The sequence below is a fragment of the Rutilus rutilus genome (assembly GCF_951802725.1).
Source record: "Rutilus rutilus genome assembly, chromosome: 10".
In the NCBI taxonomy this organism is placed as follows: Eukaryota; Metazoa; Chordata; class Actinopteri; order Cypriniformes; family Leuciscidae; genus Rutilus; species Rutilus rutilus.
The window spans coordinates 39,989,510-40,097,692 of record NC_140215.1 but is presented as its reverse complement, the minus strand read 5'-3'; the positions used below and the strand labels follow the sequence as shown (position 1 = coordinate 40,097,692).

The 108,183-nt window shown below is 40.3% G+C and overlaps 3 protein-coding genes across 5 annotated transcripts; 2 read left to right on the top strand and 1 right to left on the bottom strand.

Moving 5' to 3' along the window:
- The first annotated feature begins 3,564 nt into the window (after positions 1-3,564).
- LOC311298317 (uncharacterized protein) lies at positions 3,565-7,889 on the top strand. Of its 2 annotated transcripts, XR_014628931.1 has the most exons (3): positions 3,565-3,700; positions 5,869-7,426; positions 7,535-7,889. XR_014628931.1 is itself a non-coding variant. In XM_084421129.1 (2 exons), the coding sequence occupies exons 1-2, from the start codon at positions 3,616-3,618 to the stop codon at positions 7,365-7,367; spliced, it is 1,584 nt and encodes a 527-aa protein (XP_084277255.1). In that variant the 5' UTR covers positions 3,565-3,615; the 3' UTR covers positions 7,368-7,889. The 2 variants fall into 2 exon arrangements, 1 of the variants encoding a protein (XP_084277255.1); XM_084421129.1 differs by having other exon boundaries at positions 5,869-7,889.
- A 13,856-nt stretch (positions 7,890-21,745) lies between these two features.
- Positions 21,746-93,978, top strand: stac3 (SH3 and cysteine rich domain 3). 2 transcript variants are annotated; one of them, XM_084421155.1, is made up of 13 exons: positions 21,746-21,928; positions 25,062-25,116; positions 25,197-25,275; positions 25,345-25,501; positions 26,403-26,500; positions 26,594-26,654; positions 27,503-27,600; positions 27,685-27,751; positions 31,617-31,663; positions 33,137-33,228; positions 33,429-33,480; positions 39,146-39,283; positions 93,313-93,978. In XM_084421155.1, exons 2-13 carry the CDS (start codon positions 25,100-25,102, stop codon positions 93,409-93,411), a joined length of 1,005 nt encoding a protein of 334 aa, XP_084277281.1. In that variant the 5' UTR covers positions 21,746-21,928; positions 25,062-25,099; the 3' UTR covers positions 93,412-93,978. The 2 variants fall into 2 exon arrangements, with proteins under 2 accessions (XP_084277281.1, XP_084277280.1); XM_084421154.1 differs by lacking the exon at positions 93,313-93,978 and adding an exon at positions 39,663-40,108.
- On the bottom strand, positions 48,876-56,067 carry LOC311298338 (uncharacterized protein). The gene is made up of 5 exons (XM_084421164.1): positions 55,855-56,067; positions 55,500-55,772; positions 55,224-55,351; positions 55,021-55,127; positions 48,876-54,922 (listed from the first exon to the last, which is right to left on the bottom strand). The coding sequence occupies exons 1-5, from the start codon at positions 55,994-55,996 to the stop codon at positions 54,787-54,789; spliced, it is 786 nt and encodes a 261-aa protein (XP_084277290.1). The 5' UTR covers positions 55,997-56,067; the 3' UTR covers positions 48,876-54,786.
- Positions 93,979-108,183: the final 14,205 nt, after the last annotated feature.

The following is a 108,183-nucleotide window of genomic DNA, read 5'->3' as shown; positions in this document are numbered from 1 at the left end:
GGAGAACAAGGTTATGCACCAGTCCCTACAACAGATCCCATTGCACTGGACTACCTTCTGAAGTTTGTCAGCTGCAACTGTGCAGGGGACTGTGACACTCTCAGGTGCTGCTGTAAAAAGCAAGGCGTCAAGCGTATTTCTGTTTGTGGGAACTGTCATGGTAACTCTTGCCAGAACATCAACCAGCCAGATGATAACAGGAGTGAGGAAGATGAAGTGGGAGTTGGATGAGGTTTGTTAAATTTTAAACTGATTTAGGAAGTTTTGTTTTGTAATTGTTCCCCGAGGATTTGGCTGTGGATAAATTACTAGACACCTATAGGAACACACGGTAAAAAAAATTGGCAAAAAGATTGGCAAAAAAAAAAAAAAAAAGCCTACCTTTCCCTAACTATCTTCCCAGAAAGATTTAATCTTTCTGTATTGCCAAATACAGTGAAACAGCTCCTCTATCTGCCATGCATTTTGTACATATGTCTGGTAAGTTTTTATTATATCTATTTAATTCCACTGGTGCTACATAAGTCTGCATTAACAATTCATACTGGATACATTTAAGTCATGTATTTATAGACGTAGTGTGAACCTTAGTACAAGCTGCTTTCCAATCCTCATCTGAAAAATTTTCCTTCCATTCATTCAACTTGTACTGTGAAATTTCAGATGAATAAGATGTCAGCAACCCATAACAATCAGATATAGCCTAATAGCTTTCTCAAAATATCCTTTATCAAAGATGAATGTGGGGGTGTAGTAAGGGCATGACCTTGATTTGCTTTAACCTCCTCAGTCCCCGTGTCCACATACGTGGACACCACATTTTTGGCTGTGTGCAGCTTAATACTTAATTCTGTGTAACTGGAACTGGTTTTTCACAAACATGGACACTTATACTGCCATCTGGTGGTGTCAGGAGAAAAAAAAAAGTAACATAAATAATTTCAAGATGGCGGAGAACAGAGGCGAAATGTCACGCAGCCACATCAGACCAAAACGCCCACAAGGTAAAAAATGTAATAACATTTCATCGTTGATTCTTGTTAAGTTATGCATAATAGTGTTGTATGATTAAAATGGCATGCACATTTGACAAACTTTTGTAACAGGAAAGATTTACTAGGCTGCTAAACTTGATGTCCACATATGTGGACATTGGGACTTAACTTCGATGAAACTGTATAAGAATTTTAGCAAAAAAAATGACAATTTGTAGTTGCACAACTTGCGAGCTTCGTGGCGCGCGTGCACACACACACACACACACACACACTCTCTTGATCACTCGCGATCGCACACACAGACACTCTCTCTTGCCCATTCACGATCGCGTGCGCGAACATACACACACTCTCTTGATCACTCGCGATTGCACACACAAACACTCTCTCTTGCCCATTCACGATCGCGTGCGCGCGCACACACACACACACTCTCTTGATCACTCGCGATCGCACACACAGACACTCTCTCTTGCCCATTCACGGTCGCGTGCGCGAGCACACACACACACACTCTTGATCACTCGCGATCGCACACACAGACACTCTCTCTTGCTCATTCACGATCGCGTGCGCGCACACACACACACACACACACACATTCTTGCTCACTGCGATCGAGCGTGCACACACACACAAATAAAAATAACATTCCTAGTTTGGAGAAGTTGAAGTTTTGGAGTGTTACAAAAAAGAAAGCAAATTTTCAAATTTTTTTTTTTTTGGATATGTTTTTTATTTGGATATAAATTTTGTTTTTCCATATCAATGTTCAGAAGTGGTGATCAGTTGACAGCTCCGCCCCTCTCTTCACCGAGTGTCCAAGATATACAGCCAGAGGCCAGATGAAACGTCCACAAAGTCACAAAGTCGATCATCGACCTCCGGCCTAGGGTGTCCTGGTGCCACGTGCACTGATGGACACCCTTATGCTTGAACATGGTGTTCCTTATGGACAAACTGTGACTAGCCCGCTCGGGTTCAGATCAGGGGGGCCATTCCTCCCAATCACGCCCCTCCAGGTGTCACTGTCGCTGCCCACGTGGGCGTTGAAGTCCCCAAGTAGAACGATGGAGTCCCCAGTCAGAGCGCTATCCAGCACCCCTCCAGGGTCCAGGGATCAGGTCGTCGAAGCCCCCGCCTTCGACTGCCGCCCGATCCTCTAAGCACCGGCCCCTTACAGTCCCACCTACGGGTGGTGAGCCCACGGGAGGGCAGCCCCACGTCGCTTCTTCGGGCTGAGCCCGGCCGGACACCATGGGGAGGCCTGGCCACCAGGCGCTCTCATACGAGCCCCACCCCGGGCCTGGCTCCAGGGTGGGGCCCCGGATAAATTTTCCAACTCACCTGGGCTGAGCTGTGGGTCATGACCGAAAAGACAAGATCCCGGATACAAGTGGCCGAAATGAGCTTTCTCTGCAGGGTGGCTGGGCGATCCCATAGAGATAGGGTGAGAAGCTCGGTCACTCCGGAGGAGCTCAGAGTAGAGCCGCTGCTCCTCCACATCGAGAGGGGCCAGCTGAGGTGGCTCGGGCATCTGTCCCACCGGGCACGTCCCACCGGGAGGAGACCCCGGGGAAGACCCCGGGGAAGACCTAGGACACGCTGGAGAGACTATGTCTCTCGGCTGGCCTGGGAACGCCTCGGTGTCCCCCTGGAAGAGCCGGACGAAGTGTCTAGAGAGAGGGAAGTCTGGGCATCTCTGCTTAGACTGCTGCCCCCGCGACCCGGCCCCAGATAAGCGGAAGATGTATGTATGTATGTTCAGAAGTTATACAAGAGTAACAACGAAAAATGTTCAGGCACAGGCTGTAAATAAAAGAGATTTGCACTTTGTTACACAATGGTGTATTGATTTTTTTCTGTGAATTCAGACCCAGTGTCCACATATGTGGACATCATTTTTTTCAAAAAGTGCTTCATGTTCAAAGATAAATTCTGGTTATTATATATATTGGTCCCCTCCTAACCCCAAAAAGCTAGAAGAAATCTAAAATGCACGCCAAACCAAAGCTCGGGTCTGAGGGTGGTATAATGCCCTTTTCACAAGTTGTAAAAAAAAGTCTCTGATGTCCCCAGAGTCTGTATGTGAAGTTTTAGCTCAAAATACCTCACAGATATTATAGCACGTTAAAATTGTTACTTTTTGAGGGTGAGCAAAAACACTCCTTTTTGTGTGTGTCCCTTTAAATGCAAATGAGCTGCTGCTCCCGGCACAGAGGGTGGACAACAAGACATTTCTGAATGGTTAGTTGATGAATTTATTTATGAGGTTCAATTGCTGGTGTGAACAACAAAGGTCTTGTCGGTATCCTTGACTGATTTTTATTGGTTTTGAAATATTCTGCAATCGAATTTTTATACATTTACCATAACCCATTTTATGAAATCATTTCCACTTCCAAATCTTTCTAAAACATTGAAAAGATAGGACCAATCGACCCTATCAAAGGCAAATATCAAAGGACGTATTTGTTAATATGTACAGTTTTAATCTATATTTCCTCATGCCAAATCAAATGAACAGCATTACACAATTATTTTTCTTAATTATTCTCTTCCTAAACATGACTTTGTCCAAACACACAGGAGATCCACATGACACACTGTTATAAAGATGGCATTTATTAAAGAGGAGAGTGAAGACATAAAGATTGAAGAAGCGTTCCGCGTGAAACATGAAGAAACTGATGAACAAACAGGTTAGTTTCATTCTCAAAGCTGAACTCATTTGATCCTTATAGCACACGTGTGGGATATTCTTCGCGCTAACGCCTGTTTCACACACGATTCGATTTCAGCGAGTGTTGTGGTTCGTATGCAGTGCAGGAGCAGCACTGTGCTTTCACATAAGATGTGTTGTGGCAAAATCAAAACAGTTAAACGTGATTCTTCTTATGTGAAACTTTAGTATCACAAACTCATTTTAATTTGCCATTCACACTAACAGATGATGAAATTGCCTCCAATTCCTTTCCTTTTGTGTATAAATCTTTATATGAAAAGTTCTGCGGGTCATTCATCACTGTTTTTCCACCTTCTTGATTGGTGTCAAAAGTGACCGAACGCCTGTTCGCCTGTAACGCTCATTCTATTTCTTTAGGTTTTTAACGTAACAGTACATCCATGGAGATCTAGAATCTTGTGTGTAGATGTTTTTGGTCTTATGATTTATATCTTTGTCTAGTCAGAATTTAATATAAAAACTGCTAGCTATCCCATCTTCGATATCATTAACTCTTTCCCCGCTAGCCTTTTTAAAAAGTTGCCAGCCACCACCAGCGTTTTTGATAATTTTCACAAAATTTGCATGGCTCCTAGAATATTTTGTTGTATGAATATCTGATCATGCAATATATCAAAAGAAAGAACAGTGCCTCTGCTTTAAAAAATAAATAAAATAAAAATTATTCTAGCTTCATGATTTTTTTTTTTTTTAATCAGTACTTGAATGTTGGTAAGTTTCATAAAAAAACTAACATTTTGAGCAAAACGTGTTTTTTGTATATTTTGACTACATCCAGATTGGATTCAGGACTATGACTAAAATATAGATCAAGTCCATCAACACCCTCAAAGGTTCACAGTCCTGTAGCTCGTCCTGGGTCGACATTTCTTTCAGTAACATTAGGCAGTTTTGATTTATATGCTGTTTAATGTTGATGATCGCGTTATTTTACAGATGCATCTGCTTACATGTGCTATCACTTGTTTCTGCTTCTTCACATGTGTTTTAATCAGGAGATTCATTAATCTTTCAGAAGATGCGTATAGCGGCCCCTACCATATAACAGTGAAAACGTGGAAAGCTGAACATTTCTGTCAATGGCGGGGAAGCGGTGTCTCATAAATGACAGAAATTTCCATAAATGGCGAGGAAAGAGTTAATACACTGATCATTTGGAGAGTTCTGTAGTTTCTTCAGGTTGTGAGGAACTGTATCATTGGCAGAGAAAGATGACCTAATAAAACCTAAAAAGAAAAGGACCTAGTACTGAGCCCTGTGGCACTCCATACTTTTGTTTCATGAGGTGTGTCTTCATTCACACAAAGTGGTAGTCTGATAGATGAGACATAAACCATGCTAATGTCCAGTAGCAAAATAAAATACAACCTTTTAAGATCAATGATGCATGTGATGAGAAAATGTTGGTTTTAAGATGTGTGACAAAATTAACATTGGTTTCTTATATTAATGTTTTATTATTATAAATTGCATAAGTTTATAATATTACATTTTGTATAATTTGTGCTGTCATGCCCACTTGGAGCCTCATCAAAAGGGTATGAATACTTCTGAAGCTGTTTTTCTCTCTCCCCAGTTTTTGGAACTGGAAGTTGAGGTTATCTGTTTACTTATCCGTAAACTTACCTGGGTATGTCGCATAATCTAGTTTCTAGAATACCTTCCTGGAGGGCAACTGTCCAAATCAGGTGGTTAGATCCACAAATCTAACTTAATTCTTTAGGATTGTTTGAAAATTACTAACAGGCGTGTTTGGTTAGTGATGGAACTAAACTCTATAGGACAGTGGCCTTCCAGGACTGATGGTGCCCATCCCTTGGTGTTGTTGAAAATCTAATAGCACTATAAGAGCTGTAGCCATGATCATATGCCAAAAGCAGGTCATTTGTAACTTCAATAAGCACCTTTTCTGTGATATAATAAAACAAATTAAAACTTTTTTTTTAAGGTTTTGATACCTGAAAGCTTTAAAGTATTATGGACAAGTCCTAAAGAAAGCCAAGGGTTAACAATATTGAGAAGTGATTCTGGCTAAATGCGTGTAGGATCTAGCATACACATTGGTTTTGATTTCTGTTGCTTTGTGCCATTGAACAATTGGTTGTTTGTCTTTTTTTGCATTAGACCTGAAGGCACTGAAAGAAGAGAGTCAAGCACTGAATGAAACGGAAGAAAAATACCAGATTAAGAAACATCCAGATTTCATAACTGAAGAAAAACCTTTCAGTTGCTCACAGACTGAAAAGACTTTACCACGAAGAAGAGCTCAAAAGATTAAAGATCATTTCACATGCCAACAGACTTTCAATCAAAACAGAAACCTTAATGTCCACATGAGAATTCATACTGGAGAGAAGCCATTCACTTGCCAACAGTGTGGAAAGTGTTTCACTCAAAAATCAAGTCTTAAAGCCCACATGAGAGTTCACACTGGAGAGAAGCCTTTCATCTGCCAACAATGTGGTAAAAGTTTCAATCTAAAAGGAAACCTGACAGTCCACTTGAGAGTTCACACTGGAAAGAGTTCATTCACCTGCCAACAGTGTGGAAAGAATTTCACTCGAAAACTAAGTCTTAAAACCCACATGAGAGTTCACACTGTAGAGAGTCCATTCACCTGCCAACAGTGTGGAAAACGTTTCACTCAAAAAGGAAGCCTTAAAGTCCACTTGAGAGTTCACACTGGAGAGAGTCCATTCACCTGCCAAGAGTGTGGAAAAAGTTTTCGTCAAAAAGGAAGCCTTAAAACCCACATGGAAATTCACAGTGAAGAGAAGCCATTTGTATGTGGTCAGTGTGGAAAGAGTTTCACAGACAGGACACATCTTAAGAATCATGTAAAAATTCACATTGGAGAGAAGCCTCACATTTGCCTTCACTGTGGAAAGACTTGCCAAAACGAAGAAAACCTTGAGGTTCACATGAGAGTTCACACTGGAGAGAAGCCCTACACATGCCAACGGTGTGGGAAAGGTTTCGATCAAAAAGCAAAGCTTGAAGTCCACATTAGAGTTCACACTGGAGAAAACCCTTTCACCTGCCATCAGTGTGGAAAGAGTTTCACTCAAAAAGGAAACCTTAATACCCACATGAGAATTCATGCTGGAGATAAATCTTTCACCTGCAATCTGTGTGGAAAGAGCTTCTCTCGAAAAGAAAACCTTCAGATTCATATGAGAATTCACACTGGAGAGAAGCCGTTCACATGTGATAAGTGTGGAAGGAGTTTCAGAAGTAAAGAAACTCTCAGAACGCACACGAGGATTCATTCAAGAGTGAACTGTTTTATATGCCATCAGTGTGGAAAGAGTTTCACAGACAGGACACATCTTAAAAATCATGTACAAATTCACATTGGAGAGAAGCCTCACATGTGCCTCCATTGTGGAAAGACTTGCAAAACAAAAGCAAACCTTGTGATTCACATGAGAGTTCACACTGGAGAGAAGCCCTTCACCTGTCCTCAGTGTGGAAAAAGTGTCGCAACTAAAGGAAACCTTGAGGTTCACATTAGGCTTCACACTGGAGCGAAGCCTTACAAGTGTCATCAGTGTGACTTGAGTTTCACATATCATAGAGACCTGAAATGTCATTTGCAAACTCATTCTGGAAAGAAATTATAAGGTTCTGAGTGTGGTAAGAAATTAATGAAAAAGAGCAATTTCAAACCCTCTGGAGGAAGGTGATTTAATTGTGATCAGTGCAATCAAAATTTTCTTTTGTTATCACACTTGCATATACACATGAAAATTCATGCAAATGTGAGACCATGTTTTTGTTCTCTTTGTAGAAAGAGTTTTAAATGGCCCAGCAGTTTGAAATGGCACCAGAAAATCCGTGTGAAATCGAAGATACGTTCACACCGCAGTTAAATGTGGCCAATGTCAGATCCTCATCTGAACAGGTGACATTCCTACAAGACTACATTCCTACAAGAAAAGTGATTTGTCAATGCATAATTTATTTTTGTTGCATCCTTGTTGCACTTCTTTTTTGTCATGTACATATGAATGTGTGTGTCCATACTCCAGCAAGGATTAATTCAGACAGAGCTGACATATGGAGTTTCCTTTGTGTCTTTTTTTATTCAATCCAACATACTGTTTTTGAAAAATAATTATTTTGTTACAAAAAAATATATATATATATATATATATTAAGGCTCAAAAATAAAGAAGTTGATCAAATTATTTGCAGTGCGTGTAATCTTTGAAAATCTTTATTTATTTTTTTGTGTGCTTCAAACTCTTTTCATCACTAACCAACAAATTTTGCTCTGTTCTGCTGTCTTTTTATTTTTTATTTTTTTGGTCTAAATCTTTTGCTTGCGAGTTGAAAAGTTTTGTTTGTGTGTTGCCTGTCATTGGGCGGTCTCTACCCAAAAGGAATTTCTAAATGGCCTGTCACACCCACTACATTTTTTCCGCTACGGCCGCCACTAGTCTGAGAGAAGAGCCAGCGATTGCGAGCAACAGGTCATTTACTGGCTAAGAACTAATTTAATATCATAAACTCAGTTAAAAGTGAACTGATTTATTCTCTCTTACTATGCTCTCCCATCTAAACCAGTCTGTAGTTGGTGATACCAATGAATAAATTTGATTAGCAAACAGTATAGCTAGCTGCCAGAGCCCCTAATAGTATACAGCTGCAGATACCTTAGTTTCAGGCTTAGGTAATCTGAGATTGTAATCTGCTCCAACAGAATTTCGTTGTATCGCATACAATGACAATAAAGATATATCATATATCATATCATCATATAGGTGATGGTCAGATCTGCCATAAGTTCCGGTTGGAAACTGCTGTCTCCCATGGCGCTGTGGTTCATTTGAAGCGTCATTGTTCGTAAATTTGTGATGATTAATTTTTGTCCAGCTATTTTGCACCAAAAGCCTTGATTAAATGATTTTAGTGAAGCAAAATATCAAAGCAAATAAATTAAGATGCTTTCAATTAATTAGAGAAAATTATAGACTTTTGATGTGTGTGTATGTATGTATGTATATATATGTATATGTTTTTGTATATATCTTGTTTTTGTGCGTGTTTGCAATGTTAATTTGTGTTCATTGTTCTGAATGAACAAAATTATGGTTTTAATAAGACTTATTAAAAAGTAAAAAAAACTCAGCCACTTCGATATAATTGCTTTGTCACGCCAAAATCAAACTTGAAATTTTTATAAAAACTTGATGAATGTGTACGTGGTTTTAGTGAGCAATCAGCTTGGTGAAATTAACGATACATCTCCGTGTCTGTGACCAGTGTTTACAGAGTTTGTTGACCTGATGATCTCAAAATAAGTTGACCGTTTAAAAGAGCGGCTGAATGTCTAGGTTACTAATGTAACCCCTGTTCCCTGAAAGAGACGTTATGTCGATACTGTTATGTCGATAAATGTAATGGGGTCTCGCCTGTGAGCCCAATCACCTCCAAGTGGTAAATAAACGAGCCAATGGACGTTGGCCAGTGAGATAACTGATGTATTGGAGTCCCAATGAAAAGCACCATAACCACTGAACTGTTACAAGTGTCGGAGACGCAGATGCTGGCAAGCTGTAGCGTGACCTACCCAGCACCCTGTATAAGCCCAAGGACAGTTGTCCTCCATACCAAAGCAATAGAATGGACTTGGGATAGTCGTCGTTATTGTTCCTCAATCGTTACATTTTACAGGGAAGAGTGCTTCGGACCTCAATTCCCATGCTTTTCAGCCATGACCAGTGTTAATGCTGGGAAAGCGTGACCAGTCCAACAGAAAGAGACACTACGGACGCTACACTCTGCCTAAAGGGAGGTAACGTATACACATATGGACAGACCGGTGGGGCAGTGCTTCATATGTAAGATCTCTGCAGTAGGTGCTGCCTAGCCAGGGGGGAGCTACTACTGATGCAGATATGGGGCAGAGCAGAAAGACTGCCCAGGGAAAGACACGGGTTCACCGACAGGGAAACCTTATTGTGGACAGTACACATATGGGATTACCAAGGGGAAATCGCAGAAAATGGGCATCACGGAAAGAAACCGGCTCCACTTGGAGACTGTAGAATCTCGTGAATGTGTTAGGTGTTGCTCAACCCTGCAGATCCGCAGATGTCTGCAGGAGAGGCGCCGTGGAGGAAGAAAGGCCGCAAGTGGAGTGAGCTTTTACCCCAAGGGGGCACGGCTTCCACTATCCGGTGGGCCAACCTCTTTTTGGAGACGGCCTTTTCCTGCTGCTGTTCTCCAAGACAGATACCGAGCTACTCTGAAATTCTGAAGCTCTGCATGCAGTCGGGAGACGGGGCCAGTTGAAACTCAAGGCACGATTCGCTGACCAAAAATGCCTTCAAGTCCCCCAGCCTCTTGAAGGAAGCAAAGAGCGATCAGGAGCACTGTCTTTAGAGACAGGATCGTAAGCATGACTGACAAAAGCAGCTCGAAGGGAGCTCTCTGTTGAACGGAAAGGACCAGGAGGGGATGAGGTGTGGCTGGGAGGATTTAACCTCCTAGCGCCTCTCAGGTAAATGTTGATCAGGTTGTGCTTCCCAAGTGACCTGCCATCACAGAGCTGATCAGGCATTGCTGGGGATCTTCCCCTTGGGAAGAACACCACTCAGCGAACAGACTCCACTTCAAAGCATAAGTGTGCCCGGTAGAGGGGGCCCTAGATTGAGTGATAGTGTATGCCAGGGAGGGGGTGTTGCAGGGGGGCATCAGTTCTGAGAACCAGATCCTGGTGGGCCAGTAAGGTGCATCCATCAAGACCTGCTCCTCTTCCTCCCTGACCTTGCACAGTGTCTGTTAGTAATTTTTGCGTAGGTAATGCAAGATCTGACCAAGGGCTGAATGTTTGGTGACAGCTCAGTGTGATGGCCACACAGAGTGTGCCGCTGCACCATGCCCATCTTGGGAATCAGCCGTATAGCCAGTGCTGAACTGATCTCATATGCATCAATCTGAGTGGCGTTACCGTGGCTGCAGATGCCATATGACCCAGAAGCCTCTAAAATTGTTTCAGCGAAACCGCTGTCTTCCGGCTGTATGTATTCAGGCAGTTCAGCATCGACTGTCCGTGTTAGCTGGTGAGACAGGCTGTCATACTGACCGAGTCCAACTCCACACCGAGAAAAGAGATGCTCTGCACGAGGGAGAGCTTGCTCTTTTCCCAGTTTACTTTCAATTTGGGATCGGTGTTGAACGTGCATTCTACAAGGTAAGACATTTATCAGACGCTAAGGCTCTGTTGCGCAAAAAATCCTCTGCCATCGTCACGCGATCTGTGAACTGTGATTCCTGTGTGCGCGATGGCAACTCGTGCTGGATGAGCAGAGCAGGCATTTACAATGGTTTTTATTTTTATAAAAACAGAAAACAACAGTGGAGGCGATGGACGGTGGGCACCCTGCACTCAGGAACCAATCATCCAACGCGAGCGCTTGGGGGCACAGTGGAGGGTTCAGTCTGAACAAGACACAAGATGCCCTACGAAAGGGACCCTCGCCACCATTCAGCAACTCAATGGCACATGGCACGCTAAAGGAGTGGGAGGTCCGTGGTGGCTGGCCCAACGGAAGAGCTTCCTCTGTAACCCTCAGGTCTCCTAAAGTGTTAACCAGACCCACGGCTCTGCTATGAGAAGCGGTGCCAGGGTGGGTAACAGCAGAGGGGACTCGTATCTCTGTATTAAAGAAGGAGAGTCGCGACCACAAAACAAAAGCGCCCGTGCTTGCTCTTTTAGGAAATCTGCTCTGAATGCCGAAGCACTGAGGGGTGACGCTGCACAGCATGCACATAGTAGCATCTAATCATCTAATAATTATCATTTTGCATCTAAACTCTTTTCCCAGTATGACCAATGTGCTGTAACCAAAGCAGCACATTTTATGTCTCTGGTGGCCAGAGTGATCACTAAAGAAAACTCAAGCCAGAGTCAGACTCCAAGCCAGATCCAGCAGTCAGGAAGAGACCTACTGTGAACATGAAATGGCACGGTAGACGAGCAAGCATCTTTTAAAGGGCCAGTTCAGGTGTTACACAGAATACTCAAACTTTATAATGATAAATGTTCAGCAGCTAAACATGGTATTTCTTGCTACTCAAAAATAAACATATTAATAGTTTCACCTGTTCTATAATTTGCTGTTTTTGTCCTGGATTTAAAGGAGTCATAATGTAGAAATTTCACTTTTCCACAAGAATCAATGTATGTTATGATTGCATAATGATTGTACACTGGCCGGGAAGCCGATATTTAAAAGTGAAGCGTTTGTTTACCTCAGGGTTTGTAAAATAGGCCACGTGCACGCGCACGAAAAAACGAGATTTTGATTTCTTCCCCCTCTTGACGTCAAGACGGGGGAGGATATACCAAATATGGACACCGCAAACCTATGCCGCGGGAAGCCCGCCCCTCTCCCCCTCTCCCCCTCAGATTCAGTTTAGTCGACTCGAGAAAGATGGAGAAACCGAGTGTAGCCTACACTTGAGATGCTCTGTGGTTGACTGCCACAAACAACATGCAAATGTGTTTTATCTACCAAAAACGGACGAAACTATCAGGGAACAGTGGAGGAAATTCATTTTTAATGACGCTGTCCCAACAACTCTTTCAAGTGCGCTAAACATTTTACACCGGAATCATTTACAAATTTGGGGCAATATCAGGCGAACTTGGCCTCGAAGCTCCGTTTGGGAAAAGGTGCCATCCCAACCATCAGGGACTTGCCAGAAATTGAAAAGGTAAGACTGTGTTTTTATTGCTCTACTGTGGTTAACAAATAGCAGCTAACTGCTAATGCGGCTATTGTATGTAACGTTACCTTCGAGGTAAACACGGGGAATGGACTCTACGAATGCTAGCCACATCTTTCCACTTTGTTTTACACTAGCAGCTACAGTAGTGACGGTACAGGAGTCCATGCTCAGTGGCTAAAACTGTTTAAATGCAAGTATGAAAACAATATACCACTAAACATTATTAGCCAAACTCATGCAAAACATGCAGTTTGAAAATAGCTTTCAGTTAGTGGGGCTTCTGTAAGAATGTATCTGGAAATGGTGTATTTTTTCTACGACCAATCAACGCGCCCCTCATTTGCATTATTATAATGACCGTCCACGACAGCCAAAACATCGCATCAGATCTCGCGAGACAATAATGCCTTTAGAAATAAGGGTCTGAGGGGCTCTGTGTTGATTTTTTTTCCACTTTTCTTTTTTAGAAGTGCCTGAAAGACTATAATAGAGCATTGGGTATCCAAGGTAACACAACATTATGACTCCTTTAAATAAAAATACAGGCAAAAATAAAAGACATCTTGCCAGAAGTCACAGGCCAACAGTACCAGCAAAAGCACAGAAAACCTTTGATTTTTCTGTGTCTTCTCTGGGCTATAAATCCTTTTCGTCCCCATCTCTATCTGAAGAGCTGGAGCAAGTCTAGAGGACCCTGTCCTTAACATTGGATACAAAGCATGCAGAGGTGAGAGTCCGATCTTAGCAAACACATATTCTAAATAGCAGTATTTGTTTTGTCAATCTTTTAAGGGTTTTCTTTAACTTTAATGTAGATATCAAGTTTACTGCAGGAAACATACTAAAAGAAGAGTGATTTGGAAGATGGGTGTCTTCTTTTCAAAGCTGCAGGTGTGCTTTTTCATAACTTTTATCATCAATTAGTGTTAACATTTAGTAATATTAATTAGTCCTGTAGGAGCCATGTAAAATGAAAGTCATGTGACCAATGCTAGAAGAGGAGTGTCAGAGCAAGTTTGCATGCACAACGGTGCGCTGATAACTCACAAAAATCAGCTTTGTGAAATATTTGGTTGTCCGGGTTTACATGCACACCAATAACCCGACTTTATTAATAAATCAGGTTATTTCCTGGTAGTATCATCAAAACGCAATAATTTGTGTATCTTACTCTGAGTATTTGATTTATGTCAGTTGTGATGTTAAATAAAAAAAAAAAGTATTGCAGCGGTAAACTTGAGGGCTCATATATTATCCTCTTGTGCAGTTACAGATGCAGCATTTTGACTGAGCCACTTCTTCTGCATGAGATTTATAATTTTTTTGGCTCAAGAAAGAGTCTGAGTTTGCAATATATATTTCCTCTTCCCTAACTGCAAAACGCTCGCTCTGTCTGGATGCGTTTAAATCCACTGTAAGGATGTGTTTGTCACATTTCACACATGCACACATTGTCACGACGGCTCAAATCCGTGGCAAATAAATGGAGGACATAGTGAAGTTGGTTGCAAGAATGTACATTTATTTAACATAAATAGAAAAATATATAAACTAAGAAAACATCATGGTCATATGTAATGTCTTTTGCATGAATGCTAGTGTATCAAACATAGAAAACAAAATACTCCATAACAAAAGCCAAAATCAAACACAAAAGATCCAGGAGCAAGCTCTCACAACACTAACACAGCCCAAGCTGTTATAGAGGGAAGAATAAGCCGACAGAAAGCCGGGTTAATGTGTTTACATGCCGGGCGAAATAGGCGTAAGAGTAAAAGATGTAGCTGTGACGATCGGAAAACTGAGGTAATTTGAGGTAAAACTATGTTGTAATGAGCCTTTAGGTTACAATCTTTAAAGAACTGTGCACTGACAATAGCAAAACTGGTTATTACTTCATTTGTAACGACTGATAATAAGGACAATTCAGCCAGTACTACTGTAGCCTTGCAGGAGCTTTGCTTTGAAGACATGTTAATTAACTAACTTTTACATTTCAATATTTCCCTAACTTCTAAGGGGTGTTTTTTTTATGTGTGAATACTCCCAACAGCAATAGAATTGTATCAGTAGAACTTCATATTTTCATTTTCTGTTTGCAGGAAGAAAAGATTTGGTGTTAATAGAGGAGGCAACATCTTCAAGGCAAAAACTTAGATCTTACACTGATGCAACATCATCCAATGTTAAGCATCACTCTCAGATAGTACACAAGCAAAAGCTAAATTGAACATTGTCAATTATCAGTTGTACAAAATTGGCCCTGCAAACATTTTTGTCTTTAATGGTAATGGTTAGTCACTTGAGGCCCCGTGCCCAAAATGCACAGGAACATTTCCAGTTCCAGAATTAGAATTGCATGCAATAGTGACTTGCATTAAAGCTTATAAAACACATGATCACTGTATGAAGAACAAGCCAAAATATTATATTTGTGTTTAATAATACAATATAATAATACTTATGTTTCTCTGGGTCTGGAATGGCAAATCCAGGGGTTGAGTGATTGATTTTGGGTGTAATATTTCTTTAATCTTTGTTTACACTATTGCTGAAGTGTTTTAGTAAACTAATGTGTTAAAACCCGGAGTATACTGTATACATGAATTAATACTGTTTTGCTTTGATTTGGATCATACAGGTGCGTCTCAAAAAATCTGAATATCTTGGAAAAGTGCACATTTTTTATCAGTTATTTAAGAAAATGAAAATGTAATATATACTAGACTAAAAACATGTAAACTAAAATGTTTCAAACCTATTTCTATGTTAATGTCGATAATTACGGCCTACAGCAAAAAAAAAAACAAAAAAAACATTTATCTCAAAATATTAGAATATTTAATTTCAAACTTGATTAAATTACCATTCATACAGTATAAATAGCGTGTATCTCTCAGTCAACTTCAGTACTCTCAACCACAACCATGGGGAAGTCAGCTGACTTGACAGTTGTCCAGAAGACAATCATTGACACCCTCCACAAGGAGGGTAAGCGACAAAAGATCACAGCTGAAAGGGCTGGCTGTTCGCAGAGCGCTGTATCGAAGCATATTAATGGGAAGTTGACTGGAAGGAAAGAGTGTGGCAGGGAAAGGTGCACAAGCAACAGGGATGGCCACAGCCTTGAGAGGATTGTCAAGCGAAGCCGATTCAAGAACTTCGGAGAGCTTCACAAGGAGTAGACTGAAGCTGGAGTCATCAAGAGCCACCACACACAGACGTCTTTGGGAAATGGGCTACAATTGTCATATTCCTAGAACAAAGCCACTTCTGAACCAGAGACAACGACAGAAGCGTCTTACCTGGGCTAAAGAGAAAAAGAACTGGACTGTTGCTCAGTGGTTCAAAGTCCTCTTTTCAGAATAAAGTAAATTTTGCATTTCATTTGGAAATCAAGGTCCCAGAGTCTGGAGGAAGAGTGGAGAGGCACAGAATCCATGTAGCTTGAAGTAGAGGTCGACCGATTCATCGGTCGGCCGATTGATCGGCCGATTTTTTGCATTTTTAACATAATCGGCATCGGCCAATATCCAAGTGTATCAAGCCGATTATTAGGCAGGCGCATCTGTGGGCAGCCTAGTGTTGTTGTTGTGGAACACGCGTTCGACGCACGCTGCGCCTAGAGTCATTCTCCAGCAGAGTGAGCAGACCTCATCCAGTGCTTAAGGAAGGAGCTAAGTTCCTTGGAGAAAACTCCTTTATATTTAATTAAAAACTTTTGATATGTTACTGCCAACTTAGAGAAAAAACATGAATAGGCAACATGACGTTCGGCTACTTTGAAATTGATAGCGTAGTTGAGGTTGCATTAGCACAGCAGAAGGGTTGCGATCATGTCACAATAAGTAAGCAAGAATTTACAGACAGTGAATCTGAGACTTTTATTTGTTCTGTTTGTGTGTCTTATATTTGAGAGGGTTGTCACTCAATGCAGAGAAATAAGTAATAAAAAAAAGAGACCAACTATATGCTAGTGAAGGACTGGCTTTGCTTTGCTAGGGTTGGGTTGGGTAGCTACAGACAGACCCAGTGCTAATACGGCACTGGTGCCTTAACGACCGTTATTTACCGGACAACGCGCATTTCTGTGCTTCATATCAGTGCTACTGTTATGCCTGTGCTTCTCTTGGATGCTCTGAAAACGGACGTTAGAATAACAGAAACATCGCTTCGCTGCACTTGACACTAGTCAGCAGTTAACTTTAACATTCCGTTAGCTAGTAGCTGGATTAAACACGGTTAAAATGCTGGCCAAACAGTAGTGTAATGTGTGACTGTATTTCACTGTAGACTAGGGGTGGAACGGTACATGTTTTCGTATTGAACCGAAACGGAACAGGCGTCACGGTTCGGTGTATAAATTTCCACGGAGAATACACGCTATAAAAATAAATAAAACTCGCGTGCAAAGTAATGTGGAACTACTGTTAGATACGCGGGTTCTTTAGGGACACCTAATCTGTAGCTCCGCTTTAGCTCCGGCTGCGATGTAAAGATTGCAATGCGTTGTGTGTGTGTGTGTGTGTGTGTGTGTGTGTGTGTGAGAGAGAGAGAGAGAGAGAGGCGCGGGCGCGATCGAGATCGAAAAGTCGCGTGTGTTTAAAGTCGCAAAGTGTTTACTTATATTTGTGTGCAAACGCGCGCGCGCGTGTGTGTGTGTGTGAGGCGCGGGCGCGATCGAACAGTGGAAACATAAAAACATACTCCGTCATTTTGTTTATCAGGACATCATTCAAACTGCAAAGTGTTTAAGTTACTGTTAATTCAAATGTTAAGGAAAACAAATATATTAATCTGAAATGTAGCAAATTAATTTTCAATTCATTCAGGTACAATTACCAAACATATCTCAACTTTTTTTTTTTTTTTTTGTACAAGTGCAGATTGGTAAAGTGTTAAATAAATGTTTTTGTTGAGAAATCTTGTCTATCTTAAGTAATTATTTGTATTACATTTTATCTTTCAAATAGAGGTTAAAAACAAGCACATAATCGGCCAAATATCGGCCAAAATAAATCGGCAGCATTTATCGGCCATCGGCCGACCCGGATTTCAAAACATCGGCATCGGCCTGAAAAAAACCATATCGGTCGACCTCTAGCTTGAAGTCCAGTGTGAAGTTTCCACAGTCAGTGATGATTTCGGCTGCCATGTCATCTGCTGGTGTTGGTCCACTGTGTTTCATCAAGTCTACAGTCAACGCAGTCGTCTACCAGGACATTTTAGAGAACTTCATGTTTCCATCTGCTGACAAGCTTTATGGAGATGCCGATTTCCCTTTCCAGCAGGATTTAGCATTTGCCCACAGTGCCAAAACTACTACAAACTGGTTTGCTCGCCATGATATTACTGTGCTTGATTGGCCAGCTAACTCGCCTGACCTAAACATCCATAGAGAATCTATTGTCAAGAGGAAGATGAGAAACACCCGACCCAACAATACAGAAGAGCCGAAAGCTGCTATCATAGCAACCTGGGCTTCAACAACACCTCAGCAGTGCCACAGGCTGATCGCCTCAAAGCCACGCCGCAGAGATGCAGTCATGTGTGCTAAAGGTGCCCTGACCGACTACTGAGTGCATAAATGTACTTTTCAGAGCTTGAATTTTTTTGTATTGTAAATACTTTTTTGATTCATCTTAGGAAATATTCTTATCATAAGCCGGAAGCCAAAAAAAAAAAAAAAAGGCTTTATATGTTTTACTTTGTCTAATGAATATAAAATTTTGAATTAAATTACAAAGCATGTTTTACTTTTCCACAATATTCGAATTTTTTGAGATGCACCTGTATATCATGGTAACCTACTGACTATGTTCATTGCTTTGAAAGGTCATAAAATATATATATTTTTTATTACAGTGAAGAGGATGTGATCGTCATGCAGCAGGACAGATAAACACCACAAAGACATTTGAAATCGGTGTGTCACGAGACAACATGACGTTGAGAGAGGTCTGAAGCTGTGGAAACGTCAAAAAACAGAAAGCCTTGTCAATCCCTTGAAAATCTCCTTCCTGGGAGAGCCAGGAGTTGACACTGAGGAAAGAATTTCTGTCCAGAGTGGAGTTTACTTGAATCATGCATTAAGTAGACGTACAAATGTTTAAAATATTTCTACAATTTCATTATTGTAAAAATACACTGACTGAATCTGAAATGATCACAGCTATGTTGCTTTTTCAATGCCTATCTCAAGCCTAATGATATTTCATATTTTTTTATTTAGCAATGGTTGCTGGCATTGAAAAACATCTATTTTTAAGATGATGCGGAGAAAGGAAAAACTCCCTCAGTGATCTTTTATCTCCTCCACGGTCTCTAATATCCCGCCTTCAATAACTGCAACTAAGATTTTTTGTTTGTTTAGCAACTGTTGCAATTAATTATGTTCCTACAAAGCATTTATGAACTTTTTTCCAGATTTGACAAATTCAGAGTTGAAAAAGGAGCTTCAGAAGTGTGGAAACAAATCATTATGAACACTCTGAAAACAGCTCTACAGAAACATTTAATAATTCACATCAGCTTACCACTTGAGACCCTCACCAACACCACAATATTCCAGCAGAAAGCAGATACACAAGATATATCCTCCCTCTTTAAGAAGAAAGAAATTCAAGAGTATGTGTCATTAGGAATTACATACGTGCCTTTCCTTTAAAAAGTGCTTTGGCAGTTTGTGAACACTGAACTCTCAACTTCCCAAAGTCACATGATCAGTGCTACTTTCCAACCCGCCATACCATTCAAAACCATGTGCATTTGTCTTTAGCAGCGGGAAGGTACTCTGGTCTTGATCAGCTTAATTTGGAAATAAAGCTGCAGAAATGGAAAGATAATGACCCGACTGCATATTTTTATTTCAGAAACGGCCCAAATCATAGACAATAAAAAATGATCCCAAGATGGTGATTGTGTGAGAAGTGAAGAAAATGAGTCCACCATGCAGAACACATTTTTATTTGTACATCTGTCACAAGAACAGCAGAGACTTATTACACGTTATGGAGACATGGTTCTCCTGGATGCCACATACCAAACAACTAAATATGCTTTGCCACTGTTTTTTAGTTGTTGTCAGGACAAATGTTGGCTACAAACCTGTTGCAGAGTTCATCTGTGAAAATGAGTCCACCATGGCAATCTCTGAGGCCTTTTTCTTTAATTAAAAAATTGAATGATGCCTGGAATCCAAATTATTTCATGACTGATTATTGTGAACAAGAACACCAGGCTGTTGGTCTTTTACATCGAGAGCAAGAAGCCTACATTTTGCCCATACACATATATCACCCGTTCCTCAATTAACTTGTTAGTTTCTTTGATTAGTCCCTGTGTATTTAAAGGGTTAGTTCACCCAAAAATGAAAGTTCTGTCAGTAATTACTCACCCTCATGTTGTTCCAACCGCGTAAGACCTTCGTTCATCTTCGGAACACAAATTAAGATATTTTTGATGAAATCTGAGCCATGGCTCACTCCTCCATAGGCTTCTATGTGACCGAAACTTGCTGGCCCAGAAAAGTTATTAAAGAGATCTATAATATAGTCCAAGTTACTCCAGTGGCTCAATCTTAAGTATATCAAGCGACGAGAATACTTTTTGTGCGCAAAAACAAACAAAAATAACGACTTTATTCCACTATTCATTTCCTTCTCTCTGGGCCTCGTAGTGTTTTTGCGCTGCGCGTCTGTGTTGCACGTCATCACGCAACACACACATGACCGGCGTCGGCCAATAGTGAGCCTACGTGGTGACGTGTAACACAGACGCGCTGCGCAAAAACACTACGCGAACCAACTAGAGGTCCAGAGAGAAGGAAATGAATAGTGGAATAAAGTCGTTATTTTTGTTTGTTTTTGCGCACAAAAAGTATTCTCGTCACTTGATATACTTAAGATTGAGCCACTGGAGTCACTTGGACTATATTAACGATCTCTTTAATAACTTTTCTGGGCCAGCAAGTTTCGGTCACATAGAAGCCCTATGGAGGAGTGAAACATGGCTCAGATTTCATCAAAAATATCTTAATTTGTGTTCCGAAGATGAACGAAGGTCTTACGCGGTTGGAACAACATGAGGGTGAGTAATTACTGACAGAATTTTCATTTTTGGGTGAACTAACCCTTTAAGCCCTGTGTTTGGTTCAGTTTGGTTGTCTGTTATCTGCGTTTGGATGGTTGTTCTGTTCCGTGTTTGTGTTTTCCTGAGTTCATTGTTAATACACCTTTTACTGCTGCATTTGGTACTTACCTTGAAACCACCATGTGACACCTAAATGATAAGTTATAGTTGTATGTTTTGATAATTGTACTGTCACATATCTAATTTAGCTGTCTTTATATGGTGAAATTTCAAAAACATAACTATATTGATTTAAATTATGTAACATTTTGGCTTGAGTGTAAAGAACATTTATCATGATGTAAAAGGTAAAACTGCTATGGTGAAAAACAGTTGATTGATTAAAAGAAAGTTTTCGTACTATATACGATGAATAACTGTGTTTGCTGGTTGTCAGTGTATTACAAAGGTACAAAACAGATAGCAGTACTTCAAAGGTTGGGAAGTTAACATTATATCAGATTATTAATTAATAATTTTTTTTACAGAAAATTTAAGTTAAATCTGTAAAGCATAAAATGTTGCTACTGTATTTTTTACAGTACATTTCTGGCAACGACAGCTGCCGTTATTTTTTGGTAATTTTAACATTTAACTAATTTTACAGTGTATTGATGAAGGTATAATTACAAATGATGCTACATTTCTGATTCTGTAGAAAGTATAAGCTAAAAAAGTTAGTGCTCTCTGACAAATATAGCGCAACTGTGCCTCAGGCGACCCGAGTTCCCCCCTCCGTCCCCCCCCCCGAGCTTTCCTGACTGTCCTGTCCAATAAAGGCATCAAAACACCAAAATAGAACTAAAATACTAAAATAAATCAATGAATTAAATTGCTTGTAACAAAATTAGAGACTTTTGTAATTAGTTTATTTAAAATAAAACCTATGATTTGAGCTATTAGTGCATTCAAAAAAAAAAAAAAAAATTATAAATATATAACACATTCTCTGTTATTGTTCTGGCCTCTCTGTTACAGATCCGGTTATGCATACAAACTCACAGGCCTGCAGTGAATCTGTGAATGACTTGAACTGACTACATATGTGCATGTCTGTCAGAGAGAGAGAGAGAGAGCGAGAGAGAGAGAGGGTCTTATTACTCTTCGTCATCTGCCATCTGTTTAAAACACTCACAGTGACACACACACACGTACATGCACAAGTGTTTGTTCCTCAGCTCAGACCAGTTTGGTTATTAGTGAGTTCAGATTAACTTATAAATCTAATGCAAACATGCTGTAGGACAACATCTCATTGGTTGAAAACTCATTGAAGACATCAGATTATAGTAAAACAAATCATCATTAACAGGTATGTATATTTAATCATCTTAGTTGAGGTCACATGCTTCACTCCTCTTTTGAGAATGTGTGCATTTAAGTGACTATTGAAATATATTTGCTTTATGCAACCTAGAAAACATCCGTCATATTTTCCTCTGTAACTCTGCCTAGTGAGATACTAATTTTGTTGGACTCAGATAGTGTTTCCAGCCCAGAAATAGAAACTGAGAGTGTGTGTGTGAAATTAAAATGCTTAAAATTTGAAATTAAATTTGATTGGACAAAAATTGTATTATGTTATGATACATAAACTTCTGCAATATGCTGTACTTGTTTGTTGTCTATAGAGTTATGGAAGAGCATAAGAAGCTTATTTTTATTGCAAAATAATGTAACAATGTAATGTTTACCAACTAACAATTGCCACACATTTAATGACCAGGAATGCAATTACAATAAAAGAAAAGTTCAGTAACAATTCATCCAATTCTCACTATTGACAGATTTCTTATTAGCATGGATATTACTAGTATAATGGCTGTTTATTAGTACTTTTTAAAGCACATATTAATGCCTTATTCTACATGACCACATTCTACATCCCATAATACACCCAATACCTAAACTTAACAACTACCTTAACTATTAATAGGCAGTAATAAGGGGTTTATTGAGGCAGAAGTCATTGTTAATAGTGAGAAATTGACCCTAAAAGTTCAACTGAAAGCTGTGAATAAATATATAAATAACTGATACGTTAGTTTGCTGTTAGACAGTAAAGTTAAATCTCTTTGTAACTTTACACTGTTTTCCTCTGATAGCTATCTAAAATATCAAAGTTACTGATAATTCAGGTGGCCAACAAGTAAAAATAGCTAAATATACCATACAATGTTTTAAAAAATACAAATTTGTGTAAACATGTGGTGACAACATACATATAGTATAAATAAATAAAAATAAAAAAACGGATTTTTTTTTAATGCTAAAATAGCCTAAACACTGAACATGACACTGGATTTGGTTGGATATAATCATAATGCCTTGCTGAACTGATACTGGAAAATAATGGTTGTTTTTGTGAATAATTTTTATTTATTATAATTACTGTGTGGTGTGTGCTGCTGTGACGTGTACATTTCCCCTCTGGATTAATAAAGTTTATTGAATTGAATTTGATTGAATTATTGTGTCATAGCAGGCGGTAACAACGTTCAGCACACCTACAAGCAGAGATTTATTAATTAAGTTTTACTTTTAAGGTCAGTGGAATAAAACAATAAACTATTTGATGTTAACATGACGGATTTAAAATTTGCCTCTAAATATATTTTACCAAATGTACACTTAATGCCAGAATAATAACTCAAATATATGTAACCGACAGCCCTCTACTGATGGCAATATAAACATGCTTTATTCAATTATGATATTTAATGCCTGTTGAGCTTTAACAAAATTCTACCATACAATTGCAATGACTTTTCTATTATTAAATGTCAAATATTGATTACATTTATTAACAAGTTAGCCGTGCTTTTACTCTGACTAAATCACATTAAAAATGAAGCAGGTGATAAAAATTACAAATTGGAAGAAGAGACGTAAATTGTGCTAAAATATATTTAATGCTGCTAAACATATTTCATTACTTTCAAACCACCCTGTTATCAATGGCAGCATTGCATCTACGTTTTACATATATAGCAAAAAAAAAATGTCAATGAAACAAATAGACAAAATAGAGATTCAAACATCCATTTAATAAATCATACGAAAGGGTGATGTGTGTGTTCGTCAGATCTCTCAATCCTCTCTTTAACATTGCAGTGTTTAAAGTGTGTAGTTGTTTCATTGACACACTTCATAGCTTTGAACCTTCTGTGATTTTATGATCTGCGATTAAATGTTTGGTAAAGACATCCGTTATGAAGAGTAATGGTGAAATGCCGTTACAGTGTTAACCATCCATTGCTTTCTCGGATTGGCTTGATCTGAATTAAAGTTTTAAAACTTTTAATCCACTGTATTTTTAAGATAGAACATTATAGTATTAAAGGGGTGGTTGAGTATGATTTGACTTTTCTAACTTTAGTTAGTGTGTAATGTTGCTGTTTGAGCATAAACAACATCTGCAAAGTTACAATGCTCAAAGTTCAGAGCAAAGGGAGATATTTGCTTTAAAAGAAATCGCTTTTTAAGGACTACAACAAACGGCTGGTAGAGACTACACCACATTCCTCCCGGGTTAGTGACATCACCAACCCTAGAATTTACATAAACCCCGCCCTCAGAACACGATTTATAGATTATCACGACAGAATATGCTAATCAATGACTAGAAGATAACTACACATCAGCTACATAAATTCATCAACTAACCATTCAGAAATGTCCTGTTGCTTCTACATGTTGTCACTTCTTCTTGAGTCTCTCCATCATTGTCTGACTCCGGTTTGAACATAAAAGGCTGAAACAGTTTCTGACATTTTCAGTGCGTGTCTGTGTGAGGTAATCGGAGCTGCTAACTCTTGAAGCTCCGCCCCCTGTGCCGGGAGCAGCAGCTCATTTGCATTTAAAGGAACAGACGCAAAACGATGCGTTTTTGCTCATCCTCAAAAAGTGACAACTTTAACATGCTCTATAAAAATATCTGTGGGGTATTTTGAGCTAAAACTTCACACAAAAAGGGCATTATACCACCCCTTTAATATTAGAGTATAAATATTTATTACACAGTAATATTCAGAATGTTTATTCTCTCTTCTGATCACTCATTTAAAGTGGTGTTAGACATGTATAAACACAAATAACCAGAAAATAGTGAGCAAACTGGGAGTGGGGCTATGTCATGAAGCTCAATAAAGTTGTTCATTCAGTGAGATGTTAATGTGTTTTCACAGTGTTTTTCTCTTTTTTGATTGACAGGACTGAATGATTAGGCTCCTCCCAAACTTACGTTAGGAACGTCTTTTAGTAGAGTAAAAAGTATGATATTTTACTTTCACTTATGTAGATAAGTGAAAGTTTTAATGTAAAAATTTACAGTCAGTAACAAAGTTGAAATACTTTATTGCTCTCCACCACTGAGTTTGACTACTAATATAGTCACTTTTGAAAGTTTTATTCATAAAACCAGCTAATGTGTCATGGTTGTGTAGGTGCTGAGCTCTGCTGACGGACTGAAGACGCTGTATTTATGGCTCAATATGACCAGTGAGTGTTTCCACAGATTTTACCGTCTTTCAGGAACATTATATAAGTGTGCAGCTATCTAAATCCTGATTGTGTTTCAGACTCGAGGATAAAGATTCGCTGGATATTCATGATAATCCTCCAGCGCCAGACAATGTCGTAAAGGAGGACGACAACACTGTACGTGTGTGAGTTTCTCTGTGTGTGTGTGTGTCACGTGACACACATCTCACGTTCTGTCCTCCTCAGGTGTATTTTGTCTATGATGAAGAGGTGGAGGAAGAAGAGGCTCCTCCTCCTCCAACGCCTGAGCCAGTGATCCAGATCAATGACAAACCGCACAAATTTAAGGACCACTACTGCAAGAAACCCAAGTTCTGTGACGTCTGCGCACGAATGATTGTTCGTAAGTTCACAGTTCACTCCATCATTGCTAATAACATTTTTATATTCTCCAAAAACAAGAATACATTTTATGTGTGTAATATCCATATAGTGATTTTTTTCTATCTCTTGTATATTCTGCTTCCACTGGAGTCAGTAAAGCAGTCATGTCTTTATCCAATGGGATAAAGGGATAAAGGACACGTATGTTAACATGCTTACTTATACTTTATGGCACTACCATCTGGTCCATATCTTACCGTTAACATCTGTTTGTGCCTGTGTCGAATTGAAACTGGTTTACCAAAGAATCCACACTTCCGGAGACATTCACTAAGTTAATGTAAAACCATTTTCCTGAGATTGAGATCCTTTGGAAGGTAATGTTATTATGCAGTTCTTCTATCTGTCGTTATGACAACGAGGCGATGATCTGTGTTTGTGCAGGCAGTCTTAGCTGATGTATTCATCTCTATTTGCAAATAATTTTTAAATATTAAAAATATTTGAAAAATATATATTTTAAATATGCACACAATTTTCCACTTTTAATGTAATGCCTATAGGCTTGTCAATACTTCGATACCTTGAAAAAATCATTTTGGTACTCGCGAGCTGTTTGAGAAGCAGCTTTATGTGCGCGCCACTTATATAGATCAGTGGTGCGCGACTGCGCGTGCTTTTGGTGTGAGCGAAAAACGTGCGGGAATGACTGAAATTATGCACAATACTAGCAACCCCGCGCTGAAATTCAGGACATAAACACCAACATTATTCAGCCGGAGTGAGTGAGAGGAAGCGGGTGTGAGTCAAACTAGGGGAGTAACGATACCATCATGTCAAGATTTCGATACTGAACTCGCGATACGATATTATTGCAATATAATTACTGATCTAACTGATTCCTGTTCCTCTTCTTTCAGTCAATAATAAATTTGCCTTGCGCTGCAAAAACTGCAAGACCAACATTCACCACTCGTGCCAGTCATATGTGCAGTTCCAGAGATGCTTTGGAAAAATAGTGAGATGACATTCTATATGCTTTCTAATATACATATATGAGACAATCACATTGTCAGCTTCATCTTTTCATTAATATCTCTCCTCCTGTCAGCCTCCTGGATTTAGACGGGCATATAGTTCTCCTCTCTATGATCAAGAGATCAATAACCCCGGTGAGTATAATGTATAATGAAAGTTATTTTTTGACATGAAAATACTCTTGGTGATAATTAATTAAACAAGCAGAGTTTAAACAAAGAAGGGAAACAAATAATCCAATCAAAGTATTTTGGGAATTTCAAGCATGTGCTGAACACAGAACTGACTCAGCTAACAGGAACGTTCTCAAAATATTGAATAATGGTTCTCTCAAAGTTATGAACAGATGTTCTCTCAGTGACTGATCAGTGCCGGAGTTTGTTCAGACATTTGTTCAAATAATTGTTTTCTGAAACATTTTAGTTGGACGTGCAGCTGACATTTTTTAAATGTTACTACTTGTTTCAGAATGTTTATAGAACATTTAAAAGTAATGTTCCCAAAATGTTTAAAAAATACAAAAATGGAATGTTTTTTTAAAGTTTGCATAACCAAGAAAAAAAGTATTTAAATTTTTTTTAAGTTTTAAACGTTCAGAGAACATTCAGAAATAACTATTTCAAAAGTTAATGGGAACATAGGCCAAATTTTTTTTAGAACATATTTTTATTAGCTAGGGAACAGAGCTAGCACTCTCAAATGCATGCATATATAACACACAAACATTGTATAACAACCTACATTAGCACAGACAATTACAGTATGTGTTAGTCAGAAAGTCTAGAATGTTTCTGTAACTATTTGGTACACATAACAGAATTAAATCTTTGAATGTCTGATAAAATAACATATGTCTATATTTTACAATGTTTGAATATTATTGTGAAGGTAAATGCTGTTAAAATTACTGTATGATGAAATCTATTAAAAATAAACTGAACACATTGAAATGATACTTACAGAATTTAAATTGCACGTGTAGGTCAGCAGAACCGCACTGATCCGGTGTTTGACACACTGAGAGTGGGTGTGATCATGGCCAACAAAGAGAGGAAGAAAGGGTCTGAAGACAAAAAGAACGTAAGTGACATGAAAGAATAATCCAGCATATGCCTGAGCCCTCACTTCTATGTAGAATGTAATGAACATCCTTCCTTTCATTAGATGATGATGATGATGATGGAGGAAGAGGAAGCTCAACAACCGAAAGAGGATGAAGAGGTTGGTGAGGGTAAGTTAAACCAGGAGTTGCTTATTGTTTGTTACCTTTACAGCGAAATTCCGTGGTTGAAATGCAGTCATCTTATTAGGAATCCACGTGACTGCGAATTACATGCGAGTCGAAAAATGTTTTCGCATCAAGCTTGCAACAGTAATTTAGAGTAATAACTCATTCATTTAAATAACTGCTGAAACTGCAGTCTCTAGGTGGCAAATGAAATCAGTTTTGTTTTGTGGCTTTTACATTGTAGAATTTATATGCTGGTATACTCTATATATCTTCCTTGAAAATGGAATATTGCTTGCGAAGGGGAGTTTACTATTTTTTGTGTAGTTTTCTTTACACATTTTTCCAGAGACTGGGGAAAGTTCTCTCAAAACAAGTAATGCCTCCTCAACACGTCAGATTTTCCTAAACAGATACATTTTCTCTTCATTTCATACAAATAATATAAATGATTTTCTTAAAACGACAGACACAAATGTTCTTGTTCTTTTAAAACAGTCACAGCACTGGTCCTTGAGAACAAGGGCTCTGTCCCAAATGGCACCCCAAACACTCGCGGTCTTCCTACGAGTGCACACTTTCGTGATGTAATGCCGCTTCGACTGTCGGGAAGAAGCTCGGCAAAAGTGTGCATCGAGGGCGCATATGGACTGCAAAGGGGGGCGCTCTTCTGAAAACTAAAATGACAAATGGGACACCCTACACTCTTGTGGACTTAACGGACACACACACGCGGCCGCCATTGTAAGTCCACTAGAACAAAGTGCATATGAAGTGTGCCATTTGGGAAAGGGCCATAGATAAAAGGCAACCAAGCTGAAACTGAAGTTTTCAGGATGTATTGTGGGAATATATGTGGTCTGTAAGTAAGTATAGTCTATAGTCATGATGAGGTCAGAGGGTGTTAGTCCCTGGGCAAGAGAGGATTGCAGTCGGGCTAAAACTTAGGCCCTGTCCCAAATAGCACACTTAATATGACGGTGGGACAAATCTGTGGGAAAAAAAAAATCTGTGTTTTCCAAATACCATTCAGATCAAAAAGAAGGTCAAAAGCACTTTTTAGAGGCACGAAACTTCTTTTAGCGTTAGTACCTGGAGTAGAGGAATCCATTCAGCACATAGGTTTCCATGTGTGAGAATCCAATGTGACCAGGGCAGGAAAAATCTCTTTTCAGTTGACTGAAAGTGCTCTCTCAGTGTTTCTTTGTCCTTAAACGGTCCAAGTGTTCTTCTCTTCGCAGGGAATTCACACAGAACCGTCACAACTCTGCTGTCATTATGTTAAGCCCGCCCACCGACTCTATACACGATTTGATTGGCCTAACTAGAGTTTGGTTTTTCCAGCTCGAAAGTCAACGGAGAGTTGCTAGACTACCCTGGCTGCAAAATAAATGTTGCTGCCGCTAGGGTATGTCTAGATTTCTAGGCTATGAGAATGGTCCAATGGAGCTGAACAGTGTAAAGTTGCTGTAACAGACCAAAGAAGCTGACAGATGTCTCAGATGACTTATCTGCATCAACCAATCACAAGGTTCGGTGTGTGACCATATAAGGAACATAAATGCTTTGCTATTCAATTCTAGAACTTTCTTTTAGACTCCATGTTTTTTTTCTCTCCAAAAGCTCTGGCATTGCTTTGCTTAATTTGTGCTCTGTCTGTACACAATTTCGGTACTGAGTCGTCCTTCCCTCGTTTCCACAGATAAGCAGTACTTTATCCATGCAAAGACACAGTATTAGGAATCAAGTGAATCTAAACTTTTGAACAGGGTCATTATTTATTTATATATATTTTAGTTGTTGGTCTTGTGAACTGTATGTAAACATCTGTTATGTAAAATAACTTATTCGGGGCAGTACTAAATAAAAAGCAACGGTTTCACTTTATTTTGATGGTCCCTTTAAAGGAGTCATAACCTGCAAATTTCACTTTTCCACGAGAATCAATGTATGTTATGATTGCATAATGATTATACACTGGCCGGGAAGCCGATATTTAAAAGTGAAGCATTTGTTTACCTCAGGGTTTGTAAAATAGCCCACGTGCACGCGCACTAAAAAACGAGATTTTGATTTCAGCCCCGTCTTGACGTCAAGACGGGGCAGGATATACCATATATGGACACCGCAGCAGGAAGCCCGCCCTTCCCCTCTCCCCCTCTCCCCCTCATATTCAGTTCAGTCGCTAAAGATGGAGAAACCTAGTGCACACGTGAGTTGCTCTGTGGTTGACTGCCAGAAACAACATGCAAATGTGTTTTCTATACCAAAAACGGACCAAACTATCAGGGACCAGTGGATAAAATTCATTTTTAATGACGCTGTCCCAGCAACACTTTCAACTGGCTTATTGTTCGGTGTCTGCGCTAAACATTTTACGCCGGAATCATTCACAAATTTGGGCCAATATCAGGCGAAGTTGGCCACGAAGCTCCGTTTGAAAAAAGGTGCCATTCCAACCATACGGGACTTGCCTGAAATTGAAACGGTAAGACTGTTTTTATTGCTCTACTGTGTGTAACAAACAGCAGCTAACTACTAATGCGGCTATTGTATGTAACGTTAGCTTCGAGGTAAACACTGGGAATGGATTCTATGAATGCTAGCCATATCATTGTATAGATTTTTTTATAGAATAGATAAGGATAGATAAATAAAACAAACAGTCAAGTAATAAGAAACTTTTAGAAAAACATCACGTTACATGTCTGTAGAAGAAAAATATTAAATGTCTAAAAAACCAGAACGTGAAACAAGGCAAAAACACCACATGATAGCAAACGTTGATCTCAATAACCACTGTAAACTGATAAAAAAATTCGACTACATCTCCGTTAATGTAATCTACATTAAATAAAAGGTAAACCTATTTGGGAGAAAATAGCAACAAATGTTTTAGCTCGTTAGTCAAAATGATTGTCTTTACCATTCAGAGACATCTTGATGTAGACATCCTTCCATCGACTCCACATCTTCCCTTTCCAGCTCAGGTTCAGAGTCTGGCTCAAACATATACGGTTGAATTCCGTAGGTCGGGTTCATTTACAACTTGCGCCATGATGTCAGTTTGTAATGATGCTGAAGTTACCTGTGGTGTCAACCCCCTTCCTTCCTGCAACCAATCAACGCGCCCCTCATTTGCATTATTAAAATGACCATCCACGACAGCCAAAACATCGCATCAGATCTCAGGAGACAATAATGCCTTCAGAAATAAAGGTTTTAGGAGCTCTGTTTTTATTTTTTTTCCACTTTTCTTTTTTAGAAGGGCATGAAAGACTATAATACAGCAGTAGGTATCCAAATTAAGACTAGGTTATGACTCCTTTAACACATGTCAACTAACTCTCATTAGAATATTAGTTGAATATTAGTAGACTGGTAGGGTTAGGCATAGAATAAGTTGACATGTAGTTGCAAAGTTACTCATAGTCAATTGAATGTCTGTTGGAGGATCATCACAATTAATAGTTTGCAGATATTAAGCAGACAGTCTACTAATACTCTAATGAGAGTTAGTTGACATGTAGTTGCTTATAGTCAACAGAATGTTCAAAAGGGACCATCAAAATAAATGTTACCAAAGCAACATGCAATTTTATATGATCTCTCTTTTCTGTTAATTATTAAAGGGACATTTTACCAAAAAATGACAAGTCACCATTTACTCATCCTGATGTCGTTCTAAATGCATAAGACTTAGCATGAGACACAATATGAGATTGGCCTGTTAATTTAGATTTTTTTTTTTTTTTTTTTTTTTGGGACACAAAGGCAGTTTGAATCAATCTACAGTATATTGGCTCTTTATATCCATTAACTCCAAAAAAGACATGTTGAATGGGCACACTTTATCCTTTATTGTTAGGAAAGCAAGATGGAGACAAGAAAGACAAAACAGCAGCAGATGACAAGGTAAAATACCGCTGTACTAATGTCAAAAAAGTTGCAAGGACAGGAGTAAAGGTTGCATGGACTGGTTTGTCAACTTTATGCAGCATTTTCAAAGTTTCTATTTCCAGCCCTGTCCAGAATATTGAATATTATTATTCCCTTATGAGTTTGGGTGTATATGTGTGTGCCCTTCAGATTGTCCTGTTAAATGGTGTTTGTTGGGTAGTTTTAGTTGTCAATAGTGGTGCTTGTTAAAGCATGTATCACTAATACTATTGGGTTATATGATGGGTTAAGGATTTGAACACACCCCTAGTACTAAACTATAGTGCATAACTCATACTACAACATTTGTGCTATGGGCATGATTTGTTCCTCAAATTGTGTGGCTTGTTGAGGAGAGGTGTGCTATTTCTTTTCTAAAAGACTAAAAATCCTATAAACCTGAGCCATATCTAGAGACCAGAATTTCATAGAGGCTTAAAGGGATAATTTACCCAAAAATGTAAATTCTGTCAACATGTTGTTTCAAACCCATTAGACTTTGGTTAATCTTCGAAATGTAAAGAGATATGATCACTTTATATGATGAACAGGTTTTTATTTACATCTAAACAAAGAATGACACACATAGGACATCACATATGGTAATCACAGAAGATTGTTCCTCACTCAACAAACCTCTTTGTTCTTGTGCATAAGCTTCTATTGTTTACCAAATGTGATTTGTGTGTCAATCATTGAAATAAGGCAGACTGATAGAGAACATAGAACATATCTCTCAAACCCTTTAGCATCTCTAATAGATCATTTTCATTTCTAAAATCCTGTATTTTGCCATAAAACACTGGCATATTATTAGAAAACTTTCTCTGTTACATGGCCATCATGTCCTGGAGGAAACTGAGAAGCTTGGGACCAACACCACCTAGTGGTCAAAGACTTGGTTACTTTGGCCTGTTTTCATGGTCTAAAGATGATCTGAGACAAATTATGCACATTTTCACTGAACAGTTTAAGTAGAGTTTAATTTTTTTCCACACTGTTGTGACAACCATGTCATAACCAGACTTCTATTGACCACAATGCAGAGAAATAATAACACAAGACTGTTGTATTTGGATATGTCTTTAATGTGTCCTGCATAATTAATTAAAACAGCTAAATGCATATTTTGATAGGTCAGTTACGTTTGACAGCATTCTGTATAAACAGTAGATGCTCATCTCAATACAGATGTCAAAAAATACTTTACCGATTTCCTGAAACCTAATTTTTTAGTTCCATTGGGGGGAAAAATCCAATTAAATTAGTTTAACTGCAAGAGACGTTGTGGGACACACTTTGTGGGACATGTGCTGTGGCATGTAGTGCACACTCTTTAACAGGTTGCAACCGAATCTGAATCTGGTTCCTGATCTCACCCCCACTTCTCTGTCGCTGTCCATGAAAGAGGCAAATAAAACCCTCTAACAGACTGTGTTTGATTCGCAGAACAAGAAGCAGCAGCAGACGTTCAGTCAGTCTCACTATTATATGGCTCTGTATCGCTTCAAAGCCATTGAGAAAGATGACCTAGACTTCCAGTGAGTCTATTCACATATTTGTTAATATTTCAATTCAGTCATCGCATTCCTGCATTGTCAAAACCATCATAAATGCTTCATTAATTGGTTTAATTCCTAAACCTGATCAGGTGTGTTGTGTGTGTGTGTGTGTGTGTGTGTGTGTGTGTGTGTGTGTGTGTGTGTGTGTGTGTGTGTGTGTGTGTGTGTGTGTGTTTCAGTCCAGGAGATCGCATCACAGTGCTGGATGACTCTAATGAGGAGTGGTGGAGGGTGAGTTCATTGTGATGGATTTCTATCAGAAGTTAAGGTTAGTACAGGAGTACATGAGTGAGTCAGGAGTACAGTTTTTCTCTTCCATACATTTGATGAAGGGCTGGACAACTTTGGTCCTCGAGATCCACTTCCCTGCAGAGTTCAACTCCAACCATGATCCCAATCACCTGCCTGTAGCTTTCTAGTAGTCCTGAAGACCTTGATTAGCTTGTTCAGGTGGGTTTGATTAGAGCTGGAGCTGAACTCTGCAGGAAAATGGATCTTGAGGGCCAGAGTTGTCCAATCCTGGTTTAATGACTGGGAGATTTCTAAGCAGAAGTCTCCTCAACACATAGTACAATGTTTCTTAGAGCCTTATTAAAGAAACATGCAGTGCTAGAACATTATTGGTTCATATTATTATTATTACTAAGGTTTCAAATTCATCTCCTGTGATCACTTGTGTTCGATTTCATTCAGACCCTCCCCTTTTAATTTCTTCTCACACTACATAATTTTTGTGTCTCACACAAATATGATTGAATGGATAAAAGCATGTTACGCAGTTTACAAGAGAATGGGAACGAATAAAGGAGACCCCGGTCTTTTCATGCACATGGTTTTTTCACGCACATGGAGTGCACATTATTTTTATTTTTTTTGTATTAAGCAAACAAAGCAATACATATAAGTACGAACACAAAAATCATATATAGGCAAATATAGATTTTGAAAATGCAAGTATCAGACAAATAAGGTAGTTTACGAAAAACAAGAAAAGATGCATAATACGAGAGGAGACAAATGAACAAACGAAGAAACAAACATAAAAACAGCATAAAAGCAATATAGATGAACATGCATATATATTAGGGCTGGGACGATACACCTATCTCCCGATTCGATACTATCACGATGCTTGGGTGCCAATACAATATGTATTGCGATTGTTTTAAGAATTGCGATTCTACAAGTATTGCGATTCGATATTGCAATATACTGCGACTTTTTTTTTTTTTAAACACTAGACCATGGGGAAAAGTTAAATCATACACTTATACAGACTGTACATGATGTATAAGATGAGTCATATTTACAAAAACAATTCAGCATCTTTCTGTGTTTTTATTTCAGAAGCATCATACAATACTACATTCTCTTTAACCCTCTGGGGTCTGAGGTGTTTTTGGGGTCCTTGAGATATTCTGACATTCCCTGACATTTGTGCTTTTTTCAGTTGCTTATAAACATATTAATGGCAAAGGTGTAATTACACTCTATTAAGCACAAACAGGGCGACCATAATATGTGAGCAACATGTATGTACATGTTTTCATTTTTGAGAGAATAATGTTTATGCATGGTTATTGAAAAAACTAAAAACTAAAGTTTCTGAAATAAGGCCACAAAACACATACTAAATATGTGTCAATAAGACTTGTGTTGTCGCCTAGAGTTTTTTCTTCAAAATGATGTGAAAATCATCCTGCCTAATTATTCACATAACACAATACATTGATTTAAATTTTGCAAAACACTTTCTGTTTGGAAAGGCAATATGCGGAGTGGGCGTCAACGATCCAACACCATCATGCATATTTAGTGGTTCGCACCTGAGGAGACAATGGGGCCCGCATACTTAATGAGCCATTCATTCAGGTGTGTCACAAGAAAGAATGCAAGAGAAACAGTTGGAAGCATCTCAATTTTTTTTTTTTTTTTTTTTTTTTTTTACAAATTGTGCTTGCAAATTGGCCTATAATATCCAAGGAAAACATGTCTAGTAATTGTGAAGTTAATTCTCATACTGTATTTTCAGTTTTGGAATATTTATCCTCTCCCCAAATTTGTCACTAATAAAACACAATAAAAATTATTTAAAGAAAAGGCTTATATTTACCTTTTAATAGTTTGTTTACATCTACCTTGTAAATTTATATTTTTTTATTAAAAAGGTTACAATTACAACAACAATTCAAGTGTAATCTTTCTTTGTAAAAACTAAAGTATACATTTTATCATACATATTTCAAAGTTAAGGGTTCATTACTTGAATATAGCCTAGGCTACATTGGAATAAACACTATAACATATTATTTGATTACTTTATTTTTGACAAAACATACTATATTTAACATATGAGCAAAAATTGGCAAACAAAAGCTTATTTGATGTGGCAGATATTTTACAGTAAAAATTTATAATCTATCCAAAACTAATCAACGAAATGTTGTCTTTCATATTTCTGTAACAGGTCTTTCGTTTTTATTATAAGAAATATAAATGTTAATTTGCAGTTTAATACGTTGCTTATACAAATACATTTTATTTCTACATATTTCAGTCGATTTTTACTCAGTATATGTCACGGAACACTAAACGAGAGACGAGGATTCAAGTGCAGAGGAGATTTAATAAACAAACACAGACGAAGTACAAAAACTCAGAACTCAGGTATCCAACAGACAGGAACATCAAGGACAGGTAACTCGGACAACGAACCAGCACAGGACTACAAACACAGGGAGGCTAAATAGGGGAACAAACAAAGGAGGGAAACGAGAAGGACAGGTGGGACAAATTAACCAATAATTAGATAACAAGATGGGAGGGGCTAGACAATAAACAGGAGAGCACATGGCACAAAACAACAAACACCCATGTGCAGCACAAGACAGGACAGACATGTGACAGTATAGCAATACAGTTTGCTAAAAGCGAAACATTCATTCACACACAGAAACGCGATTCAAATTTAAACCGTCTTTTTGCAAGTTGTGGTAAACAGCGCGCATCTCTGCCGTTCATTCATTCACACACAGAAACGCGATTCACTTGAGAATGAAAAAAAAAAACGTACTACAGTATTCTTCAGCTCAGGATCTGTTGCTCCTCGAAATATCAGCACTTCTGAGGTACATTTTCCATTATAGTATTATTCCTCACAGCGCTGCGAGACAGTGTAAACAAGTACAATGATCTGAATAAGCTTGATGTGTTTTCTCGAGCTGATATGGGGGCGTTCACAGTTTGCGTGGATTGCCTCAGTCATTTGCGTTTGAATAGCGCGCGCTCTCCGTGGGCGGAGTCACATTAAAAATAATTAGCTGAGATGAGAACGACTGTCATCTCGCTCTTTTCATACAGATTGCATAAACTGAGAATATTTGTTTTTTATAAAAATTACTTCATTTAAAAGAAGAGAATTCAAGCTTCATGCCTGTGTGTCTGTAATGTATGCCTGTTTGACTGAGTATTCGCTGAGTTATGGTTCATTTTCGGACGCGTTTCAGAATGGACTTCACTGACAGAGAGAAGGCAGAACTCGCTTCGTGTTTATTTTTCTTTATTTGGCGAAAAGCACCACACTTTGTTTTTATTGTGAGTATACACAAAAAAAAACACACTTAAAAGGGTCGATTGATGTATGAAACTCCTATGGAAAATCAAAGTCAACAAAGTATTTTTGAGTCTCTTTTACACTGATAAAAAAAAAGCAAGCTGGTATCGCCGACCCCAGGGGGTTAATAAATGATTCAAAAACAAATACATTTTTTAACAGTCACTTGTCGCCACCTAGTGGCGAAACAATGTAATCGATAAATGCATTATTTTAAGCGCCAAGTTTCTATCAAAAGCTGATTTACTCTGATTTTATCGCTACTGTAGACATCAGTGTTTATATTCAAACTTTAAACTTTTATCTCAGTACTTCTATGATAATCTGAACTATTGTATCACAGAAATAACGATACTATGAGGTTGAAAAGATTGTTTGTGAAGCTGTTTCATGACAACTCTCTCCGGGTCAACGGCTTTATACTTAAACCCACACATTGTATATCTCCAGATTCAGAATGTGTAACAGTGTAAAGCATTGAAAGTATGATGTTATTGATATCATTTATTATATAAAAAAGGGGGGACAAAGAAAGAAATACAAAGAAGGAGGGAGATTCATGGACAAGGAGAAGGACGGGAAAGGAAAGAGAGAAGAGAAAAGAAAATGGGCGTTGACTGGCTTAATCGATTTCCTGCTGTAACTGCCTAATGAGTGAAAGTAAGGAGGAGGATGAGGAAGCTCAAGGAGAATGAAGATGACATGATCCCTCCCAGTCAGGCAGCGCATTGAGCAAAGGGTGCCCTTCCCCGTTCAGGTAGAGCTCAACCCACTTGATATGTGCTGGAGTGCAGCAGCAAAACTCTCCATTGACTGGCCATCACAGCAGGCGGGCCGAGGAACAGAGAGAGATCTGTATGATGGTAAAGGGCTTTTATCACATGCATTACACAGGACCTGAAGTTAGAGTTCCACATAGACTACATTGTGAAAAAAGCCCAGCAGAGGTTGTACTTCCTTCACAAGATGAAGAAGTTGAACCTGCCACGGGATATGCTGACCCAGTTCTACTCAGTCGTCACAGAGTTGGCTCTTTGCACTTGAATAACTGTCTGGTTTGGTTCAGCTACCAAATCTGATGTCTAATTTTGTAGATGAACCAGAAGAATACTACAACGGACAGGCCGGACTGCTGAGAGGATTATTGGTGCTCTTATTATGCTCTGCTCTTCCAGAGAGAGAAAGTGGGCAGGTAAAATCATCACAGAATCCACTCACCCTGACCCTGTTACCGTCCAGCCAAGGTCTTAAAACACTGGACACTAGAACATTTAGGCAAGGGGTCTCTAACTCTGCTCCTGGAGAGCTACCGTTCTGTAGATTGGAGAACCCTGATCGAGGCACAGGAGCAGCTTATTCCTACAGGCAATCTCCTCTTTCAACAGTTAAATGCCTCCCAATGTCTCTCTTAGTGCAATACTCCCACTGTTTAGTCTTGTAAATTCACTCCTATTTATTCATATTATCCATAATACTGTACATATGTTCGTAATATGTAAATGTTTATTCTGACACAACCTTACTGTCTTTATTTATTTATTTTTCATTAAATGTGTTTTGTAGACAAATTAATAAAGCTCTTTCTGATTCTGATGAATTTGTCATAGACAATGGAGATGGAGATTGGCTCTTTTGACGCATGCTAACAAACAGGACTTCCAACATGTGACACATGTTAGCAGGGAATAGCTACATGCTAATAGCAATTATCTTAGGGTTAAAACATGATAAAAACAAGTAAAAATGTGCTAGCAACATGGTAATCATTATCATAATCATGGTAATCGCTCCGTTGCATCTCGAACAAGCCTTCCATCAACAATGGCAGTCGTTGCATTACTATTGATGCTCATGGCTTTGCGAACCTACATCGCATCCAAACACGGCGAATCCAACGCGTTCGTGCAGCTCGCCGTAACTTCCATAGACGGAGATTTACAATCGAGCTGCTATTGGCTTGATTAGCTGCTATTTAAAAATGGCGGTCACAAGTTTATTTTCGTCTTGTTGGTCACGGTAACCCCGCCCCCAGCCCCTGACGCAAGCGGTTCTTACTTCTAGCCCAGCAATGTTTTGGTGCTACTTAAGAACCACTTTTACTGGTTCAGAGCTGGTGCTTTGAGTGTCCAAAAACAAAGAACCGATTTGAAACTAGGCTCTCGCTCCGAACCAGCACCAGCACTACCTTGGTGGAAAAGGGGTATGTGAGCAGGGCTTCAGAACTAGGCTTTAAAGTAAACACTAGCCCACTAGTTTTAAACTGTGTCTATGTGTGTCTCAAAGGGTAAGATTGGTGAGAAGACAGGCTACTTGCCCATGAATTACATCATCAGGGTGCGAGCAGGCGAGAGGGTATATAAAGTGAAACGCTCCTTCGTGGGAAACAGAGAGATGGGCCAGATTACCCTGAAGAAAGATCAGGTCAGTGTGTGTCTGTGTGGTGAGGACTGAAGAGGGACGAGTGATTGCCATGTGGATCACTATTATTTATAAAGTGTTGGGGAGAGTTAGCGCACCCAGCTGCTCTCTGTTGAGGTCTTACTGCAAACAACTTCTCAAATTATATAGCGAGCTAAACCTGAGAAATGGCAAACATGTTTTTATGCGCTCCTCTCCCCTCCCCTGAATAATTAAACTGGAATACCTCTGTATGTCCCGTATGATAATCTAAAAATCTGGTCTGCCTAGTTAATGTTTGTACTTAAGCATAAAGGAACTGAATCAAAATGTATTTGAGAGGCAGTTTATTGACTGATCACCGATTGATTTTTCAGATTTATAACTGTGTTCTGCTTTGTAGATTGTGGTGAAGAAAGGAGAAGAGGTGAATGGATATCTGAAAGTAAGCACTGGCCGTAAACTGGGCTTCTTCCCTGCTGACCTACTACTAGAGCTCTGAATGATGAAGATTCATTAATGAAGAAAATATGTGAAGCTCAAGAATGGACAGAGAAATAAATGAGACAGAAGGAGAGAAATGACAAAATCTAACCTCACTGGCTTGTACACAGGGTCTAAATTTAACTTTTACCAAGCAGTGTATATGAATAAAAGTATTTGCTGAGAAAATAAAAACAAAGTTTCTCATTAGTTGGCCAGTGATTTTATCAGGAACTGCAAAAATAAGTTTGTATTGTCTAAAACTCTTTGTGGTGACACATACATTACTCACATTAAAAACAGGTGTAACACATAACCAAATCAAAGAGAAACCATAGCAACAAACTGAAATCTAGGTCAAAAAACCTTTAATGTGGAAGGACATAGACCTGATGAGAAGCGGTCTTGTAAAAACTCAAGTACTGACCCAACAAAACAGTGGACGGGGTCGCACTGCTGCTGGTGACACCAAGTAGAAAAGTAAAGTTTCCTCGTAGCTGGAGCTCTGGAGCTAAGAATGGTCTCCACAACCTCAAATCTCTGGCCGGGGGTGATATATAGTGCCCCCGGCCTGAGACAGAAGGTCTCTCCTGATCGGGATCTCCAAGGGAGAGCCGTCGAGGAGATGAATCAGGTCCGCAAACCAGAATAGACTCGGCCAGCGTGGTGCTACTAGCAGTAGGCTTACTCCGTCCTGGCGGACTCTCTCCAGAACTCCTGGGAGCAAAGCAACAGGGGGAAAAGCGTACAGACGTAGCCTCGGCCACGTCTGCACCATAGCATCCAGCCCCAGGGCAACTCGATGGCAAAGAGCTCCCAGTACCGGACCCTGGGACAGAAACCAGTGCTCCCTCCATATAGTCAAGGCGTGGAGAAACCGCCGCTTGATCTTAAATGTATGAAGTGGGTTTCCCCTCGGGGAGAACCCTCTGGTTCTGAGCCACCACTGCAAAGATCTCATGTACAGCAGGCCAAAGGGTATCACATTGGATGCCGCTGCCATAAGGAACAACAGTCTCTCAAACTGTTTCACAGTGTGTGACTGGCCTAGCTTTAGCTCTTTCATGGCTGTAAGGATAGCGGCTACACGAGCAGGCGATAGAGCGGCTCGCATCATGACCGAATCCCAGACCACTCCAAGAAAAGTGGTCCTCTGTACTGGAGATAGCACACTCTTCTTGGCATTGAGCCTCCACCCCAATTTCTGCATATGAGCAAGGACGACATCTCGATTCCGCTAAAATCAGACAGTCGTCTATGTAATTCAGAATGCGTATGCCCTGCAGCCTGAGCGGGGCCAGAGCTGCATCTATGCACTTCGTGAACGTGCGGGGTGATAGAGCTAGACCGAAAGGAAGAACCCGATACTGGTATTCTAGTAAGCGTCTTTTAGATCTAACGTGACAAACCAGTCCTCGGACCTGATTTGAGTCACGATCTGTTTGAGTGTCAGCCTTTTGAACTTGAGTTTCTGAACTGTACAATTCAAATGATGAAGATCTAAGATGGGACGCAACCCTCCATCCTTTTTTGGAACAATGAAATAACTGCTGTAAAAAACCTGATTCTCTGTCGGGTGGATACACCTGCTCTATGGCTTCCTTTGCTAATAGAGCCTCCACTTCTTGCTCCATTACCAGAGCCTGCTCGGGCTGTACTAATGTGAGTAACACCCCGTTGTAGCGTGGTGGACGAGAACCAAATTGGATTCTGTAACCCTTCTCTACTAACTGCAGGACCCATAGAGATATATTCGTCAGATTCTTCCATTCTGTCAGAAATTCTACTAAGGGAACTAGCCTCTCGAGGCTGGCCTCTGGTTTAATTGGAACCCCCCTCAGAGGGTGCAAGCCTGACGCAGCGTCGAGGTGACACTGCGCCAGAGACCCGCTGGAGACCGCTGTGCCCCAAAACACCAAGGGTGGCGGGGTTGGCAGAACGACCTCGTGAGAGTACCGAGATGGAACAGGCACCGTGTACTGAGGTGTACACCATTCCATCACGATTGGGCCTGCCCTCACAGGTCCGACCCAGATGGCGTCAGGACCTCTTTTGAGCCGAAGCTTTCTTAGCGAGAAGAACGGTACTCAGATCGACCTTCTGCTTCGATTGCTTCGGCTGAGACTGTCGGCCCGGCCCCCATGATTTCTGTGGGGGGGGCGCGGGATGCAACACTCTCCTTTTGTTGTGCACGATATGAGGAACATGCTGGCTGGGGCTGCTCATGCCCAGCAACCCCAGGGGGTTTAGATCAGCGAGGGAGAAATTTTTTGAATGCCTCCGAATGTTTTTTAGTCTCCTGAAACCTTTCGACTACTTCATTTACTGCTTTATCGAACAGACCATCGGGAGCTAAAGGGGCATCAAGAAGAAAAGATCTATCTTTGTCTTTGATCTCAGATAAATTCAACCAAAGATGTCTTTCAGTAGCTACCAGCGCTGCCATAGACCGCCCAATTGCTCTGGTGGTCTCTTTGGTAGCTCTGAGAGATAAATCAGTGGCGTGATGAAGTTCACGAATTTTGTCACTATTAACTCCCTCACTCTTATCTAAATCCCCCAGCAGGTCAGCCTGATATGCCTGAAGCAGCGTCATAGTGTGAAGAAATGCTCCAGCCTGACCTGCTGCCATATAAGCTTTACCAAATAACATTGTTTTTTAATGGTTTAGTGGGAAAAACTGGAGCCTTCATGGAAGATGCTGAACCGGGCGACAGATAGCTCGCGAGCGTTTTTTCTGCCTCTCACTGTGCAGATTGGGAAAGAAAGGCAGGCTCCGTGATGGTGGTGAAATATTAGATGGCAGGAAACACTTGTCTAATTTACTTTTGGCGTGAGCGCCCTGATTCTCTGCTGGCCGTGAAATGTGTAACTTTTCAACAGCTCTAGATATAACATCCACCAACTCCTCATGTACTGGGTAAAGAGATGTCGATTCCTCTTCCCCCCTGATTGTGTCACCTTCAATACTGAGCACATCCACCTCCTCGGAGGAAGAGTACTGCAGCATTGGGCTCTCTCCCTGGGCGAGCTTCCGACACTGGGGATTGAGCGATGGATCTACCAGGTAAGGGAGGAGAAAGGGTCCTCGGATCCGTCTCCAACCCCGCTGAGAGATCCATTTGCGATCCCCAGGAAAGCCTTCTCCGTTCTGCCTCAGCAGACGACAGACAACAGTAAATATGACAGACAGGTTTGACACAGATCGCTTGCTGAGGCAACAGAAGCTAGTGCCGGTTGCACCGGATGTGCTTTTATCCTTTCCTGTGACGTTCACTCTCGCCATTGGACTAGTTGACATAGATGCTTCAGACACAATCACGTAGGAGGCGTTCCCAAAGCGTCATCGATGGGGAACTAAAACGCATAGTAATCCCAGACAATATATCCCTTATATATATTTTGTGTAGGAACACCAGTTTTGTTTTGTTTTTAAACACCAGTTAAATGAAAACAGAAAGACAAGTGTGAACGTGACATACAAAGTTAAAGAAACTTTTTTTGTTGTTGTCTAATCTAATACATAACTTATTGCAGCAGTACACAAGCTTACAAAAATTTATTTTTGATATTCTTTAAAATGTTATGACCCAGAAAACTACTGTATGAGGTAAAAAATCAGGTCTTTTGTTGTGTTTGTGGGTAGGATTTTTTACTCTTTTCAAAGAGGAAGTCAGAACCATTGAAGTGATGAGTAAACAAGATGGATGAAGTGTGCTTTATTAACTCCTGACAGAAACCACAAATTGATGACGAAGATTAGGCATTTTGTCGCTATCGTTGGTCATTAAGATGGCTGTTGCTAATGTGCCTTCCCGAGTTTTTTCCTGCCTTGCCATGGTTAGCCTGCTATGCCGTTAAGCACGTGGCTGCTGATCATTGAAATTTACCCATGAGTTATTGAAAAGCGACTTTGTGACACAAGCTAACATAGCGTTTACAGAAGGCAGTACAGCTACTGTCAAGTGCCTCACGAGACAGAATTCTGGTAATGTGGGATACTCTCTGATAATTTACCTTCTGCATATTTTTTTTATTATGATCCAAATCCAGATCCACTATTCTAAATAGCTTAAGAGCTCTATTATACTATACAGAATCAAAAAGAAACATTAAACACTGGATGGATGACACTTCCTCAAACACACATTGACCTTAAGCGTGGGCTAATGCTTCCTTTTCCCTCAAAAATAATGGGCGGTGGGTGTTCTCTTTCAATGCAAATAAGATTTTCTTCCACCTGGCCGAAAATGCTCCAAATGATCCGGTCTGTCTGGGGGTGGAGTCTCCATTCCCCTCGAGGCGGTCCGTTCTGGGACAGAATATCTGCTCTCGTGTTCATGGAGCTTGGCAAACGTATTGCTCTTACTGAGAGGAGATTGTCCTGTTCCCACAGGAGGCGGCAACGCACCAGTCTGTTCAGCAGATGGGACCTGAGACCCCCCTGGTGATTTAAATACTAGGTTACCACTGTCATGTTGTTCGACCGGACCAGGACATGGTGGCCTTGCCATTATTTCCAGGCAGTTGATGTTCCAGCCTGACATTGGCTCCGCCCAAGAACCAAAGGCCGGCCTGCCGTCACACAGGGTGCCCCAACCAGTCTTGGAGGCGTCTGTCAGACTACTTTCCTTTTGGAAACCGAGCACAATTCCACTTCCATCTGATACAGGTGTGGCGATTTCCAGGAGACCAGGGCTCTGATTCGGCCATGGGTCACCCTGAGAAACATATGGCTCTCGCGCCACACTCGTTCTGCGAGCGAATTGGAGCGAGTAACCCTTTTTATTGTCTCTAAAACCAAATTCGGCATGCCAGGAATGGCTTCCCAAGCCTGTCTCCGGGCGGCAAAGGGTTGGAGAGCCACACGCCGTACTGTGGTGGGGGGCTGATGCTTACAGCAGCATGAAACAGAGGAAGAATGCTCTTTTTGTGAAGGTGTTTGTTTTTAATCTGATTCGCCTTAACAGCGGGAAAAGGTCTGGGTGCCTGGTGGGGGGGAACCCTGCATGAGCCACACTCATGGCGTGACATTTTGCAAAAAACGTTGCTAAATTTGCTTTCGTCAGAAAGTCGTAGGGGAGAAGTGCAGAGTCAGCCTTGTCCCAGTTTAACAATACACTATAAGCAAACTGGGATAGTGTCAAAATCGCATAAAAAAACACTTTTAAACATCCTATAACAAAATATATAACAATCATAAATGATCCATGAGTTTTTTTACTTTTATAACCTCAACATTATTCACCTCAGAATGCTATGTCATTTTACTTACAATCACGGTTCACTGCAAGGTTGAATATGGTGTGCCACACCCCCGGAAGTGATGTCATAGCCACAAAACCATTTTTTTTTTCACATACTTGCTTATTATGAGCTCAGTGTTGATTTAGTTATTTTTAGTAATTAAAGCATATTTAAAGATATAAATTGAGAAGCTTAAATGTCTTTTACCCATCTTGGTAAAACCCATCTCTTACCCATTGTCCCACTTTACCAGTATTCAACCTACGAGAGCTTGTTGTAGTTACTAATTACCTATTCCAACAGTGTAATTTGAATTAATATGCACTGAACAGCACTTTGAATTGCCATTGTGTATGAAATGTCCTATATAAATAAACTTGCCTTGCCTAATTAGATCACTGTACTAATTACTCTCTCTAGAAAGTATTTAATTACTTATTACTTTCTAAATCAACCTCAACCAGCAGAATAGGAACCAGCGGCACCAAGGATTGAGTTTAGAACCACTGGTATAAACTAAAACAATTCTATATAAAACAATAGTGGGTTTAACATCAAAATGATCACTAAATAAATATGGGAAGTCCGATCTCAAGGCATCTCATTCATATTGTACAAATTCGTATGAATTAACCACCTTGTAAGAGTGAGGTTGTACGATTTAGCCACCTCATAAAGTGTATACGAATTGCCGTGAGATCGGATTGGTCTATACACAGTATTTAGCTCAATTACATCAGAAGCAACTGTTATTAAATAACAGAAAAATTAAGAGTAATCCCTTACTTTACTTTTTCGAGGGAAAAGTAATTTAATTACTGTAACTAATTACTAAGTAATTAGTTACACCCAACACTAGCGGTCAGTGAGTAGAGAATGTGATTACCTTATGAATATGTGAGAGACTTTTACTAGAAACTGATCTTACACTGGACAGAGCTGTTACCAGTGGCGTCATGCCCATTCAAAGTGAGGGGGCACGTGCCCCCTCAGATTTTTCCTCCCTGATAATTTTTTTGTCACAACTTTATACCAGAGCCTATAACGACTCAAATGTATTCTTCTGGATGTGTAATAAATCGGTCAGCATCAGCCCTTTTTCCTAATATGGCCTAATATGGTGTCTGTGTATCAAATCTAGAGCGCTACGCGCGTAGCTCTTTGCTGTGTATGTTCAAGCAACTTACTCGTCTCGTACGTTGAGCTGGCAATGTTTTACAGATGGTCTTGAAGTGGTAAGTGGGCAAAGCAACAAATCAGCATTGAATTAGTTATCGGATGATATTAAAAGGTATTGGGATTATTTGTGGTTGACCTGGAAATTTTAACTTGATCAAAAAGTTATGGATTTGATATTAGCTGCGAATTCAGAGCATTAACTTAAGTGGGGTCAGTGTAACGTTATCGATAGCTAGCCTAGTCTAACCGTAAACTAGTTGGCTAACGTTACTGCCATACAAAGCCATAGTAATGTTATCTGATCGGTTTTGAAACATCTGTTCTGTTTTGTCTTGTGTCAAAGTCTCCAGCTGGTTCAATTGTTTTCAGTTTCATAGAAACGAGGATGTTAAATTTGTTGTAGGCTAACTGCAAAATCCAACCGAACGTTATCAAGGCATCGACTTGATGTTTCTCCCATAGACTGTTATTCACGGTTCTTCACGGATCAGGCAGCTAATTCAAATGCAGTGAAAAAAGATAGGCTAACTTACCCGTTCGAAAGCTACAGCATAGTTGTTATACAGATCGCTATGACCGTGATGTAGGCTATACTGTGCGTTCAAATTCGCGCCTGCCGCGTCTAGTTGTACGCTTTCTTTCAAAGTCCTTCATCACATATTAATATTAAAATAACTTAATTTCAGAGCACCACAAAGTCAGACCTCATCACCTTTATGTACGTCTATGTACCTTTAATAAGATCGTTCTTAGGTCACATACCAATTTAAAATCATAACATAAAAACTGCAATGGTACTGTTTTTAAAATCATGTGTAGTAGCCCTAAGTGTGTGTAAACATGCTTTAATGAAGTAGACTTCAAAAGCTTTTGAATTTGAGCTTACAGTTCTTTCATCAACCTGTCTTTTACATAAACTTACAAAATAGATACTTTAACTTAGTCCTCAGATAGAGGAGGGTTGCTGCTAGCTCCGTTAAGGTATTTCTGTCCCTCCCAAACTGCATTGAAATGGTATGTTTAGCAGCCAGAATTAAAAACATTTCAGGGGGAGAAACCCCCTGACCCCTCCTAACATGATCCATATCACCCGTCAGAAAACAATTGCAACGTCTCAGATTGTGCCCCCCCAGAATTTTGGCTTGCATGACGCCCCTGGCTGTTACGATAGTGTAAGATTGAAAATAATCAAAGATATTTGAAGTCCCCTCTTTCTTACCCGAAGGACCATTGGGAATTCCTAAAGACAAAGAGGGGCTCGAGACCTGTAGGCCAAGATATCTGGACATTGGCCCTGCGTCTCAATGTCCATACCATCCATCCTAAACAGTGTGTGAGATTAAAATAAGTGTGTCCCAAAACAAAGTATGTTGAAAAGAGTATGCCAGAAGTACCCGGATGGTCTACTATTTCTGGTGGATTTTCGAAGTGTGGATCCGTGCTCACTATAACAGCTAATATTGCCCACAACCCAGGAACTACAAACACGAGTAAAAAGTGTTAAAAAAACCCTACAAAACATGGCAGATATGCGCGACCGACAGTGAGAGGTTTAGATAAAGGTTTGAGTGACTTGTCAAAATTTAACCTGATAAAAAAAAATAATTTATTATTTAATGTTACCCGTGTTATATTTCATCTGGAATAACATTGTGGACTTTTATAAAGATCCGTTTGGCCATTAACTTTTTAATGCATAATTAATAATGCATTAATATGAGGAGAGCTGAAAGACCCTGGACTGCAAATCAACGGGCTTCTGCATTTCTCTCCGATACGGTAGGAAATATAATGAAATGAAATGTGACAAGATGATTGACAGGTCAGTTTACTGTGACAGAATGCAACAGTTAAAGACGCAATTGTATGACGTGATAGTATGTCCCAAAGCTTGTCTACTCTTTACTACACACTCAAAAGGATCTACTTTTTCTTCACAAAAAGAGTACATACTCTTAGGGCGTAGTATAAGTAGGCGAACTGAGACGCAGCATGGGTGTCTTCTAATCGTCACACCTTTAGTACGATGGGGGAAGTTGTAATTATCTGATTGGTCAGTTTGAACGTCTCACATTTGGGTTTCGGTCACATGGTCAAGGAAGGGATAAAAGAAGATTGTAACAGTTGCTCTGTCTTTGTTATTATCTGGCTTTTCTTTGCGCTGGCTCTTTTCTTTTTTCTTTGTCTCTTTCTCTATACACTCTTTCGCTCTCATACAACAGTCAGAATTCAAATCCAGATTATTCCAGTTCATAGTTTAGCAACTACATTATGAAAACATGCTTTGTCTTTATTAATCAAATATATGGACAACAACCACATGACACATGACTGACATTAAATGACAACTAGAAGCAATATAGCAAATCCATGGAATATCAATTATTTTAATTTCCTTCTCTCTCTCTCTCTCTCTCTCTCTCTCTCTCTCTCTCTGAGCGGATGCTGTGAGTGAGTGGGCGGAGTCAGCGTGTGTGCCTGAGAGTGTTGCGGTGCGAGTGAGTCTATTCTTTCTTTCTTTCTTTTTACACTGTCCCTGTTTTGGGGTTTTTGGTTTAAAAATTGTTTGAAAAGAATACAAAGAAAGTTAAAGGAGTGGGGGTTTGAGGAACGCTGTTAACCAGCGCTTTGCTGGTTAGCAATGGCGGGTCCAAGCCAAACAAAGTTTGAGCAGCTTTTACGCAGGCACGGAATAAAACTCGCGCCTGTGATGAACTGCTCTGTGGAGGATTGTAGTTTGGCTGTGGGTAACGCTGTTGGTTTTAATAGCATAATATCTGCTTCTCGAATGAACAGTGCTGTGGTTATCTTCCTTGATACCATTGAGAATGTAAACAGTGTAGTGCAGACCGGAGTAGTAATTCAGGACACTTTTACTCCAGTAATACCGCTGGTTCAGCCGGCAAGAAAGATAACATTATCGAATGTACCACCTTTCATTAAGGATGAGCTCTTGATTAATGAATTGTCTAGGCATGGAAAAGTTGTCTCACAAATGAAAAGGATCCCATTAGGGTGTAAATCGCCTTTGCTTAAGCATGTTGTGTGTTTTAGACGGCAGCTACTTATGATTTTAAAGAGTGATTTGGATGAACTGAATGTGTCGTTTAAATTCAAAATTGACGGCTTTGATTACGTTGTATTTGTATCATCTGATACTATGAAGTGTTTTGGTTGTGGGCGAACAGGGCACGTTAGGCGTGCGTGTCCTGAGAGAGCAGATGAGTTAGACCCAGAGCCGGGGCCGAGCGGAGAAACCGCGCGCGATAACAGTAGCGCGATGGTGACGGAGGATTCTGTTAGTGAAGAAGATGATGATGGCAGTAATGCCGCGGGGCGAAATACAGAAAGTGGGGAGAAGGAAACTGATACAGTGTCTATTGTTGTTGTGGGGGGAAATACAGAAAATGTTGAGAAAAAACTGGTTACGGTGTCTACTGATGTTGTTAATGTGGCTGAGTGTATTGTGGAGGAGGAAGAGATGGTGACAGACATTGCTTGTGATGAAACACTTTTCAAAGTACCCAATACTAAGAGAAAGAGAAATAGGAAGAGTATGGAAACGGCTAAAATGAGCAGACAAACAAAAACAGAGTCTGATAAACTTGATACTGAAGGCAGGATGATTGATGATTCTGATGGTGAAGTAGTGGATAGTAGGACAGGACGAAGTCGACGCAGTGATTACAACTTTGACAAAATAAAATCATTCCTGCAAAGAACGAAAAATGTGAAAAATGTCCAGTTTGAGGATTTTTTTGCTGACCGCAGAATGTTTATTAACTCAGTGACAATGCTAATGAGAAGTGAAGGAGGGGAACAGTTTACAGTTCAAGAAATATACAGATTAAAGAAACTTGTTTCCAAACTGAAATTAGAAGTACAAACTGATGATGGCTTCGAAACCACATAATCGCTGTTTCCCCATGTTTTTGTTTGGTTTATGTCCCCTCATACTATTTATTTTAATGAGTGTGATGAGGGTGAGCTCTCTTAATTTGAATGGAGCCCGAGATATACATAAAAGAGCAATGCTGTTTGAGCTTATCAGACAAAAGAATATTGATGTAACATTTGTCCAAGAAACACACAGTGACTGTATTAATGAAATTGACTGGAAAAAAGAGTGGGAGGGTGAAGTGTTTCTTACTCACATGAGCTCTACTAGAGGAGGGGTGGCAGTCCTTATTGCTAAGAATTTCTCACCTATCTCATGTGAGGTTAAACATGTGATACCTGGCAGACTATTATTTTTAAGGGCTCAGTTTGAAAAATTCAAGGCTGTTTTTATTAATGTTTATGCCCCAACAAATGGTAATGAAAGAGTACTCTTTCTCAAAAATGTAAGTACAATTCTACAGAATTGTAGTTCTGATGATTTTTTGTTTTTGGGCGGGGACTTTAATTGTACAGGGAATTATAGTCTAGATCGGAATCATGTGGAACCTCATGCTGCTTCGAGTCGTGCTTTAAATGAACTGATTGAGACTCATAGTTTATGTGATCTATGGAGGGATCTAAATAATAATGTAAGACAATACACGTGGTTGCATAATAGAGAGAATTTCATTTCTTTAGCCAGATTGGATAGGTTTTATTGTTTCAAGCATCAGTTTAATGTTGTGAAAAGTTGTTTTATTACACCAACTGGTTTTTCTGATCATTGTTTAGTCACATGTAATGTGTTTATAACAAATGTGAAGCCAAAAAGTGCATATTGGCATTTTAACACTTCCCTGTTAAGTGATGTGAATTTTAGAGGTGTTTTTGTTTCTTTTTGGAATGATTTTAAATTAAGAAAACCATGCTTTGAAAATTTACGTCAGTGGTGGGACTGTGGAAAGGTTGAAGTGAAAGTACTTTGTCAACAGTATACTTTCAGTGTCTCTCGGGACATCACTAGATCAATGAAAAAACTTGAATCTGAAATAATGGAGGCACAAGGGTTAGCAGAGAATACTGGGGAGGGAAGACATATCGAGACACTTAAATCTAAGACATCTCTTCTGTCAGATTTGCTCGGCATTAAAGCAAAGGGGGCTTTGGTCCGATCTCGTTTTCAAAATTTAACGCAAATGGATGCCCCATCTAAGTTTTTCTTTAGTCTCGAAAAAAAGAACGGTCAGAGTCGCTATATTCACTCCTTACGCTCTGAAAACGGGCAGGAATTGACAAAGACATCTGAAATTAGAAAACGAGCTGTACAGTTCTATGAAAAATTGTATAGTAGTGAATATAGAAAGGACGAGGAGTTGTCTGCTTGCTTCTATGAAGGTCTGCCAAATGTCTTGGAGGACTCAAAGGCAGAGCTGGAGAGGCCTCTTTCGGAAGAGGAGCTTCTGAACGCTCTCAAGGGCATGGAGAGTGGAAAAGCTCCTGGGATGGATGGACTCCCAGCTGAGTTTTATAAAGAGTTTTGGGCTGTGCTGGGCGAGGACCTGCTGGCTGTCCTGAATGAAAGCTTGGCTGATGGCTCTTTGCCCCTGAGCTGTAGGAGAGCAGTGATCACATTGCTACCCAAAAAGGGTGATTTGCAGGAGATTAAGAACTGGAGACCTGTGAGTTTGCTTTGTTCTGATCTCAAAGTCCTTTCAAAGACTCTGGCTAATAGACTGAGAAAAGTGATGGGGCAGGTAATTCATTTTGATCAGACATATTGTGTGCCGGGCAGGTCAATCACAGATAATGTCTGTCTCATACGGGATATTTTAAGTGTTTCGAGTCTTTTAGGGGTAAATTTGGGGTTTATCTCTATTGACCAAGAGAAGGCTTTCGATAGAGTTGAGCACCAGTATCTATGGGACACCCTAGAAGCTTTTGGTTTTAGTTCTGTTTTTGTTGATATGATTAAAGTGTTGTACCAGGACACTGAGAGTTTACTGAAGGTCAATGGTGGTTTGAGTGCCCCGTTTAAAGCTAGTAGAGGAATCAGACAAGGTTGTGCACTGTCTGGTATGCTTTACTCCTTAGCTATTGAACCAATGCTGAATAAATTAAGAGATAGGATTAAAGGTTTAACATTGAATCATGATATACAACATCAAATTTCAGCTTATGCCGATGATGTTATGGTTTTGGTAAATGGGCAACAAGACATTAATCAGCTGGTTTCTGTTGTTAATGATTTTGGAATAATTTCAGCTGCAAAAATTAATTGGGAGAAGAGTGAAGCACTGGCTGTTGGGAAATGGGAGGAAGGGATGCCAAAACTACCTGGTGGGATGAGTTGGAAGAAAGAAGGGTTAAAATATTTAGGAGTACATCTTGGGGATTTAAACACCCAACAAAAGAACTGGGAAGGGGTGATTGAAAAGATAGAAGGAAAATTGAAAAAATGGAAATGGATTCATTCTCAATTGTCATTTAGAGGGAGAGTTTTAATAATCAACAACTTGGTTGCCTCTACATTGTGGCATAGGTTATCTTGTGTGGACCCACCTGTTGGACTACTGTCCCGATTACAGGTAATCCTAGTGAATTTTTTTTGGGATTGTTTACACTGGGTTCCCCAAAGTGTGCTCTTTCTTCCGAAAGAAGAGGGAGGACAAGGCTTGGTGCACTTACCGAGCAGACATGCTACTTTTCGTCTGCAGTTTATTCAGAAATTTCTGACTGGCCCTGTTGAGCTGGTGTGGAGGAAGATGGCAAAAACGATTTTGCATACAGTAGACGGACTTGGACTGGATGCTGCGCTGTTTCTAATGGATGCTAAGCAACTACGATTTGCTGGAGTGCCTCGATTTTATTGTGAACTTTTCAAAGTGTGGGGACTTTTAAAGGTTTGCAGACTGGAGGAGACCAATTCTTTGTTCTGGCTACTCGAAGAACCTCTAATCAGAGGAGCTCGCATGGATATTATGGGTGAGAATGTTCTGGGACTTACGCAGATACTGTGTGCTTCTAAAACTGTGGCATTGAGGCACATAGTTAACGTGGCTGGACCTGAGATGAATGATATAAATGCAGTAGCTACTATGTTGGGTCAGAGGTCAATGCGCCACACGCTAACCATAATGGATATGTGGAAAACAAGACTGACAAAGGAGGAATTGACTTTAATAAAGGATTTTAAGAATGGAAGAGTAACTCCGGACATTAGAGACCCTTTTCCAAAACTTGGGATTACACCAGACTTAAAAGAAATGTCAGGTCCTTTGTTGGATCTCAACGGACTGCAAGATTTAGATCTGAATGAAGTCGGAGGGAAAGTGATGTATAAATGCTTTGTAAAAGTTTTTAATAAAGGAACACTAAATGGGAGGGTTGATACAGTTTGGAGGGATAAGCTTGGGTTGAAAGAGGATATGAAACCTGTGTGGAGGGTGCTGTACAAACCACCATTGACCAAACGATCTGGTGACTTACAATGGCGAATATTGCATGGGGCTGTGGCTGTCAACGCTTTTGTTTCAGTCATTAATCCAGATACTGATGATAAATGTGTGTTTTGTGGATCTAGAGAAACTATTTTTCACTGTTATTTGGAATGTAAAAGACTTCAAACGCTTTTTAATTTGTTGGATTTGTTATGTGGTAAATGTGGGGAAAAGTTTACTCCAGATGTTTTTATTGTAGGGGCAGGATACAATCAAAAGCAAAAGATTAAATGGCAGCTGCTTAATTTTCTGTTTGGACAGGCAAAGCTTGCAATTTATAAAACAAGGAAGAACAGAATAGAAAATAGTGGTGGTCATGAGATTACAGCCTTATTTAAAGCTTTTATTAAGTCAAGAATTGTTGTGGAGTTTAAGTATTACAAAGCAATGAATGACATAGAAACTTTCAAATTACAGTGGTGTTATAATTCTGTTTTTTGTACGGTTGTGGAGGAGGAGTTATTTTTTGAATTTGTGTGGATTTGAAATTGTTGTAATGTTTATTCTTTTGTATTTGGAAGAATTTGGAAGAAAGTAATTTCCATTGTTTTATATTTTTCAAAACCTTTTTTTTTTCTTTTTCAAAGAACGAAAGGCTTATTACAGCTGATATTATCAGCCTAAAAGTGTAAATGAACTACATCATTGTGTGAGCTTTAGTGAAGTCAACTCAGCAACGTTTTATACTGTGTTGATACAAAAAGCATTTAAATGTTGAACAGACCTAAAGAAGCTACTGTACATTAAGCTACTGATATGACTGGAGTCTTCATCTCATGAGAGATCACATCATTTATTTTAATCAGTTAACTTTGTTTGCTTTAGTAAACAAGTTCACTTTTAATAAGAACTTTTTAGGGGCGAAATTGTTCATCTGGGGGAAGTTATGAAACTTAGGGCTGGTTTAATTAATGCAAAAAACCTAAATAAAATAATACAAAAATATTTGCATACAATAAAGTTTAAAATTGTTAATTGACCCTCCGGTCAAATTGTTCAAAAAAATCAATACTGTAAAGGCTGAAGATCATTAAAGGGCATTTCAAAAAGTTGCCATGTTTTAATGTGACCTTCATGTAACAAAAATACTTAATAAAATAGTTTCAACTAAAAAAAGTGGATGAAGCTGAAGAAACACCCATGTTCCACATATCTTTCATCATCAGGTGAATGGACAGACATACTGAACTAGGAAACACCTTTATGTATTTTTTTACCTAAACCTGCAGTTTATGGATTGACTTATTTTAAGATGGCGTCCTCACAGATCCACTGAAAAACACGATTACATGGATAATCAGACAATCCTGGCCCATAATTTAGAGCACAATCTTCATCAATTCCGCCATAACTATTTGGCTCTCCAGACGCCCAGAGCCTGAAATTAAAGATCAGCATTTGCTTTCTGTGTGATATGATACTGACTGTGAGGATCATTTATTAGACAATAATCAGTTGAATTCAGTGATTTCTCACCCAGAGGTCAGTGTGCTGTTATCAACCCATTTCCATCTGCCCTCCACATCACGGTCAGTCAGACCAGTCCAGACAGTTAAATCAGCAGATATATTCTTAACAAACCCCTGAGAAAGCGAAACAATAACACATTTAGATCTTAAAGAGAATTAACAATTTTCTTCCTATAAACTGTCATCCAGTCAGAAAATGAGTTTACTCACTTGTTCTTCTCTGTTGTTTATGATGATCAGATCGGCTCCTCTCTCTGTACAGTATCTTCTGCTCTCAGTCCAGTTCTTCTTCTCAGAGGACATGAAGTAAAGACTGGATTTATAGAAAATCCATCGATCTGTAAACACAACCAGTTTAGGTTTAAGCACTTTATTCCCATCACACTGATCTACAAACTTATTTTTAACCAGGTTCACCTAAATAATTAGTAATGTATCCTGTAAAAACGAAACAACCAAGTTTAATTTTTAATATACTTTGTTTACCCTTTACACGAAGACTTTTTGACAGTTCATTTTTCTCCTTATTTAACTGGTCTCTGTGTTTAATCAGCTCAAGGTTACTTGATGATAATCCATCTCTCTCTTTTGTCAATTGCGTGTTCCTGGTAAGAAGCTCATCTCTCTCTTCAGTGCAGTTAGTGCTCTTTGTCTTGATGTGGACACACAGCACTATGACCGCAGTCAGCAGAAGAACACACAGCAGAGCCAAACACACGAGAGCTGCTCTGGAGCTTCTGTTCCTCACAGTATCACTTCCTGAACACCACAGATATGAAGATCAACGCTAATTGCTCATATTACTCAAATGTGTGTGTTATAATGAAATGAATCTCAGTACCTGTGTGTTGAGGTGTTCGGGAGTTCTCTGTTTCTGTCCTGACATCAGAACCGTTTATAGGATCCTCATTAGCATAGATATTCATCTCTTCTTCATCTACTCTGTCCATGCCATCTTGAATGTTCATATTGCCGTAAGACATATTCAGTCTGCTGAAGTAGATGTGAGATTATTAGAAGTTGTTTCTTCAAGTGGATTGCACTGCTCTGAACTTCTGCTTTTGAGCTTTACTTTCAGCAGACACAACCACTTTGGTCAAGATCATGTGATATCCAGATCGGGGGCTAAAAAAACCTCTTTGCTGACTATTGACAAAAAACATAATTTTTTTTTCAGTAAAAAGTATTTATTTGTACTTGTGCATTTATGTCTTGTGTTTAGATTAAGTTAATAGACCTGCACAGCTACCAGAGCTCATTTCACTATATACTGTAATTAGAGATCAACTGAAATAATTTGGATCTTGACTGTTTGACATAAATTTTGACATCTTTACTTCAACAAGTACTTATAAATATATGTACAAAATTCTGTTTATGGGTGTGAGTTTTAAGTTTGGGAGGAAGACATGTGGTATTTTTAAAAGAGGGAACACTTTACATAAAATGTGTCAGACGAGGCCTTACTGTTACATACTGTACATGCAAATTCACACACTCGCTATAAATCAATAAAGCGTAAATGGTTTTCATTTCATATATATATATATATATATATATATATATATATATATATATATATTAAAGTTGATAGGATGTGTTCAAAAAGAGAAAAAAATCCTTTCACAATATGCCACATGGTATGTTTCACACATCGCCTACCGGTTTCATCTAAATGGTGTAAGATAAGAAAAGACCAGAGCTGCCAACCTAAATAGGAGCATTAAAATTCTGCATTGAATAAGAAATTATTAATAGAAAATCATAATGCATAAACGTGATTGCCTTTTCTGACTTGTGGTAGTGTACTGAGACCGTTTCCCAGCTAACACAGTACATTGTGACGACGTCGACAGTTAGTCGTCATTTGGTCAGCGTGACATTACTTTATGATAACGTTGTGGGGACATCGGGGTTAAGTTCCATCTTTTAGAATCTTGGCTAACGTTCCAGAAATGTTGTGTGCACATCCTCAAAAGATGTTGCTAGTTTATCCCAAGGAGAACGTTGTAGAGACATGGTCGACTGGTTTCCATTTTCATTTTCACATTTATGAGGAAAAAACAATGTTACGGACGTGACCGCTCTGAAAGTGGAATTAAAAGACTGCTTTAAAACTTTCACAGAGACCTCAAACAGAAAGCACAAAGCCTTAAAGTGAATTTCTTTTTGTATTTATTGTAATTAATTTCATATTCATCTGTCAACGTTTTTATCCAAGGCCATAGCAAGTGCTATTAGCTTGGTGAAATACATCAAGTGAAATGAAATCTTAAGTCCATGTCCAACTATAAATTGTAAGGAATTTATATCTTTGATTTCATAGAAACACTTTACAATAAGGTTAATTTGTTTATTATTCATGTATTAACTAACATGAACTAACAACGAGCAGCACTTTTACAATTGTTAACTGTATTTGTTAATCATACAATATTATTTTATATTTTTATTATTACACGAATTAGTTAATAATAATACACATGTTTATTGTTTGTTCATGTTATGTCACAGTCAGTGCATTAACTAATGTTAACAAATACAACTTTTGATTTTAATAATGTCTTAGTAAATGCTGAAATAACTAAGATTAATAAATGCTGTAGAAGTGCAGTTCATTATTTCATGTTAACAAATTTAACTAATGAAACCTTATTGTAAAGTGTTACTGATTTCATGATAGCTAACACTTTCATGCATATAATACTTACATCAAATTTGCAACATCAACAAAACTAAACATGAATTCCTCATAATTACCTTCTTGATTTGCACTGTTTTGTTTGGTAAAGTAAATCATATTTAGTAATATTATATATCATTTCCCTATTTTCGTTTGATGTGTAATGCTAATTGTATCAACGTCTTTTCATAGAATGCCAAGGAAAGAAAGGATAAAAAGAAAGAAAAACAAGGAACTCTTCTTTTTTTGTGTGTGCCCTTTGTGGTCCTTCCGCCCCAGCCCCTGAGGAGGTCTGTGCACGCCACTGTGGCAACTCATTATCTGCTAATGTGAACATGCCTACGGAGAGCGCACGCTATTGAAACGCAAATGATCTGAGGCAATCCATGCAAACCTGTCAACACCCACATCAACTCGATAAAAAACATCAAGTTTAATCAGATTCATGTACTTTATGTTGTCTTGGGACACTGTTAAGTAGGGCTGCACGATACTGGGAAAACAGGTTTAATGGAGACACGTCAGCCAGACATTTTGTGCGAAACTTATATGACTGCAGTCTTGCATGAATATACATGGTTTGAAACATCTCAAAAAGCACTACAATTTTAGCATCTTTAAACTGCTTTAACCTGCTGTGCCAAAAACACTTTAGAGGAAGTAGAATAATAAGTGTTTTCTCACTAAGAGACACAGGGCTGCCAACTCTCACGCAATTGACACTTTTCACAGATCTAGTCAAGTCAAGTCAAGTCAAGTATATTTGTATAGCGCTTTTCACAATACAAATTGTATCAAAGCAGCTTCACAGTATTCAATTAAAATAATACAACAAAGTTTGTTTCTAGTGGAATTTATTGATTGATGAAAATAAATTAATATTCCCAAAATATCCCCAACTGAGCAAGCCAAAGGCAACAGTGGCAAGGAACCGAAAAACTCCATCAAGTGACCTAATGGTGTCCTAAAACTCCATCAGGTGACCTAGTGGAGAAAAAAAAAAAACCTTGGGAGAACCCAGGCTCAGTCGGGGGCCAGTTCTCCTCTGGCGTTTATGAACTAGAGACCGGATTTAACTGTAAGATTAAAAATATTATATGAATGCCTGACTGAAGAGATGCGTCTTTAATCTAGTTTTAAACTGGGAGAGCGAGTCTGAGCAACGAACAGTATCAGGAAGGCTATTCCAGAGTTTTGGAGCTAAATGTGAAAATGCTCTCCCTCCTTTGGTGGATCTGGATATCCTAGGTATGACCAAATGCCTTTAATTTAGTGATCTTAAAGAGCGCAATGTTAAATAGACTGGAGCTAAGCCGTTTAGGGCTTTATAAGTCAGTAGCAATACCTTGTAACAGATCTCTCAGATTCCGCAGTTTTATTACAAAATTCAAACAATAGCGTTTTGGCGATTGTAAATGTGACGTGACAGATCGTGGTCGTGAACAATGTTCCCTCTAAGCTGCGCGCAGCGCGCGGCCGCGCAGGCCAATCAAAGTGGCCGCGCAATAGATTTTTCAGACCGCGCAAATTATTATTTTTTTCTTCAGGGGTTAAACATCTGAGCATCAAAGGCGATGCAGGCTAGGTAATAAACATTTAAAATACTGACATGTGACAACCAAGCTGGATGTACGTTAGAATGTTTACATACCGTAAAACTTCAAATAATAGCCGAGTCCCAAATAGACGTCTCTTTTACACGCCTGGTGTGGATACAGGTTTGGATAAATAAAGGCCGGTCTCTAATAGAGGCCCGGTCTGTTTTTTAGTTTCGGGTTGTATTTAATCTTCTAAAACCCGTCAGATCATCGGTTTAAGCCAGTTCTATGGTGCAGATTGCGCATGCAAGAGAGCCCTGCGCATCTGGGCGGGAGCTGTAAGCGCAAGCAAGGCAGGCAGAGAGAGTTAGCGCCACGTCGCGTCTATGACAACTCGAGGTATCACCATAGACAGTAAAAGAAATGGACACAGCGACCCCATTGGATTCAACGGAGACAAAGTTAAGTCAATTAGAAACTCTTACTTCCTGGGGGTCGAGCGTACTGCGCAGACTCAAACTGAGCTTGACGACGTAGATGTGACGTGAGCAACCCGTCTGTCTTCTAGTAGCTGTGCCAAGAGAAATCTGAATCATTCCCTTCCGAAACTTGCAGAGACAGAGAGTGTGAGTAGGAGCTGTCCATGAGCTGGAGCAGGAGCAACTTTTGCTATGTATTCTGATTAATTATTTTGTCACTTTGCCTCCACGTCCCCCCGATTGCGCGCGAGCTTCTCCTCCTGTCCATACGGTAATTCTCTACTGTGCGACAGAGAGTCGCGTGGTTATGACGCAATCGTTAGCTTATTTTTACAAAAATTGCTTCTACGGAGCCATAACGTAAGATACAAGGTAATGAAGCCTTTTATACATTTTCGTGTTTCTTTAGAAATAAATAATGGACAAATGGAGTCTTTAAACGCCTCAGATGTGAAGTTATTCGCTGTCAAAGTGACGCCAAAATGAATGGGAGTCAATGGGATGCTTACAGCAGGTGGGGGTCCGCTAGCCAATGGCGGCGCCCGGGGGTACCTTCAAAATAATAGAAAACCCTGCCCCCCTGGGTATCACACACCGGACTAGAAGCGTCGCGTCACGTCCATGACTATTCGAGGTATCGCAGACCGCACCGGACGCGCACTTTGTCAGTTTATGGCCAGCAATATAGTTATGTTTAAGGACATTGTGGACTTAAGATCATGTCTGTAGCTACTATATGATTGTACTGTACAAATACAATCGTTGCTAAGTCTGCAGTCTGAATTCACTTTACCTCAGAGCATCCGTTTACTGAATGAATTGAGAATATCACCTGAAAATCCGATAACATCAGCAGTTTCCATTCAACCAGCTGATTTCTGTAAATGAATGTCAAACTAAATGTATATTGCAGCACAGGGTGAAGTTTCACTAAATTAAAGGCCTGTCTCAAATAACGTTACAAGCCGGTGCAGTTCGGCGATTGGGGAAAATAAAAGCCCGGGCTATTATTTGAAGTTTTACGGTACGCATACATATCCTTTAGGCCAGTGGTTCTCAAACTTTTTACACCAAGTAAGTTACCACCTCAGAAAATATTTGGCTCTCCAAGCTCACATAATGGCCAATATTAAAATACAGGGTAACACTTTAAAATACGGATCCTTCGTTAATGAATAACTACACAGGAACAAATGAGTAACACAATATTAACAATTTAGTAACTACAGTTAACTAACAAGTAATTCTGATTAACGAATTAGTAAGTAATAGCACACAGATTTAAGTGGTAGTTCACTATTAACTAATCAATAACTACTATTTTTTTAATACTTCCCAGAGAACTACAGAATTTTTTACAGATTTAAGTGGTAGTTCACTAATAACTAATTAATAACTACAATTGTTTAATACTTCTCAGAGAAATAATGAAAAAAATTCACAATTCATGCAAAACTTAATAACTAATGCAGGAAAAATTACTAGCACTAGATTAACATTACTGCTAGATACTGTACACTAATTATCAATATGTAGTAGCGTAGCAGACTTATGATTTGGGAAAGCTGTCAATAATTAGCCTATGCGCTGTCTTTTAGAGAACTATTCATAAACTAAATTTTTAAGAATTGTTTTTTATAAATGCACTTGTCTGGAACACTTACCCTGTGGCCGATTTTCCGGCATTCCTCTGGACTGGCTTTGAATAACTAGACTCATCATGGTGAGTACTGGAACATACTGAGTCATCAGCCATCCAAATACCAGTTATTTTATTATTTAACCTACCTCTCAAAATTGTTTTTATGTATGTCTCTTTGTTCATATGTATATATATATATATAAATATGTGTGTGTATATATATCCTGTGAATGATTAGATGATTCTACCCTTTCGGGTTGGCTCTTCATTAGTAACTACAGCATGGAATCATGATAACTAGTAATGACTCAAGTGTTAATGCATACTTTTATAGGACTTACAAATTATTTGGATCCGTATTCTAAAGTGAAGATCATGTTAACTAACTAGTAATGACTCAAGTGTTACTACATACCCCTATTTGGATCCGTATTCTAAAGTGAAGATCATGTTAACTAACTAGTAATGACTCAAGTGTTACTACATACCTCTATAGGAACTACTAATTATTTGGATCCGTATTCTAAAGTGAAGATCATGTTAACTAACTAGTAATGACTCAAGTGTTACTACATACCCCTATTTGGATCCGTATTCTAAAGTGAAGATCATGTTAACTAACTAGTAATGACTCAAGTGTTACTACATACCCCTATAGGAACTACTAATTATTTGGATCCGTATTCTAAAGTGAAGATCATGTTAACTAACTAGTAATGACTCAAGTGTCTCAAATGACTCAAGCTATAATAAAATAACTGGTATTTGGATGGCTGATGACTCAGTATGTTCCAGTACTCACCATGATGAGTCTAGTTATTCAAAGCCAGTCCAGAGGAATGCCGGAAAATCGGCCACAGGGTAAGTGTTCCAGACAAGTGCATTTATAAAAACAATTCTTAAAAATTATTTAGTTTATGAATAGTTCTCTAAAAGACAGCAGTGCATAGGCTAATTATTGACAGCTTTCCCAAATCATAAGTCTGCTAAGCTATTACATATTTATAATTAGTGTACAGTATCTAGCAGTAATGTTAATCTAGTGCTAGTAATTTGTCCTGCATTAGTTATTAATTAGTTTTGCATGAATTGTGAATTTTTTTCATTATTTCTCTGGGAAGTATTGAAAAATAGTAGTTATTGATTAGTTATTAGTGAACTACCACTTAAATCTGTAAAAAAATTCAGTAGTTCTCTGTGAAGTATTAAAAAATAGTAGTTATTGATTAGTTAATAGTGAACTACCACTTAAATCTGTGTGCTATTACTTACTAATTCGTTAATCAGAGTTACTTGTTAGTTAATTGTAGTTACTAGATTGTTAATATTGTGTTACTCATTTGTTCCTGTGTAGTTATTCATTAACAAAGGATCCGTATTTTAAAGTGTTACCAAATACAGTAGCATAGTATAGTATTCAGCTACAGTTATGCACAGGTCAAAAACTAGGCAGTTTTATTTATAATAAGAATATTTATTGTTGTCAGACACTTTAAACATTGTAACAACACAGTTTTAAAATCAACACTGTTCTGCTTACATACAGGTACTTTTTTTAATGATTAAATTAAAATGTATTGCACCTAAAAGTGAAATAAAACTGTACTTACAGATACAGCTGCTCCCCGAGCATAAGCTTTTCAAGGCGACCGTTATAGATCATATCACTTTGTTTCCATGGTGACGCGTCATTGCTTGTCACGCGACCACAACCACTCAATGACTGATGATCTGTTTTTTTTGTTTGTTTGTTTTTTTAATTTTTAATTCAAAATATTCACAAATTTGTTAGCTATAGCTTTAAAGCACCTTTATAATAATCACATTAGTTGGAAAACAAAAGCACAGTTTGAATTTAGCAGTCACGTTCTGCTGCAGACAAGATGAGCCACATAGCCAGATAGGCCTATCATCCTCAATGAAATTCAAATGACATGTTTTGTAACCTAGTTTGTTGCACTAGTTTGTTGCACAGTTATTAAATTGTTTATATAGGCTACCTTTAGGAATAAATGACACCATGTCAATTTAATAGGCCTTTAATTATTGTTAAGTACTGCATTAGCATTTTTCTTTCAATGAAATTCCACTTAAATGTTTTACCTGCTGAGAAATTACTAAACATCTTGGATACTTTTATTTTATATATATATATCATTATCAGTCATAACCAGTGAACCAGTCATAACCTCTCTAAACCTTATTGAAACCTTATCAACCAAAGATCCTTTAAGTTCAACTAAACTTGAACTTAAACTTAAATATCCCCATAAGTTGGGGATATTTTGGGAATATTAATTTATTTTTATCAATCAATAAATTCCACTAGAAACAAACCTTGTTGTATTATTTTAATTTAATACTGTGAAGCTGCTTTGATACAATTTGTATTGTGAAAAGCGCTATACAAATATAGCCTACTTGACTTGACTTGACTTGACTTAAACTGACTGGTAAAACACCATCTTTAAAATGTTCCCAAAGTCCAACCATTATAAAGGATATTGAATAAATATCAACCTTGTAGACATATTGATGCATTTGCTGTCATCTCTTTGAATCCCCTATGGCTAACGCAGGCTCGTGGTCATTTTCGGCAGGTCGTGTGGTTGCGAATTGCTCACAGTACTGAAATGTGCGCTCAGAAAAAAAAAAAAAATTTGCTCAGTGCTGAAAAAAATTAGAGGGAACATGTCACGGTTCATGAATCGGCTGTCTCTCACTGATGTGTCTGCGTGAGTGTAATTGTGTGGGTGTGGTTACTCGTTGTGTTAATTAGTGTCACCAGCTGTCATCAATCCCAGGTTCCTTTATATGCCCAGTAACTTCACTCTCATGTTGTCAGATCGTTGTGGTTGTTTCTGTCACGTTAATTACAGAAAACAAAGGGAGAACTCAAATGCAAAGGGAAAAAGATATTTATTACAAAAGAAACACTAAACACAAAACAAAACCCACAAGGGGGAAAACATAACTAAATACAAAACAACAACTTCAAAAACGAACATACCAAAAGGGGTCACGGGAGAACAGGAGACGTGTACAAGACAACGATCCGACACAGACTGCAAACACAAAGGAACTTATAAAAGGGACAAATCAGGCAGGTGATGAGGAACAACAGGTGGGGCAAATGAAACCAATAATGAGATAACAAGGAGGGTGGGGTCAAAACAGTGACAGGAACACAAACACCACATGTGCTACACGAGACAGGACAGGCATGTGACATTACCCCCTCCTTAAGGAGCGGCTACCAGACGCTCCACTAGGGACGGGAGGGACAGACCAGGGCGGGACGGGAGGGACAGACCAGGGCGGGACGGGAGGGACAGACCAGGGCGGGACGGGAGGGACAGACCAGGGCGGGACGGGAGGGACAGACCAGGGCGGGACAGGGGGAACAGGAAAGACAGACCAGGGTGGGACAGGGAAAATGGACAGTTCGTGAGGCCAGGGCGGAGCTGAGAGTCCATCGGGCGGCCAGGGCGGAGCAGAGAGTCCATCGGGCGGCCAGGGCGGAGCAGAGAGTCCATCGGGCGGCCAGGGCGGAGCAGACTCTCCCTCGGGCGGCCAGGGCGGAGACTCTCCCTCGGGCGGAGACTCTCCCTCGGGCGGCCAGGGCGGAGACTTTCCCTCGGGCGGCCAGGGCGGAGACTTTCCCTCGGGCGGCCAGGGCGGAGACTTTCCCTCGGGCGGCCAGGGCGGAGACTTTCCCTCGGGCGGCCAGGGCGGAGACTTTCCCTCGGGCGGCCAGGGCGGAGACTTTCCCTCGGGCGGCCAGGGCGGAGACTCTCCCTCGGGCGGCCAGGGCGGAGACCTTCCCTCGGGCGGCCAGGGCGGAGACTCTCCCTCGGGCGGCCAGGGAACAGGCACCGGCTCAGGAACAGACATCACCGGCTCGGGCACTGGAACTGGCACCACCGGCTCGGGCACTGGAACTCCCACCACCGGCTCGGGCACTGGAACTGGCACCACCGGCTCGGGCACTGGAACTGGCACCACCGGCTCGGGCACTGGAACTGGCTCGGGCACTGGAACTGGCACCACCGGCTCAGGCACTGGAACAGACACCACCGGCTTGGGCACTGGAACTGGCACCACCGGCTCGGGAACTGGCACCACCGGTTCAGGAACAGACACCACCGGCCCAGGAACAGACACCACCGGCCCAGGAACAGACACCACCGGTCCAAGTGTGTGCATAGCCCACACACACCACATGGCTGTGGCCATAATGGCCAGTGTCGCGGTCACTGAGGGCTCAGGAACAGACGGCTCCGGCTCAGGAACTGGCACCACCGGCTCGGGCACTGGAACTGGCCCGGACACTGGAACTGGCACCACCGGCTCGGGCACAGGAACTGGCACCACCGGCTCGGGCACTGGAACTGGCACCACCGGCTCGGGCACTGGAACTGGCACCACCGGCTCGGGCACTGGAACTGGCACCACCGGCTCGGGCACTGGAACTCCCACCACCGGCTCGGGCACTGGAACTGGCACCACCGGCTCGGGAACTGGCACCACCGGTTCAGGAACAGACACCACCGGCCCAGGAACAGACACCACCGGTCCAAGTGTGTGCGTAGCCCACACACACCACATAGCTGTGGTCATAATGGCCAGTGTCGCGGTCACTGAGGGCTCAGGAACAGACGCCTCCGGCTCAGAAACAGACACAGGCTCAGGAACTGGAACAGACACAGACACAGGCACAGGCACAGGCACTGGCTCCGGCTCAGGAACTGGAACAGACACTGGCTCCGGCTCAGGAACAGACACTGGCTCCGGCTCAGGAACAGACACTGGCTCCGGCTCAGGAACAGACACTGGCTCCGGCTCAGGAACAGACACTGGCTCCGGCTCAGGAACAGACACTGGCTCCGGCTCAGGAACAGACACTGAAGGTTTGAAGGGCGTCTCCAGGATCCGAGCTAAACGCTCTAAATAGCCGATCAGTGCCCCCCCGGCCATGAGAATGGGCATCTCCCGATCTGTCTCCGACTGGGCAGACGTGGCTTGAACCATCTCTGGCTGGGCAGATGTGACCTGAACAGTCTCTGACTGGGCAGACGGAACGTGAACAGTCTCGGGTTGGGCCACTAGACTCGGGACCACCAGACTCGGGACCACCAGACTCGGGACCACCGGAACAGGGACCACTGGAACAGGGACCACCGGAACAGGGACCACCGGAACAGGGACCACCGACATAGCCACGGAGGGGTTCTTTCCTCTCCTCCTCCGTTTCGGAACCACCGGAACTGGGACCACCGGAACTGGGTCGAGGAGGGGCCAGAGTGGAGAGTGGTCTTGAAATTCCTCTCGCCCACCTCCTCTACTGCGGCCTCCACGGGTCCCGCGAAATATGACCAACCGGGTCCCCTCAAAACTTTGCCTCCTCTCCCGCTCGGTGGCTGGGGAAGAGACCCTTTGCTGAGTCCTTGACATGGTCGGATCGTTCTGTCACGTTAATTACAGAAAACAAAGGGAGAACTCAAATGCAAAGGGAAAAAGATATTTATTACAAAAGAAACACTAAACACAAAACAAAACCCACAAGGGGGAAAACATAACTAAATACAAAACAACAACTTCAAAAACGAACATACCAAAAGGGGTCACGGGAGAACAGGAGACGTGTACAAGACAACGATCCGACACAGACTGCAAACACAAAGGAACTTATAAAAGGGACAAATCAGGCAGGTGATGAGGAACAACAGGTGGGGCAAATGAAACCAATAATGAGATAACAAGGAGGGTGGGGTCAAAACAGTGACAGGAACACAAACACCACATGTGCTACACGAGACAGGACAGGCATGTGACAGTTTCCCGGTGTGTGTCCTGTGCTCGTGCCTCGTCTACAAGGTTCCTCGTCTGGATTTCGTCAGTTCTTCGTGTCGTCTGGATTTCGTCAGTTCCTCGTGTCGTCTGGATGTTCCACGGTTCCTGGGTTTCACTCGAGCACGCTTACCACTGCACCACCACCGGATCGCCATCTCGTCCCTGCTTCAACAGCCACCTGAGTGTTTGTCCCCGACCTGTGTGTTTACATCTTACCACCAACAATAAACTGAGTTTTACTTGCATCTTGCATCCTCCTATTATTTCCTCACAGAACGATCTGACCAATCATGGACGCAGCAAGCACAACTCAACTCAACGATTTCATCGCTCACTGCATCACACGTATGGACCAACAAGAGGAGAACGTCTCGGGCACAGGTCGTGCGGTACAAGCACTCATGAAGCAGGTGTCCGAGCTCTCCCAACAGGTACAACAGCTACGGATTCCCACTGCGCCCCCCACACCGCCCGTTCCCCCACCACCAGCGCCCGCAGCAGCGGAAGGACCGGAGCCACGCCTACCTACACCTGAGGGGTATTCCGGTGAGCCTGAATATTGCAGAGCATTCCTCACGAGATGTTCCATGCATTTTGCCTTGCAGCCACGCACTTTCCAGAGTGAACATGCAAAGGTGGCATTTGTATTGACCCTGCTGTAAGGGAAAGCAGCGCTTTGGGGAACGGCGGTGTGGGAGAACGGAAACAACTGCTGCACCTCGTTCCAGGCACTCTCCGAGGAGATGAGGAGAGTGTTCGACCGTGCAGTGGCGGGTAAGGAGGCGGCCAGATTACTCGCCGAACTGCGACAGGGGGAAGGCTCGGTGGCGGACTATTCCATTCAGTTCCGCACCCTGGCCGCAGAGTGCCGTTGGAACGAGGAGGCGCAGTGGGATATGTTCCTGCATGGGCTGGCTGACCGCGTTCAAAAGGAGATATATACTTTGGACTTACCTGAGTCATTGAACGGACTGGTGGATCTTGCTCTGAGAGTGGACGCTCGACTGAATCGTGTGACCAGATTGACGCATCCCAGCCGTCCACAGCCCGACACGGGGGACCACCAGCCCGGTGGTGTGAGCGCGGTCAGCCCCGCATTCGACCACGAGCCCATGCAGGTGGGGAGAGCTCGGCTTTCCCGGGAGGAGAGGGAAAGGCGGAGATCCCAAGGACTCTGCCTATACTGTGGCCGGGCGGGCCATTTCATCCACTCCTGCCCGGCAAAAGAAGCAAGCCCGGTAGTAAGTATGAGGCTACTATCGGGTGGGATCTCTGCCAAAAAGACCTCATCACCATCATCGACCCTCCTCCCGGTAAGACTGAGATGGCGAACGTCGACGCACTGCACCAATGCACTACTGGATTCGGGAGCGGAGGGTAATTTCATGGACTCCAAACTTGCACTTAAACTTCAGATTCCCGTCACTCCCCTCCCGCACCAGATTATCGTCAACGCACTCAATGGACAGGAACTTCCCCGGATTACGCATTCTACTGAAAACATCACCCTCATCACTTCTGGCAATCACACAGAACTCATCTCATTTTTACTCATGGACTCACCACTTGCACCAGTGGTTTTGGGACACCCGTGGCTTTCAAGACACAACCCCCGTGTCGACTGGTGCACTAATACTGTTTCCACATGGAGTAACCACTTTCATGAGTCCTGTTTAGTGTCTGCCTGTCCCTCTGTGTCTGGTTCTGTGTTTCAGGGTGAGGCAGCGGATTTGTCTAACGTGCCCGCGGAGTACCTCGACCTGAAGGAAGTGTTCAGTAAGTCTCGTGCTGCTTCTCTCCCTCCGCATCGTTCCTATGACTATGCGATAGATCTACTGCCAGGTAAATCTCCGCCTAAGGGCAAACTTTACTCTCTTTCTGTTCCCGAGAGGGAGGCCATGGAGAAATATATTTCTGATTCTCTAGCCTCTGGATTCATCCAGCCTTCCTCTTCTCCTGCGGGGGCGGGGTTCTTTTTCGTTGGGAAGAAGGATGGTTCTCTGCGACCTTGCATTGATTACCGAGAGCTGAACAACATCACGGTAAAGAATTCTTATCCTTTGCCGTTGATGTCTTCAGCTTTCGAGAGGTTGCAGGGAGCATCCATTTTCACGAAACTGGACTTACGCAATGCATATCATTTGGTTCGCATCAGGAAGGGGGATGAATGGAAAACCGCTTTTAATACCCCCAGGGGGCACTTTGAATATTTGGTTATGCCTTTCGGGCTTTCCAACAGCCCAGCGGTTTTCCAGGCACTTGTGAATGACGTGTTGAGAGACATGGTAGATCAGTTCATATATGTTTACCTGGATGACATATTGATTTTTTCTTCGTCTCTCCAGGAACACGTTCAACACGTCAGACGAGTGCTCCAGAGACTGTTAGAGAATGGGCTTTTTGTCAAGGCGGAGAAATGCGCGTTTCATGCACAGTCTGTTCCCTTCCTAGGGTACATCATCTCTTCTGAGGGAGTGCGCATGGATCCTGACAAGGTTAAGGCTGTGGTTGATTGGCCAAGTCCAGATTCCCGTAAGGCCCTACAGCGGTTTCTGGGGTTCGCCAATTTTTACCGGCGTTTCATTCGCAATTTCAGCCAACTAGTCGCGCCTCTGACTGCCTTGACCTCCCCCCGAACGACGTTCAGGTGGTCGAACACTGCCGAGGCAGTGTTCACCAACCTCAAGAGTCGCTTCGTTTCGGCTCCAATTCTTGTCACCCCTGATCCCACACGTCAGTTCGTGGTGGAGGTCGACGCGTCAGAGGTGGGAGTAGGAGCAGTGCTTTCACAACGCGCTTCCTCAGACGACAAGATGCATCCCTGCGCGTTTTTTTCTCATCGACTATCGCCTGCCGAACGTAATTATGACATTGGTAACAGAGAGTTGTTGGCAGTCAAGTTAGCGTTGGAGGAGTGGCGTCATTGGTTAGAGGGTTCGGGGGTACCCTTTATCGTTTGGACCGATCACAAGAATCTTGAATACATCAGATCTGCTAAAAGACTCAACTCCAGGCAAGCTCGGTGGGCTCTTTTTTTCGGACGTTTTGATTTTGTTCTCTCGTACCGCCCGGGTTCCAAGAACATCAAACCCGACTCTTTATCTCGTATTTTTGATCCATCCGAACGCCCGGTGACTACCGAGTGTATTTTACCTGAGAAGGTTGTCATCTCCACTCTGGTATGGGAGGTCGAATCGAGGGTCAAGACAGCCCTAGAAGGGGTAACGCCTCCGCCTGGTTGCCCACCGAGTCGTTTGTTTGTTCCGGAGGGGTTACGGTCCGACGTTATTCGATGGGGTCATTGCTCCAACGTGGCGTGTCATCCAAGAGTGACTCGCACAAGTTTTCTAGTTAAGCAACGATTCTGGTGGCCATTAATGGCTCGCGACATTCACGATTTTGTTTTGGCTTGCTCAGTCTGTGCCACTGGTAAGACATCTAACCAACCCCCAGACGGGTTACTTCGACCGCTGCCTGTCCCTTCGAGACCCTGGTCCCATATCGCTCTAGATTTTGTCACCGCCCTCCCGCCCTCCAAAGGCATGACGGTTGTTTTAACCGTAGTGGACCGGTTCTCGAAGGCGGCACATTTCATCCCCTTGCCCAAATTACCTTCAGCCAAGGAGACAGCGGTCACAGTCATAGATCACGTCTTTCGGTTACATGGCCTCCCGATGGACGTGGTCTCTGACAGAGGTTCCCAATTCGTATCCAAATTTTGGCGAGAATTTTGTAAGTTACTGGGGGCCACGGTCAGTCTGTCCTCGGGCTATCATCCACAGAGCAATGGTCAGTCTGAACGAGCCAACCAGGACCTCGAGAGAATGTTGCGATGTTTGGTTGCCAAGAATCCGTCGTCCTGGAGCCAACAGCTTTCTATGGTGGAGTACGCCCACAATTCATTACCAGTGTCATCCACGGGCCTTTCGCCATTTAAGTGTAGTTTAGGTTACCAGCCACCAATTTTTCCGAGTCTGGAATCCGAGGTCGCGGTCCCCTCCGCTCACGCATTCGTCCAGAGGTGCCGCCGTACTTGGACTAGAGCCCGTGAGACTCTACTCCAAGCGGGGGGGCGCATGAAGGCCAAGGCCAATCGCCACCGGTCAAAGCCTCCCGTCTACGTCGTTGGTCAAAAAGTGTGGCTTTCTACCAAGAATATTCCGCTCCGCTCCGTGTCTAACAAGTTAGCTCCCAAATTCATTGGCCTGTTTCCTGTCACCAAGATTATTAGTCCGGTGACAGTCCGACTCAAACTCCCTCCTGCGTACAGGAGAATTCACCCCGCCTTCCATGTGTCTAAAGTCAAGCCCGTGTTTTATTCTCACTTTAATCCGCCTGCCCCGGTTCCCCCCCCGCCGCGACTCGTAGATGGGGAACCTACGTATTTGGTACACCGTATTCTGGACTCGAGACGGAGGGGACGCGGATTTCAGTACTTGGTGGACTGGGAGGGTTACGGTCCGGAGGAGAGAAGTTGGGTACCTGCTAGAGACATTCTGGATCACTCCCTTATCGATGATTACAATCGACAGGTAAGGTTGTCTGGGAACGCCAGGAGGCGTTCCTAGGGAGGGGGGTACTGTCACGGTTCATGAATCGGCTGTCTCTCACTGATGTGTCTGCGTGAGTGTAATTGTGTGGGTGTGGTTACTCGTTGTGTTAATTAGTGTCACCAGCTGTCATCAATCCCAGGTTCCTTTATATGCCCAGTAACTTCACTCTCATGTTGTCAGATCGTTGTGGTTGTTTCCCGGTGTGTGTCCTGTGCTCGTGCCTCGTCTACAAGGTTCCTCGTCTGGATTTCGTCAGTTCTTCGTGTCGTCTGGATTTCGTCAGTTCCTCGTGTCGTCTGGATGTTCCACGGTTCCTGGGTTTCACTCGAGCACGCTTACCACTGCACCACCACCGGATCGCCATCTCGTCCCTGCTTCAACAGCCACCTGAGTGTTTGTCCCCGACCTGTGTGTTTACATCTTACCACCAACAATAAACTGAGTTTTACTTGCATCTTGCATCCTCCTATTATTTCCTCACAGAACATTGGTCGTGAACCGAACATCTTTTAATCTTTACTAGTTAATAGTAAATCAACACGAAAGAACAATAGGTATGTTAAAAGATACAGTACAACTTACCGAAATGTGTATGCCTCAGACATAATATCGATCAATCAGAGGAAAGAGGTTGATAAAACAGCTGGAGACCATAACTACATTTAGGCTACCTCAGGAAAACCATTTAATAACCATGCACGTTAGTTGGTTAGAAAAATTAGCTATAGAGAGGAGTATTTTGGGGTCCATAGGACCATGCATCCCAGAGTGAGTTTTAAAGATTATTTGTTAAATATAACAAATAATTGTCTGATTTGTCTCAGTCGTTACATAAGACATCATTACTATATCACAGCATATCTGCATGCTCATGTCAGGCAGCCATTGGTTTAAACACTGAGTCCACCTTGGCCCTGTCCCAAATAGCACCCTAAGCACTCGTGGTCTTCCTACGAGTCCGCACTTTCGTGACGTAATGCCGCTTTGACTGTCAAGAAGTATGCTGCGGAGTCCACATCAGTGTGACTTAACGGACACGCGCACGCGGCAGCCATTGTAAGTCCACCTGACCGAAGATCTGGACACCAGATGAGAGTGTGGTATTTAGTGTACCATTTGATGAGCTGTTTGTCACGGAACAGGTGAAGCGGTTGAGATCTTTCTACTTCTCATCCATGTTGTTGATGAATTTGCTGCGGGGCGGCTTAAGTTACACTGAAGATATACACTGAAACTGTGAGGAAAGTGTAAAGCAAGAGTAAGGAAAGACAAATGTGACCAAGGGCCATTGTTAGTGCCCTCTGTTGAAAATAATTCAATTTACAGCAATTAAATGTTAATTTATGTGTATTACGATGCACTTAAATTCATTGAAGGTCATGCATCTATTTTCATGTTGATAAAAAAAATCAAATGTCTACTGACAATGTCTGACACGGACAACATTTCAACAATTACAAATATTAAATGTGTTTTTATTACTTCTACATTACAATTCTTGAGTTTATTTGAAGCTGCACTGAAGTTCACATTTCCCATTGCTTCCCCCTGAACTCTCCCCTTGCTTGGTTTTATACACGCATGAAGTGACCTACTGCTCACCATCACGAATGAGATCACCCCGCAAATTCACAAGTGCAGAACATATACGTAGAATTTTGTCTATTTTTGGGACCAGGGAAATAGGCACTACTTGTGGTAAGATTTTAAACACCTTTAGGCGTCTGATGGCCCTTTCCACGTGTATTCTAACATTTGCAATTCTTCTAGTGGAAGTGACCTGTTCTTCAGAAAGTTGTGCACCTTTTTTTGTGAATGAGGGTATGACTAGGTTAACTTTCCTTTCAAAGAGTATGTCTCTAATTGTGAATCCACGGTCTGCCATGACCTCATCACCCGGTTGTAAGTACTCCAGAATCCCAGAGTCCATAGTAATAAACTTGTCACTACAAGGCAACAGGTCAAGCGGCTCCGTTTATGTTGGAAACAGGTCCCATTCATAAACTCCTTCAGTTTTCGCGTGTTGTTTGTGCACCCGACAACGGCACACGTTGAGCCACAAGGAGCCATTCCTTAATCTGTCAGCATTACTAACGTTACTTGTCAGTAATCAGTTTCACTCGTTTGTACCGCGAGTATCCCTTGTGTGCTAGCTTCATTAAGCATTAGGCTAAACCAGAACTGAGATACCGTCAACAGGAAGTATCGAGTGTCATGGCGACGCCCAATAAGACTCGCAGGAAAGTTGTGAATAGCTCCCTGAGGTTGCGTTCCAGATGACTGTGGAGATTAGTTTCCTCTCGACGTGGCCAACATTTTTTGCCACGACTTAGTGACACCCTCACTTATGTTCACATATCGCGTTTTTTTGAGCGTGCAAATTCGTTATTTCAAAAGCGTGCTCAAAATGGAAGCACATTTTTCCAGGGCGCGACTGTGGCGAGCACGACGAGGTCGAGGGCCGTGGGAGGACGGCGCGAGGCCGGTGGCGTGATTGATAATGAGCGACGCACCGGTCTCGCATCTCTCACGGAGGAGCGGAAGCATAAAGGAGGAGCGACGACAGTGAAGAGCGAGAGAGGAACAGGCCTGTGTTTTATTTGATGTTCTGTGTTGCCAGCAGTCGTCCGTGAGGGGCTGCTGGCTTTTACTTTCATTTTGTATTTGTTTTATTTTTGTCATCAAAAGTCTTTAAATGTTCGCCGGTTCCCGCCTCCTTCTTCCCGTAATAACATACCTCGTTACATTGGTGCCGAAACCCGGGAGGAAGGAGGAACGCGCTGTCAAAGAGCCCGCGCCGCTGTGGTGAATCCGCGGTGCCGTCGTGGCGGGCAGTTTCCGTCGCCATGGACGCTCGAGGCGGTGCGCGGGAGGGAGTTGCCGGGGCGGACGGTCGAGCTCGCTGCTGGCCGTCTGGGTGCTGGAGGGGCGGCTGCCGTCCGTGATGGAGCGGAGGAGTCGCCGCCGTTTGCCGTGGGCCGGAGCCTGCTGCCATCCGCCATGACGGGGAGGAGCAGGGAACGGGGGACTCTTGCCGACTGCCCGAACACTGAGGAGCCGTCGCCGTCTACCAGGCGGCGGAGGAGTGTCAAGCCGTCCACCGAGGGCTATCCAGCGCCACCGCCAGGCACCGCGGAGAAGATCGCCCAGCTGGTGTAGGGCCAGATGGCAGCGCGTTATGGGAACCGGACCAAGATTTTTTATTTTTTTTTCTCCTCTCTCCCCTCTCTCGTCTCTGTCGCTCCTCATGCTTCCGTCTCCTTTTCCCTCACCTCGTCTATCCATAACCCCAGCCCAGGTACCGCAGCCGCCGTGATCGGTCCCCCCCGGGGAGGGGGGGAGGGGGAGTAAGCGCAGTCTCGTGGGTGCCCCCCGGCCTGCGAGGGGCGATGGGGGTATGTGGCGAGCACGACGAGGTCGAGGGCCGTGGGAGGACGGCGCGAGGCCGGTGGCGTGATTGATAATGAGCGACACGTTTGCGACGCACCGGTCTCACATCTCTCACGGAGGAGCGGAAGCATAAAGGAGGAGCGACGACAGTGAAGAGCGAGAGAGGAACAGGCCTGTGTTTTATTTGATGTTCTGTGTTGCCAGCAGTCGTCCGTGAGGGGCTGCTGGCTTTTACTTTCATTTTGTATTTGTTTTATTTTTGTCATTAAAAGTCTTTAAATGTTCGCCGGTTCCCGCCTCCTTCTTCCCGTAATAACATACCTCGTTACAGCGACGAGATGAGAACATCTCAACTTTTCAGAATTCCGCAAGCTCACGCAGGTCATGGTTGCATAGCAACAACAGACGCAAGTGCTTGTGGAAAGAAGGAGATGCGTTTCCATGCATTTTTAGACGCGATATGTGAACGGCCCCTTACGCAGTACCTGCATTTATGACACGTCTTCTCTATTGAAGCCAAAATATTGCCATATTTCAGGCGTACAGTTCTTTTTAGGCACAGGTTCTTCGCTGTTGTCATTTTCATTGCTTGTCTCTACTCCTGCCATTAGTTTTTATTTTCCACTCTCTGCTCTGAGCCACTAGGTTCCCCGTTGGGGACCGCAAAAAGACTGTTTATATATGAATCCTGCATGTTATGTGTGTATCTGTGTGAATGAATGGCGTGCTTTTGTTTACTACACGCACTTACAGTTGTAAGAATTGATAAATTAGGAAATGCCGGACAGTCTGGTTGGGGAGCACCCAGACCCTGAGAGGACAAAGGACCTCTCTGGAAATTACCATTTGAACTCACCATTTGTGAGGCAAAGTCACACCTCAGAACACATCTCGTTCATTTCATTCATTCATTTTATTGTTTATTTTTACAGGGACAATGCACAATTAAAAGTAATTGCACCAGAATTAGCTAATAGCTAGTTTACATCTGCTGTCCCTGGGCAGGTAAACAAATAAAATAACATACATTACATATACACCACATAAAACATCACACACAAACTTACAACACAGTCATTAGTGGTTGCAGATCTGTTGTGATAGGAGCCAGTACTTAAGCTTATTTTTAAAAATTGAGAAGCTATTGAGGCTTCGAATGTTTGTAGGTAAGGAATTCCACAACCCCACTACTCTAACTGAAAAAGCTTTTTGCCCAAAGGCTGTTTTTCTGTACTGCGGTACCAAATCTCCCCTGGCAGATGCTCTAGTCCTACCTGCACTTCCATTATGGGTCACGCATCCCTGAAGAGGGGGTGGAGCAAGATTATGAATAATTTTGTACATCAGGCACACATCAGTATAAAACAGAAAATTATTAAAACTTAAAAAATGTAACCTTTTCAAAATAGTACAATGATGATAGTCCCTTGGTTTTTTATCTAACACTTTCATGATTTGTTTGTGAAGGGAGTACACAGGCTTAAGTGTAGTTGCATCTGCTTGTGACCAAGTTGTTATACAATACGACAAGTGAGGGAGAATCAGAGTATGTACTAAAAGAAGTGCAGCTGATTCAGAGAGCTGGTGCCTGATGTTTTTTAAATTATTCAAATTGAATTTAACATTATTTATAACCCTTTTTACTTGCTTTTTAAAAGACAGGTGTTGGTCTATTATTATTCCTAAATATTTAACATGTGTCACAAATTTGATTGCTTCACCATTAAATATGATATCTGGATTCACAGAGTTTTGTTTTCGTGCAGTGAAATACGTGCATACAGTTTTACTTACATTTAGAGACAAACAAGACTCATTCAACCAATTTGAGACCTTCACCATTGCAGATGACAGTTTGTTTGCTGCTAGTTCTTTAGTTCTTGCATGAGTAAAAAGCACAGTATCATCTGCATACATTATAACATTTACACCTGGACATACTTGAGGCAGATAATTAATATAAATACTAAATAAAATCGGTCCTAAAATTGACCCCTGAGGAACCCCCGTAGGACAGCTAGCAAATGAAGAGCATTTATCAGCCACTCTTGTGCATTGACTTCTATTACTGAGGTATGATTTCATCCACATCAAGGCAGCATCTGATAAATTAAAATTCTGAAGTTTTGACATTAAACAGTTATGATTCACTGTGTCAAATGCCTTTGCTAAGTCTAAAAACACAGCTCCAACAACACCACCTTTGTCAAGTTGACTTCTAATTTGTTCGAGAAAATAACAATTAGCAGTTTCAGTAGAATAATTTTTTCGAAACCCAAATTGCATTGGGTGTAGATTCACTTCACTTTCATTTAAATAAGAAACTAATTGATCACAAACTACTCTTTTTGCAATTTTTGATGCTATTGGAAGGATACTTATGGGTCTATAATTTGATGGAAGAGTCCTATCACCTGCTTTAAAAATAGGTGTCACTACTGCCGGCTTCCAGCAATTTGGAAAATAGGAGTTTGTTATTGACAGATTTGTCAAGTGTGTTAGAGGTTTGCAAAGAATTGATTTATAAGTTTAAAAAAATCGTGCATCAGTATCATAAACATCTTTAGACCTAGATCCTTTTAAATTATCAATTATTTTCAATACAATAGATTCTGAGACATTTTCAATAGTGAAGACAGGCGTTTCATTGTTTATGGGTTCTAGTACTCCAGATCTAGCACCAAATTTCCTAGCCAGACACTGTACAGAGTTCAAGAAGAAGGAATTAAAAATTGTAGCTATTTTTTCTTTATCTTCTATTAGTTTCAATTGGTCCCGTATAATCCAATTTTGAACTGATTTATTCTCCTTCTTTGTAATTTTATCAATATTTTTCCAAATTAATTTACTATTTCCTTTAGAATCCTCAATTAATTTAATAAACTAATTAGCTTTGGCCTGTCTTAATTCTTTTACTACTTTATTTCGCAAATTCTGGAATTTTCTCTTATCATGTGGTAATTTAGATTTAAGAGCAGCCTTTAATGCCAAGTCTCTCTGCTTCATTAGCTTCCAGAGCTGTTCATTTAACCATGGCAGATGTACTTTACTCGAGTAAGATATATTTTTACTAAATTCATTTTTAGTCGTATCAACTCTATCCATCATATAGATGAATGCTTGTTCTATATCACCAGACTGCAAAACATCATTCCAGTCCAGGTGCTTTAAAGTGTAAGTTGCAGGTTAAATTTTTCACGAAGTAATGCAATGTGTTTATTAAACATAAAGAATGCTGATATAATATGAAAAGTTGGCACTTTTAACAGTGGTTTTAACCGCTCCCGCTCCCTTCCACTAGATGGGGCGTGACGTCATAAGAGGAACTCACTAGTAGAGTTACCGTACGCTAGCAGCTATAGATGCCTTACATAACTTCAGAAAAGTTGGTTGTATGTTTTATTTGATAAAAAAAATTATGGATAAAATAACTCAATTGTAAACATACTCGTGTGTGCTGACTTCAAGGGGACCGTGATCCTGCCTGAAATGAGAATACGCTATTCGCAAAACAAACGGGTTCAGGCGCGTCAGATCAGCCGGTCGCAGGTCGAGCTGTTCCACTAAACTCCAAAACGCGTTCACCTCACGGCAGCACACACTCTCCACTGCTGATTCAACTGGGTGGCATAGCCCACACAAACACAGTGATGGGGACATCGATCTCTCTTTTTCTTTTCTGACAATAAACATCGCTAATTAAATCGTGAGAAATTGATAACGCGTGGATTGAGGAAGTGTATTACATGACGTTTGAGGCGTCGATGAGACTAGCGATTGGTGCCTGTGCAGTGTGTGCATCTCTACAGCTCTGATTTGGACTGACTTACTGTAAGTATATAATGTCTTCAGTCGTTGTCCCTCCTTGCTATTCTACATGACGGCAAGATTTTGAAAAGACTTGCTTGTTCCGTTATATTATCCGCATACGCATTTTAAGACAGACAGAAATAATTAAATATATACATATAGAGCACTTTAATTTACACATTAATTGGCTGTGGTGGTTAACCTGCAACTTACACTTTAATTTCTCCTCGAATTGGCCAATTAGGGATTTTGGTATAATATTAAAAAAGCTTTTGCCTTCTTGTCTGTATAAAAACCTTTTTTTTGTCAACTTTCTTACAATTAAGGTCAGGTTGTGGTCTGACATACCTGTTACCAAATTAAATGATTTTGTAATTCTTTCAGGTTTATTAGTACAAATTAAATCTATCTGAGTTTGTGTTGATTGAGTAATCCTAGTTGGGCCAAGGATCATTTGTGTAAGATTCAACTGATCTGATATACTTTTAAGTTGATATCTCTTAGCTTTTTCCGCCCAGTTAATATTAAAATCACCTAAAACAATGAATATCTCTCCCCCTCTTGAACTCACCATTTGTGAGGCAAAGTCACACCTCAGAACACATCTCTCCCCCTCTTCCTCACTCCCCCTCTCACATGCTGAGACCACATATAAATCACCCAAGAAAATGTATAGTTTAATGTGAATGATTATCACAGAGTATTTTTCATGTTTGGTATCATTTAAAATGTCACAGTGCGACTGGTACAAATGTCTCGTTCCCAAATAAGTAAAACAAAAGGTAATAAGGTTTTTGAGAGTTTATGGATAACTAGCACACAAGGAGGGGTTGGCCTCTAGACAAATGGTCTCCTTACACCCAAAGGTGTAACCTCTGAATGCAAATTTACATTGTAAAAAGATATTTCCAAGTGAAAGAAGTCCTGGCTATTTAATGAAATGCAGCAGGGAATTCGGGGCCTTTTCTGTACTTCAGATTGGTCTGTGAGGCTGAGAGAGAGATCTCTTAGCCTCACGTATTTCTTAATGTTGGGTATGCATCTCTTTTCTTTATTCCAGAGAATTTGATGTTTTGTATCGATTATCTTTGAATTGATTATGAAATTGGCATGATACATTTACCTGACATAATAAATTGTTACATTTGATTATTCTAACTGACTTTGACATTATTTTCATTGAAGAGTTAAACGGAATAGTCAAACATTCGCTCATAATTAATGATCCACAGATATCATTAAAACCTTTTCATTCATGGAGTCAGATGAAATAACGAGAGAAGACATATTCAAATGTATTGCATTTAATCAAAAAATACTTTGCCTTGAGAAAAGGACAGTAACACTTTAAGACCTTCCGCGCTGGTCGGATGCTGGACTTTTGGCCGATTTAGCGCGAGCTTACACAGTAAACATGCTATTTTTACATTAACATGTACACATGGACTAGTTTGGATTTTCCCAAACTATATTGCTATACTGAGATGAGTGAAATCAACTGAATATGTTGAAATAAAAAATTCTTTGTATAAGCAACGTATTAAACTGCAAATTAACATTTATATGCCCTATATTAATATAACATAAAATGTATATGTTACAGATGTAATATGAATGTTTAGACAAGATTCCATTGGCCTGTTTTGGATAGATTATAAAGTTTAGACTACTGCTGCGTCAATGAAGCTTTTGTTTGCAAATTTCTGCTCATTGTCACAATTATGTTTAGGTAGTTTCGTGGGGTCAGCCCTATGTTCCCACGGCCCTATGTTCCCACATTTCTACGATTTTTTTTTTTTTTTACGATTAGTCTAAACCCCAGTTACGGGTAGGTTTAGGGGTGGGATCAGGGGTAGGCCATTTGTGGGAACATAGGGCTGTGGGAACATAGGCATGCTCCCAGTTTTGTTTTCATGGACTTTTAGTTTGTATTCATCTGTTGCCTGTTTCCTTTGTTCAGTTTCCATGGACACTCATTAATTATCACAGCTGTTTGTCATTGTCTCATTATCACTGTGTATTTAAGTTCCTCTGTGTGCTCACTTCAGTTGTCCGGTATTGTTAGTGTATTGTGTGCTACATGCTGTCTTGTTGCTGTTTCTACACTTTGGATAATCTGAGTGTACTTTGAATTTAAATAAAAGGACTCGTATTTGATCTTTTCTGCCTTTCGTCTTTATCATCAGACTGACAACGTTGTTAACGTACTGTGCAATAATACATGCATACATGAGATCCCAAAGATCATTGTGCTGCTCCTTTAAGAAAGCAGGTAGAAGAATTACTACACCGTGCTGTTTGTCTCTTCAGACTTGCTGTAGTTCTCAATGCATGCAACAACCCTGAAGCACAGCTGAGCACTTTTCATCATCTTTTACACGTTTTGTCTTCATAACTCTGAAGAACTTATGTCTGTAAGTGATGGTTAAAGTTGCATTTTCATGACAACCTTAAGTAAAGACCATTTGAATTACATATTTGCAGGGTTCTCAAGTCTCACGCATTGGCCGTGAGACACACGCAATTCAACCAGTTCACACGCTCACACGCCACACCGTGTATTTCTCACGCTGAAAAGGCAATGCCAACCAAGTTGTCCTGCAAGCTTTATATAACGTTGTATACGAGGCGCAGGCACACAAAGTGAAGTTTCCTGCCGCCAGCACGTATCTCGTCAGATTGCGTTTGTTACTAGGCAACATAGATGCGCGAACACATGGAAGTTGACGGAACATTCTCGGCCACCATACGTTCGTTACTAGGTAACAAACAACATCGCGCGAACACACGTCATGATGGAGAAGGTAAGTTGGAAGAAAGCTCGTCTAACATTTTTAGGCTAGAACATTTAATATATAGCCCATCATATACATTATTATTGATGCAGTCAAAAACTCTACAACTACTTTGCAACCAGGCCAGAAGCTTTGGCTCAGTTTGACTAGCTTATGTTATCTGAAACTAAGGTAAATGTTAGTGGGTATGGGAAGGAATGAAGATGTAATTTCTTCATTTTATTTTAAATTTAATTTATTATAAATTATTATACCATTTCGACTAGACACATTCAAAATGCAAAAAGATTTGTTTTTCCAAACTGTTTGGAGCAATTTGTTATATTTTTGTAATGTTTGTATATTTGTAATTTTGAAATATAACATTAAAGAATATATTTGATGTGATGAATTGCTCTGTCATTTATCAGATTTACCAATTGTTATAATTTCAATCCAGTGCTGGTTAATTATGAACAATGGGTAAAATTGGGGGGCGGGGCTCCATTAGGGCTCCTCCCCTAACCGCATGTGATCTCACTCCAAGCTTTTGATAAAACTTGAGAACCCTGTATTTGTGTGAAACGTGTTAAAAACGGTAAAGATGTTAATCGCGTCAGCCTGTCTATGGCGTTTTCCATGTTAAGTTAGCATTCATGCTAATCACTATATAACCGTGTGTGGTTAATGGGTAAATTTAGTGTGTTACTGTATTTTGTGCTTTTCAAAGTAGTATTTAATCCTGTGTTAATAAGAATTTAACCTATTCAAGTTTATTAATATGTACATTTGTATTTCTGTATTGCAGTTTCACAGTGCTTCTGATAAAACATCCTAAACATCCTACTGCTTCCTGGGTGTTTATTGAAGAACCTGTTAGCTGTCTGCCAAGCTAGAAGTCCTACCCAAATTTTAGTAAGGGCAGAACAGTGAAAAGACACTAATTCGACGGGTTACATCTGGAACGTGTCGCCACGTGGAAACGCACAGCAATCTTCAATAAAGCTGCCTTCACTATGGAAGATCTCGAGATACGATCCAAATGCTCTAACACTTCACGTAGCAGCTGGTCTTCTTCAGCAAATGTTATAGCAGCCAGAGCACGTGCGAAGGCAGAGGCTGCTCGCACTCAAGCATCATTTGCTCAAAAAGAAGCAGCTGTGGCTGCTAGGAAGAAAGCAGAGCTTGAAGCAAACCTCCACACTCTGCGACTAGAGAGTGCTGCTGCTGCTGCAGCTGCCAATGCTGAAGCTGAAGTTTTAGAGGCAGCTGCTGAGAACGAAGTAGGGGATCCTGATCGCATAAGCTTAACCCTCTGGGGACCAAGCTGTTTTTGGGGCCCTTGAGATGTTCTGACATGCTCTGACATTTGTGCTTTTTTCAGTTATTTATAAACATGTTAATGGCAAAGGTGTAAATTCACTCTATATAGCACAAACAGGCCTACCATAATATGCGAGCAACATGTATGTAGATGTTTGTATTTTTAAGAGAATAATGTTTATGCGTGGTTATTTAAAAAAATAAAAATGAAAGTTGCTGAATTAAGACCACAAAACTCATACAAAATATGTGCCCACAAGACTTTTGACTAATGGATGTTTTCTCTTCGAGTTCTAGCTTCAAAATTATGTGAAAATAGTCTTGCTTTATCGTTCACAAAAAAAAATACATTGATTTAAATGGTGTAAAACAGGTTTTGCTTGGAAAGCCAATATGCGAGGGGGAGGAGTAGTTTACACCTTAGATTACCCAGTCCCACCCACTCTGCATAATGACTCTGCATAATTAGCCATTCATTCAGGTGTGACACTGACTGAGCCACAATGCAAGGACAAAATAGCCTATATATTTAGAAGAAGACTTATATTGACCATTTAAGATTTTGCTTACATCTATCTTGTAAATATGTTTTGCTATTTTATTAAAAAGGTTACAATTACAACAATAATTACAATTTCAGCAATATTTCTGCAAAAAAAGTACTCTTTCTTTGTAAAAAAAAAAAAAAAGATTATAGGCCTACATTTTATCATATGTATTCATTAGTTTGAATATAGCCAACATTGGAACATCTTAGTCTATGACTTTATTTTTGACAAAATTGTATTTTATATATATGAGCAGAAAAGCTTATTTGATGTGACAGTATATTCTACAGTAAAAACTGTACCCAAATCTAGTCAACAAAATATTGTCTTTCATACTTCGCCTGACTGTAACGTTGTTTTTATGAAATATTAGGGCATAGCCTATAAATGTTAATTTGCAGTTTAATACGTTGCTTATACAAATACATTTTATTTCAACATATTTCAGTCGATTTTTACTCATCTCAGTAGGCTCTAGCAAAGCAGTTTATTCACACACAGACGCGCGATTCATATTTAGGCTAAACAGTCTTTACAAATATGTACCCTTCATTCATCTCACAGAAACGCGATTCATATTTAGGCTAAACAGTCTTTACAAATATGTACCCTTCATTCATCTCACAGAAACGCGATTCATATTTAGGCTAAACAGTCTTTACAAATATGTACCCTTCATTCATCTCACAGAAACGCGATTCATATTTAGGCTAAACAGTCTTTACAAATATGTAGGCCTACCCTTCATTCATCTCACAGAAACGCGATTCATATTTAGGCTAAACAGTCTTTACAAATATGTACCCTTCATTCATCTCACAGAAACGCTATTCATATTATAGAAACGCGATTCATCTTTTTGTTTACATAGGCCTACACTAACGTTATTCCATAACGTTATTCCACATTAACACTTGAGAAAGGATAACTTAGCCTACCTCACTCCTCAGCGGGATCTGCTCCTCATATCAGCACGGAAACTTTTCTCCATAAAGGTAGGCTATATTGTGCCTCTTTGTTTACAGCTGATGTGGGCGTTTCACAGACTGAAATGGTTCTCAGAATTTGCGTTTGAATAGCACGCGCTCTCCGGGGCGTGGTCAAATTACTGTGAATCATCTCGTAATGAGCTCGACTGGAGTCGCTCTCTTTTTATACAGATTACAGAAGCTGATAATATTTGTTTTTTATATAAATTACTTCATTTAAAAGCTGCGATCTCAAGCTTTATGCCCGTGGGTCTGTTTCCCTGTTTGACTGAATTTTCGCGGAGTTATAGATCATTTTCGAACGCGTTTCAAATGGGAGTTTACTGACAGAGAGAAGGCAGAAATAGCATCATGTTAGTTTTTCTTTATTTGTCAAAAAGCAAAACACTTTATTTTTATTGTGAGTATACAGAAAAAAAATAGAAACTGAACAGGATCGATTGATGTATTACACGAAAATGAAAGATCAAAATTAACAGAGCATTTTGTGTTTATTTTTCATTGCTAAAAAAAAAAAACGAGCAAAACGCGCGGGCGCGTTTTTGGTCCCCAGAGGGTTAAAGAGTGAATGCGTTGAGCAGGGTTTTGCAACGAATCCAAAATCTGACCACTCTCACCATGACTCGCAACCCCAAGAACCGGTACCAACACGCCAGCTAGCAATGGAAGTTGGTAAGCCAGTTAAAAGATGCATGGAGAAGGGTACCACGCAGTCAAATGAAATCAGCATCCACGAGTTTCAGGAATTACCCGCTCAATACACATTCATTCAAGAACAAGCTCCTTCGAGTTGCCACCATCAAAGTCCATATAAGTCCGTTCTGTACGACTTTGAGTGTCCATATCATTCATCTCCACTACGAGGAAGTTCTAGCCACAGAGATCACTCACACATGGCTACACTATCAGGCAACCATGACCAACCTTCTCAGCCTTATTCAACATTTGCTTCCAGAGAGCCCGAGTCTGGTTCAGCAGCTTAGCCAAGTATTTGGTACGCCACGAAATGGTGAGCTCAGGGCTACTAAAGTACGATGACCAACCAGAGAACTATAGGGCCTGGAAGGCATCCTTCTACAGCTCTATTGAGAGCCTACATCTAGCACCAAGAGAGGAGTTAGATCTCCTTTGCAAATGGCTGGGACCAAAATCTTCCGACCAGGCAAGGAGGATAAGAGCGGTTCATATCCATGATGCAGCAGCGGGTGTGAATATGGTGTGGCAAAGGCTGGAGGACTGCTTTGGATCGCCAGAAGCCATAGAAAATGCTCTCTTCAGGAAAATAGAGGATTTTCCAAAAATCACCAACAGAGACAATCAAAAGCTGAGAGAATTTGGAGACATTTTTTGGAGCTAGAGGCTGCCAGAGCAGATGGCTTCTCAACTGGGCTCAGTTACTTGGATACATCGCGTGGCATCACTCCAATTGTTCAGAAACTGCCATACTCCCTGAATGACAAGTGGGTCTCTCTAGCATCTCGTTACAAAGAAGCCTACAGAGCTCCATACCCACCATTCTCTATATTTGCAAAGTTTGTCTGTGACCAAGCCAAGATTCTGAACGACCCGAGTTTCGCATTACTTACTGGTCCAAGCATGAACAAAATTGAAAGACCCTTTAAACAAAACTTAAAAACACCTGTTTCTGTCAGGAGGACGGACGTCTCAGTAGACACTGACAACCATCAAGACAACTCAGGAGAAAAAGCACCGATCGACCTAGACAAGCAGTGTCCCCTACACTAGGGCTGCACGATTATGACAAAAATCATAATTGCCGATTATTCCCTTGAAATTGTAATTGCGATTATTAATTACGATTATCACAATTTACATTGAATATATATATATGTATATATATATATATATATAGGCATATTATTATACATGTTTACTTAAAAATTGTGAACACACACACAAGTACTGTCCCCCTTTACTTAACATAGACATAAATTGTTAGAATATGACTAATAGTAAAGACTACTAATAAATAAACATTAGGCCTAAGCTAAAGTTATTAAATAGCAGTCCCAAACTAGCTTTTGTTAATACAATGTTGGTATGAGCCACCACAGTCTTTTACAAATATAAAAAATAACACAAAGTGAAAATAAAGTGGCATTTTGGGGTTAATATTGAAACGACAGTTACCATGGTGAATACACAATACTAACAAGAACTGTTAATGAAACATGGAAACTGCTCCTGGACTGGTGAATAGAATGAAAATCATCCCTGCATGCAAATCCTTCTCAGCTAACACACGACGTACCAGTAACGTGATTTATTGGTATTTTACTTTTATTTCATGACTTACTAATTTACAACGTAACAACGTTGCATGCTCGTAGTTTCCTTTGCACTTTATATACAGTGAAGCGATACACGGCGCGCGCCTCCGCATTTGCGCGTGTAATTGAAGAGTGTGCGCTATGAGTACCGGCTGACAGGACAGGAACGTCCGTTTTTCTGAGGTGAAATACTTTTTATTTCAGCGTACACATACGTCACTGCCTGGTAGTTCCTATTGTGCTGGGTTTTCTGAATAGAAGTAGTTGTGATTCGCCTCTCATAACATAACATGCTCTAAACACGCGCACGCAGAGTGGATATTTTTTTTTTTTTTTGTAATCGCGGCTTTGAACGATTACGTAATCGTGGCATCCGTAATCGTAATCGCGATTAGAAATTCGATTAATTGTGCAGCCCTACTTAGAATATTGATTAGATTTTTAAGCAGTGAAATCAATTACATACACTGTATTTACTGAGTAAATGTAAGTTAAACAAATTAAATAGATCTGAGTAACTGCATTTGGTAGCCTACATTAACAAATAAATACATTTGTAAAAAAAAAAAAATTGTAAAAATATTCCATACAACCACCGGTATAACTACATGACATTGGCCTTTATTGTCGATGAGTAGCCTACAGCAATACAGCATAATTTTGTACTACTTTTAACACGTATACAATATTGCCTACATTTAAACTCAAGTAAGAAACATTTTCTAAGTAAAAATTAAACATTTAGGCCTAAACATTCAAGTAATTCAAGTGTAATCAACCGGTCTGTTAACCAATATCCACCGGATCAGCGCTGGTTCCCATGCCGGAGATGGACTCGCCTCTGCGGGGGAAGCTCTAACTTTACACCGCCGTCCTGCGTCACTCACAGCCGAAAGATGCTGCGACGCGACTAACCCCATATCCTGCCAACAAACAAACAGTGCACAGTTCTGAGGACATTATATCATCCAAATTAGTTATATTAATTATCTTTAGGAATATAGTCGTGTGTTGTTTTTATCATGCAAGGCCTTACAATCACGCGAAAAGACAGGCGCGAGTCGACACTCGTTTAACTCGTTAGTAACATCTCTGTATGTTCTCTCGCACTAAATAAGATGATTTAAAGCACATTAATGATTATACAGATTAAATAAAACATACACACACCTGAATTTCACAGAGGAAATGCACCAATTCTGCGCCGCTGAGGAGAGAAGAGGAGAACTGTTGCTCTGGAGACTGGAGAGAGTTCAAACAGCGCGCGCTCACTCACCGTTGAGTGTCGTCACGTCAGAGGGCGGGGGAGGGGTGAACTTAAGAACTTAAGAACTTAATCAATTTCTTATGCGTGTTAAATATTAATTATATTGATTTTATTTAAGTAATATTTGTGGTTCTTGAAACCGATCATTTTAATTAGCCATTCTAAAATATTGTGATGGAAATTTCACAAATATATTAGCTCAGTGTATTTTAAATAAATATTAGATTTTATTAAGTTACTGTAATAAAGTGAATTATTACTGTGATATTTACTAAGCCACTTAATTATTTTTTAGAGCGATAAGCATAAGAATCACTTTGACATTTAGTTTTATGTTTGTAGGTTAAGAATAGAGCTGTTGTATACCATATTTTGTACTGTGATAAAGTTTAGAGAAATTGTCAAATGAAAATGAAATCTGGTGATGCAGGATTTAAAATGAAAATTAGTGATATGTGACATATGCAACTGTATCTTGTAGAATACACTCTAATAAATAAATAATGTAATTAAAATGAGTGCTTGTGTGTAAAATGTTGTGTTTCATCTAAGGCTGATTATACAGTATATAACCATGATTGACTACAGGCATAGGGCTCGACTTAGGACAAGATAAGAACAAGCATGAGTGAAGTACAGCCTTACACTGATTGGTAAACTGCACTGTGTTTTATACACATCCATGCTGGACATTCATATTAAATTAGCATTATTTTCCTATGTTTTTACATCATGAAAATCTATATGGCTTTAGTTGTATGTATGACATATATGACACAGTATGATTAAAAATACATTAATATTATGTAATTCATATATGTGGTTTTTGCAGCATATATGTCCCTTACAATATTCTGTTAGAACATATAAGAATCACAGGTGTTTTTAGCAAATCTTTTCCATATGGGTTTTGTCTAATGGATGTCATCGCCTAGTGTTTTTTCTTCAAAATTATGTGAAAATCACCCTGCCTAATCCTTCACATAACACAATACATTGATTTGAATTTTGCAAAGCACTTTCTGTTTGGAAAGGCCATATGCGGAGTGGGCGTCACAGATCATGCATATGTAGTGGTTCACACCTGAGGACCGCATACTTAATGAGCCATTCATTCAGGTGAGTCACTGAGCCACAAGAATGCAAGAGCAACAGTTGGAAGCATCTCAATTCTTTTTTATTTTTCCACATATTGTGCTTGCAATTTGGCCTATAATAGCCAAGGAAAACATGTAATTGTGCCGTTAATTCTCATACTGTATTTTCAGTTTTGGAATATTTATCCTCTCCCCAAATTTGTCACTAATAAAACACAATAAAAATTATTTAAAGAAAAGGCTTATATTTACCTTTTAATAGTTTGTTTACATCTACCTTGTAAATATTTAAATAAACAACAATTCAAGTGTAATCTTTCTTTGTACAAACTAAAGTATACATTTTATCATACATATTTCAAAGTTAAGGATTTGATTGATTATTTGATTATTTTTGACAAAAAAATTGGCAAATAAAAGCCTATTTGAGGTGGCAGATATTTTACAGTAAAAATGTATAATCTATCCAAAACTAATCAACAAAATGTTGTCTTTCATATGTCTGTAACATAGGTCTTTCATTTTTATTATAAGGAATATAAATGCTAATTTGCAGTTTAATACGTTGCTTATACAAATATATATATGTGCATACACACACACACATATACATGTGTATATATTTATACACAAAAATAAATTTTATTTATATTTTTTATATACATTTTTTTTTCCACAAATTGTGCTTGTAAATTGTATAATATCCAAGGTAAACATGTCTAGTAATTGTGCAGTAAATTCTCATACTGTATTTTCAGTTTTGGAATATTTATCCTCTCCCCAAATTTGTTACTAATAAAACACAATAAAAATTATTTAAAGAAAAAAAAATTATATTTACCTTTTAATAGTTTGTTTACATCTACCTTTTGAGGGACATTTTCCCTTATTATTATTATTCCTCACAGCGCTGCGAGACGGTGTAAACAAGTAATGATCTGAATAAACTTGTGTTTTCTCGAGCTGATATGGGGCTCGAGAAAACACAGCCCCTCACAGGTTTGCGCCGTGGATTCCCGCGAGTCAGACGCGGATACTGTGTTTGTTTTAGGCTCGCGCAGTCTTCACTCGGACGCGCGCTTCAATCCGTTGTGGAGACTCTCTTTTCGTTCCAGTGAAATTACAAAACAAAATACACACACACACGTCTCTGCCTGATATACAACCACTGATAAACATAATCTGATTTGACAAAAAAAAAAAAAAACTATGAGTGCACATTCGAACTCAGAACCTCTGACACGCTAGGCAAATGTTCTACCACTAGACCACTTGAGTTCATGTATTTACTCACGTGAAAACTCGGTGTTTACTCGGCGTGATCAATTCGCTCTTGAACATGCTGCCGTTCGTCTGAGTTACAATCTTCCTCTGAGGAAAAGCCAAGGTGAGTTATTCCTCGCTGTCCAGGATCATCTGAAGACCGTCTTTACCGGAGAAACGCGCCATCCTCTCTAAACGCGATGAACTATCAGTGAATCTGATCTGATGAAACTTCGTGTTTTCAAGGCATTGATCGGGGGCGGGTGCGAAGCATAGATTACCTAAACTATTTACCATGTCAATAGCGCCGGGGGCGGGGCGGCCTCAGTTCATTATAGAGATAATTAGGCAGAAGGAAAAAACGGTACCTCTCCTTGCTTTCAAACGGATTACATGAGTTGAAAACATTTGTTTTTTTTATTAATTACTTCATTTAAAAGAAGAGATTTCAAGCTTCATAAAGACATATATCACGTGCCTGTGTGAGAAGTATTCGCTGAGTTATGATTCATTTTCGGACGCGTTTCAGAATGGACTACACGGACAGAGAGAAGGCAGAACTCGCTCCGTGATTATTTTTCTTAATTTGGCGAAAAGCACAACACTTTGTTTTTATTGTGAGTATACAGAAAAATAATACACATTTAACAGAATCGATTGATGTATGAAACTCCTATGGAAAATCAAAGTCAACAGAGTATTTATGAGTTTCTTTTACACTGATAAAAAAAAGCGAGCTGGTATCGCCGGCGATACCGCCGACCTCAGGGGGTTAACTACCATAGTATGATGCACCGTTGAAGAAATCAACTAGCTAGTCTCGCTTGTTTCCCGAAACTGTATATTGTTGCAAATTTGTCGTTCAACCACATTGGTAATGATGTCACGCAGGTTGTGGAGTAATTACTTCTTTGAGATCGAATTAATGCTAGATGTTTTGCTATAAATTTCGGAAATGGCATCTGAGGACAATTTCTCATTTTTATCTGTTATTTTGCTTTATTTCCAGATTCAATCATAGGCTCGTTCTAACGTACTAGAGCACGTGCACACATGCGCTCTCATTAAAAACGGTGCTTTAATTATTTTTACAAAATAAAAAACACAAATTATATATGTATTCGAAATAAAAGATATAGATTGTACTGAATATCAGCTTGCTTATTTTGCTCAAGATAATGATTTATTAAGTCCACATGTCATGCAAACAAGAAACTATAATTCTAACCACAAGTCGAGAGCTGTCATTCCTGTCATGAATTACATCATCAGGGTGCGAGCAGGCGAGAGGGTATATAAAGTGAAACGTTCCTTCGTGGGAAACAGAGAGATGGGCCAGATTACCCTGAAGAAAGATCAGGTCAGTGTGTGTCTGTGTGGTGAGGACTGAAGAGGGATGAGTGATTGCCATGTGGATCACTATTATTAGTAAAGTGTTGGGGAGAGTTAGAGCACCCAGCTGCTTTCTGTTGAGGTCTTACTGCTAACAGCTTCTCAAATTATATAGCTAACTAAACCTGTGAAATGGCAAATGTGTTTTTATGCGCTCCTCTCCCCTCCCCTGAATAATTCAACTGGAATACCTCTGTATGTCCTGTATGATAATCTAAAAATCTGGTCTGCCTATTTAATGTTTGTACTTAAAGCAACAACATGGAACTTTTCCTCTGCGGTCGCCCTACAGGTTGGAAGCGGAATTGTCCATTACCGCTGTCGTAAAATGATTTACGGTTACTGTCAACGCATTCTCATCCCCAAATCGTCACTTTCAAACATTCAATATCCGACGTCAATATGAGACGCTTCGGTTATGGGTGCTTTGTGCGTCAGATATTGAAGAAATTTTGAAAGCGTCAGTATATGACGACTTGGGATGAGAACGGGCTGTTACTGTATATGAAGCATGCAGATTTTTTTTCATATGGGCAATGATAATATTATTAATCTTCCTCCTTTCATAATTTATACATGTTTAGTAGACTAAACATTTTAACTCAAACATTTGCGATTTGCATGTCGATTGCAATGCTCAAATCTGAATGAGAATGATAGCGATAGCATCCTAACCATCTAAAACTAGCATGTTAGTGTTTACTAGCTAATAGATTGATAATTCGCTCATCTACTAACGTTAGCTGATTCATGAAGATAAATGGAGGACCAGATAGTTTCCGTAACGTAGCCAGGCAGACAACAGATTAGAAAAACTAAAGATAGAATGCAAACAATTTACTTACTAGTTCAACAGCATGACGGCCAAGTCAGCATCGGTCTGACGATAAGCTCACGCCAGCGAGCAAACGCTCGACCAATATTGATCCTCGTCCTGCCTTTCAGTTTATCACTCTCCCTTTTCCTCTTCCGACTCTACTCAGACAAAACCTTGGACTTCTTACGTTTCGCTGCTGCTTCAGCCATGACGAAAACAGACGCACGAAAACAAACGCGCTGGTTGGCCTGTCACGGCCGAATTTGAGGAAGTGGTGGGCAAAGTGACATATGCCGTAAAGCAGTCGAATTTTGTAGTTCTTTTTGAGCTCTGGTTACTACCCGCACCCTGAAGTTACATAGTGCCAGTAAAAGCGATACAGACCCCGTCAGGCTCTGGCAGACGTGTCATTCAACCTATTGTAAGTCGATGTACCATCACAAGGGTCTTGGAAATATATTATGAAGGTTGAAAAACTACATGTTGTTACTTTAAGCATAAAGGAACTGAATCAAAATGTATTCAAGAGGCAGTTTATTGACTGATCACCGACTGGTTTTTCAGATTTATAACTGTGTTCTGCTTTGTAGATTGTGGTGAAGAAAGGAGAAGAGGTGAATGGATATCTGAAAGTAAGCACTGGCCGTAAACTGGGCTTCTTCCCTGCTGACCTACTACTGGAGCTCTGAATGATGGAGATTCATTAATGAAGAAAATATGTGAAGCTCAAGAATGGACAGAGAAATAAATGAGACAGAAGGAGCTAAATTACAAAATCTGACCTCACTGGCTTGTACACAGGGTCTAAATTTAACTTTTACCAAGCACTACACATGAATAAAAAATTTTGCTGAGAAAATAAAAACAAAATTTCTCATTAGTTGGCCAGTAATTTTATTAGGAACTGCAAAAATAAGTTTGTATTGTCTAAAACTCTTTGTGGTGACACATACATTACTCACATTAGAAACAGGTGTAACACATAACCAAATCAAAGAGAAACCATAGCAACAAACTGAAAACTAGGTCAAAGAACTAAAACACATAGTAATCCCAGACAATCCCTTATATATATTTTGTGTAGGAACACCAGGTTTTTTATTTTATTTATTTTTTACACACCAGTTAAATGAAAACAGAAAGCAAAGTGTGAACGTGACATACAAAGTTAAATAAACATTTTTGTTGTTGTTGTTGTTGTTTTTAACACATACCAATACATAACTTATTGCAGCAGTATACAAGCTTACAAAAATGTCTTTTTGATATTCTTTAACATGTTATGACCCAGAAAACTACTTTATTAGGTCAAAAATCAGGTCTTTTGTTGTGTTTGTGGGTAGGATTTTATTATTGAGTACTCTTTTCAATGAGGAAGTCAGAACCATTGAAGTGATGAGTAAACAAGGTGGATGAAGAGTGCTTTGTTTATTAACTGGAGGATTTTTTTTTTTTTTTTCACTATTGTTGGTCATTAAGATGGCTGTTGCTAATGTGCCTTCCCAAGTTTTTTCCTGCCTTGCCATGGTTAGCCTGCTATGCCGTTAAGCACATGGCTGCTGATCATTGAAATTTACCCATGAGTTATTGAAAAGAGACTTTGTGACACAAGCTAACATAGCGTTTACAGAGGGCATGGCGTTCAGCTACTGTCAAGCGCCTCATGAGACAGAATTCTGGTAATGTGAGACACTTTCTATGATATTGAGTCTGAGTGGACCATGTTCTCCACCTCCATTTTCGACGCGGCCACTCGGAGCTGTGGCCGTAAGGTCTCCGGTGCCTGTCGAGGCGGCAATCCCCGAACCCAGTGGTGGACACCGGAAGTAAGGGATGCCGTCAAGCTGAAGAAGGAGTCCTATCGAGCCTGGCTGGCTTGTGGAACTCCTGAGGCAGCTGACGGGTACCGACAGGCCAAGCGGACTGCAGCCTGGGTGGTTGTGGAGGCAAAAAATCGGGCTTGGAAAGAGTTCGGTGAGGCCATGGAGAAGGACTATCGGTTGGCCTCGAAGAGATTCTGGCAAACTGTCCGGCACCTCAGGAGAGGGAAGCAGTGCCCTACCAATACTGTTTACAGTGGAGACTGGCAGACCGGGGTGGTGGTAACTCTTTTTAAGAGGGGGGACCGGAGGGTGTGTTCCAACTACAGGGGGATCACACTTCTCAGCCTCCCCGGGAAAGTCTATGCCAGGGTACTGGAGAGAAGAATACGGCCGATAGTAGAACCTCGGATTCAGGAAGTACAGTGCGATTTTCGTCCCGGTCGTGGAACACTGGACCAGCTCTACACCCTCTCCAGGGTGCTGGAGGGTTCGTGGGAGTTTGCCCAACTAGTCCACATGTGCTTTGTGGATTTGGAGATGGCATTTGACCATGTCCCTCGCGGCATCCTGTGGAGGGTGCTCTGGGAGTATGGGGTCAGGTACGGTCCCTGTACGACCGGAGCAGGAGCTTGGTTCGCATTGCCGGCAATAAGTCAGACTGTTTCCTGGTGCATGTTGGACTCCGGCAGGGCTGCCCTTTGTCGCCGGTTCTGTTCATAATTTTTATGGACAGAATTTCTAGGCACAGCCAGGGGCCGGAGGGTGTCAGGTTTGGGGACCACACAATTTTGTCTCTGCTTTTTGCGGATGATGTTCAGCGTTCACTGGGGCGGTTTGTAGCCGAGTGTGAAGCGGCTGGGATGAGAATCAGCACCTCCAAATCCGAGGCCATGGTTCTCAGTCGGAAAAGGGAGGCTTGCCCACTTCAGGTTGCTGGAGAGTTCCTGCCTCAAGTGGAGGAGTTCAAGTATCTTGGGGTCTTGTTCACGAGTGAGGGAAGGATGGAACGGGAGATTGACAGACGGATCGGTGCAGCTTCTGCAGTAATGCAGTCGATGTACCGGTCTGTCGTGGTGAAGAAAGAGCTCAGCCGCAAGGTGAAGTACTCTTACCTATGGTCATGAGCTGTGGGTCATGACCGAAAGGACAAGATCCCGGATACAGGCGGCAGAAATTAGCTTTCTCCGCAGGGTGGCTGGGTGATCCCTTAGAGATAGGGTGAGAAGCTCGGTCACTCGGAGGGAGTAGAGCCGCTGCTCCTCCACATCGAGAGGGGTCAGCTGAGGTGGCTCGGGCATCTGTTCCGGATGCTTCCTGGACGCCTTCCCAGGAAGGTGTTCCGGGCGTGTCCCACCGGGAGGAGGCCCAGGGGAACGCCTCGGTGTTCCCCCGGAAGAGCTGGAGGAAGTGTCTAGGGAGAGGGAAGTCTGGGCATCTCTGCTTAGACTGCTGCCCCCGCGACCCGGCCCCGGATAAGCGGAAGAAGATGGTATGGTATGGGACACTTTCTGATAATTTACCTTCTGCATTTTTTTTTTATTATGATACAAATGTCTTAGCCCCTCATATGATACTATTCTAAATAGATTCTATTATACTATACAGAATAAAAAAATAAAGAAACATTAAACACTGGATGGATGACTCTTATTCAAACACACATTGACCCCAAATGTGGGCTAATGCTTTCTTTTCCCTCGAAAATAATTGGTGGTGGGTGTTCTCATCGATGCAAAAATGATTTACTTCCACCTGGCTGAAAATGCTCCAAATGATGCGGACCATCTGGGGGTGGAGTCTCCATTCCCCTCGAGGCGGTCCGTTCTGGGACAGAATATCTGCTCTTGTGTTCAGTGAGCTTGGCAAACGTATTACTCTTACTGAGTGGAGATTGTCCTGTTCCCATAGGAGGCGGCGACGCACCAGTATGTTCAGCAGATGGGACCTGAGACCCCCCTGGTGATTTAAATACTAGGTTACCACTGTCGAACACCACTTTAGAGCCTTGCCATCATTTCCAGGCAGTTGATGTTCCAGCCTGACATTGGCTCCGTCCAAGAGCCAAAGGCCGTACTGTGGTGGGGGGCTGACGCTTACAGCAACATGAAACAGAGGAAGAATGCTCTTTTTGTGAAGGTGTTTGTTTTTAATCTGATTCGCCTTAACAGCGGGAAAAGGTCTGGGTGCCTGGTGAGGGGAACCCTGCATGAGCCACACTCGTTGCGTGACATTTTGCAAAAAACTTTGCTCAATTTGCTTTTGCCAGAAAGCCGTAGGGGAGAAGTGCAGAGTCAGCTTCGAGCTGCGAGGAGGCTTGATGTCAATGGCGGGTAGAAAAGCTTCTGAGGAGATGATCTTTGTGCTGAAGGAAACAAATTCAAACTCAATGACTTTTTTGTGCGACTTAAATAGACAGTCGGCTTTGCCCATTTTGGTGACGTGAACCAGTCAGGCTTCAGTATGCGGAGAAAACTGAGTTTCCCCATAAGCCTCAGAGACTGATGTAATGCAAATGAAACGTATCGAAAGGGAGACAAATTATTCTAGGCCCTATTGGCAAACTGGGACACTTTAAACACATTCAAATGTTATTCAAGTGAACAACAATAATAATAAACATAACTTTTTTTTAAGGAGGGGTGCAGGTACAGCAGAAGTCCAAGACTCAGTATTCTTGGGATCATTTTCATCACCATATCTGGCTTTGCAAATATTGCAAATGTCCCGGCCATCCGAGCTTGTACCCTCCATCTTTATTGTGTTTTTTTGGCAGGCTTTGTTTGTTTGTATGAAATGTATGAAAACTGTTAACCGCATGAAGCTCATCCCTCCTCACTCCAATGATGTTTCAGGGACTTGAAGAGGGACTTGTCCACTGGTTGCAGACAGTGGGTGGTGTGGGAAGAATAGCCCACCACATGTACCCTGTGTGACTGCATGAGCCTCAGGAATTTGATGTTGAATACATGGCTGGTGTGGCCGTCCAGCAGCAGCACACGTGGTCTGAAGTCATCCATGTCCATGACCTGCATCCCCCAATCCAAAAATAGCTCAGTTGTTATCCAGCCGTTGTTGGACACATTCACCACTGTTGTTGGGGTTAATGTTATTAAGTCACTTGGCTTTGAAAATGACCAAAAGGGGGGCCGTAGTCCCCTGCAACATTAAAGCTGGCCAAAGCATTTTTCGTCTCCCACTTTTCACCTGACGTGACCTTGTAATAGCAAATTTCAATTTTCAATGAGAAACACAGCATCAACAGGTGTAAGAAGCATTAAGAGGCAAAATTGTAATAATGAGAAAAGGCGTTTATTCTTTGAGGAATCTTTTCGCAACCGCAGCCACCCAGCTGCGAAACAGAAAGCCTACTGACATAATAAAACTGAGACATTTTATACAGGTTTCTGACATTCTTGACTCCTCCTTTCCCAGTTTCTGTAAATTTCCTTAAAGACATCTTATATCTCAAGCTATATGACATCCTGTATTCTTTGACTAAGATTCTTTCTCGTGCCCAGGTGTTTGTTATCTCCCCGGGCTATCTGGTTTATTACATCTGCTCTTTCCTGCCCCCAATTCAGCTGTTAGAAAACCCTCACAGAAACACATAATCAAATGAGATTAACAGTTTGGAAAACAATATATATATATAAGAAATAATGAATTTCCACCACAATATTCCTCCTCTTTATCATTCTCTGATAACCAATAATAAAAATTCATTCTTGTTTTCCAATTTTAATCAAACTCATTATACTATTAAACCTTAAGACTAGAATTAATTTAGGTTTCTTACATCACAGTTATACTCTTCATGTCTGGTTTTCGTTTACCTGATCATATCTTGAACCTTGTTAAAAGTTCAGAATGAAAAAGCTTAGGCTGTTTTCGTAAGGATAGGCCCATAATTATTTAGCAAGCAAATAAATATTTATATGAAGCCGGGCTATATGAATAAACACTGTCATTGCACTCTCGACCTGGATCGAACCCTCAGTCACCTTAGTATAAACAAGAACTAGTATAGTAAGAATAAAGGATATTATAATACCGAAAAACCGTAAATGATTATAATTTCAACTTCTGTTACTCGTACCATCTGCATAATTTTGTTCACCCTTAGGATGGACTGTACCCATTAATAACAAAATTATCAGAATTACACATACAATCATAACACTATGTATTTAGCCTTTTTTTTTTTAAATTAATCACAATATTTTGTCAGGAAATGGTTTTACTTCTAAAGCTATATTTAATTAAAATCTATTTAATAAAATCTAACCAGAAAAGTTTTATAATTTGATCATTCGTTGTTCGAAATTATCCTTGACTTTTCCATTACATACCGTCTTTTTTTCTAATCACCATACTTCACATTAATTAATAGATCTTCTACCTGAAAACACATTTTTCTTTGCACAAGTCAAATTATTAGATTTATGTCAATACTAAGCCCTAATTTGATTCAATCAAATAAAATCACAAAACTTTTCTTCAACCATTAATTGGTCAACATTTTTCTATGTTCGTTCCCCCGTGGACGTTCCATCTTCACCATTTTGACACTTTGCGTGCCGTTGAAATGGTCTTTTTCCAACGTTGGCAAGGAGAGGTTTGTTTCTAGCACATATCCTTGATCCCTTACTTTATTCTTCGTTGTGGCGTATGGGGTTGCTGATGTTGGTTGGTATAGTTTAAGGTGCGATGCTTGGACCCAGATCCTTACAAGATTTTCCCTTAGATCACGATCGCACCCCCACTGGAATGAGTCGTTTACTGTCTGCTGTCACCTGTGAAAGCAGACCTTAAGTGATTTTGTTAGTGACCGCTTGTCTTGTCGTCCCTTTGGTGTGACCTGTGGATTCAACAGCCTGAAACATTATTGTCACCAGATCATTTTTGCTCACTGAATAGCACTCAGGGTCCTTGTCCCCTGAAAAAAACACTCAACCCACGTTGCTCATGTTAACAAAACAATACAGAATCAGTTCTGTTTGGTTCAATCCATCCTGACATCCTGTAAAATAAAACTTTTAAGTTATGCGCTGCGCAGGTGTTGCACCTTTCTTTCTGACACAATAATAACCCAGGCCAGGATAACTAGTCAAATTCATTCATAGCTATTGTTTTCACTGGGCACAGTCTGCCCTGCCATTTCACTCCTGTGCTGGTTTTAGACAAGTTCTTCTAACCCCCTGGGCTTTCCTGAATGCAAATGGTCCTTCTGACCCCCTCCTGGGCTTTCCTGTCCTTCTGACCCCCCTGAAGAGTTGAAAGGCTCTTATCTGACCATTTGTTCATGTGTGTGTGTGTCTTTGCTCATGCCATGTGCGCAAAAGTCTGCATCTTCTGTAAAGAAAAACAAATGTTGAGGTTATTGTCACATAGTTTTCTTTTGTCTGCTGTGCTGTCGCATCTGCCCTGGCGTTTCCTGTCGAAACAATTCTTGTTATTAGCACACTTAAAAATACAAACAATGCACACAGCAATTTTGTTAGGGGGAAGAATGGCTTCTTGCAGGGTTTTTACCCAATTAAACCCAATGTCCTTCCGACATTTATCTTCCCACCTGTGCGATGGCTTTAAACCATATTTGGCAACTGTTATCATCCTCCTCTTGATGCACGAGATCTCATCTCATGCATCAATTTAACATAAAGATTCTCTTACATTTATCAGACGCTTTTATCCAAAGCGACTTACATTTCAAGGTACATATTTACTTTCTTATCAGTTCTTGCTTTCCCTCGGAAATCGAACCCATGATCTTGGCGTTACTGGTGCTAAACTCTAATGTTTGAGCTACAGGAAAACTGCAATATTTGTTCATATTTATTTGGTAACATTTGTTTGGATAAAGTTTTGCTAACCCAAACGTTGTTCTTCAGCCAAATCTCCTTTAGACATCTTTCTCTGCCTCTGAAATAAAAATATTACTTAACCCTCTGGGGACCAAGCTGTTTTTGGGGCCCTTGAGATGTTCTGACATGCTCTGACATTTGTGCTTTTTTCAGTTATTAATAAACATGTTGATGGCAAAGGTGTAAATTCACTCTATATAGCACAAACAGGCCTACCATAATATGCGAGCAACATGTATGTAGATGTTTGTATTTTTAAGAGAATAATGTTTATGCGTGGTTATTTAAAAAAATAAAAATGAAAGTTGCTGAAATAAGACCACAAAACTCATACAAAATATGTGCCCACAAGACTTTTGACTAATGGATGTTTTCTCTTCGAGTTCTAGCTTCAAAATTATGTGAAAATAGTCTTGCTTTATCGTTCACAAAAAAAAATACATTGATTTAAATGGTGTAAAACAGGTTTTGCTTGGAAAGCCAACATGCGAGGGGGAGGAGTAGTTTACACCTTAGTCCCACCCACTCTGCATAATGACTCTGCATAATTAGCCATTCATTCAGGTGTGACACTGACTGAGCCACAATGCAAGGACAAAATATATATTTAGAAGAAGACTTATATTGACCATTTAAGATTTTGCTTACATCTATCTTGTAAATATGTTTTGCTATTTTATTAAAAAGGTTACAATTACAACAATAATTACAATTTCAGCAATATTTCTGCAAAAAAGTACTCTTTCTTTGTAAAAAAAAAAAAAAAGATTATAGGCCTACATTTTATCATATGTATTCATTAGTTTGAATATAGCCAACATTGGAACATCTTAGTCTATGACTTTATTTTTGACAAAATAGTATTTTATATATATGAGCAGAAAAGCTTATTTGATGTGACAGTATATTCTACAGTAAAAACTGTACCCAAATCTAGTCAACAAAATGTTGTCTTTCATACTTCGCCTGACTGTAACGTTGTTTTTATGAAATATTAGGGCATAGCCTATAAATGTTAATTTGCAGTTTAATACGTTGCTTATACAAATACATTTTATTTCAACATATTTCAGTCGATTTTTACTCATCTCAGTAGGCTCTAGCAAAGCAGTTTATTCTTTCACACACAGACGCGCGATTCATATTTAGGCTAAACAGTCTTTACAAATATGTACCCTTCATTCATCTCACAGAAACGCGATTCATATTTAGGCTAAACAGTCTTTACAAATATGTACCCTTCATTCATCTCACAGAAACGCGATTCATATTTAGGCTAAACAGTCTTTACAAATATGTACCCTTCATTCATCTCACAGAAACGCTATTCATATTATAGAAACGCGATTCATCTTTTTGTTTACATAGGCCTACACTAATGTTATTCCATAACGTTATTCCACATTAACACTTGAGAAAGGATAACTTAGCCTACCTCACTCCTCAGCGGGATCTGCTCCTCATATCAGCACGGAAACTTTTCTCCATAAGGTAGGCTATATTATGCCTCTTTGTTTACAGTTGATGTGGGCGTTTCACAGACTGAAATGGTTCTCAGAATTTGCGTTTGAATAGCACGCGCTCTCCGGGGCGTGGTCAAATTACTGTGAATCATCTCGTAATGAGCTCGACTGGAGTCGCTCTCTTTTTATACAGATTACAGAAGCTGATAATATTTGTTTTTTATATAAATTACTTCATTTAAAAGCTGCGATCTCAAGCTTTATGCCCGTGGGTCTGTTTCCCTGTTTGACTGAATTTTCGCGGAGTTATAGATCATTTTCGAACGCGTTTCAAATGGGAGTTTACTGACAGAGAGAAGGCAGAAATAGCATCATGTTAGTTTTTCTTTATTTGTCAAAAAGCAAAACACTTTATTTTTATTGTGAGTATACAGAAAAAAAATAGAAACTGAACAGGATCGATTGATGTATTACACGAAAATGAAAGATCAAAATTAACAGAGCATTTTGTGTTTATTTTTCATTGCTAAAAAAAAAAACTAGCAAAACGCGCGGGCGCGTTTTTGGTCCCCAGAGGGTTAAAGCCACAATTTCATCTTCTTATCAAATTGTTTTAAGGCAACGGCCCCTAGTCTCACAGCGTTTCTTGCTTTTCAGGCCTATTGTTTGGTCTCTTAAACAACTGTCATCTACGAACATTCTTCAGGTCATCAATTGGTCAGGTCAGGTCGTGGTGTGCACACTTCGTCAACGTCAGTCGAATAACAATCTCCCCTTTTTACAATACATAACTGTTAAGGGCTCTCTGAATAATCTGATATTTACTTAGCCTACGTGTTTGTTGCTGTCAAATCTATAACTTTTTCTCAACACATGACTGACGGCTATCTACGACTTCACAATTCTAATTTACACATCAATACTTAACCCTCTGGGGACCAAAAACGCGCCCGCGCGTTTTGCTCGTTTTTTTTTTTAGCAATGAAAAATAAACACAAAATGCTCTGTTAATTTTGATCTTTCATTTTCGTGTAATACATCAATCGATCCTGTTCAGTTTCTATTTTTTTTCTGTATACTCACAATAAAAATAAAGTGTTTTGCTTTTTGACAAATAAAGAAAAACTAACATGATGCTATTTCTGCCTTCTCTCTGTCAGTAAACTCCCATTTGAAACGCGTTCGAAAATGATCTATAACTCCGCGAAAATTCAGTCAAACAGGCAAACAGACCCACGGGCATAAAGCTTGAGATCGCAGCTTTTAAATGAAGTAATTTATATAAAAAAACAAATATTATCAGCTTCTGTAATCTGTATAAAAAGAGAGCGACTCCAGTCGAGCTCATTACGAGATGATTCACAGTAATTTGACCACGCCCCGGAGAGCGCGTGCTATTCAAATGCAAATTCTGAGAACCATTTCAGTCTGTGAAACGCCCCCACATCAGCTGTAAACAAAGAGGCACAATATAGCCTACCTTTATGGAGAAAAGTTTCCGTGCTGATATGAGGAGCAATATGAGGAGCAGATCCCGCTGAGGAGTGAGGTAGGCTAAGTTATCCTTTCTCAAGTGTTAATGTGGAATAACGTTATGGAATAACGTTAGGCCTATGTAAACAAAAAGATGAATCGCGTTTCTATAATATGAATCGCGTTTCTGTGAGATGAATGAAGGGTACATATTTGTAAAGACTGTTTAGCCTAAATATGAATCGCGTTTCTGTGAGATGAATGAAGGGTACATATTTGTAAAGACTGTTTAGCCTAAATATGAATCGCGTTTCTGTGAGATGAATGAAGGGTACATATTTGTAAAGACTGTTTAGCCTAAATATGAATCGCGCGTCTGTGTGTGAAAGAATAAACTGCTTTGCTATAGCCTACTGAGATGAGTAAAAATCGACTGAAATATGTTGAAATAAAATGTATTTGTATAAGCAACGTATTAAACTGCAAATTAACATTTATAGGCTATGCCCTAATATTTCATAAAAACAACGTTACAGTCAGGCGAAGTATGAAAGACAACATTTTGTTGACTAGATTTGGGTACAGTTTTTACTGTAGAATATACTGTCACATCAAATAAGCTTTTCTGCTCATATATATAAAATACTATTTTGTCAAAAATAAAGTCATAGACTAAGATGTTCCAATGTTGGCTATATTCAAACTAATGAATACATATGATAAAATGTAGGCCTATAATCTTTTTTTTTTTTTTACAAAGAAAGAGTACTTTTTTGCAGAAATATTGCTGAAATTGTAATTATTGTTGTAATTGTAACCTTTTTAATAAAATAGCAAAACATATTTACAAGATAGATGTAAGCAAAATCTTAAATGGTCAATATAAGTCTTCTTCAAAATATATATTTTGTCCTTGCATTGTGGCTCAGTCAGTGTCACACCTGAATGAATGGCTAATTATGCAGAGTCATTATGCAGAGTGGGTGGGACTTAGGTGTAAACTACTCCTCCCCCTCGCATATTGGCTTTCCAAGCAAAACCTGTTTTACACCATTTAAATCAATGCATTTTTTTTTGTGAACGATAAAGCAAGACTATTTTCACATAATTTTGAAGCTAGAACTCGAAGAGAAAACATCCATTAGTCAAAAGTCTTGTGGGCACATATTTTGTATGAGTTTTGTGGTCTTATTTCAGCAACTTTCATTTTTATTTTTTTAAATAACCACGCATAAACATTATTCTCTTAAAAATACAAACATCTACATACATGTTGCTCGCATATTATGGTAGGCCTGTTTGTGCTATATAGAGTGAATTTACACCTTTGCCATTAACATGTTTATAAATAACTGAAAAAAGCACAAATGTCAGAGCATGTCAGAACATGTCAAGGGCCCCAAAAACAGCTTGGTCCCCAGAGGGTTAAACCAGTCCAGAAAGTAATTCAAATCTACTGCACATCATAAATGACCAAAATAATTAACAGACAGAGCTCGATGATCAATCAACTTAAAGCTCATCCTATGTTCTGTGTTGCCTTCTCATCAGATTGACTCACAATCCTCAGCTTACTTTCAAATTTGTCATTTGCCTTAACCCATCTATAATGCTGAAACACTCTTTCCAGAGGTTAATGACAAATTTATACACACTATTCAGACAGAACAATTGTCCTAAACTAACACATACTGTACAAAACATGAATTAACACTCACACTCATCCCTGACTATGAACTGCTCATATTTCTTATTCATATCTTTTCTCTAAAAAGATTTAAATTTTACATGACATTTTAACCTTACATTTTCCTGTATCTTTTATCTAATGTTTTTATGGCCTCTTAACCAGTTTCAAAGCATGTCTGTTCATTATCCATCTGATTTTAGAAAAGTCAGCTGGATTGTTTTGGTGCATAATTATTACTTTGCTTCAGCTTTCTTTGGCTGACTGATAACAGAAGAACAGACAGAGTACCATCCCAAGCAGTCTCTTTCTCTCTCACTATAAGCAAATAATCTTTTCAACAGCCTCCTAGGACTGTAACTAAAATAATCAGTCATATTCAATCGTTCTATGATCTTTTCTAAGGTTATCTTTAGTTTAAATACTCAATTTACCTAACCTTTGTTTTCCAGAAAATTCTCTTGAGTCATCTTTAGCCACCACCATGTCTTAGAATGGTCCTTTGTCATGTCTAAATGATCTACAGGAGTCAGAACTGACACATTAATTCAGCATCAACACAAATCTCTGTGTTGACAAAAAAACTGTCTCCACAACAGATAACCATTAGTTCAATGGTCTCTGCTGGCTCCTGAATGCCCATTCAGATCAGCTCTTAACCTATAATTGTCTTTTCTTCAGGGTGTTGTTGTCACCTAGTGACCAACGCTAAATAGAATAAATCAGGTCCCAGCCACAGGAACAAAACAGACAGTCAATGTGTGGATACAACAAATAGTCTTTATTGGGACAGCAAGTACTAACTAGAAATAGTGTTACGTAGGGGAAAGAGTTCACTAAAATGATGTCTCTGAAGCCATTTAGACAGGTTAAGGTTTGGTGGCTTCACAGCAGTTCGCTCCAGCTGTCCTCCCTCCAAAAAGTCAAGTGGACACGTCCAGAAGGTCACAGCAGTCGTCCGACCCACAGGAGAAAGTTACGGTACTCTCGGCAGCAAACATCAACGTTGAGGGAGATTCCGGTGTAACCAAGGGAGTCTTCACAACAACCTTGGGCCCAGGAGACCAAGATGGATAATCCAGAGGCTAGAAGAGAGCACCAAGAATGACCACCAACATCACAGATAGCAGGTCACACTTATACTGTAGTACGATCAAATATAATTACGGCCCTTCAGGCAACATTAGAGAGCGTTGAGGGAGGTTCGAGGATAGCCACAGTCTTCAGGACGCTGCCAGCCACTGGAACCATAAGATAGGTATTGCTGGGGCTAAAAGCAAACGACCACAATGAACACCAACACCACAGAAAATGGACACACATTCACAATGTGTGGTAATAAAATATAATTACGGCCCTTTAGGCAACATTAGAGAGCGTTGAGAAAATCCAGCTGCAGTATCCCGGTGGTCAAACAGAGATGCCTGGGAACCTGGGCTTCATTTGCAGAGCAGGGAAGTGCATTGGACACAATGGCAGCAGATCAGCAGTCACCAGGCAAGCCCTCTCTGTTCCAAAGAACCAGTTTTTATCTCCTTCAAACTAGGCATGGCCAGCTGTTAGACAATTAGTCACTAATTGCCATCATCAGCAGCAATGCAGAGGCAATAATAAAGTTACTTAAGTCACAGGAAGTGTCGTCCAAATATGGGCAGAAAGGTGGGGCATGGTGACGAGTTCTAATGAATTAATGAAGTCTCATTAGCAGATTCAATTACAATAGCCTATAAGTGTTTTTTTTTTTAAGTTTAACGTGCTGGTATATTTAGTTTGGGAATAGCTAGTAACTCCCGTGCCTACTCCAGTCCAGTGGTGGCGGTAATGCACAAGAAATAGTTGCAAACCGCCAATCAAAAAGAAGAAGAAGAAGAAGAAGAATTACAATAGCCGAATCATAATCTTCATCATGTTAACATTGATCTACTTTCTAACCCATATTAACACAGACTTTTCTTTAAATTTGTGTAATTTTGGCACTTTCTTTGTTTGGAGCCAGTTAAGTTATTGTTTATCTTTCCAATCACAATCAAACTTTTACAAAACATCATCTGCAAATCTCTTCAGAGCATGAGCAGAACTGCTTACAGCATTTGCTCTCTTTTATCTCACTATTTATCAGGACTGTTCAGTTACTCTTCATACAGTATTAAAACTTTAACGTGTCATTAATTTCATCAACACTGGTTTTAAAAGCTTATTCTTCTATCAAATGGTTAGTTTGCAGATTCAACATAAATCACAAGATTGTATTATAATTATTCAGTCCTACTTATCTCTACTGTTTCACAGAAAACACAAGATTCCCTAAATCTTCTCAGTCTCTAAATTACACACAGCTATCCTAGATGCTTGCACCTTCAACTCTTGTTACAAAAATATGGCAATCTATTCTTAAATACCCTTGTTTTCATAACATTAATACAATAAAGCATTCACATCGTCATTATTGGCAGAACATTAATTTTCATAAGCGACACGGAAAATCTAAATATTCTAAACGGGTTTCACAAAGTTTCTGATTAACTTTAGTCACACGTGTCTAGGGAAATTATCTCCAACCCATAATTTCCTTTATAAAACAATATATTTCCTTAAATGGCTTAATATCAACAAAATATCCAATCTTTGGACATTTTCTAATTTGATATTATCATCAACAACACTGATTACAAAACAAGTATACATTTAACATTCAGAAGCTGGTTTGAACAAGCAAGCGCTGTTGCTGTACTCCCAGCATAGCTGGACCCTTTAGGTTCAAAAGACAATCGTTTTACTTAATGAAACATTCCTTATCCTTATATCATGCCAATCCCTGTTAATCATACTCAACGCCCCATTTCCATCTAAAACTAACTTTTCGTACCATTTCAACTTAATTTGACTTAATCAGGCGTTCATAAATAGTTCCATGAACTCTATCGTTCCCTACATGCCAATTCCTTCTGTATCTGTTCAATCCAACAATTCACTGTTTCCATCAGGAAAAACATTCTCTTTCCCTACATGACAGTTCCTTCTGCATCGACTCTGTTCTCTTTTATCTGCTTCTTTCCCATCCAACAATTCACGGTCCGTTCACAGTTTTACACTCATGAACAAACTTCAACAACCCTTTCTGACTAGTAACGGATAAGTTAGCATTTCAGAA

Coding starts and splice junctions, on each gene's coding strand:
- stac3 (XM_084421155.1), top strand. Junction 31,664..33,136: donor AAACAGCAGCAGATGACAAG/GTAAAATACCGC, acceptor TTTGATTCGCAG/AACAAGAAGCAGCAGCAGAC. Junction 33,481..39,145: donor CTAATGAGGAGTGGTGGAGG/GTGAGTTCATTG, acceptor TGTGTCTCAAAG/GGTAAGATTGGTGAGAAGAC.
- LOC311298338 (XM_084421164.1), bottom strand. CDS start 55,996: ATGTCTTACGGCAATATGAACATTCAAGATGGCATGGACAGAGTAGAT. Junction 55,773..55,854: donor CCGAACACCTCAACACACAG/GTACTGAGATTC, acceptor TGTGGTGTTCAG/GAAGTGATACTGTGAGGAAC. Junction 55,128..55,223: donor TAAACAACAGAGAAGAACAA/GTGAGTAAACTC, acceptor TCGCTTTCTCAG/GGGTTTGTTAAGAATATATC.
- LOC311298317 (XM_084421129.1), top strand. CDS start 3,616: ATGGCATTTATTAAAGAGGAGAGTGAAGACATAAAGATTGAAGAAGCG. Junction 3,701..5,868: donor AGAAACTGATGAACAAACAG/GTTAGTTTCATT, acceptor TTTTTGCATTAG/ACCTGAAGGCACTGAAAGAA.